Genomic DNA, 144,179 nt, shown 5'->3' on the forward strand with positions numbered 1-144,179 from the left:
TAAAGAGTTGGGGACCCAGCACTGACCCCTGCGGAACACCACTAGTTACTGATTGCCAGTCTGAGAATGAACCATTTATCCCAACTCTCTGCCTTCTGTTAGATAGCCAATCCTCTATCCATGCCAGAATATTACCCCCAATCCCGTGATTTTTTATCTTAAGCAATAATCTTTTGTGTGGCACCTTGTCAAATGCCTTTTGGAAGTCTAAATACACTACGTCCACTGGTTCCCCTTAATCCACCCTATATGTTACTTCCTCAAAGAACTCCAGCAAATTTGTCAAACATGACTTCCCCTTCATAAAACCATACTGACTTTGTCCTATTAAATTCTGATTATCCAAATGCCCTGTTACTGTCTCCTTAATAATGGACAGTGAGGGCTGAGTCACAGACTGTGCATCGTCGATAGTCTGGGACAGTGTAGGGTGAGGCACAGAATGTGCGGGTTAGATAAATTGGGACAGTGAGGGGTGAGGCACAGACTGTGCGAGGTGGATAATCCGAGGGAGTGAGGGGTGAGGAACAGACTGTGCGGGATGGATAGTCTGGGACAGTGAGGGGTGAGGCACAGACTGTGCGGGCTGGATAGTCTGGGGCAGTGAGGGGTGAGGCACAGACAGTGCAGGGGTTGATAGTCTGGGGGATTGAGGGGTGAGGCACAGACTGTGCGGGGTGGATAGTTTGGGGGAGTGAGGGGTGAGGCACAGACTGTGCGGGGTTTATAGTCTGGGGGAGTGAGGGGTGAGGCACAGAATGAGCAGGGTGCATAGTCTGGAGGTGTTAGGGGTGAGGCACAGACTGCGGTGTATGTAGTCTGGGGGAGTGAGGTGTGAGGCACAGACTGTGGGGTGGATAGACTGGGACCGTGTGGGGTGAGGCACAGACTGTGCGGGGTGGAGCGTCTTGGTGGAGTGCGGGGTGAGGCACAGACTGTGTGGTGTGGATAGTCTGGGACAGTGAGGGGTGAGGCACAGAATGTGTGAGGTGGATAGTTTGTGGGAGTGAGGGATGAGGCACAGACTGTGCGGGGTGTATATTCTGCGAGAGTGAAGGGTGAGGCAAAGACTGTGCGGGTTGGATTATCGGGGCCTGAGGGGTGAGGCACAGACTGTGTGGGATGGATAGTCTGGGACAGTGACGGGAGAGGCACAGACTGTGCGGGGTGGATACTCTGGGGGCGTGAGGGGTGAGGTACAGACTGTGCGGGGTGGATATTCTGGGGGAGTGAGGAGTGAGGCACAGACTGTGCGGGGTGGACACCCTGGAACAGTGAGGGGTGAGGCACAGCATGTGTGGGGTGGATTGTCTTGGGGAGTGATGTTGAGGCACAGATTGTGCGGTTGGAGAGTCTGGGGGAGTGCGGGGTGAAGCACAGACTGTGCAGACTGGATAGACTGGGACAGTGAGGGGTGAGGCACAGACTGTGAGGGGTGTATTGTCTGGGAAAGTGAGCGGTGAGGCACAGACTGTGCGGGTGGATATCTGGGACAGTGAGTGGTGAAGCACAGACTGTGCAGACTGGATAGTCTGGGACAGTGAGGGGTGAGGCACAGACTGTGCAGGGGTTGATAGTCTGGGGGATTAAGGGGTGAGGCACAGACTGAGAGGGGGGATTGTTACGGACAGTGAGGGGTGAGACGCAGACTGTGCGGGTGGATAGTCTGGGACGGTGAGGGGCGAGGCACAGAATGTGCGGGGTGGATCGTCTGGGAGAGTAAGGGCTGAGGCACAGACAGTGCGGTGTGGATCGTCTGGGGGTGTGAGGGGTGAGGCACAGAATGTGCGGGATGGATAGTCTGGGACAGTGAGGGGTGAGGCACTGACTGTGCGGGGTGGATAGTCTGGGACGTTGAGGGGTGAGGCACAGACTGTGCGGTGTGTATAGTCTGGGGGAGTGAGGTGTGAGGCACAGACTGCGGGCTGGATAGTCTGGGGGAGTGATGGGTGAGGCACAGACTGTGTGGGGTGTATAGTCTGGGGGAGTGACGTGTGAGGCACAGAATGAGCGGGGTGCATAGTCTGGAGGAGTTAGGGGTGAGGCACAGACTGTGCGGAGTATGTAGTCTGGGGGAGTGAGGTGTGAGGCACAGACTATGTGGTGTGGCTAGTCTGGGGGAGTGAGGGGTGAGGCACAGTCAGTGCAGGGGTTGATAGTCTGGGGGATTAAGGGGTGAGGCACAGACTGAGAGGGGGGATTTTTTGGGACAGTGACGGGTGAGGCACAGACTGTACGGGTGGATAGTCTGGGACGGTGAGGGGTGAGGCACAGAATGTGCGGGGTGGATAGTCTGGGAGAGTAAATGCTGAGGCACAGACAGTGCAGGGTGGATCATCTCGGGGTGTGAGGGGTGAGGCACAGAATGTGAGGGTTGGAGAGTCTGGGACAGTGAGGGGTGAGGCACAGACTGTGCAAGGTGGATAGCCTGGGACAGTGAGGGGTGAGGCACTGACTGTGCTGGGTGGATAGTCTGGGACGTTGAGGGGTGAGGCACAGACTGTGCAAGTTTGAATGTCTGGGACAGTGGGGTGTGAGGCACAGACTGCGGGGTGGATAGTCTGGGGGAGTGATGGGTGAGGCACAGACTGTGTGGGGTGTATATTCTGGGGGAGTGAGGTGTGATGCACAGAATGAGCGGGGTGCATAGTCTGGAGGAGTTAGGGGTGAGGCACAGACTGTGCGGTGTATGTAGTCTGGGGGAGTGAGGTGTGAGGCACAGACTATGTGGTGTGGATTGTCTGAGGGAGTGAGGGGTGAGGCACAGACAGTGCGGGGTGGATCGTCTGGGCGAGTGAGGGGTGATGCACAGACTGTGCAGACTGGATATTCTGGGGGAGTGAGGGGTGAGGCACAGACTGTGCAGACTGGATATTCTGGGGGAGTGAGGGGTGAGGCACAGACTGTGCAGACTAGATAGTCTGGGGGAGTGAGGGGTGAGGCACAGGATGTGCGGGCTGGATATTCAGTGTGAGTGAGTGGTGAGGCACAGACTGTGCGAGGTGGATAGTCTGGGGAATGAACGGTGGGGCTCAGACTGTGCGGGTTGGATAGTCTTTGACGGTGAGGGGTAAGGCACAGAATGTGCGGGGTGGATACTCTGGGGGAGTGAGGGGTGAGGCACCGACTGTGTGGTGTGGATACCCTGGGACAGTGTGGGGTGAAGCACAGACTGTGCGGGGTGGATAGTCTGGGGGAGTGAGGGGTGAGGCACAGACAGTGCAGGGTGAATAATCTGGGGGAGTGAGGGGTGAGGCACAGACTGTGCAGGGGTTGATAGTCTGGGGGAGTGGGGTGTGAGGCACAGACTGCGGGGTGGATAGTCTGGGGGAGTGATGGGTGAGGCACAGACTGTGTGGTGTTTATAGTCTGGGGGAGTGACGTGTGAGGCACAGAATGAGCGGGGTGCATAGTCTGGGGGAGTGAGGGGTGAGGCACAGACAGTGCGGGGTGGATCGTCTTGGGGGAGTGATGGGTGAGGCACAGACTGTGTGGGGTGTAGAGTCTGGGGGAGTGACGTGTGAGGCACAGAATGAGCGGGGTGCATAGTCTGGAGGAGTTAGGGGTGAGGCACAGACTGTGCGGAGTATGTAGTCTGGGGGAGTGAGGTGTGAGGCACAGACTATGTGGTGTGGATAGTCTGGGGGAGTGAGGGGTGAGGCACAGACAGTGCGGGGTGGATCGTCTTGGGGGAGTGAGGGGTGATGCACAGACTGTGCAGACTGGATAGTCTGGGGGAGTGATGGGTCAGGCACAGACTGTGCATATTGGATAGCCTGTGGGTGTGAGGTATGAGGCACAGACTGTGTGATGTGGATATTTTGGGACAGTGAGGGGTGAGGCACAGAATGTGCGGGGTGGATACTCTGGGGGCGTGAGGGGTGATGCATAGACTGTGCGGGGTGTATATTCTGGGGGAGTGAGGAGTGAGGCACAGACTTTGCGGGGTGGACAGTCTGGAACAGTGAGGGGTGAGGCACAGCATGTGCGGGGTGGATTGTCTTGGGGAGTGATGTTGAGGCACAGACTGTGCAGGGGTTGATAGTCTGGGGGATTAAGGGATGAGGCACAGACTGAGAGGGGGGGATTTTTTGGGACAGTGATGGGTGAGGCACAGACTGTACGGGTGGATAGTCTGGGACGGTGAGGGGTGAGGCACAGAATGTGCGGGGTGGATAGTCTGGGAGAGTAAATGCTGAGGCACAGATAGTGCGGCGTGGATCATCTGGGGGTGTGAGGGGTGAGGCACAGAATGTGAGGGGTGGATTGTCTGGGACAGTGAGGGGTGAGGCACAGACTGAGAGGGGGGATTGTTACGGACAGTGAGGGGTGAGACACTGACTGTGCGGGGTGGATAGTCTGGGACGTTGAGGGGTGAGGCACAGACTGTGTGATGTGGATAGTCTGGGACAGTGAGGGGTGAGGCACAGAATGTGCGGGGTGGATAGTCTGGGGGAGTGAGGGGTGAGGCACAGACTGTGCGGGGTGTATATTCTGCGAGAGTGAGTGGTGAGGCAAAGACTGTGCGGGTTGGATAATCGGGGCCTGAGGGGTGAGGCACAGACTGTGCGGGATGGATAGTCTGGGACAGTGACGGGAGAGGCACAGACTGTGCGGGGTGGATACTCTGGGGGCGTGAGGGGTGAGGTACAGACTGTGCGGGGTGGATATTCTGGGGGAGTGAGGAGTGAGGCACAGACTGTGTGGGGTGGACACCCTGGAACAGTGAGGGGTGAGGCACAGCATGTGTGGGGTGGATTGTCTTGGGGAGTGATGTTGAGGCACAGATTGTGCGGTTGGAGAGTCTGGGGGAGTGAGGGGTGAAGCACAGACTGTGCAGACTGGATAGACTGGGACAGTGAGGGGTGAGGCACAGACTGTGCAGGGGTTGATAGTCTGGGGGATTAAGGGGTGAGGCACAGACTGAGAGGGGGTATTGTTACGGACAGTGAGGGGTGAGGCGCAGACTGTGCGGGTGGATAGTCTGGGACGGTGAGGGGTGAGGCACAGAATGTGCGGGGTGGATAGTCTGGGAGAGTAAGGGCTGAGGCACAGACAGTGCGGTGTGGATCGTCTGGGCGTGTGAGGGGTGAGGCACAGAAAGTGCGGGGTGGATAGTCTGGGACAGTGAGGGGTGAGGCACAGACTGTGCAAGGTGGATAGTCTGGGGCGGTGACGGGTGATGCACAGCCAGTGCAGGGTGAATAGTCTGGGACAGTGAGGGGTGAGGCACTGACTGTGCGGGGTGGATAGTCTGGGACGTTGAGGGGTGAGGCACAGACTGTGCGGTGTGTATAGTCTGGGGGAGTGAGGTGTGAGGCACAGACTGCGGGCTGGATAGTCTGGGGGAGTGATGGGTGAGGCACAGACTGTGTGGGGTGTATAGTCTGGGGGAGTGACGTGTGAGGCACAGAATGAGCGGGGTGCATAGTCTGGAGGAGTTAGGGGTGAGGCACAGACTGTGCGGAGTATGTAGTCTGGGGGAGTGAGGTGTGAGGCACAGACTATGTGGTGTGGCTAGTCTGGGGGAGTGAGGGGTGAGGCACAGACAGTGCGGGGTGGATCGTCTCGGGGGAGTGAGGGGTGAGGCACAGACTGTGCAGAGTGGATAGTCTGGGGGAGTGATGGGTCAGGCATAGACTGTGCAGAGTGGATAGTCTGTGGGAGTGAGGGATGAGGAACAGAATGTGTGATGTGGATATTCTGGGACAGTGAGGGGTGAGGCACAGAATGTGCGGGGTGGATACTCTGGGGGCGTGAGGGATGATGCACAGACTGTGCGGGGTGGATATTCTGGGGGAGTGAGGAGTGAGGCACAGACTTTGCGGGGTGGACAGTCTGGAACAGTGAGGGGTGAGGCACAGCATGTGCGGGGTGGATTGTCTTGGGGAGTGATGTTGAGGCACAGATTGTGCGGGTGGATAGTCTGGGACGGTGAGTGGTGAAGCACAGACTGTGCAGACTTTATCGTCTGGGACAGTGAGGGGTGAGGCACAGACTGTGCAGGGGTTGATAGTCTGGGGGATTAAGGGGTGAGGCACAGACTGAGAGGGGGGATTTTTTGGGACAGTGACGGGTGAGGCACAGACTGTGCGGGTGGATAGTCTGCGACGGTGAGGGGTGAGGCACAGAATGTGCGGGGTGGATAGTCTGGGAGAGTAAATGCTGAGGCACAGACAGTGCGGGGTGGATCATCTCGGGGTGTGAGGGGTGAGGCACAGAATGTTAGGGTTGGAGAGTCTGGGACAGTGAGGGGTGAGGCACAGACTGTGCAAGGTGGATAGTCTGGGACAGTGAGGGGTGAGGCACTGACTGTGCCGGGTGGATAGTCTGGGACGTTGAGGGGTGAGGCACAGACTGTGCAAGTTTGAATGTCTGGGACAGTGGGGTGTGAGGCACAGACTGCGGGGTGGATAGTCTGGGGGAGTGATGGGTGAGGCACAGACTGTGTGGGGTGTATATTCTGGGGGAGTGAGGTGTGATGCACAGAATGAGCGGGGTGCATAGTCTGGAGGAGTTAGGGGTGAGGCACAGACTGTGCGGTGTATGTAGTCTGGGGGAGTGAGGTGTGAGGCACAGACTATGTGGTGTGCATAGTCTGGGGGAGTGAGGGGTGAGGCACAGACAGTGCGGGGTGGATCGTCTGGGCGAGTGAGGGGTGATGCACAGACTGTGCAGACTGGATATTCTGGGGGAGTGAGGGGTGAGGCACAGACTGTGCAGACTGGATATTCTGGGGGAGTGAGGGGTGAGGCACAGACTGTGCAGACTGGATAGTCTGGGGGAGTGAGGGGTGAGGCACAGGATGTGCGGGCTGGATATTCAGTGTGAGTGAGTGGTGAGGCACAGACTGTGCGGGGTGGATAGTCTGGGGAATGAACGGTGGGGCTCAGACTGTGCGGGTTGGATAGTCTTTGACGGTGAGGGGTAAGGCACAGAATGTGCGGGGTGGATACTCTGGGGGAGTGAGGGGTGAGGCACAGACTGTGTGGTGTGGATACCCTGGGACAGTGAGGGGTGAAGCACAGACTGTGCGGGGTGGATAGTCTGGGGGAGTGAGGGGTGAGGCACAGACAGTGCGGGGTGAATAATCTGGGGGAGTGAGGGGTGAGGCACAGACTGTGCAGGGGTTGATAGTCTGGGGGAGTGAGGTGTGAGGCACAGACTGCGGGGTGGATAGTCTGGGGGAGTGATGGGTGAGGCACAGACTGTGTGGTGTTTATAGTCTGGGGGAGTGACGTGTGAGGCACAGAATGAGCGGGGTGCATAGTCTGGGGGAGTGAGGGGTGAGGCACAGACAGTGCGGGGTGGATCGTCTTGGGGGAGTGATGGGTGAGGCACAGACTGTGTGGGGTGTAGAGTCTGGGGGAGTGACGTGTGAGGCACAGAATGAGCGGGGTGCATAGTCTGGAGGAGTTAGGGGTGAGGCACAGACTGTGCGGAGTATGTAGTCTGGGGGAGTGAGGTGTGAGGCACAGACTATGTGGTGTGGATAGTCTGGGGGAGTGAGGGGTGAGGCACAGACAGTGCGGGGTGGATCGTCTTGGGGGAGTGAGGGGTGATGCACAGACTGTGCAGACTGGATAGTCTGGGGGAGTGATGGGTCAGGCACAGACTGTGCATATTGGATAGCCTGTGGGTGTGAGGTATGAGGCACAGACTGTGTGATGTGGATATTTTGGGACAGTGAGGGGTGAGGCACAGAATGTGCGGGGTGGATACTCTGGGGGCGTGAGGGGTGATGCATAGACTGTGCGGGGTGTATATTCTGGGGGAGTGAGGAGTGAGGCACAGACTTTGCGGGGTGGACAGTCTGGAACAGTGAGGGGTGAGGCACAGCATGTGCGGGGTGGATTGTCTTGGGGAGTGATGTTGAGGCACAGACTGTGCAGGGGTTGATAGTCTGGGGGATTAAGGGATGAGGCACAGACTGAGAGGGGGGGATTTTTTGGGACAGTGATGGGTGAGGCACAGACTGTACGGGTGGATAGTCTGGGACGGTGAGGGGTGAGGCACAGAATGTGCGGGGTGGATAGTCTGGGAGAGTAAATGCTGAGGCACAGATAGTGCGGCGTGGATCATCTGGGGGTGTGAGGGGTGAGGCACAGAATGTGAGGGGTGGATTGTCTGGGACAGTGAGGGGTGAGGCACAGACTGAGAGGGGGGATTGTTACGGACAGTGAGGGGTGAGACACTGACTGTGCGGGGTGGATAGTCTGGGACGTTGAGGGGTGAGGCACAGACTGTGTGATGTGGATAGTCTGGGACAGTGAGGGGTGAGGCACAGAATGTGCGGGGTGGATAGTCTGGGGGAGTGAGGGGTGAGGCACAGACTGTGCGGGGTGTATATTCTGCGAGAGTGAGTGGTGAGGCAAAGACTGTGCGGGTTGGATAATCGGGGCCTGAGGGGTGAGGCACAGACTGTGCGGGATGGATAGTCTGGGACAGTGACGGGAGAGGCACAGACTGTGCGGGGTGGATACTCTGGGGGCGTGAGGGGTGAGGTACAGACTGTGCGGGGTGGATATTCTGGGGGAGTGAGGAGTGAGGCACAGACTGTGTGGGGTGGACACCCTGGAACAGTGAGGGGTGAGGCACAGCATGTGTGGGGTGGATTGTCTTGGGGAGTGATGTTGAGGCACAGATTGTGCGGTTGGAGAGTCTGGGGGAGTGAGGGGTGAAGCACAGACTGTGCAGACTGGATAGACTGGGACAGTGAGGGGTGAGGCACAGACTGTGAGGGGTGTATTGTCTGGGAAAGTGAGCGGTGAGGCACAGACTGTGCGGGTGGATAGTCTGGGACGGTGAGTGGTGAAGCACAGACTGTGCAGACTGGATAGTCTGGGACAGTGAGGGGTGAGGCACAGACTGTGCAGGGGTTGATAGTCTGGGGGATTAAGGGGTGAGGCACAGACTGAGAGGGGGTATTGTTACGGACAGTGAGGGGTGAGGCGCAGACTGTGCGGGTGGATAGTCTGGGACGGTGAGGGGTGAGGCACAGAATGTGCGGGGTGGATAGTCTGGGAGAGTAAGGGCTGAGGCACAGACAGTGCGGTGTGGATCGTCTGGGCGTGTGAGGGGTGAGGCACAGAAAGTGCGGGGTGGATAGTCTGGGACAGTGAGGGGTGAGGCACAGACTGTGCAAGGTGGATAGTCTGGGGCGGTGACGGGTGATGCACAGCCAGTGCAGGGTGAATAGTCTGGGACAGTGAGGGGTGAGGCACTGACTGTGCGGGGTGGATAGTCTGGGACGTTGAGGGGTGAGGCACAGACTGTGCGGTGTGTATAGTCTGGGGGAGTGAGGTGTGAGGCACAGACTGCGGGCTGGATAGTCTGGGGGAGTGATGGGTGAGGCACAGACTGTGTGGGGTGTATAGTCTGGGGGAGTGACGTGTGAGGCACAGAATGAGCGGGGTGCATAGTCTGGAGGAGTTAGGGGTGAGGCACAGACTGTGCGGAGTATGTAGTCTGGGGGAGTGAGGTGTGAGGCACAGACTATGTGGTGTGGCTAGTCTGGGGGAGTGAGGGGTGAGGCACAGACAGTGCGGGGTGGATCGTCTCGGGGGAGTGAGGGGTGAGGCACAGACTGTGCAGAGTGGATAGTCTGGGGGAGTGATGGGTCAGGCATAGACTGTGCAGAGTGGATAGTCTGTGGGAGTGAGGGATGAGGAACAGAATGTGTGATGTGGATATTCTGGGACAGTGAGGGGTGAGGCACAGAATGTGCGGGGTGGATACTCTGGGGGCGTGAGGGATGATGCACAGACTGTGCGGGGTGGATATTCTGGGGGATTGAGGAGTGAGGCACAGACTTTGCGGGGTGGACAGTCTGGAACAGTGAGGGGTGAGGCACAGCATGTGCGGGGTGGATTGTCTTGGGGAGTGATGTTGAGGCACAGATTGTGCGGGTGGATAGTCTGGGACGGTGAGTGGTGAAGCACAGACTGTGCAGACTTTATCGTCTGGGACAGTGAGGGGTGAGGCACAGACTGTGCAGGGGTTGATAGTCTGGGGGATTAAGGGGTGAGGCACAGACTGAGAGGGGGGATTTTTTGGGACAGTGACGGGTGAGGCACAGACTGTGCGGGTGGATAGTCTGCGACGGTGAGGGGTGAGGCACAGAATGTGCGGGTGGATAGTCTGGGACGGTGAGGGGTGAGGCACAGAATGTGCGGGGTGGATAGTCTGGGAGAGTAAATGCTGAGGCACAGACAGTGCGGGGTGGATCATCTCGGGGTGTGAGGGGTGAGGCACAGAATGTTAGGGTTGGAGAGTCTGGGACAGTGAGGGGTGAGGCACAGACTGTGCAAGGTGGATAGTCTGGGACAGTGAGGGGTGAGGCACTGACTGTGCCGGGTGGATAGTCTGGGACGTTGAGGGGTGAGGCACAGACTGTGCAAGTTTGAATGTCTGGGACAGTGGGGTTTGAGGCACAGACTGCGGGGTGGATAGTCTGGGGGAGTGATGGGTGAGGCACAGACTGTGTGGGGTGTATATTCTGGGGGAGTGAGGTGTGATGCACAGAATGAGCGGGGTGCATAGTCTGGAGGAGTTAGGGGTGAGGCACAGACTGTGCGGTGTATGTAGTCTGGGGGAGTGAGGTGTGAGGCACAGACTATGTGGTGTGCATAGTCTGGGGGAGTGAGGGGTGAGGCACAGACAGTGCGGGGTGGATCGTCTGGGCGAGTGAGGGGTGATGCACAGACTGTGCAGACTGGATATTCTGGGGGAGTGAGGGGTGAGGCACAGACTGTGCAGACTGGATATTCTGGGGGAGTGAGGTGTGAGGCACAGACTGTGCAGACTGGATAGTCTGGGGGAGTGAGGCGTGAGGCACAGGATGTGCGGGCTGGATATTCAGTGTGAGTGAGTGGTGAGGCACAGACTGTGCGGGGTGGATAGTCTGGGGAATGAACGGTGGGGCTCAGACTGTGCGGGTTGGATAGTCTTTGACGGTGAGGGGTAAGGCACAGAATGTGCGGGGTGGATACTCTGGGGGAGTGAGGGGTGAGGCACAGACTGTGTGGTGTGGATACCCTGGGACAGTGAGGGGTGAAGCACAGACTGTGCGGGGTGGATAGTCTGGGGGAGTGAGGGGTGAGGCACAGACAGTGCGGGGTGAATAATCTGGGGGAGTGAGGGGTGAGGCACAGACTGTGCAGGGGTTGATAGTCTGGGGGAGTGAGGTGTGAGGCACAGACTGCGGGGTGGATAGTCTGGGGGAGTGATGGGTGAGGCACAGACTGTGTGGAGTTTATAGTCTGGGGGAGTGACGTGTGAGGCACAGAATGAGCGGGGTGCATAGTCTGGGGGAGTGAGGGGTGAGGCACAGACAGTGCGGGGTGGATCGTCTTGGGGGAGTGATGGGTGAGGCACAGACTGTGTGGGGTGTATAGTCTGAGGGAGTGACGTGTGAGGCACAGAATGAGCGGGGTGCATAGTCTGGAGGAGTTAGGGGTGAGGCACAGACTGTGCGGAGTATGTAGTCTGGGGGAGTGAGGTGTGAGGCACAGACTATGTGGTGTGGATAGTCTGGGGGAGTGAGGGGTGAGGCACAGACAGTGCGGGGTGGATCGTCTTGGGGGAGTGAGGGGTGATGCACAGACTGTGCAGACTGGATAGTCTGGGGGAGTGATGGGTCAGGCACAGACTGTGCATATTGGATAGCCTGTGGGTGTGAGGTATGAGGCACAGACTGTGTGATGTGGATATTCTGGGACAGTGAGGGGTGAGGCACAGAATGTGCGGGGTGGATACTCTGGGGGCGTGAGGGGTGATGCATAGACTGTGCGGGGTGTATATTCTGGGGGAGTGAGGAGTGAGGCACAGACTTTGCGGGGTGGACAGTCTGGAACAGTGAGGGGTGAGGCACAGCATGTGCGGGGTGGATTGTCTTGGGGAGTGATGTTGAGGCACAGATTGTGCGGGTGGCTAGTCTGGGATGGTGAGTGGTGAAGCACAGACTGTGCAGGGGTTGATAGTCTGGGGGATTAAGGGATGAGGCACAGACTGAGAGGGGGGATTTTTTGGGACAGTGGCGGGTGAGGCACAGACTGTACGGGTGGATAGTCTGGGACGGTGAGGGGTGAGGCACAGAATGTGTGGGGTGGATAGTCTGGGAGAGTAAATGCTGAGGCACAGACAGTGCGGCGTGGATCATCTGGGGGTGTGAGGGGTGAGGCACAGAATGTGAGGGGTGGATTGTCTGGGACAGTGAGGGGTGAGGCACAGACTGAGAGGGGGGATTGTTACGGACAGTGAGGGGTGAGGCACTGACTGTGCGGGGTGGATAGTCTGGGACTTTGAGGGGTGAGGCACAGACTGTGCAAGTTTGAATGTCTGGGACGGTGGGGTGTGAGGCACAGACTGCGGGGTGGATAGTCTGGGGGAGTGATGGGTGAGGCACAGACTGTGCGGTGTATGTAGTCTGGGGGAGTGAGGTGTGAGGCACAGACTATGTGATGTGGATAGTCTGGGGGAGTGAGGGGTGAGGCACAGACAGTGTTGGGTGGATCGTCTGGGCGAGTGAGGGGTGATGCACAGTCTGTGCAGACTGGATATTCTGGGGGAGTGAGGGGTGAGGCACAGACTGTGCAGACTACATAGTCTGGGGGAGTGAGGGGTGAGGCACAGACTGTGCGGATGTATATTCTGGGGGAGTGAGGGGTGAGGCACAGGATGTGCGGGCTGGATATTCAGGGTGAGTGAGGGGTGAGGCACAGACTGTGTGGGGTGGATAGTCTGGGGAATGAACGGTGGGGCTCAGACTGTGCGGGTTGGATAGTCTTTGACGGTGAGGGGTAAGGCACAGAATGTGCAGGGTGAATAGTCTGGGGGAGTGAGGGGTGAGGCACAGACTGTGTGGTGTGGATAGCCTGGGACAGTGAGGGGTGAAGCACAGACTGTGCGGGGTGGATAGTCTGGGGGAGTGAGGGGTGAGGCACAGACAGTGCGGGGTGAATAATCTGGGGGAGTGAGGGGTGAGGCACAGACTTTGCAGGGGTTGATAGTCTGGGGGAGTGATGGGTGAGGCACAGACTGTGCAGGGGTTGATAGTCTGGGGGAGTGAGGGGTGAGGCACAGACTGTGCGGGGTGGATAGTCTGGCACAGTGAGGGGTGAGGCTCAGACTGTGCGGGTGGATTGTCTGGGATGGTGAGGGGTGAGGCACAGACTGTGCAGGGGTTGATAGTCTGGGGGAGTGAGGGCTGAGGCACAGACTGTGCGGGGTGTATAGTCTGGCACAGTGAGAGCTGAGGCACAGACAGTGCGGGGTGAATAGTCTGGGGGAGTGAGGGGTGAGGCACAGACATTGCGGGGTGCAACGTCTGGGGGAGTGAGGGGTGAGGCACAGACTGGGCAGGGTGGCTAGTCTGGGATGGTGAGGGCTGAGGCACAGACTGTGTGAGGTGGATAGTCTGGTGGAGTTAGGGGTGAGGCACAGACTGTGCGGGGTGTGTAGTCTGGGGGAGTGAGGGGTGAGGCACAGACTGTGCGGGGTGGGTAGTCTGGGGGAGTGAGGGGTGAGGCACAGACTGTGCGGGGTGGGTAGTCTGGGGGAGTCATAGAGTCATAGAGTCATAGAGTTTTACAGCACAGAAAGAGGCCCTTCGGCCCATCGTGTCTGCGCCGCCCATCCATCCCTGTCCAGTCTAATCCCATTTTCCAGCATTTGGTCCATAGCCTTGTATGCAATGGCATTTCAAATGCTCATCCAAATGCTTCTTGAATGTTGTGAGGTTTCCTGCCTCTACCACCCTTTCAGGCATTGAGTTCCACATTCCAACCACCCTCTGGGTGAAAAAGTTCCTCCTCAAATCCCCTCTAAATCTCCTGCCCCTTACCCTGAATCTATGCCCCCTTGTTATTGACCCCCCTACTAAGGGGAAAAGTTCCTCTTTGTCTACCCTATCTATGCCCCTCATCATTTTGTACACCTCAGTGAGGGGTGATGCACAGACTGTACGGGGTGGATAGTCTGGCGGCGTGTGGGTGAGTCACAGATTGTGCGGGATGCATAGTCTGGGACAGTGAGGGGTGAAGCACAGACTGTGTGGGATGCATAGTCTGGGACAGTGAGGGGTGAGGCACAGACTGTGTGGGATGGATAGCCTGGGGGAGTGATGGGTGATGCACAGACTGTGTGGGGTGGATAGTCTACGGGATTGAGGGTTGAGGCAAAGACTGTGCGGGATGGATAGTCTGGGGGAGTGAGGGGTGGGGCACAGACTGTGCGGGGTGGATAGTCTGGGGGAGTGAGTGGTGAGGCAAAGACTGCGTAGGGTGGATGGCCTGGGGGAGTGAGTTGAGCTCACAGATGCTGTGGACTGGATCGTCTTGGACAGTGAGGTGTGAGGCACAGACTGTGCAGGGGTGGATAGTCTGGGACAGTGAGGGGTGAGGCACAGAATGTGTGGGGTGGATAGTATTGGGGAATGAGGGGTGAGGCACAGTTGTACGGGTTGTATATATTCTGGGTCAGTGAGGTGTGATCCACAGATTGTGCTGGTTGGATAGTCTGGGACAGTGAGGGGTGAGGCACAGACTGTGCGGGATGGATTGCCTGGGACAGTGAGGGGTGAGGCACCGACTTTGCAAGGTGGATAGTCTGGGACGTTGAGGGGTGAGGCACAGACTGTGCGAGGTTGAAAGTCTGGGACGGTGGGGGGTGAGGCACAGACTGTGCGGTGTGCATAGTCTGGGGGAGTGAGGTGTGAGGCACAGACTGCGGGGTGGATAGTCTGGGGGAGTGATGGGTGAGGCACAGACTGTGTGGGGTGTATAGTCTGGGGGAGTGACGTGTGAGGCACAGAATGAGCGGGGTGCATAGTCTGGAGGAGTTAGGGGTGAGGCACAGACTGTGCGGTGTATGTAGTCTGGGGGAGTGAGGTGTGAGGCACAGACTATGTGGTGTGGATAGTCTGGGGGAGTGAGGGGTGAGACACAGACAGTGCGGGGTGGATCGTCTTGGGGGAGTGAGGGGTGAGGCACAGACTGTGCAGATTGGATAGCCTGTGGGAGTGAGGGATGAGGCACAGACTGTGTGATGTGGTTAGTCTGGGACAGTGAGAGGTGAGGCACAGAATGTGCGGGGTGGATACTCTGGGGGCGTGAGGGGTGAGGCACAGACTGTGCGGGATGGATATTCTGGGGGAGTGAGGAGTGAGGCACAGATTTTGCGGGGTGGACAGTCTGGAACAGTGAGGGGTGAGGCACAGCATGTGCGGGGTGGATTGTCTTGGGGAGTGATGTTGAGGCACAGATTGTGCGGTTGGAGAGTCTGGGGGAGTGAGGGGTGAGGCACAGACTGTGCGGGGTGGATAGTCTGGGGGAGTGAGTGGGGAGACAAAGACTGTGTAGGGTGGATAGCCTAGGGGAATGAGTTGTGCGCACAGACGGTGTGGACTGGATAGTCTGGGACAGTGAGGGGTGAGGCACAGACTGTGAGGGGGGGTATTGTCTGGGACAGTGAGGGGTGAGGCACAGACTGAGCGGGTGGATAGTCTGGGACGGTGCGTGGTGAAGCACATACTGTGCAGACTGGACCGTCTGGGACAGTGAGGGGTGAGGCACAGACTGTGCAGGGGTTGATAGTCTGGGGGATTAAGGGGTGAGGCACAGACTGAGAGGGGGGATTGTTTGGGACAGTGAGGGGTGAGGCACAGACTGTGCGGGTGGATAGTCTGGGACGGTGAGGGGTGAGGCACAGAATGTGCGGGGTGGATAGTCTGGGAGAGTAAGGGCTGAGGCACAGACAGTGCGGGGTGGATCGTCTGGGGGTGTGAGGGGTGAGGCCCAGAATGTGAGGGGTGGATAGTCTGGGACAGTGAGGGGTGAGGCACTGACTGTGTGGGGTGGATAGTCTGGGATGTTGAGGGGTGAGGCACAGACTGTGCGAGTTTGAATTTCTGGGACGGTGGGGGGTGAGGCACAGACTGTGCGGTGTGTATAGTCTGGGGGAGTGAGGTGTGAGGCACAGACTGCGGGGTGGATAGTCTGGGGGAGTGATGGGTGAGGCATAGACTGTGTGGGGTGTATATTCTGGGGGAGTGTGGTGTGAGGCACAGAATGAGCGGGGTGCATAGTCTGGAGGAGTTAGGGGTGAGGCACAGACTGTGCGGTGTATGTAGCCTGGGGGAGTGAGGTGTGAGGCACAGACTATGTGGTGTGGATAGTCTGGGGGAGTGAGGGGTGAGGCACAAACAGTGTGGGGTGGATCGTCTTGGGGGAGTGAGGGGTGATGCACAGACTGTGCAGACTGGATATTCTGGGGGTGTAACCAGTGCCACGGTCGTCAAGTGTCTCTGTAATCTATTCTGCATGTTTGGCATGCCGAACTACATACACAGCGATAGGGGGACGTCATTCATGAGTGACGAGCTGCGCCAGTTCTTGCTCTCGAAGGGGATAGCCACTTCTAGCTAAACCTCTAGCTAAGCCCCCGGGGTAATGGGCAAGTGGAAAGGGAGAATGCTACTGCTTGGAAGGCTGTCACATTAGCCTTAAAGTCAAAAGGCCTTCCGAGCTTCAGCTGATAGTGGGAAGGACGTTGATTTAATGAGGGGTCGGGCCTTATCAGAGTAATTGGGCACCCATTGGGCATAATTGGCTATGATTAATTGACCCTTAGTGTTAGGGGGATTAAATACGTGGGGTTACGGGGATAGAGTGGGATATGTGTTGGTGTAGGGGTTACGGGGATCGGGTGGGATATGTGTCGGTGCAGGCTCGATGGGCCGAAATGGCCTCTATCTGCACTGTGGGGTTTCTGTGATTCTGTGATTCTGTGAATATGAAAAAAATCCCAGGCACCTTTTTAAAGCTTTGGGATTGTGTGGCAGGGGCAGTTCCTTTAGGGGCATAATCAGTCAGGGTCCGGTCCAATTACCCCATCTTCCACCACACAGCCGAGGATACAGGGACGGGTTGTGTTGAAGACACATTTGTCTTCGTTGTAGGTTAGATTCAGCTTTAGGGCAGTTTTTAAAAATCTCGCAAGATTTAGATCGTGGTCTTGCTGGTTGTGCCCGCAGATAGTGACATTGTCCAGATAGGGGTAGGTAGCTTGTAGTTTATTCTCGTCAATCATGCGGTCCATCTCACGTTGGATCAGCAAATAGAGATGGTATTTGCCTGTTCGATTATGATGCCTTAACAGCATGTTTGCAGGTATTGATTGCTTGTGCCTGACCAGCAGAGGGCATGTGACTGAGACAAGCAAGGCAGTTTAGTTTGGTTTCAGTTTCATTCTAGATGCATCACAAGCATCGTGTCTCCTGTAAAGCTGTATAAAGAGTTGAACAAGCTTTAGATTAAAAGTCATTCTCTTTCATAAATGTCTCGTCATTGAACCCACAAAGAAATCTATACATGGTGTCAGAAGTGATTGAAAGAGATGAAGAGGAAAAATCTGAAGTTAAATCAGCTCTCCACAGATTAGCAAGCCAAAAGAGATCATCGTTACTTACCATTAGAGAATAGCTAACGAAGTGAAAAATGGAAGGTTTACTCGCACCGGCGAAGCTTCAGTTGACAGGTAATGTGGCTGAAAATTGGAGGAGATTCAAACAACGTTTGGAGTTGTATTTATCAGCAATCGGAGCTGACGAGAAAGGTGATAAAATGAAAGCGTCACTGTTCTTACATGTCGTGGGTGATGAAGCACTGGAGGTGTATAATAACTTCACATTCGCTGTTGATGGAGACAAAATGAAGCTAGATAAAATAATGGAACAGTTTGAGGCCTACTGCATACCTAAACATAACGTGATGTTTGAGAGGCACAGATTTTTCACATGTGTTCAGAAAACGGGTGAGACTATTGATCAGTGTGTGACTGAACTGAGAAACAGAAGCAAATCGTGTGAATTTGGGGGACTGACAGACTCGCTGATAAAAGACAGGTGTGTGGTATTCCAGATAATGGTCTAAGGGAAAGACTGCTAAGAGAGCAAGATCTAGACCTGGGAAAAGCCATAGCACTGTGTAGGGCTACAGAGACTGTGAAGTTGCAGGCAAAGAAGCTGTTCAGTGACAATAGCTGCAACGTGGATGCAGTGAGAATGAACGGACATAAACCATTTAACAAAAAGAGCGCCAATGTGAAAAAAGAGGCGTGGCCAGCGAACGAAAATGAAAGGGACAATCGAAAGACATGTAGTCGATGCGGTACACAGCATCCACCAAGAAAGTGTCCAGCATATGGTAAAAAATGCAATAGATGCAACAAGAACAACCATTATGCCCATTGCTGTAAGAACCAAATGCAACAAAGCAAGGTCCATGCAGTAGATGAAAGCGACATAGAGGAGTTCTATGTAGATGTTGTGTCTGAAAACAAAAAAGAAGAGACTTGATGTTGACACTAAAAGTGAATGACATACATATTCCATTTAAATTGGATACTGGAGCACAAGTTAATGTGATATCAGAGACTGATTTTAAGAAAATTAGACCCAGACCAAAGATACATGGAATAAAAGTGAAAGTGACAGGATACTCAGGTACTGATATACCAGTGAAAGGAAGATGCATTGTCAAAGTGACACACAAGGACAGAGAGCACACGCTAGCATTAATCGTGGTGCCAAAGGATGTGCAAGCCATACTAGGTTTAAAAGCCTGTGAGAGACTGAACCTGGTAAAGAGAGTCCTCGTTGTGGAAAGCGAAGGAGAGACAGTCTATGATGAACTGAATGTTGCGTACACACCGGGTAAGCTGATGTATACAGCAGACACGTTGTCCAGAGCTGTTGACCCAGGAGAGCCCGCAAACACAGTGAAAAGACTGATGTACAAGGCAAAAGACAGTGGAACTGACTTCTACCAGCGCATGTTTGTATACCGCACAACGCCGCTCGAGTGTGGTAAGTCACCAGCCCAACTCCTTATGCGACGTCGGCTAAGGTCAAACCTACCCATCCCGGAGAACCTCCTGAAAACAAAAGAGGGGGAGAAAGTGAGGAAGTTCAAAGAACAACAGAAAGAAAAGCAAAAGTACTACTATGAAAGAGGAACACAAAACCTACCTGAACTCCACACTGGTGACCAAGTAAGGTTCAAAGACAAAACAAACACATGGGGCTGGATTTTCCTAAGCCTCTGGAGTCAGGTTGGAGGCGTGCGGGCGATAAAAATCGGAGATCCGGGGGTCCCGACCCCATCCTGCCTCCAACCCGCCTCCATGTCAATTTCATAGGAGTCGGGTTGCCAACAAGTGCTGGAACCCGACTCCCAGAGGCGGGAAGAGATTAAAGGCAATTAAACTGCCTGTTAACAGGTAGTTAACAGGTAGTTTTTTGCCTATTCGCGATTTTTATTGCTGGTTTGTGGGCTTCCCAACAGCTCCAAACCACGAAAAGTTTTCAAGGCGGGACGTGGGTCTGAGGTCTTGGAGGGGTCGAAATGCCCAGTGTTCAGGTGAGTGAGGGGTGCAGGAGTGCAAAGGTAAGTGTTTTGCAAGTGTTTAAAGTGTTTAAATAAGTTTAACTTACTTTTACTTACCTTTACAGGAGTCCTGCATTCCGGTGTCGGGAGTCGGCTGCAAGAACCACAGAAGCTCCGATTTAAAAAAAAAAATCAGCTTCTTGGTTTCTGGAGCAAAATGATTTTAAAGTTATCCTGAGAAAGGACTGAGGCTGAATTAGCAGTTTTTCAGTGCTTGACAGCTTCAAACAGCTGTTAAACACTGATATTTCATCTGCCAAAAGCTTTTGACAGATGAAATGTCAATCTCTGACATCACCTGTTGCCGGGTGGCCCTTAATTGGCCTGCTGAGCCCACAGGGCGGGCTCAACAAGGTCAATCAGAGGAAAATCCAGTGGGTTGGCCACATCTCCATGGAGGCGGGACAACAAGCCCGAATGTGGGTTTCCCACCTCCAACCCACCCCCGTAGCAAAATCCAGCCCATGGACTCAGAAGGGAACTGTCCTGAGTGAAGTTCAACCAAGATCATACACCAGTCAGACAGATGAGGGTGCTGTTCTGAGAAGAAATCGTCGAGATCTTCTCATGGGACCAGACACAGCAGGTCAAGAGACTGATACTGTTGAACAACCTGATCACACAGCTGAGAACCAATCACCTGAGGCAACAACTCAGATTCAAGGACAATCAATCAGAAAATCCTCAAGACACGTGAAGCCTCCTGAGAGACTCATTGAGCAAATTTAAGGACTATTGTTATAGAAGGCAGTAATGTTATCTTATTCTTTCTTCAAGTTCTAGTGTATTGACATATTTCATGTGAACACACAAAGCAAGGTTAAAAAACCTTGATCATGATAATGATAATGTAAGTTCATTAAGTGTTACAGTTAAAATGCAGATTAATACAAAGAAAACATGTTGTTAGTTAAAAATAAAATACTTTTGTTTTAAGAAAAGGCGATGTAATGATATCAACAAATAGAGATGGTATTTGCCTGTTCGATTATGATGCCTTAACAGCATATTTGCAGGTGCCTGACCAGCAGAGGGCATGTGACCGAGACAAGCAAGGCAGTTTAGTTTGGTTTCAGTTTCATTCTAGATGCATCACAAGCATCGTGTCTCCTGTAAAGCTGTATAAAGAGTTGAACAAGCTTTAGATTAAAAGTCATTCTCTTTCATAAATGTCTCGTCATTGAACCCACAAAGAAATCAATACAACCGAGACCCCATTTGTTACCCCGAAGGGCACTCTGAGAAAATGGTAGAGGCGCCCGTTCGCCTCGAAGGCAGTGTATGGGCGGTCCTCCGTTCTAATGGGGAGCTGGTGATATGCGGATTTGAGGTCGATAGTCGAGAAGACTCGGTATTGCGCAATCTGGTTGACCATTTCTGATATGCGGGGTAAAGGGTAGGCGTCCAGCTGGGTATAAATATTAACAGTCTGGCTGTAGTCAATTACCATCCGTTTCTTTTCGCTATTTTTAACTATGACTACTTGGGCACGCCACGGGCTGGTACTGCATTCAATAATGCCTTCCCGCAGGAGTCTGTCCACTTCCGCCTTGATAAAGTGTCTGTCTTCCAGACTGTACCATCTACTTTTGGTCGCTATGGGCCTACCGTTCGGAGCGAGATTAGCGAATAAAGAGGGCGGGCTGATTTTTAAGGTTGATAGGCCACAGACTGTGAGTGGCGGCTGGGACCCGCCATATGCTAGCGTGACACTTTCATGGTGGCACTGGAAGTCCAGGCCCAAGATTACATTAACACAGAGTTCTGGCATCACGAGGAGTTTAAAATCCTTGTAGTCCGTACCTTTTACAGTCAGTGTTACCACACAGTAGCCCAAAATGTCCGAAGTGTGGGTCTTAGCAGCCATAGCAATTCTGCTCCGTGTAGGGGTTACCATTAATGAGTGCCACCGTACCAGGCTAGGGTGGATAAAACTCTCGGTACTCCCACAGTCAATTAAACATTTCATTAAATTCCCGTTTACCTGTATGTCCATCATGGATTTTGTCAACGGGTGTGGCCTGGATTGATCCACTGTGATCGAAGCCACTGTTGGGCCCTGGGCGGCCGTTGAGTTGGGAAAGATGGCGGATCCCAAGATGGCGGCCCGCACAGCACGCACGAGGCGGTGACGGAGTTGGAAATCGGATTCCCCTGCAGACTTTGCTAAAATGCCCCTTTTTCTTACATTTGAAGCATGTAGCGTCCTTCGCTGGGCATCGTTGTCTGCGGTGCTTGGCCTGGCCACAGAAGTAGCATTTCGGGCCTCGAGACATTGCCGCTGTAGTAGGACTCCTGGGTGAACTTCTGTGTGGGGACTCCGGCGGCACAGAGCTGGTCTGAGACTTGGATGGGGAAGATGGCTGATTCCAAGATGGCAGCCCCCTCGGCGCGCACGAGGCGGTGAGGGCCGCATGGCCGGAAGAATAAGAGTCAGAGTTTTTCTGGGCCACGTCCAGCGATCGCGCAGTGGCCACTGCCTTTTTTAAGTCCAGGACCTCCTTCTCCAGCAGTCTCTGCCGGATATAATTCGATTTGAGGCCCGTGATGAAGGAATCGCGGACCAATTTGTCAGAGTACGCGTTGGCCGTCATGGCCTTGCAGTTACAGTCCCAGACCAGGTCCTTTAGGCCCTGTAAGAAATCGTCCATTGATTCCTCTGGTCGCTGCCTGCGTGTAGCCAGCAGATGTCTGGCGTACACTTCGTTTACCGGCCTCTGGTATTGGGCCTTCAGGATAGTGATGGCCTCTGTGTAAGAGGTGGCGTCCTGGATGAACGAATAAATCCGATGACTTACGCGAGTAGTCAGTAGACTCAGTTTATCTACCTCACTAGTGGATGAGGCCCCCGTGAAGAGTTCGAAGCATTTGAGCCAGTGTCCAAATTGGTTTGATGCTTCAGCAGAATGTGGATCCAAGTCCAGACGCTCTGGTTTTAGGAGGCGATCCATCCTCGTATTCTTTAGTGATTAAAATTATGCGGGGAATGTGTACCAGCATTCATACGGACAAATTACAGGGTCTCCACAACGACCTCTGTCACCCAGGGGTCACCCGACTATACCATTTTATAAAGTCCCGCAATCTGCCCCACTCCATCGAGGAGGTCAGGGCAATGACTAGAGCCTGCCGCATCTGTGCGGAATGCAAGCCTCGTTTCTACAGGCCTGACCGTGCACACCTTATCAAAGCCACACGGCCATTCGAGCGCCTAAGTCTGGACTTCGAGGGACCCCTTCCCTCTGCCGACCGTAACGTATACTTCCTCAATATCATTGATGAATATTCCCGCTTCCCCTTCGCCATTCCCTGCCCAGACATGACCAGTGCCACGGTCATCAAGTGTCTCTGTAATCTATTCTGCATGTTTGGCATGCCGAACTACATACACAGCGATAGGGGGATGTCATTCATGAGTGACGAGCTGCGCCAGTTCTTGCTCTCGAAGGGGATAGCCACTAGCAGAACCACTAGCTACAACCCCCGGGGTAATGGGCAAGTGGAAAGGGAGAATGCTACTGTTTGGAAGGTTGTCATGTTAGCCTTAAAGTCAAAAGGCCTTCCGACCTCCCGCTGGCAGGAAGTCCTCCCAAACGTGCTCCACTCCATAAGGTCTCTGTTATGTACTGCCACTAACGCTACCCCTCACGAAAAGATGTTTGTTTTCCCCCGGAAATCCACCTCGGGCATATCTCTACCCGCGTGGCTGACGGCTCCGGGGGCAGTACTATTGCGGAAGCACGTGAGAGGCCATAAAACGGACCCCCTTGTGGAAAAGGTACAGCTCCTCCATGCAAACCCTCAGTATGCCTATATCGAATACTCTGACGGGCGAGAGGACACTGTTTCCATAAAAGACCTCGCTCCCTCGGGGAGCTGAGAGAACGATGGGAGACTACCCGATGAAGACCTACACTACAAAGAGACAGGACGCCCAGAGGTATCAATACCCAACTTTAACCTGGAGGACACTGCAGATAACCTGGAAGATACTGCGGAGGCCCGGACAGCAGAGGAACCAGAATCCACTCCCCTAGAGGCACCCCAACCAGCTTTGCGCCGATCACTGAGAACTGCAAAACCTCCTGACAGACTCACTTATACCAACTTTTAAGAAACATCACCCCGATGGACTAAATCTATAGAAGGGGTGAATGTAATGAAATTTGTTTGTCTTGATCCTGTATTCGTTTTGCACTCATGTATATTACCCTCCCCCACTGTGTATAGTTTCACTTCCTCTTTCCCGACTAACCTGGGAGGTTCCAGGTCTTGGCTCTTGGCTCCGCCCCTGACTTCTCTTACATAAAGATCCCAGGATCTGTATGACTCATTCCTGTGAACCAGTCGGCGTGTTGAGATGTTAGCTCTGATCTTAGTGATTAAAAGCCAACTTGTTTAAGTCTATAACTTCTAGTTTTGTGGTTATTGAAGGCCCATCAGGGGGAGTGAGGGGTGAGGCACAGACTGTGCAGACTGGATAGTCTGGGGGAGTGAGGGGTGAGGCACAGACTGTGCGGGTGTATATTCTGGGGGAGTGAGGGGTGAGGCACAGGCTGTGCGGGCTGGATATTCAGGGTGAGTGAGGGATGAGGCACAGACTGTGCAGGGTGGATAGCCTGGGGAATGAACGGTGGGGCTCAGACTATACGGGTTGGATAGTCTTTGACGGTGAGGAGTAAGGCACAGAATGTGCGGGTTAGATAGTCTGGGACAGTGAGGGTTGAGGCAAAGACTCTACAGGGTGGATAGTCTGGGGGCGTGTGGGCTGAGTCACAGACTGTGTGGGACGGATAGTCTGGGACAGTGAGGGGTGAGGCACAGGCTGTGCGGGATGGATAGCCAAGGGGAGTGAGGGGTCAGCCACAGACTGTGTGGGGTGGATAGTCTGGGGGAGTGAGGGGTGAGGCACAGACTGTGTGGTGTGGATAGCCTGGGACAGTGAGGGGTGAAGCACAGACTGTGTGGGGTGGATAGTCTGCGGGAGTGAGGGGCGTGGCACAGACAGTGCAGGGTGGATCATCTGAGACTGTGAGGGGTGAGGCGCAGACAGTGCGGGATGGATAGTCTGGGGGGCAGAGGGATGAAGCAGAGACTGTGCGGGGTGGATAGTCTGGGGGAGTGAGGGGTGAGGCACAGACAGTGCGGGGTGAATAATCTGGGGGAGTGAGGGGTGAGGCACAGATTGTGCAGGGGTTGATAATCTGGGGGAGTGATGGGTGAGGCACAGACTGTGCGGGGTGGATAGTCTGGGACGGTGAGGGGTGAGGCACAGACTGTGTAGGGGTTGATAGTCTGGGGGAGTGAGCGGTGAGGCACAGACTGTGCGGGGTGTATAGTCTGGCACAGTAAGGGGTGAGGCACAGACAGTGCAGGGTGAATAGTCTGGGGGAGTGAGGGTTGAGGCACAGACAGTGCGGGGTGGATCGTCTGGGGGAGTGAGGGGTGAGGCACAGACTGGGCAGGGTGGCTAGTCTAGGACGGTGAGGGCTGAGGCACAGACTGTGCGAAGTGGATAGTCTGGTGGAGTTAGGGGTGAGGCACAGACTGTGCGGGGTGTGTAGTCTGGGGGAGTGAGGGGTGAGGCACAGACTGTGCGGGGTGGATAGTCTGGGTGAGTGAGGGGTGAGGCACAGACTGTGCGGGGTGGGTAGTCTGGCGGAGTGAGGGGTGATGCACAGACTGTACGGGATGCATAGTCTGGGGGAGTGAGGGGTGAGGCACAGACTGTGCGGGGTGGATAGTCTGGGGGAGTGAGGGGTGAGGCACATACTGTGCGGGGTTTATAGTCTGGGGGAGTGAGGGGTGAGGCACAGAATGAGCAGGCTGCACAGCCTGGAGGAGTTAGGGGTGAGGCACAGACTGCGGTTTATGTAGTCTGGGGGAGTGAGGTGTGAGACACAGACTGTGCGGGGTGGATAGTCTGGGGGAGTGAGGGGTGGGACACAGAATGTGCGGGGTGGACAGCCTGGAACAGTGAGGGGTGAGGCACAGCATGTGCGGGGTGGATTGTCTTGGGGAGTGATGTTGAGGCACAGATTGTGTGGTTGGAGAGTCTGGGGGAGTGAGGGGTGGGACACAGAATGTGCGGGGTGGATAGTCTGGGGGAGTTAGGGGTGAGGCACAGACTGTGAGGGGTGTGTAGTCTGGGGGAGTGAGGTGTGAGGCACAGACTTTGGGGTGGATAGTCTGGGACCATGTGGGGTGAGGCACAGACTGTGCGGGGTGGAGCGTCTTTGTGGAGTGCGGGGTGAGGCACAGACTGTGTGGTGTGGATAGCCTGGGACAGTGAGGGGTGAGGCACAGAATGTGTTGGGTGGATAGTCTGGGGGAGTGAGGGGTGAGGCACAGACTGTGCAGAGTGGATAGTCTGTGGGAGTGAGGGATGAGGCACAGACTGTGTGATGTGGATAGTCTGGGACAGTGAGGGGTGAGGCACAGAATGTGCGGGGTGGATAGTCTGGGGAAGTGAGGGTTGAGTCACAGACTGTGCAGAGTGGATAGTCTGGGGGAGCGAGGGGTGAGGCACAGACTGTGCGGGGTGTATATTCTGGGGGAGTGATGGGTGAGGCACAGACTGTGCGGGTTGGATAATCGGGGCCTGAGGGGTGAGGCACAGACTGTGCAGGTTGGATACTCTGGGGGCGTGAGGGGTGAGGCACAGACTGTGCGGGGTGGATATTCTGGGGGAGTGAGGGGTGAGGCACAGACTGTGCGGGTTGGATACTCTGGGGCGTGAGGTGTGAGGTACAGACTGTGCGGGGTGGATATTCTGGGGGAGTGAGGAGTGAGGCACAGACTGTGCGGGGTGGACAGCCTGGAACAGTGAGGGGTGAGGCACAGCATGTGCGGGGTGGATTGTCTTGGGGAGTGATGTTGAGGCACAGATTGTGCGGTTGGAGAGTCTGGGGGAGTGAGGGGTGAAGCACAGACTGTGCAGACTGGATAGTCTGGGACAGTGAGGGGTGAGGCACAGAATGTGAGCGGGGTATTATCTGGGACAGTGAGCGGTGAGGCACAGACTGTGCGGGTGGATAGTCTGGGACGGTGAGTGGTGAAGCACAGACTGTGCAGACTGGATAGTCTGGGACAGTGAGGGGTGAGGCACAGACTGTGCAGGAGTTGATAGTCTGGGGGATTAAGCGGTGAGGCACAGACTGAGAGGGGGATTGTTTGGGACAGTGAGTGGTGAGGCGCAGACTGTGTGGGTGGATAGTCTGGGACGGTGATGGGTGAGGCACAGAATGTGCGGGGTGGATAGTCTGGGAGAGTAAGGGCTGAGGCACAGACAGTGTGGTATGGATCGTCTGGGGGTGTGAGGGGTGAGGCACAGAATGTGAGGGGTGGATAGTCTGGGTCAGTGAGGGGTGAGGCACAGACTGTGCAAGGTGGATAGTCTGGGACGGTGAGGGCTGAGGCACAGAATGTGCGAGTTTGAAAGTCTGGGACGGTGGGGGGTGAGGCACAGACTGTGCGGTGTGTATAGTCTGGGGGAGTGAGGTGTGAGGCACAGACTGCGGGGTGGATAGTCTGGGGGAGTGACGTGTGAGGCACAGAATGAGCGGGGTGCATAGTCTGGAGGAGTTAGGGGTGAGGCACAGACTGTGCGGTGTATGACGTCTGGGGGAGTGAGTTGTGAGGCACAGACGATGTGGTGTGGATAGTCTGGGGGAGTGAGGGGTGAGGCACAGACAGTGCGGGGTGGATCGTCTTGGGGGAGTGAGGAGTGAGGCACAGACTGTGTGGGGTGGATAGTCTGGGGGAGTGAGGGGTGAGGCACAGACTGTTCAGAGTGGATAGTCTGTGGGAGTGAGGGATGAGGCACAGACTGTGTGATGTGGATAGTCTGGGACAGTGAGGGGTGAGGAACAGAATGTGCGGGGTGGATAGTCTGGGGAAGTGAGGGTTGAGTCACAGACTGTGCAGAGTGGATAGTCTGGGGGAGTGAGGGGTGAGGCACAGACTGTGTGTGGTGTGTATTCTGGGGGAGTGAGGGGTGAGGCACAGACTGTGCGGGATGCATTGTCTGGGACAATGAGGGGAGAGGCACAGACTGTGCGGGTTGGATACTCTGGGGGCGTGAGGGGTGAGGCACAGACTGTGCGGGGTGGATATTCTGGGACAGTGAGGGGTGAGGCACAGACTGTGAGGGGGGTATAATCTGGGCGAGTGAGGTTTGAGGCACAGACAGTGCGGGGTGGATAGTCTGGGGGAGTGAGGGGTGGGGCACAGACTGTGCAGGTTGGATAGTCTGGGGGAGTGAGTGGTGAGGCAAAGACTGTGTAGGGTGGATAGCCTGGGGGAGTGAGTTGTGCGCAGAGATGGTGTGGACTGGATAGTCTGGGACAGTGAGGGGTGAGGCACAGATTGTGCGGGTGGATAGTCTGGGACGGTGAGTGGTGAAGCACAGACTGTGCAGACTGGATCGTCTGGGACAGTGAGGGGTGAGGCACAGTCTGTGCGGGTGGATAGTCTGGGGGATTAAGGGGTGAGGCACAGACTGAGAGGGGGGATTGTTTGGGACAGTGAGGGCTGAGGCACAGACTGTGCGGGTGGATAGTCTGGGACGGTGAGGGGTGAGGCACAGAATGTGCGGGGTGGATAGTCTGGGACGGTGAGGGGTGAGGCACAGAATGTGCGGGGTGGATAGTCTGGGAGAGTAAGGGTTGAGGCACAGACAGTGCGGGGTGGATCGTCTGGGGGTGTGAGGGATGAGGCACAGAATGCGAGGGGTGGATAGTCTGGGAGTGTGAGGGGTGAGGTACAGACTGTGCAGGGTGAATAGTCTGGGACAGTGAGGGGTGAGGAACTGACTGTGCGGGGTGGATAATCTGGGATGTTGAGGGGTGAGGCACAGATTGTGCGGTGTATATAGTCTGGGGGAGTGAGGTGTGAGGCACAGACTGCGGGGTGGATTGTCTGGGTGAGTGATGGGTGAGGCACAGACTGTGTGAGGTGTATATTCTGGGGGAGTGTGGTGTGAGGCACAGAATGAGCGGGGTGCATTGTCTGGAGGAGTTAGGGGTGAGGCACAGACTGTGCGGTTTATGTAGTCTGGGGGAGTGAGGTGTGAGGCACAGACTATGTGGTGTGGATAGTCTGGGGGAGTGAGGGGCGAGGCACAGACAGTGTGGGGTGGATCGTCTTGGGGGAGTGAGGGGTGAGGCACAGACTGTGCAGAGTGGATATTCTGGGGCAGTGAGGGATGAGGCTCAGACTGTGCGGGGTGGATAGTCTTTGACGGTGAGGGTTAAGTCACAGAATGTGCGGGTTAGATAGTCTGGGACAGTGAGGGTTGAGGCACAGACTCTACAGGGTGGATAGTCTGGGGGTGTGTGGGATGAGTCACAAACTGTGCGGGACGGATAGTCTGGGACAGTGAGGGGTGAGGCACAGACTGTGCGGGATGGATAGTCTGGGACAGTGAGGGGTGAGGCACAGAATGTGCTGGGTGGATAGACTGGAGGAGTGAGGGGTGAGGCACAGACTGTGTGGTGTGGATAGCCTGGGACAGTGAGGGGTGAAGCACAGACTGTGCGGGGTGGATAGTCTGAGACTGTGAAGGGTGAGGCACAGAAAGTGTGGGATGGATAGTCTGGGGGGCAGAGGGATGAAGCACAGACTGTGCGGGGTAGATCGTCTGGGGGAGTGAGGGGTGAGGCACAGACAGTGCGGGGTGAATAATCTGGGGGAGTGGGGGGTGAGGCACAGACTGTGCAGGGGTTGCTAGTCTGGGGGAGTGATGGGTGAGGCACAGACTGTGCAGGGGTTGATAGTCTGGGGGAGTGAGGGGTGAGGCACAGACTGTGCGGGGTGGATAGTCTGGCACAGTGAGGGGTGAGGCACAGACAGTGCGGGGTGAATAGTCTGGGGGAGTGAGGGGTGAGGCACAGACTGGGCAGGGTGGCTAGTCTGGGATGGTGAGGGCTGAGGCACAGACTGTGCGAGGTGGATAGTCTGGTGGAGTTAGGGGTGAGGCACAGACTGCAGGGTGTGTAGTCTGGGACAGTGAGGGGTGAGGCACAGAATGTGCAGGGTGTATAGTCTGGGGGAGTGAGGGGTGAGGCACAGACTGTGCGGGGTGGATGATCTGGGTGAGTGAGGGGTGAGGCACAGACTGTGCGGGGTGGGTAGACTGGGGGAGTATGGGGTGATGCACAGACTGTACGGGGTGGATCGTCTGGCGGCGTGAGGGGTGAGTCACAGACTGTGCGAGATGCATAGTGTGGGACAGTGAGGGGTGAGGCACAGACTGTGTGGGGTGGATAGTCTGGGGGATTGAGGGTTGAGGCAAAGACTGTGCGGGTTGGATAGTCTGGGGGAGTGAGGGGTGGGGCACAAACTGTGCGGGCTGGATAGTCTGGGGGAGTGAGTGGTGAGGCAAAGACTGCGTAGGGTGGATGGCCTGGGGGAGGGAGTTGTGCGCACAGACAGTGTGGACTAGATCATCTGGGACAGTGAGGTGTGAGGCACAAACTGTGCAGGGGTGGATAGTCTGGGACAGTGAGGGGTGAGGCACAGAATGTGTGGGGTGGATAGTCTTGGGGAATGAGGGGTGAGGCACAGACTGTACGGGTTGTATATAGTCTGGGACAGTGAGGGGTGAGGCACAGATTGTGCGGGTTGGATAGTCTGGGACAGCGAGGGGTGACGCACAGACTGTGCGGGATTGATAGTCTGGGACAGTGAGGGGTGAGGCACAGGCTGTGCGGGCTGGATAGTCTTGGTCAGTGAGGGGTGAGGCACAGACAGTGCAGGGGTTGGTAGTCTGGGGGATTGAGGGGTGAGGCACAGAGTGTGCGGGGTGGATAGTCTGGGGGAGTGAGGGGTGAGGCACAGACTGTGCGGGGTTTATAGTCTGGGGGAGTGAGGGGTGAGGCACAGAATGAGCAGGGTGCATAGTCTGGAGGTGTTAGGGTGAGGCACAGACTGCAGTGTATGTAGTCTGGGGGAGTGAGGTGTGAGACACAGACTGTGCGGGATGGCTAGTCTGGGGGAGTGAGGGGTGAGGCACAGACTGTGCGGGGTGGATAGTCTGGGGGTGTGAGGGGTGAGGCACAGAATGTGCGGGGACTATAGTCTGGGGGAGTGAGGTGTGAGGCACAGAATGAGCGGGCTGGATAGTTTGGGGGAGTGAGGTGTGAGGCACAGACTGTGGGGTGGAAAGTCTGGGACCGTGTCGGGTGAGGCACAGACTGTGTGGGGTGGATAGTCTGGGGGAGTGAGGGGTAAGGCACAGACTGTGTGGTGTGGATAGTCTGGGACAGTGAGGGGTGAGGCATAGAATGTGTGGGGTGGATAGTCTGGGGGGGTGAGGGGTGAGGCACAGACTGTGCGGGTTGGATAATCGGGGCCTGAGGGGTGAGGCACAGACTATGCGGGGTGGATAGTCTGTGGGAGTGAGGGGTGAGGCACAGACTGTGCGGGATGGATAGTCTGGGACAGTGAGGGGTGAGGCACAGACTGTGCGGGGTGGATATTCTGGTGGAGTGTGGGTTGAAGCACAGACTGTGCAGGTTGGATAGTCTGGGTGAGTGAGGGGTGAGGCACAGACTGTGCGGACTGGATAGTCTGCGACAGTGAGGGGTGAGGCACAGACAGTGCAGGGGTTGATAGTCTGGGGGAGTGAGGGGTGAGGCACAGACTGTGCAGGGTTTATAGTCTGGGGGAGTGAGGGGTGAGGCATAGAATGAGCAGGGTGCATAGTCTGGAGGTGTTAGGGGTGAGGCACAGACTGCGGTATATGTAGTCTGGGGGAGTGAGGTGCGAGACACAGACTGTGCGGGATGGATAGTCTGAGGGAGTGAGGGGTGAGGCACAGAATGTGCGGGATGGATAGTCTGGGGGAGTGAGGGGTGAGGCACTGACTGTGCGGGGTGGATACTCTGGGGGAGTGAGGGGTGAGGCACAGAATGTGTGGGGAGTATAGTCTGTGGGATTGAGGTGTGAGGCACAGAATGTGTGGGGAGTATAGTCTGGGGGAGTGAGGTGCGAGGCACAGACTGTGGGGTGGATAGTCTGGGACCGTGTGGGGTGAGGCACAGACTGTGTGATGTGGATAGTCTGGGACAGTGAGTGGTGAGGCACAGAATGTGTGGGGTGGATAGTCTGGGGGAGTGAGGGTGGGGCACAGACTGTGCAGAGTGGATAGTCTGTGGGAGTGAGGGATGAGGCACAGACTGTGTGATGTGGATAGTCTGGGACAGTGAGGGGTGAGGCACAGAATGTGTGGTGTGGATAGTCTGGGGAAGTGAGGGTTGAGTCACAGACTGTGCAGAGTGGATAGTCTGGGGGAGTGAGGGGTGAGGCACAGACTGTGCGGGGTGTATATTCTGGGGGAGTGATGGGTGAGGCACCGACTGTGCGGGTTGGATAATCGAGGCCTGAGGGGTGAGGCACAGACTGTGCGGGATGGATAGTCTGGGACAGTGAGGGGTGAGGCACAGACTGTGCGGGGTGGATATTCTGGGGGAGTGAGGAGTGAGGCACAGACTGTGTGGGGTGCATTGTCTTGGGGAGTGATGTTGAGGCACAGATTGTGCGGTTGGAGAGTCTGGGGGAGTGAGGGGTGAAGCACAGACAGTGCAGACTGGATAGTCTGGGGCAGTGAGGGGTGAGGCACAGACTGTGAGGGGGTGTATTGTCTGGGACAGTGAGCGGTGAGGCACAGACTGTGCGGTGCGATAGTCTGGGACGGTGAATGGTGGAGCACAGACTGTGCAGACTGGATTGTCTGGGACAGTGAGGGGTGAGGCACAGACTGTGCAGGGCTTGATAGTCTGGGGGATTAAGGGGTGAGGCACAGACTGAGAGGGGGGGTTGTTTGGGACAGCGAGGGGTGAGGCACAGACTGTGCGGCTGGATAGTCTGGGACGGTGAGGGGTGAGGCACAGAATGTGCGGGGTGGATAGTCTGGGAGAGTAAAGGCAGAGGCACAGACTCTGTGGGGTGGATCGTCTGGGGGTGTGAGGGGTGAGGCACAGAATGTAAGGGTTGGATAGTCTGGGACAGTGAGGGGTGAGGCACTGACTGTGTGGGGTGGATAGTCTGGGACATTGAGGGGTGAGGCACAGACTGTGCAAGGTTGAAAGTCTGGGACGGTGGGGGGTGAGGCACAGACTGTGCGGTGTGTATAGTCTGGGGGAGTGAGGTGTGAGGCACAGACTGTGGGGTGGATAGTCTGGGGGAGTGATGGGTGAGGCACAGACTGTATGCGGTGTATAGTCTGGGGGAGTGACGTGTGAGGCACAGAATGAGCGGGGTGCATAGTCTGGAGGAGTTAGGGGTGAGGCACAGACTGTGCGGTATATGTAGTCTGGGGGAGTGAGGTGTGAGGCACAGACTATGTGGTGTGGATAGTCTGGGGGAGTGAGGCATGAGGCACAGACAGTGCGGGGTGGATCGTCATGGGGAGTGAGGGGTGAGGCACAGACTGTGCAGAATGGATATTCTGGGGGAGTGAGGGTTCAGGCACAGACTGTGTGGTGTGGATAGTCAGGGACAGTGAGGGGTGAGGCAAAGAATGTGCGGGGTGTATATTCTGGGGGAGTGAGGGGTGAGGCACAGGCTGTGCGGGCTGGATATTCAGGGTGAGTGAGGGGTGAGGCACAGACTGTGCGGGGTGGATAGTCTGGGGAATGAACGGTGGGGCTCAGACTGTGCGGGTTGGATAGTCTTTGACGGTGAGGGGTAAGGCACAGAATGTACGGGGTGGATAGTCTGGGGGAGTAAGGGGTGAGGTACAGAATGTACGGGGTTGATAGTCTGAGGGAGTGAGGGGTGAGGCACAGACTGTGTGGTGTGGATAGCCTGGGACAGTGCGGGGCGAGGCACAGACTGTGCAGGGTGGATAGTCTGAGACTGAGGGGTGAGGCACAGACAGTGCGGGATGGATCGTCTGGGGGGCAGAGGGGTGAGGCACAGACTGTGCAGGGGTTGATAGTCTGGGGGAGTAATGGGTGAGGCACAGACTGTGCAGGGGTTGATAGTCTGGGGGAGTGAGAGGTGAGGCACAGAATGTGTGGGGTGGATAGTCTGGCACAGTGAGGGGTGAGGCACAGGCTGTGCGGGTGGATAGTCTGGGACGGTGAGGGGTGAGACACAGACTGTGCAGGGATTGATAGTCTGGGGGAGTGAGGGGTGAGGCACAGACTGTGCGGGGTGTATAGTCTGGCACAGTGAGGGGTGAGGCACAGACATTGTGGGGTGAATAGTCTGGGGGAGTGAGGGGTGAGGCACAGACTATGTGGGGTGGACAGTCTGGAACAGTGAGGGGTGAGGCACAGCATGTGTGGGGTGGATTGTCTTGGGGAGTGATGTTGAGGCACAGATTGTGCGGTTGGAGAGTCTGGGGGAGTGAGGGGTGAAGCACAGACTGTGCAGACTGGATAGTCGGGGACAGTGAGGGGTGAGGCACAGACTGTGCAAGGTGGATAGTCTGGGACGGTGACGGGTGAGGCACAGACAATGCAGGGTGAATAATCTGGGACAGTGAGGGGTGAGGCACAGACTGTGCGGTGCGTATAGTCTGGGGGAGTGAGGTGTGAGGCACAGACTGCGGGGTGGATAGTCTGGGGGAGTGAGGTGTGAGGCACAGAATGAGCGGGTTGCATAGTCTGGAGGAGTTAGGGGTGAGGCACAGACTGTGCGGGGTATGTAGTCTGGGGGAGTGAGGTGTGAGGCACAGACTATGTGGTGTGGATAGTCTGGGGCAGTGAGGGGTGAGGCACAGACAGTGTGGGGTGGATCGTCTTGGGGGAGTGAGGGGTGAGGCACAGACTGTGCACAGTGGATATTCTGCGGGAGTGAGGGGAGAGGCACAGACTATGAGGGTTGGATAGTCTGGGGGAGTGAGGGGTGAGGCACAGACTGTGCAGACTGGATAGTCTGGGGGAGTGAGGCACAGACTGCAGTGTATGTAGTCTGGGGGAGTGAGGTGTGAGACACAGACTGTGCGGGATGGCTGGTCTGGGGGAGTGAGGGGTGAGGCACAGACTGTGCGGGGTGGATAGTCTGGGGGAGTGAGGGGTGAGGCACAGAATGTGCGGGGAGTATAGTCTGGGGGAGTGAGGTGTGAGGCACAGAATGAGCGGGCTGGATAGTTTGGGGGAGTGAGGTGTGAGGCACAGACTGTGGGGTGGAAAGTCTGGGACCGTGTCGGTTGAGGCACAGACTGTGTGGGGTGGATAGTCTGGGGGAGTGAGGGGTAAGGCACAGACTGTGTGGTGTGGATAGTCTGGGACAGTGAGGGGTGAGGCATAGAATGTGTGGGGTGGATAGCCTGGGGGGGTGAGGGGTGAGGCACAGACTGTGCGGGTTGGATAATCGGGGCCTGAGGGGTGAGGCACAGACTATGCGGGGTGGATAGTCTGGGGGAGTGAGGGGTGAGGCACAGACTGTGCGGGATGGATAGTCTGGGACAGTGAGGGGTGAGGCACAGACTGTGCGGGGTGGATATTCTGGTGGAGTGTGGGTTGAAGCACAGACTGTGCAGGTTGGATAGTCTGGGTGAGTGAGGGGTGAGGCACAGACTGTGCGGACTGGATAGTCTGCGACAGTGAGGGGTGAGGCACAGACAGTGCAGGGGTTGATAGTCTGGGGGAGTGAGGGGTGAGGCACAGACTGTACAGGGTTTATAGTCTGGGGGAGTGAGGGGTGAGGCATAGAATGAGCAGGGTGCATAGTCTGGAGGTGTTAGGGGTGAGGCACAGACTGCGGTATATGTAGTCTGGGGGAGTGAGGTGTGAGACACAGACTGTGCGGGATGGATAGTCTGAGGGAGTGAGGGGTGAGGCACAGACTGTGCGGGATGGATAGTCTGGGGGAGTGAGGGGTGAGGCACTGACTGTGCGGGGTGGATACTCTGGGGGAGTGAGGGGTGAGGCACAGAATGTGTGGGGAGTATAGTCTGTGGGATTGAGGTGTGAGGCACAGAATGTGTGGGGAGTATAGTCTGGGGGAGTGAGGTGCGAGGCACAGACTGTGGGGTGGATAGTCTGGGACCGTGTGGGGTGAGGCACAGACTGTGTGATGTGGATAGTCTGGGACAGTGAGTGGTGAGGCACAGAATGTGTGGGGTGGATAGTCTGGGGGAGTGAGGGTGGGGCACAGACTGTGCAGAGTGGATAGTCTGTGGGAGTGAGGGATGAGGCACAGACTGTGTGATGTGGATAGTCTGGGACAGTGAGGGGTGAGGCACAGAATGTGTGGTGTGGATAGTCTGGGGAAGTGAGGGTTGAGTCACAGACTGTGCAGAGTGGATAGTCTGGGGGAGTGAGGGGTGAGGCACAGACTGTGCGGGGTGTATATTCTGGGGGAGTGATGGGTGAGGCACCGACTGTGCGGGATGGATAGTCTGGGACAGTGAGGGGTGAGGCACAGACTGTGCGGGGTGGATATTCTGGGGGAGTGAGGAGTGAGGCACAGACTGTGCGAGGTGCATTGTCTTGGGGAGTGATGTTGAGGCACAGATTGTGCGGTTGGAGAGTCTGGGGGAGTGAGGGGTGAAGCACAGACAGTGCAGACTGGATAGTCTGGGGCAGTGAGGGGTGAGGCACAGACTGTGAGGGGGTGTATTGTCTGGGACAGTGAGCGGTGAGGCACAGACTGTGCGGTGCGATAGTCTGGGACGGTGAATGGTGGAGCACAGACTGTGCAGACTGGATTGTCTGGGACAGTGAGGGGTGAGGCACAGACTGTGCAGGGCTTGATAGTCTGGGGGATTAAGGGGTGAGGCACAGACTGAGAGGGGGGGTTGTTTGGGACAGCGAGGGGTGAGGCACAGACTGTGCGGCTGGCTAGTCTGGGACGGTGAGGGGTGAGGCACAGAATGTGCGGGGTGGATAGTCTGGGAGAGTAAAGGCAGAGGCACAGACACTGTGGGGTGGATCGTCTGGGGGTGTGAGGGGTGAGGCACAGAATGTAAGGGTTGGATAGTCTGGGACAGTGAGGGGTGAGGCACAGACAGTGCAGGGTGAATAGTCTGGGACAGTGAGGGGTGAGGCACTGACTGTGTGGGGTGGATAGTCTGGGACATTGAGGGGTGAGGCACAGACTGTGCAAGGTTGAAAGTCTGGGACGGTGGGGGGTGAGGCACAGACTGTGCGGTGTGTATAGTCTGGGGGAGTGAGGTGTGAGGCACAGACTGTGGGGTGGATAGTCTGGGGGAGTGATGGGTGAGGCACAGACTGTATGCGGTGTATAGTCTGGGGGAGTGACGTGTGAGGCACAGAATGAGCGGGGTGCATAGTCTGGAGGAGTTAGGGGTGAGGCACAGACTGTGCGGTATATGTAGTCTGGGGGAGTGAGGTGTGAGGCACAGACTATGTGGTGTGGATAGTCTGGGGGAGTGAGGCATGAGGCACAGACAGTGCGGGGTGGATCGTCATGGGGGAGTGAGGGGTGAGGCACAGACTGTGCAGAATGGATATTCTGGGGGAGTGAGGGTTCAGGCACAGACTGTGTGGTGTGGATAGTCAGGGACAGTGAGAGGTGAGGCAAAGAATGTGCGGGGTGTATATTCTGGGGGAGTGAGGGGTGAGGCACAGGCTGTGCGGGCTGGATATTCAGGGTGAGTGAGGGGTGAGGCACAGACTGTGCGGGGTGGATAGTCTGGGGAATGAACGGTGGGGCTCAGACTGTGCGGGTTGGATAGTCTTTGACGGTGAGGGGTAAGGCACAGAATGTACGGGGTGGATAGTCTGGGGGAGTAAGGGGTGAGGTACAGAATGTACGGGGTTGATAGTCTGAGGGAGTGAGGGGTGAGGCACAGACTGTGTGGTGTGGATAGCCTGGGACAGTGCGGGGCGAGGCACAGACTGTGCAGGGTGGATAGTCTGAGACTGAGGGGTGAGGCACAGACAGTGCGGGATGGATCGTCTGGGGGGCAGAGGGGTGAGGCACAGACTGTGCAGGGGTTGATAGTCTGGGGGAGTAATGGGTGAGGCACAGACTGTGCAGGGGTTGATAGTCTGGGGGAGTGAGAGGTGAGGCACAGAATGTGTGGGGTGGATAGTCTGGCACAGTGAGGGGTGAGGCACAGGCTGTGCGGGTGGATAGTCTGGGACGGTGAGGGGTGAGACACAGACTGTGCAGGGATTGATAGTCTGGGGGAGTGAGGGGTGAGGCACAGACTGTGCGGTGTGTATAGTCTGGCACAGTGAGGGGTGAGGCACAGACATTGTGGGGTGAATAGTCTGGGGGAGTGAGGGGTGAGGCACAGACTATGTGGGGTGGACAGTCTGGAACAGTGAGGGGTGAGGCACAGCATGTGTGGGGTGGATTGTCTTGGGGAGTGATGTTGAGGCACAGATTGTGCGGTTGGAGAGTCTGTGGGAGTGAGGGGTGAAGCACAGACTGTGCAGACTGGATAGTCGGGGACAGTGAGGGGTGAGGCACAGACTGTGCAAGGTGGATAGTCTGGGACGGTGACAGGTGAGGCACAGACAATGCAGGGTGAATAATCTGGGACAGTGAGGGGTGAGGCACAAACTGTGCGGTGTGTATAGTCTGGGGGAGTGAGGTGTGAGGCACAGACTGCGGGGTGGATAGTCTGGGGGAGTGAGGTGTGAGGCACAGAATGAGCGGGTTGCATAGTCTGGAGGAGTTAGGGGTGAGGCACAGACTGTGCGGGGTATGTAGTCTGGGGGAGTGAGGTGTGAGGCACAGACTATGTGGTGTGGATAGTCTGGGGCAGTGAGGGGTGAGGCACAGACAGTGTGGGGTGGATCGTCTTGGGGGAGTGAGGGGTGAGGCACAGACTGTGCACAGTGGATATTCTGCGGGAGTGAGGGGAGAGGCACAGACTATGAGGGTTGGATAGTCTGGGGGAGTGAGGGGTGAGGCACAGACTGTGCAGACTGGATAGTCTGGGGGAGTGAGGGGTGAGGCACAGATTGTGCGCGTGTATATTCGGGGTAGAGTGAGTGGTGAGGCACAGACTGTGCGGGATGAATAATCTGGGGGCTTGAGGGGTGAGGCACAGACTGTGCAGGATGGATAGTCTGGGACAGTTGTAGGGGGGCATCCTTTACCTGGTTTATGGTAATTTACCAGGTCAGGCAGCCTTTTTGCCACTGCACTGTGACCAATTCCAATCAGCAGTTTCGAATCGCCAAACCCCTCCTTCCAGATCTGACTGGAGGAACTTATAATTAATGATATATTAAAACGGACAAATGGTCTGGATGCAAGAAAGTCAAATTTTATTAAAACTAAAGAAACTACACCACACGATCAAAGTAATCACAGTAAAGTTGCCCGAATAGGGGAGGAAAAATGGACACAACGAGGGAAAATGACTAAAATCACAATTTCTAACGAAATTCCCACTTTACTCCCATCCTTATGCCTGTCCTAAATTGCCTTGTGGAAGGCCAGAAAAATGTATGCTCACCACTGCAATGCCAGCTCCGTGCCCTACGAGACCTTCACTGCCCTGAAGTAAAGAAACACCCCTGTGTTTTAAAAGTAAACTGCTGGTATTTTACTTCTTCAGACAGACTCCCACGCTGTCGAGGGCACACGGAGGCAGGCCAGAGAGAGAGAGATGCTTCTGGGAAGCTATCTCTTATACCCCAATTTTGGGGCCGAGATGATCCCGCCCAGATCCGGAGGTTTCTGGGCTAAAACAAAAGAGATCAAATGCCCTATTGTCCAGTAATGGGTGATTCATCCAAACCCATTCAATTTTAAACTGTTCCTTTTCTCAGTTTAAGTGTCTCTTTTCAAATGTCTGTGCTGAGCCTTGAATGTAAAGCTGCAGTTTAAACAGCTTGGGAGGAGTGTAAACAGAAACCCATTGTCTTGTGGTCGGTTGAAACCGCAGTCTGAAGTGGATAATCCTTCGTGTACACAAAGTAGCAGTTTCTGTAAACAAACATCGATTTCCTCTGCAGGGAGGGATCTCCCGAACTGCCTTTGATTTGCAGTTTAGTCAGCCATCTTTGATCCTCCCCTTTTCACAGACACACACGAGCTGCTTCCAAGTCCTTTGTCCTTGGTGATGCGGTAGGACGGCCATTTTTATTCCTGAGCAATTTAAACCATTCAAAACTCAAGAGTACATCCTTTAATAAAATGTACAATCTTAAAGTGTGCGATTTTCACAAAGTTCTTTGATTCCAGTGTCCAAGTGCTGCCTAGCCTATGAGCTTTTTAACACAGCCCTTTTGCGGTTCTGGGTATGTTTTAAAACATTGTCCAACCCAGAGACAATTTAAAATCACACAAAGTCTTCGTCCACGATGTGGATTAATATTTCCCGATCTTCAGGGGCTGAGGGGATTTTGCGAACCCCTACATTCCGCCCTTGGATACTTCCAATTTGCTTGTAGTATCCTCTTGAAGAAAGTGAGCAAAATTTTCTGACCCCCGACAAACAACCATCCCCTGTATTTACCTATAGCTATCTATCACTGATCCCCCGACCCGTCTGTTCCCCTCAAATCCGAGAAAAACCGTGATATGGTAGGCATCTATAGATACATCAATTACAAAATGTTACAATAAGTGGACTCATACCCCTGCACCACTTGTTACATTATAACATATTACAAAATGTTGCAATCTTGGTTATACAATGTAATCAAAATGATCCCAAGCACAGAGAGGGTCCTACGCCTCTGCACCACTTGGAACTTTAAAACAAAATACAAAATCTTCATTAAACATTTGAAACAAAATGCTGAAACATTTGAAACAAAATGCTGAAATAAACCCCGACCATCACGTGCCAATGAAGGGTCGCGAAATTTGAGTGGGTATTACTCCTCCCACCCGGGCAGTAAATGTTCCTTCCACCCCCCCCCCTTTAATGGTCTTAAACTTTTAAAACATACAGAATGGATTTTACAGAACAGTCTGATCCGCCAGCCCTAAGCCGTTCCCTTGTCCCTTTGTGGAGCCGGGGTACCCCTCATAGAAACATACATAGAAGATAGGAGCAGGAGTAGGCCATTCGGCCCTTCGAGCCTGCTCCGCCATTCAACGAGATCATGGCTGATCATCCAAACCCTAGCACCCGGTCCCTGCACCGACAGCCATCCCACCCAAGACCTATCCCCATAACCCCACGTATTTAATCCCCCCTAACACTAAGGGCCAATTTTTATCATAGCCAATCAACCTAACCCGCACATCTTTGGACTGTGGGAGGAAACCGGAGCACCCGGAGAAAACCCACGTAAACACGGGGAGAATGTGCAAACTCCACACAGGCAGTCACCCGAGGCCGGATTTGAACCCAGGTCCCTGGCGCTGTGAGGCAACAGTGCTAACCACTATGCCACCTTCATGTTTCACAGATTCAGACCTGGGAGTATGGGATCACGACTTCCAGTCCCTCCCCCTCCCGTCTTCCCTCGACTGGCTGCAGAAAATGATGGGTGCCTGTGTGAAGGCCCTCACTGGCCCCACACTCAAACTTGGATCCCAGATCCGGCCACCCACTCATCCTTCCCAGCCACACTTACACTCTAACTTTGCCTGTGGGCCCTGGGTGAGTTCCTTCCTTCCCCGAACGCACCCATGCAACTCTTGGGTCTCCCCCTCCCCTTTACAATCCTTCCTGGGCCATCACCACCCACTCCCGGGGAACGCGTCCCTATCTGACAAGGCGCCCGCGCTTCCCCACCATGACTCCTCAATTGCGAGGTCTCCCGCAAGTGAAATTCAGTCAGGATAGTGCTGGGTTGAGGCCGTGCCCCACCCAGCTGGGGCCATCTCTTCCACGTAGGATGAGTAGGCAGGTTCCTCCGGACCCTGTCCGGTTTCTCCCGAAGGTCACTGCGGGGTCTCCTCCTGGATTTGTCCAGTGGCGAGGTGATCCCCAATATTCTGTTTCCATATCTTCATTCGATGCCCAGCTCAGGCTGGGCGAACAGGGCTGCTCCTTTGTCCACTCTCCTGCAAAGGAACTTAAAAAGACATGTAGCCAGGTCTCTCACTGACCTGCTGCCTTAGGTGGAGACATGGTTGGGTCCCTTGACCTCGGACCAAAATACAAGCATTTGGCACACTTATAAACCTAAACTTTAAACTTAATCTCAAAACTACTAGTTACATCCTAAACTTAAAATTTAAACACCTTAAAAGGAAGCTATATACAATGTAACTTAACACAAAGCTATAATACAAATGCCGCCCATCTCCGGATGGCCAGGCTAATCTCTGGTGTCACTGTTGCAGATTACTGCTGCCTGCAGCGAAGCTGGACTGCCTCCTGCTTCTGGTTCCTGGCAGCTTATGGCTGCTAGTTGGGGACCTCTGTGATCTGTTTCCTCCCGAGTTCGGGAGATTGCTCTTTGTGGCAGATACCCTGGTGACCATCTTATCTTGGGCTTGCAGACCCACTGAGACCTTCTGAGGGGCGTCTCTGTGGGGGAAACTTTGGCTGACGGACCCTGAGCCTGGGTCACAGCCCTAGCTGGCTGGGAACCTTCTCCCCCTGATGCCAACAGCCCGCACTGTTTAATATACCTGGCAGCCTGCCAGTAATCTGGGTTTGTCTCCTTTTCCCTACCCACTCCTGTACTGGGGGCAGGTATCCCCTCACCACCCGCTGCTGGTGGCTGAAAATCTTCCTCTCCAGGTCCAAAACCTGGTACCGGCTCCTTCCATATGTCCCAGAGGCAAGAGGAATTGCTATCCCTTCCTCCCCAGAATCCCACACCATAGGGGGAGCCACTCTAGAAGCGGGCTGGGAAGCTTGTCCCTTTAAACAGGTGACTGTGCCTGCGCGAACCTCCTCCCTGGAGTCCCACGGCAGAGGCTGTGAAACCTATGTATTCAAACAGGCAACTGCGCCTGCACGGAAAAACTGAAGAGGAGCCACTGGGGTCACGGGCTGGGGAACTGCGCCTGCGTGAACCTCCTCCCCGGAGTCCCACGGCAGAGGCTGTGAAACCTCTGTATTCAAACAGGTGTCTGCGCCTGCACGGCAAAACTGAAGAGGTGCCGCTGGGGTCACGGGCTGGGGAACTGCGCCTGCGCGAACCCAGTGTTGGGAAGCCTCTCCCCTCAGGCGCGTGACTGCGCCTGCGCAGGCAGACTCTTCAAAAGGCGGCTCCTCCCTGGAGCCCCCCAAGCGATTTTCTGTGAATGAGCTCGCAGCAGCCTGCAGATTTCTACTCTCAGGCTGCTGTTTCTCTGTTTCTGAACTAAATAACTGGTTCAAATTTAAACTTTGGCAAAAACTTAGGTCCCACTGGGACGGGGAAGTGTCCCAATTGGTGGGCCAGACAACTTTTCCCTTGAAACAAGCCACAGTGCCTGTCTTTACAGCCTGTGAACTTGAACTTGTATGGTCAGATTTATACAATTTACATTGGTTGGCGTGGAACCACTTTGTGCAACGGAGTAGTTTTACTGCATAGACCATGGGGCTGGCCCTTTCAACTATACTAGAGGGTTCCATGTGGAGTGGCTCTAAACCTCCCACCCGGGAATAGTTTCTTACCATCACTAGGTCTCCTATCTCCCACTGGTGGCTCCTGCTAGGCTCGAGCAGCAGCCGGTTGTTCCAATGCTGCTTCCCCATGCTGTCTGCTGCCTGCCCATAAATTCATTCCAGTCATTGTGGGGAGGCAGAGGTGGGCGAGGGGGCTGCAGCACCACTGATGGCTGCTATCTTTCCTGGATTGGCCCTGAGGAAAGATTTTATCGACTCCATGATGGACTCGACTGTATCGGGAGGAGTTTCTGTCTCTGCCTTCTGAGTTGGGGCTGCGGGGGTTCTGGCTTTATCATCTGTCCCAGGCTTTTTACAATCCCTGCGCCAGTGGCCATCCTCCCCGCACCTGTAACAAGTGACCTTGTTCTGGGAGGGACGGCTCCCCTCCTGGCGCCACTCTTTCTTGTATTGAGCCCCAGGTTTAACCTCGTGGACCTGACCCTTTTGCTGGGGGGGTCACACTATTCCTACCATTTCTATATGCTACCGTGAGCTGCCGGATTACAGTCTCTTCGGTTGCTAGGGGGTCTCGGTGGTCAAACCAATTATCAGCCTTTGCTTTTATCTAGGGCAGGCAATTGGACACCAGGCAACGAAGCCGCTGGTTCAGGTGTGCCCTATCTTGTCCCCCTGTACACACGCTGTTGTAGACTGGCCACAGCCTGTCTGCAAATGCCTGTGGGGTCTCCCCTTCCTTCTGCAGTGTTTTCCCTATGCGATCAAACGGACTCCCGTCGTTCGCACCCATGGCTTCCAGTATTTCCTCCTTTAGGTCCTCAAAACCATTCTGCCCTCTCTTAGCCTCGTCTGAAAGGGTCTGATAGAGCTTACTATCTACAGAGAACAGCAACATTTTGGCTTTCTCTTCGTCATCACAGCCGTTAACACAGGCTGCCTGTTCTATCCCTTGGATGTTCATTGAGGGGTCTCCCTTTTTGGAGGGCAGGGGAATATGGTTCACCAGGCCTCTGAGCTGTTGGGTATCATAGGGTACCAGATAGGTATGCTGAACAGCCCCTGGGTCATTATCGCTCACGGGCGGACCGTAACTCCGTTGTCGGAGGGGGTACACTGGTCCTGGTCCCCGCTTGCCTAGCGGGACCTGCTGGCATTCTCCTACCACCCCATTGTCCACCCCTTCTTGCTGCCAGAGCTCCTCAAAACTCGGAGCTGTGGGCTGCAGTTTTGGGACCTCTAATTCCCTAGCCAGCTCTGTTCTGGGTGCTGCCTGTGGGGCGGTTTGATTTGGGCTGCTGATACTGTCCGATGGACTTCCCTTCGGACTTATGAGACATACCATCCCTTTAGTCCTTCTTAACTCCATACCCAGACTCTCTATCTTTCTGTTACATGGGGTATGATCTGCTCCACTAAACCTTTGGTCGCAGGCCAGCTTATCAGCTGCCTTTACCTCCCTAACCTTTTCCTCCTGCTCTGTTACTTCTGAGGTGAGGCGGGCATTCTCTTCCCACAGTCTCATCTCGTTACTCTTTGCTTCTGTAATTTGGCACTTTAGGAACTCTATCTTCTGCCTCGCATGGCTATTGCCCTCGCTAGCTTCTCAGGTGAGGTGTGCGTTTTCCTCCTGTAGCCTCATCTCACTGTCCCTAGCCTCTGTGACTTCCTGCACAAGGCGCTCTCTCTCTGCCTGGCATTTCGTGACCTCTAGTGTGAGGCGTGCATTTTCTTCCCGCACCCTCATCCCACTATCTCTGGCCTCAGTCACCTCTCTTATGTCTTATGAGGTGTTCTACCTCCGCCTGGCATTTTTCAAACTCTGACTCCCGATTCTTGGCCTCTGTAACCTCCTCCCGCACCCTCATCTCACCCATCTTAACCCAGCCACTTGCCGCTAACTTCTGCAGGGCTACCCACAGACTGAAAGCAAGAACAGCAAGAGCTGATGCTTTCTCCAGATCCAGACCACTTATCATATCAAAAATTGCCTCCAGTCCTGCCGCGGTCATCAATTTGTAAGGGAGCATCCTTTACCTGGTTTATGGTAATTTACCTGGTCAGGCAGCCTTTTTGCCACTGCACTGTGACCAATTCCAATCAGCGGTTTCGAATCGCTAAACCCCTCCATCCAGTTCTGACTGGAGGAACTTATAATTAATGATATATTAAAACAGACAAATGGTCTGGATGCAAGAAAGTCAAATTTTATTAAAACTAAAGAAACTACACCACACGATCAAAGTAATCATGGTAAAATTGCTTGAATAGGGGAGGAATAACGGACACAATGAGGAAAACGACTAAAACCACAATTTCTAACGAAATTCCCACTTTACTCCCACCCTTATACCTATCCTAAATCGCCTTGTGGAAGTCCAGAAAAATATATGCTCACCACTGCAATGCCAGCTCCGTGCCCTATGAGATCTTCACTGCCCTGAAGTAAAGGAACACCCCTATGTTTTAAAAGGAAACTGCTGGTGTTTTACTTCTTCAGACAGACTCCCACGCTGTCGAGGGCACACGGAGGCAGGCCAGAGAGAGAGAGATGCTTCTGGGAAGCTATCTCTTATACCCCAATTTTGGGGCCGAAATGTTCCCGCCCAGATCCGGAGGTTTCTGGGCTAAAACAAAAGAGATCCAACTGCCCTATTGTCCAGTAATGGGTGATTCATCCAAACCCATTCAATTTTAAACTGTTCCTTTTCTCAGTTTAAGTGTCTCTTTTCAAATGTCTGTGCTGAGCCTTGAATGTAAAGCTGCAGTTTAAACAGCTTGGGAGGAGTGTAAACAGAAACCCATTGTCTTGTAGTCGGTTGAAACCGCAGTCTAAAGTGGATAATCCTTTGTGTACACAAAGTAGCAGTTTCTGTAAACAAACATCGATTTCTTCTGCAGGGAAGGAACTCCCGAACTGCCTTTGATTTGCAGTTTAGTCAGCCATCTTTGATCCTCCCCTTTTCACAGACACACACGAGCTGCTTCCAAGTCCTTTGTCCTTGACCATGCGGTAGGACGGCCATTTTTATTCCTGGGCAATTTAAACCATTCAAAACACAAGAGTACATCCTTTAATAAAATGTACAATCTTAAAGTGTGCGATTTTCACAATGTTCTTGGATTCCTGTGTCCAAGTGCTGCCTAGCATATGAGCTTTTAACGCAGCCCTTTTGCGGTTCGGGGTATATTTTAAAACATTGTCCAACCCAGAGACAATTTAAAATCACACAAAGTCTTCGTCCACGATGTGGATTAATATATCCCGATCTTCGGGGGCTGAGGGGATTTTGCGAACACCTACACAGTGAGGGGTGAGGCACAGACTGTGCGGGGTGTATAGTCTGGGGGACAGGGGGGTGGGGCACAGACTGTGCGGGTTGGATAATCTGGGGGAGTGAGAGGTGACCCACAGAGAGAGCAGGGTGGATAGTCTGGGGGAGTGAGGGGTGAGGCACAGACTTTATGGGGTGGATCGTCTGGGGGAGTGAGGGGTGAGGCACAGACTGTGTGGGATGGATAGTCTTTGACAGTGAGGGGTGAGGCACAGACTGCGTGGGGTGGATAGTCTGGGGGAGTGATGGTTGAGGCAAAGACTGTGCGGGGTGGATAGTCTGGGGGAGTGAGGGGTGGGGCACAGACTCTGTGGGGTGGAAGGTCTGGGGGAGTGAGTGTTGAGGCAAAGACTGTGCAGGGTGGATAGTCTGGGGGAGTGAGGGGTGAGGCACAGATGGTGTGGACTGGATAGTCTGGGACAGTGAGGTGTGAGGCACAGACTGTGCAGGGGTTGATAGTCTGGGGCAGTGAGGCGAGAGACACAGACTGTGCGGGTTGAATACTCTGGGGGCGTGAGGGGTGAGGCACAGACTGTGCGGGTTGGATAGTCTGGGACAGTGAGGGGTGAGGCATAGACTGGGCGGGTTGGATGGTCTGGGACAGTGAGGGGTGAGGCACAGACTGTGCGGAATGGATAGTCTTGGACAGTGAGGTGTGAGGCACAGGCTGTGTGGGATGGATAGTCTGGGGGACTGAGGTTTGAGGCACAGACTTTGCAGGTTGGATAGCCTGGGGGAGTGAGGGGTGAGGCACAGACTGTGCAGACTGGATAGTCTGGGACAGTGAGGGGTGAGGCACAGACTGTGCAAGGTGGATAGTCTGGGATGGTGAGGGATGAGGCACAGACTGTGCGGGGTGGAAAGTCTGGAACGGTGAGGGGTGAGGCACAGACTGTGTGAGGTGGATAGTCTGGGACGGTGAGGGGTGAGGCACAGACTGTGCGGGGTGCATAGTCTGGGGCAGTGAGGTCTGAGGCACAGACTGTGTGGGTTGGATAGTCTGGGGGAGTGATGGGTGAGGCACAGACTGTGCGGGGTGTGTCTTCTGGGGGAGTGAGGTGTGAGGCACAGAATGAGCGGGGTGCATAGTCTGGGGGAGTTAGGGGTGAGGCACAGACTGTGCGGGGTGTGTAGTCTGGGGGAGTGAGGTATGAGGCACAGACAGTGCGGGGTGGATAGTCTGGGACAGTGAGGGGTTAGGCACAGACTGTGCGGATTTGATAGTCTGGGGGAGTGAGGGGTGAGGCACAGACTGTGTGGGGTGGATAATCTGGGGGAGTGAGGGGTGAGGCACAGACTCTGAGGGGTGGATAGTCTGGGACAGTGAGGGGTGATGCCCAGAATGTGCGGGTTGGATAGTCTGGGGGAGTGAGTGGTGAGGCACAGACAGTATGGGGTGGATAATCTGGGGGAGTGAGGGGTGAGGAACAGACTGTACGGGGTGGATAATCTGGGGGAGTGAGGGGTGAGGCACAGACTGTGCGGGGTGCATAGTCTGAGGCAGTGAGGTCTGAGGCACAGACTGTGCTGGTTGGATAGTCTGGGGGAGTGAGGGATGAGGCACAGACTGTGCGGGGTGTATCGTCTGGGGGAGTGAGGGTTGAGGCACAGACTGTGCGGGGTGCATAGTCTGAGGCAGTGAGGTCTGAGGCATACACTGTGCGGGGTGCATAGTCTGAGGCAGTGAGGTCTGAGGCACAGACTGTGCGGGGTGTATCGTCTGGGTGAGTGAGGTGTGAGGCACAGGCTGTGCGGGGTGTGTAGTCTGGGGGAGTTAGGTGTGAGGCACAGACTCTGAGGAGTGGATAGTCTGGGACAGTGAGGGATGATGCCCACACTGTGCGGGTTGGATAGTCTGGGGGAGTGAGGGGTGAGGCACAGACGGGGAGCGGGTAAGAAATTGGACATGAGTCTAGGTTCGGAATGGTCATGGCCCTGTGGGTAGTGGAGTGGGCCCAGGGGCCGTGTAGCCTGGTTCTGCTCCTACTGTGTTCTAATTCTGTGTTAGATTTCAGGAGATGGTTTTATTCCTGTTCCTGGCTGGGGTGGAGATCGCCTTTACAGAAGGTAAGTACTGTAGAAAATATAGGGACAGCGTGATCTCCTGGAAGAATTTCGATCGCCTAGATGGGTCGGAGAGGAATTTCCCAGATTTTTTTCTCCCAAATTGGCCATTGGGTCTTTATCTGGTTTTTCGCCTCTCCCGGGAGATCACATGGGTTCGGGTGGATGCACAGTGATAGAAGATTTGAGGTTAGGATCAGATCAGCCATGATCTTATTGAATGGTGGAGCAGGCTCGAGGGGCCGATTGGCCTACTCCTGCTTCTATTTCTTATGTTCTTATGTTCTTAGACTGTACGGGGTGGATAATCTGGGGGAGTGAGGGGTGAGGAACAGACTGTATGTGGTGGATAATCTGGGACAGTGAGGGGTGAGGCACAGACTGTGTGGGGTGGATAATCTGGGGGAGTGAGGGGTGATGCCCAGACTGTGCGTGTTGGATAGTTTGGGGGAGTGAGGGGTGAGGCACAGACTGTGCGGGATGGATAGTCTGGGATAGTGAGGTGTGAGGCATAGACTGTGCAGGGGTCCATAGCCTGGGATTGTGAGGGGTGAGGCACAGACTGTGCGGGGTGGATAGTCTGGGGGATTGAGGTGTGAGGCACAGACTCTGTGGGGTGTGTAGTCTGGGGGAGTGAGGTGTGAGGCATAGGCTGTGCAGGGTGGAAAGTCTGGGGGAGTGAGGGGTGAGGCACAGACTGTGCGGGGTGGATAGTCTGGGGGAGTGAGGTGTGAGGCACAGACAGTGAGGGGTGGAGACTCTGGGGCAGTGAGGGGTGAGGCACAGACTGTGCGGGATGGATAGTCTGGGACAGTGAGGGGTGACACACAGACTGTGCGGATGGATAGTCTGGGACAGTGAGGGGTGAGGCACAGACTGTACGGGGTGGATAATCTGGGGGAGTGAGGAGTTGAGGCACAGACTGTGTGGAGTGGATTGTCTGAGGGAGTGATGCGTAAGACACAGACTGTGCGGGTTGTATAGTCTGGGACAGTGAGGGTTGAGGCACAGACTGTGAGGGGTGGATAGTCTGGGACAGTGAGGGGTCAGACACGGACTGTTCTGGGTGGATAGTCTGGGGGAGTGAGGGGTGAGGCACAGTCTGCTCGGACTGGAATGTCTGGAACAGTGAGGGTTGAGGCACAGACTGTGCGGGGTGTGTGGTGTATGTAACCTGTTCCACCTTAAGGGAACTTAAGCCTGTTCCACCTTAAGAGATGTACTACTTTCTCTGGCTGCTGTATACGTAATACCGGTGGTGACCACCGGTATATAAGTACTGTGTAGTGATATTGTATTTACTATAGTCCTGACCTCCAACTAGTAAAGACCTGTTGAACTTTATTCTTGTAGTCTGTGTCAGTAATTAATCTTAATACAACTGGAACACACAGACTTAACAGTGGCGACGAGTCCGATTCTTACCCTGCGGCAGTTTATATCCACGGCGGCTTCATCCACAGAACGGGCGTCGAAGAGAGGCATCCACCCTCATCACCCTGCTGGAAGACACGTCGCGCGGCAGGCATCGAGAACCCGGAGTGCAGAAGACATCCTGAACTCGAAGCCTCCATCAGCGGCAGTCAGCTATCTTCTTTCTACCTCGGTGGTGGGTAAGCCGGTCAGCGACGCGAGCAGAAAGTCGGCCGCGTTGGCTGTACAGATGGGGGGAGGAAGACGGAGGAATAAGGGCGGTGAGATCGATCACGACCGGAGATAAGGGCCGGGCCGCATTCGGGCCGAAAGGCGCAGCGCGGGGACATCGATCGCGGCTGGTGATAAGGGCCGGGCCGCTTTCGGGCCAAAAAGGCGCAGCGTCTGGGGCGACTGAAGGCGCGAGAGCCGCGGTGAAGGCGAACGCAGCCGGTGCTAATAACCGGGCTGCAAGAAGGGCTGCGAGGCGCGACATCGGGGAAGCGCGAATGCCCGAGGGAGCCGCGGTGAAGCGGAGACAGCGTCGGGGGAGTTACTAACCACTGGGAAAGGGGAGCAGCAGCGGCACGCCAAACGCCATTGCAGCCAGTGGGTGAGGACCGCCAAGCGCGGGAAAACCGCCATTTTGTAGGCGGAGGACGAAGACAAGAGCGGGAAGCCGCCATCTTGGGAAAAAATAAATTGCAACGATGCCTAAACATGGGAACATTGATACCTTTGATGGCGACATCGAAGATTGGGCCATGTATGTAGAACGCATACAAAATTATTGTAAAGCAAATAAAATCCCAGATGCAGAGAAAGCACTAACGTTATTGAACTTAATGGGTGCGAAGACATACGGGCAATTGAAATACCTTTTATCACCAGATGAACCGGCGGATAAGACGTTCGAGGAGATTGTTACTGTCCTGAAAAATCATCTAAACCCCACGCCACTGATGCTAGCGGAACGATTGAAATTTTACAGCAGAAGGTAGCTGAAGGATGAAAGCAATGCTGAATATTTAATGGAATTGCGTAAGCTGGCGAGGTACTGTCAGTTTGGAACGGGACTGACAGACGCGCTAAGGGATAAATTTGTGTGTGGATTATTAAAAGAAGATACACAAAAGCGACTGCTCGAGGAGAATGAGCTGACGCTTGAGAAAGTGGTCACTATGGCAGCAGCACACGAAACCGCAGTGAGAGGCACGGCAGTAATGCAGCTACGGTCACCGGAACTCAGTACAAATAAATTGGGTTTGAGTACTGTAAAATGTTATCGTTGTGGAAAGACAACACACGATCAGAACCAGTGTTGGTTTAAAAACCAAGAATGCAGAACGTGTGGCAGGCTTGGCCACATAGCTAAAGTATGCCGGTCAGGAAAGAAGACCAGCAACAAAAAGTCACCGCAAGGAAAATACATAAAGGTGCACAAGGTGACAAAGACCAGTTCGAACGAACAGAAGTCAGATTCAGACGCTAGCAGTAATGAACTGGGTAGCTTAAGAGTACACAACGTTGGTAAGGATGCAGATCTCCAGACAATTTGGGTCACTCTTCAGATAGCAGGAGTCCAAGTAAAGATGGAATTGGACACTGGATCGGCATTGACGGTCATGAATAAGAAAGATTACAAAAGGTTATTCCAACATATTCCCCTACGGGATACGGAGATTATATTGAAAACATACACGGGGCAAAGAGTGTACCCCATCGGAAAGATAGAGGTAAAAGTGGTCCACAAGGGCGAAGAAAGCCAAGTAATGGACTTATATGTGCTACCTGAAGGAGGTCCACCACTACTGGGGCGGGAGTGGATTAGGAAAATGAATATGGACTGGCACTCCTTAAAAGCACTAACGGTAGATTCCGGGGAAACAGATGTCAAACCTAAACGATTGTCCAAAATATTGGATGATGCTAAAGAGGTGTTCCAGCAAGGACTGGGAACACTGAAAGGAATTACGGCAAACATCAAGATTGATGAACATGCACAACCAAAATTTTACAAAGCCAGACTGTAGAAGCGGAACTGGAAGCGCTAGAACGTTCAGGTGTACTGTCTAAGGTAGATTGGAGTGAGTGGGCTACGCCCATTGTTCCCGTTATGAAACGTCCTTCGAGCAACAAGCCAGGAGAACCAGGGAAGGTTCGCATCTGTGGAGATTTCAAGATCGCCGTTAATCCGGTGCTTCACACGGTGCAGTATCCGCTTCCGCGGATTGAGGATATTTTTGCTTCGTTGTCTGGCGGGAAACACTTCACCAAGATAGACCTGGCGCAGGCGTACTTGCAGATGGAGGTTGAAGAAGAGTCACGCCAGTACCTCACGATCAACACGCATAGAGGTTTGTACCGGTATAATAGGCTGGTTTTTGGAGTGGCATCGGCTCCGGCAATTTGGCAGAGGGCCATGGAGCAGGTATTACAGGGAATTCCAGGCACACAATGTTACCTGGACGATATTCTGATTACAGGTGATGGTGATGAAGAACACCTCGCAAACTTGGAACTGGTGCTCAACAGACTGAAATAGTATGGACTTAGAGTTAATTGGCAGAAATGTGAGTTCTTTCAGAAGTGGATCTCGTACTGTGGTCATGTCATTGACCGGGAGGGGCTTCATAAGTCTCCTGACAAGATAGAGGCAGTTGTAAAGGCTCCCGCTCCGGATAATGTCTCTCAGTTGAGGTCGTTTCTAGGATTGATTAACTATTACCATAAGTTTCTACCGAATCTATCCACGGTACTGCACCCGCTGAACGCTCTTTTACAGAAGGGGGTACCATGGGAATGGAGCGAAAACTGTAAGAAGGCATTTCGCAAAAGCAAAGAATTGATCACCTCAGAGGAAGTGTTGGCTCACTTCAACCCGACACTGCCTATTCGGTTGGCTTGTGCTGCTTCTCCATATGGTATTGGGGCAGTACTCTCACACAAGTTGCCAAATGGCACGGAAAGGCCAGTCGCGTTTGCATCCAGATCATTGACCTCCGCTGAGCGCAACTATGCGCAGATCGATAGGGAGGCTCTCAGCCTTGTATGGGGAGTGAAGAAGTTTAATCATTACCTGCAGGGCCAAAAATTCACACTTCTGACAGACCATCAGCCGTTGGTATCCATTTTTAACCCTAAGAAGGGTGTTTCGGTGATGACAGCACAGCGACTCCAGAGATGGTCCCTTTTCCTAGGGGCACATCAATATCAAATAGAATTCAAAGGTACGAAGCAGCATGGCAATGCTGATGGGCTGTCGCGCCTGCCACTACCTGAAGCGGAAGAGATGACGAAAGTTGACCCTGTTGAGTTATTTCATTCGACCATCATCAAGTGTTTACCAGTCACCAATGTAAGTATTGAAAGAGAAACCAGGAACGACCCGACACTGTCCCGAGTTTACGAGGTGACAGTGAAGGGATGGCCAACACATGGTGATCCTCTGTTGCCGGCATTCTCGGCAAGGCGAGACCAGCTGTCCGTCTGCCATGGTACTTTGATGTACGGGACAAGAGTGATTATTCCTCCCAAGTTACGGGAAAGAGTTCTAAAGGAACTGCATGAAGGTCATCTGGGGGGAGTTAAGATGAAAAGTCTTGCTAGGGCTTATGTATGGTGGCCGGGCATTGACCAACAGATAGAGGAGTTGACAAAAAGCTGCGCTGGGTGCCAAAAAGTGCAAAATGCACCTCCGATCGCACCGCTACACCCATGGGAATGGCCTTCAGCCCCATGGCAACGCGTACATATTGACTTTGCTGGTCCATTCATGGACTCCATGTTCCTAATTGCGGTGGATGCACATTCCAAATGGCCAGAAGTGATCAAGATGAATACCACTAATTCAGAAAAGACAATTGCGGTGTTAAGAACAATATTCGCAAGGAACGGATTGCCAGAACAGATATGTTCGGACAACGGACCACAGTTCATGTCGGAAGAATTCCAAAAATTCTTAAAGAAGAATGGGGTGAAACATTATACCTCTGCCCCATATCATCCGGCGACAAACGTGTTGGCCGAGAGATTTGTCCAAACATTCAAAAAGGCAATAAAGGCCATGAACGATGATCAGATTCCGTTACAACACAAGGTGGACAATTTCCTAATGGCATATCGAAACGCCGCTCATGCAGTGACTAACCAAAGTCCTGCCATGATGTTTTATAATAGGAGGTTGCGGTCCAGGTTGGACTTGTTAAAACCAAATGTGCGGAGGGAAGTGGAAAACAAACAGTTCCGGCATATTAATAACAAGTCCACTCGAAGTTTCGACGTAGGACAACCAGTGTTGGCAAGGGGCTATGGAAACGAAAAATGGCAGTCCGGAACAATCTGGCCAGACAAGGACCTCTGATGTACACAGTAGATATTGGTAACAATGTGATAAGGCGTCATGCGGATCAACTGGTAGAATCGAGAGCAAGGGTCGAACCCATGGTTGCGACAGAGACAACTGTGGAAGACGTTAATGAACCTGAAGCATCTACCTCAGCAGGGAATGTACCTGATGATGACGTCCAATACATAGGAAACCAACAAGAAGAGTCACCTCAGCAACAAGAATCAGAGACCACTGAAAGGCATTATCCAAACCGAATCAGAAGGCCTCCTGAGAGACTGAACCTTTGAACTGTTTATACCTGAAGTTATATATGTATATATGTTATTATGTTATGTTAAATGGGGATATGACTGTTAAGCTAAAAAGGGAGGATTGTGGTGTATGTAACCTGTTCCACCTTAAGAGAACTTAAGCCTGTTCCACCTTAAGAGATGTACTACTTTCTCTGGCTGCTGTATACGTAATACCGGTGGTGACCACCGGTATATAAGTACTGTGTAGTGATATTGTATTTAGTATAGTCCTGACCTCCAACCAGTAAAGACCTGTTGAGCTTTAATCTTGTAGTCTGTGTCAGTAATTAATCTTAATACAACTGGAACACACAGACTTAACAGGGTGGATACTCTGGGGGAGTGAGGGGTTAGGAACAGACTGTGTGGGTTGGATAGTCTGGGACAGTGAGGGGTGAGGCACAGACTGTGCGGGGTGGATAGTCTGGGGGAGTGAAATGTGGGGCTCAGACTGTGCGGTTGGATAGTCTGGGACAGTGAGGGTTGCGGCTCAGACTGTGCGGGGTGGATAGTCTGGGGGAGTGAAATGTGGGGCTCAGACTGTGCGGTTGGATAGCCTGGGACAGTGAGGGGTGAGGCACAGACTGTGTGGGGTGGATAGCCTGGGGGAGTGAAGGGTGAGGCACAGACTGTGCGGGGTGGATAGCCTGGGGGAGTGAAGGGTGAGGCACAGACTGTGAGGGTTGGATAGTTTGGGGGAGTGAGGGGTGAGGCACAGACTGTGGGGGTGGATAGTCTGCGGGAGTGAGGGGTGAGGCACAGACGGTGCATTGTGGATAGTCTGGGGGAGGGAAGGGTGAGGCACACACTGTGCGGAGTAGAATGTCTGGGACAGTGAGGTGTGAGGGAAAGACTGTGCGGGCTTGTTAGTCTGGGGCAGTGAGGGGTGAGGCATAGACCGTGCGGGGTGGATATTCTGGGGGAGTGTGTGGTGAGGCACAGACTGTGCGGGGTGGATATTCTGGGGGAGTGTGTGGTGAGGCACAGACTGTGCGGGATGGATATTCTGGGGGAGTGTGCTGTGAGGCACAGACCGTGCGGGGTGGATAGTCTGGGGAATGAGGGGTGAGGCACAGACTGTGCTGGGTGGATATTCTGGGGGAGTGTGTGGTGAGGCACAGACTGTGCGGGGTGGATATTCTGGGGGAGTGAGCTGTGAGGCACAGACCGTGCGGGGTGGATATTCTGGGGGAGTATGTGGTGAGGCACAGACTGTACGGGGTGGATAGTCTGGGGGAGTGAGGGGTGAGGCACAGACTGTGGGGGTGGATAGTCTGGGGGAGTGAGGGGTGAGGCACAGACTGTGGGGGTGGATAGTCTGCGGGGGTGAGGCACAGACGGTGCACGGTGGATAGTCTGCGGGAGGGAAGGGTGAGGCACACACTGTGCGGAGTAGATTGTCTGGGACAGTGAGGTGTGAGGGAAAGACTGTGCGGGCTTGTTAGTCTGGGGCAGTGAGGGGTGAGGCACAGACCGTGCGGGGTGGATAGTCTGGGGGAGTGAGGGGTGAGGCACAGACTGTGCTGGGCGGATAGTCTTGGACAGTGAGGGGAGAGGCACAGACTGTGCAGTGTGGATTGTCTGGGACAGTGAGAGGAGAGGCACAGACTGTGCGGGGTGGATAGTCTGGGGGAGTGAGGGGTGAGGCACCGACTGTGCGGGTTGGATAGTCTGGGGGAGTGAGGAGTGAGGCACAGACTGTGAGGGATGGATAATCTGGGGGAGTGAGGGGTGAGGCACAGACTGTGGGGGTGGATAGTCTGCGGGGGTGAGGGGTGAGGCACAGACGGTGCATGGTGGATAGTCTGGGGGAGGGAAGGGTGAGGCACACACTGTGCGGAGTAGATTGTCTGGGACAGTGAGGTGTGAGGGAAAGACTGTGCGCGCTTGTTAGTCTGGGACAGTGAGGGGTGAGGCACAGACCGTGCGGGGTGGATATTCTGGGGGAGTGTGTGGTGAGGCACAGACTGTGCGGGATGGATATTCTGGGGGAGTGAGCTGTGAGGCACAGACCGTGCGGGGTGGATAGTCTGGGGGAGTGAGGGGTGAGGCACAGACTGTGCGAGGTGGATAGTCTTGGACAGTGAGGGGAGAGGCACAGACTGTGCGGTGTGGATAGTCTGGGACAGTGAGGGGTGAGGCACAGAATGTGCGGGGTGGATAGTCTGGGGGAGTGAGGGGTGAGGCACAGACGGTGTGGGGTGGATAGTCTGGGGGAGTGAGGGGTGAGGCACAGACTGTCTGGGGTGGATAGTCTGGGACAGTGAGGGGTGAGGCACAGACTGTGTGGGGTGGATATTCTGGGGGAGTGCCGTGTCTGTCACAGACTCTGCGGGGTGGATATTCAGGGAGAGTGAGGGGTGAGGCACAGTCTGCGCAGGTTGGACAGTCTGGGGGAGTGAGGGGCGAGGCACAGACTGGGCGGAATTGATTGTCTGGGACAGTGAGGGGAGAGGCACAGACTGTGCGGTGTGGATAGTCTGGGACAGTGAGGGGTGAGGCACAGACTGTGCGGGGTGGATAGTCTGGGATAGTGAGGGTTGAGGCACAGACTGTGCGGGGTGGATAGTCTGGGGGAGTGAGGGGTGAGGCTAAGACTGCACAGGTTGGACAGTCTGGGGGAGTGAGGGGCGAGGCACAGACTGGGCGGAATTGATTGTCTGGGACAGTGAGGGGGAGGCACAGACTGTGCGGAATGGATAGTCTGGGGGAGTGAGGGATGAGTCAAAGACTGTGTGGGTTGGTTAGTCTAGGGGAGTGTGGGGTGAGGCACAGACTGTCTGGGGTGGATAGTCTGAGGGAGTGAGGGGTGAGGCTCAGACTGCATCGGGTGGATAGTCTGAGGGAGTGAGGGGTGAGGCTCAGACTGTATCGGGTGGATAGTCTGAGGGAGTGAGGGGTGAGGCACAGACTGTATCGGGTGGATAGTCTGGGGGAGTGAGGGGTGAGGCACAGACTGTCTGGGGTGGATAGTCTGGGACAGTGAGGGGTGAGGCACAGACTGTGTGGGGTGGTTAGCCTGGGACGGTGAGGGGTTAGGCACAGACTGTGCGGGGTGGCTAGCCTGGGACAGTGTGGGGTGAGGCCCAGACTGGGCAGAGTAGATTGTCTGTGACAGTGAGGGGTGAAGCACAGACTGTGCAGAATGGATAGTCTGGGGGAGTGAGGGGTGAGGCACAGACTGTGAGGGGTGGATATTCTGGGACAGTGAGGGGTGAGGCACAGACGGTGGAGTGGATATTCTGGGGGAGTGTGGTGTGAGGCAAAGACTGTGCGGGTTGTATTGTCTGGGAGAGTGAGGGGTGAGGCACAGACTCTGCGGGGTGGATTGTTTGGGAGACTGAGGGTTGAGGCACAGACTGTGTGGGGTGGATAGTCTGGGGGAGCGAGGGGTGAGGCACAGACCGTGCGGGGTGGATAGTCTGGGGGGATGAGGGGTGAGGCACAGACCGTGCGGGGTGGAATGTCTGGCGGAGTGAGAGGTGAGGCACAGACCGTGCAGGGTGGATAGTCTGGGACAGAGTGGCGTGAGACACAGACTGTGCGGGATGGATAGAATGGGGGAGTGAGGGGTGAGACACAGACTGTGCGGGTTGGATATTCTGGGGGAACGAGGGGTGAGGCACCGACTGTGCGGGCTGGATCGTCTGGGGGAGTGAGGGGTGAGGCTCAGACTGTATCGGGTGGATAGTCTGGGGGAGTGAGGGGTGAGGCAGAGACTGTGGGGGTGGATAGTCTGGGGGAGTGAGGGGTGAGGCACAGACTGTATTGGGTGGATAGTCTGGGGGAGTGAGGGGTGAGGCACACACTGTGCGGGGTGGATAGTCTGGGGGAGTGAGGGGTGAGGCACAGATTGTGTGGGTTGGATAGTCTGGGGGAGTGAGGGGTGAGGCACGGACTGTATCGGATGGATAGTCTGGGGGAGTGCGGGGTGAGGCACAGACTGTGAGGGTTGGATAGTCTGGGGGAGTGAGGGGTGAGGCACAGACTGTGCAGGGTGGATAGTCTGGGGAAGTGAGGGGTGAGGCACAGACTGTGTGGGTTGGATAGTCTGGGACTGTGAGGGGCGAGGCAAAGACTGTGGGGGTGCATAGCCTGCGGGAGTGAGGGGTGAGGCACGGACGGTGCATGGTGGATAGTCTGGGGGAGGGAAGGGTGAGACACACACTGTGCGGAGTAGATTGTCTGGGACAGTGAGGTGTGAGGGAAAGACTGTGTGGGGTGGAAAGTCTGGGGGAGTGAGTGGTGAGACACAGACTGTGCAGGGGTGGATAGTCTGGGGGAGTGAGGGGTGAGTCACAGACTGTGCGGGGTATTTACTCTGGGGTAGTGAGGGGAGAGGCACAGTCTGTTCGGGGTGGGTAGTCTGGGGGAGTGAGGGGTGAGGCACAGACTGTGTGGAGTAGATTGTCTGGGACAGTGAGGTGTGAGGCAAAGATGGTGTAGGCTGGTTAGTCTGGGGGAGTGAGTGGTGAGACACAGACTGTGCAGGGGTGGATAGTCTGGAGGAGTGAGGCGTGAGGCACAGACTGTGCGGGGTGGATTGCCTGGGACGGTGAGGGGTGAGGCACAGACTGTGTGGGGTGGATAGTCTAGGGGAGTGAAGGATGAGGCACAGACTATGTGGGGTGGATAGCCTGGGGGAGTGAGGGGTGAGGCACAGACTGTGTGGGGTGGATAGTCTGGGGGAGTGAGGGGTGAGGCACACACTGTGCAGAGTAGATTGTCTGGGAAAGTGAGGTGTGAGGGTAAGACTGTGCGGGCTTGTTAGTCTGGGGCAGTGAGGGGTGAGGCACAGACCGTGCGGGATGGACATTCTGGAGGAGTGTGTGGTGAGGCACAGACTGTGCGGGGTGGATATTCTGGGGGAGTGAGCTGTGAGGCACAGACCGTGCGGGGTGGATAGTCTGGGGGAGTGAGGCGTGAGGCACAGACTGTGCTGGGCGGATAGTCTTCGACAGTGAGGGGGGAGGCACAGACAGTGCGGTGTGGTTAGTCTGGGACAGTGAGGGGTGAGGCACAGACTGTGCGGGGTGGATAGTCTGGGGGAGTGAGGGGTGAGACACAGAATGTGCGGGGTGGATAGTCTGGGGGAGTGAGGGGTGAGGCACAGACGGTGCGGGGTGGATAGTCTGGGGGAGTGAGGGGTGAGGCACAGACTGTGTGGGGTGGAAAATCTGGGGGATGAGGGGTGAAGCACAGACTGCGTGGGCTGGATTGTCTGGGGTCGTGAGGGGCGAGGCACAGACTGTGCGGGGTGGAGCGTCTGGGGGAGTGAGGGGTGAGGCACAGACCGTGCGGGGTGGATAGTCTGGGGAATGAGGGGTGAGGCACAGACTGCGTGGGGTGGATAGTCTGGGGTCGTGAGGGGCGAGGCACAGACTGTGCGGGGTGGAGCGTCTGGGGGAGTGAGGGGTGAGGCACAGACCGTGCGTGGTGGATAGTCTGGGGGGGTGAGGGGTGAGGCACAGACCGTGCGGGGTGGAAAGTCTGGCGGAATGAGAGCTGAGGCACAGACCGTGCAGGGTGGATAGTCTGGGACAGAGTGGCGTGAGACACAGACTGTGCGGGATGGATAGTCTGGGGGAGTGAGGGGTGAGACACAGACTGTGCGGGGTGGATATTCTGGGCGAACGAGGGGTGAGGCACCGACTGTGCGGGGTGGATCGTCTGGGGGAGTGAGGGGTGAGGCTCAGACTGTATCGGGTGGATATTCTGGGGGAGTGCAGGGTGAGGCACACACTGTGCGGGGTGGATAGTCTGGGGAAGTGAGGGGAGATGCACAGATTGTGTGGGTTGGATAATCTGGGACTGTGAGGGGCGAGGCAAAGACTGTGGGGGTGGATAGTCTGCGGGAGTGAGGGGTGAGGCACAGACGGTGCACGGTGGATAGTCTGGGGGAGGGAAGGGTGAGGCACACACTGTGCAGAGTAGATTGTCTGGGACAGTGAGGGGTGAGGCAAAGACTGTGTGGGCTAGTTAGTCTGGGGGAGTGAGTGGTGAGACACAGACTGTGCAGGGGTGGATAGTCTGGGGGAGTGAGGGGTGAGTCACAGACTGTGCGGGGTGTTTACTCTGGGGTTGTGAGGGGAGAGGCACAGTCTGTTCGTGGTGGATAGTCTGGGGGAGTGAGGGGTGAGGCACAGACATTGCGGGATGTATAATCTGGGACAGTGAGGGTTGAGGCACAGACTGTGCGGGGTGTTTAATCTGGGACAGTGAGGGGTGAGGCACAGACTGTGTGGGTTGTTTAATCTGGGACAGTGAGGGGTGAGGCACAGACTGTGCGGGATGGATAATCTGGGGGAGTGAGGGGTGAGGCACAGAATGTGGGGGTGGATAGTCTGCGGGAGTGAGGGGTGAGGCACAGACGGTGCATTGTGGATAGTCTGGGGGAGGGAAGGGTGAGGCACACTGTGATGAAATATTCCATTCATCACTGCCTGTGACTGTGGTCGGTTTCAGTTTCATTTCCCTTCCCCCAGTTCCGTTTCCTCACCATTGTATTGTATATTGGAATGTGTTGTGTGTAGGGCTCCGCCCATACCTGGCCCCTATGTAAGCAAGCTCAGTCTGGCCTCATATCCAGTACTGCAGCCCTCCGGATGAAAGATACCTCTCTCCACTACGTGTTACCTTCTAAGTTAATAAAAGCCTTGTTTTCTTTCGCTAACATCGAGTCTCGGAATTATTGAGGCACATCAATTTTATTAAATTATTTTTCAACACAATGGATCAACTCCTGAAACCCGAACGTTTGGATTTGGATCAGCATGCTCCGGATGCATCAGCACGCTTCGGACACTGGTTTATGTGTATGGAATTCTTCCTGGACAATTCCGCAGCCGTCAAAGACGCTACGGACGCTGCGAGTATGAAACTCGGAATTCTGCGGAATTGGGTGAGCCCCCGGGTTTACCCCCTCATCCAAGACGCCGACACGTACCTGGCCGCCTGCGACATCTTAAAGGCGCATTACCAGCAGCCTACGAATGAGGTGTATGCTAGGCATCTGCTCGCTACTTGCGCACAGCGACCTGGGGAATCGGTGGAGGAGTTCCTAGGCACCCTGAAAATGCTTGGCAAAGACTGCAAGTGCCGAGATGTAAAAGCCGCAGTGTACACTGACGAGCTTGTTCGCGATGCCTTTATCACAGGCCTCAGCTCCACTTACATCCGGCAAAGACTGCTGGAAAAAACGGGATTGGACCTGAAACAGGCTGCGGACACCGCGCGATCCCTGGATGTGGCCCAGAGAAACTCGGACGCCTACTCTTCAGCCCGCGCCGTCCACGCCGCCACGTGTGCACCAAGGGCGCCACCATCTTGGAAGGCATCTTCCCCGCCCGGCAGCCCGACATCGTCGGAGCCCCGCTCTCCCCCCAGAAGCCCTACGACAGCCGCGACGCGTCGGGGGCCCAACTGCTACTTCTGCGGGCAGCCAAAGCACACCAGAAACCTGTGCCCGGCGAAAGGCACCACCTGCTTTAAGTGCGGTAAGAAGGGGCACTTCGGGAAGGTGTGCAGAGGGAACCCCGCCGGAAAACCAACCGCCGGAAAACCCGCCACCGCCGCGTGCGTGCCGTGGGAGCGGCCATCTTGGACGCCATCTTGCCCGACCTCGTGGGGTCCGCCATCTTATGAGCAGACAGCGTGGACGCCATCTTGTCTCGATCAGGGCCCTACAGTGGCATCGGTCACAGTGGACCAGACCAGGCCGCACCCGCTATCCAAATCAATGGTGGACATCGAGGTAAACGGGTGCAGGGTTAAATGTTTAATTGACAGTGGAAGCACGGAGTGTTTTATCCACCCTGAACTGGCACAACAACTCTCCCTAAAGGTGGTCCCTACTCAGGGTGCCATCTCTATGGCTGATAAAACCCAGACATCGACCATTCTGGGTTACTGCACGGTACAATTGTCCGTTAACGGAACTGTATATGATAATTTTAAAGTATTAATCATGAAGAATCTATGTGCGAGCGTGATCTTGGGCCTGGATTTCCAGTGCAACCACCAAAGCATCACGCTCAAGTACGGTGGGTCCCAGCCGCCGCTCACAGTTGTGCGGTCTGGCTACCCTGAAGGTAAAGCTGCCTTCGCTATTCGCGAACCTTACCCCTAACTGCCGACCAATAGCGACCAAAAGCAGGAGGTACAGCTGGGAGGACAAGCGGTTTATCGCGACCGAGGTAGACAGGCTCCTGAAAGAGCGCATTATTGAACGCAGCAACAGCCCGTGGCGCACCCAAGTGGTAGTGGTAAGGGGTAGCGAGAAGAAACGGATGGTGATCGACTATAGCCAAACGATCAACAGGTACACCCAACTAGACGCCTACCCGCTACCCCGCATATCAGAAATGGTGAACCAAATCGCTCAATACCGGGTGTTCTCCACCATCGACCTTAAGTCAGCGTACCACCAGCTCTCTATCAGACCAGAGGACCGCCCGTATACCGCCTTCGAGGCGAACGGACGCCTCTACCAATTCCTCAGAGTCCCCTTTGGGGTGACGAATGGGGTCTCGGTCTTCCAGAGGGAGATGGACCGCATGGTCGATGACCACCACTTGCAGGCAACCTTCCCCTACCTTGACAACGTCACCATCTGCGGTCACAACCAGCATGATCACGACTCGAACCTCGAGAGGTTCCTGGAAACCGAACAAAAACTCAACCTCACCTACAACGAGGACAAGTGCGTTTTCAACACCACGCGCCTCTGCATACTAGGCAGCGTGGTGGAGAATGGGGAAATCGGACCAGACCCCGACCGATTGCGCCCCCTACGGGAGCTGCCCCTGCCCAACACTCCCAAAGCCCTGAAAAGGTGCCTGGGGTTATTTTCTTATTATTCCCAATGGGTCCCCAACTACTCCGACAAAGCCCGCCCCCTCTTGAAAGCATCCTCTTTTCCGCTCTCTGCTGAGGCCCACGCCGCCTTCAAAAGCATTAAGCAGGATATTGAGCGGGCCACACTACAGGCAGTGGACGAGAACACTCCATTTCAAGTGGAAAGTGATGCGTCTGACTTCGCCTTGGCGGCCACACTCAACCAGGCGGGGCGGCCCGTAGCTTTCTTCTCGAGGATCCTCCAAGGGCCCGAGATCAGACACTCCTCCGTGGAAAAGGAGGCCCAAGCCATCGTGGAGGCAGTGCGCCACTGGCGCCACTACCTAGCCGGCAAACGCTTCACCCTACTTACCGACCAGCGGTCGGTAGCGTTTATGTTCAATAATAAACAGAGGGGGAAGATTAAAAATGATAAGATTCTTAGGTGGCTGATCGAGCTCTCCACCTTCGAGTATGACATCATTTACCGGCCAGGGGCCCTTAACGAATCCCCTGACGCCCTCTCACGAGGGATGTGTGCCAGCGCCACCGGGGATCGGCTACAGACCCTCCACAACGACCTCTGCCACCCAGGGGTCACGCGGCTGTTCCACTTCATAAAGTCCCGTAACTTACACTACTCGATTGAGGAAGTTCGGTCCCTGACCAGGAACTGCCGCACTTGCGCTGAGTGCAAGCCTCGGTTCTACCGCCCAGATAGAGCCCACTTAATCAAAGCTACACGGCCCTTTGAGTGGCTCAGCTTAGATTTCAAGGGCCCCCTCCCGTCCGTCAACCGCAATGTTTACTTCCTGAACATTGTGGACGAATACTCCCGGTTCCCATTTGCCTTCCCCTGCCCAGACATGACCAGTGCCACGGTCATTAAATGCCTCAACAGCCTGTTCTGCCTGTTCGGTATGCCGAGCTACATCCATACGGATAGGGGGGCGTCCTTCATGAGTGAAGAGCTACGCCAGTACATGCTGTCCAGGGGGATCGCCACGAGCCGTACCACCAGCTACAACCCCCGGGGTAACGGCCAAGTGGAGCGAGAGAACGGGACAGTATGGAAAGCAGTCACTCTAGCTCTAAGGACCAAGGGCCTCCCTATCTCCCACTGGCAGGAAGTCCTCTCGGATGTGCTCCATTCGATACGGTCGCTATTGTGTACTGCCACTAATGCCACGCCTCATGAACGAATGTTTGTCTTTCCCCGGAAATCCACCTCAGGCGTATCCATGCCGTCATGGCTCTCCACCCCAGGTCCGGTATTCGTGCGAAGGCATGTGAGGGGCCACAAGACGGACCCTCTCGTGGAGCCAGTGTACCTACTCCACGCCAACCCCCAATACGCATATGTCCGGCACGCCGACGGAAGGGAGGACACCGTGTCACAGAATCACAGAATCACAGAAACCTCACAGTGCAGATAGAGGCCATTTCGGCCCATCGAGCCTGCACCGACACATATCCCACCCGATCCCCGTAACCCCTACACCAACACATATCCCACCCTATCCCCGTAACCCCACGTATTTAATCCCCCTAACACTGAGGGTCAATTTATCAGAGCCAATCAACCTAACCCGCACATCTTTGGCTTGTGGGAGGAAACCGGAGCACCCGGAGAAAACCCACGCAAACACGGGGAGAATGTGCAAACTCCACACAGACAGTCACCCGAGGCCGGATTTGAACCCGGGTCCCTGGTGCTGTGAGGCAACAGTGCTAACCACTATGCCACCGTGCTGCCCATGTCCATAAAAGACGTCGCCCCAGCCGGTAACGACAACAACCACGGCGATAGCAGCGACAACGATCGCAGCAACTCTTACCCACCCACTACTCCTTCATCACCCCCGGAAGAACATCGACCAACGGCACCCCCACCAACTACCCCTTCAACAACCCTGACGGCACCCCCGGCAGAGACCCAGGAGGCTACCGGGGACACCCAGCCGACACCCGCGGCACCGCAACAGCCACGTCGGTCGCAGAGGGCTATCAAACCCCCGAACAGACTAAATCTATAGAAGGGGTGAATGTGATGAAATATTCCATTCATCACTGCCTGTGACTGTGGTCTGTTTCAGTTTCATTTCCCTTCCCCCAGTTCCGTTTCCTCACCATTGTATTGTATCTTGGAATGTGTTGTGTGTAGGGCTCCGCCCATACCTGGCCCCTATTTAAGCAAGCTCAGTCTGGCCTCATATCCAGTACTGCAGCCCTCCAGATGGAAGATACCTCTCTCCACTACGTGTTACCTTCTAAGTTAATAAAAGCCTTGTTTTCTTTCGCTAACATCGAGTCTCGGAATTATTGAGGCACATCACACACACTGTGCGGAGTAGATTGTCTGGGACAGTGAGGTGTGAGGGAAAGACTGTGCGGGCTTGTTAGTCTGGGGCAGTGAGGGGTGAGGCACAGACCGTGCGGGGTGGATATTCTGGGGGAGTGTGTGGTGAGGCACAGACTGTGCGGGATGGATATTCTGGGGGAGTGAGCTGTGAGGCACAGACCGTGCGGGGTGGATAGCCTGGGGGAGTGAGGGGTGAGGCACAGACTGTGCTGGGCGGATAGTCTTGGACAGTGAGGGGAGAGGCACAGACTGTGTGGTGTGGATAGTCTGGGACAGTGAGGGGTGAGGCACCGACTGTGCGGGGTGGATAGTCTGGGGGAGTGAGGGGTGAGGCACAGGCTGTGAGGGATGGATAATCTGGGGGAGTGAGGGGTGAGGCACAGACTGTGGGGGTGGATAGTCTGCGGGGGTGAGGGGTGAGGCACAGACGGTGCATGGTGGATAGTCTGGGGGAGGGAAGGGTGAGGCACACACTGTGCGGAGTAGATTGTCTGGGACAGTGAGGTGTGAGGGAAAGACTGTGCGGGCTTGTTAGTCTGGGGCAGTGAGGGGTGAGGCACAGACCGTGCGGGGTGGATATTCTGGGGGAGTGTGTGGTGAGGCACAGACTGTGCGGGATGGATATTCTGGGGGAGTGAGCTGTGAGGCACAGACCGTGCGGGGTGGATAGTCTGGGGGAGTGAGGGGTGAGGCACAGACTGTGCTGGGTGGATAGTCTTGGACAGTGAAGGGAGAGGCACAGACTGTGCGGTGTGGATAGTCTGGGACAGTGAGGGGTGAGGCACAGAATGTGTGGGGTGGATAGTCTGGGGGAGTGAGGGGTGAGGCACAGACGGTGCGGGGTGGATAGTCTGGGGGAGTGAGGGGTGAGGCACAGACTGTCTGGGGTGGATAGTCTGGGACAGTGAGGGGTGAGGCACAGACTGTGCGGGGTGGATATTCTGGGGGAGTGCCGTGTGTGTCATAGACTGTGCGGGGTGGATATTCAGGGAGAGTGAGGGGTGAGGCACAGTCTGCGCAGGTTGGACAGTCTGGGGGAGTGAGGGGCGAGGCACAGACTGGGCGGAATTGATTGTCTGGGACAGTGAGGGGTGAGGCACAGACTGTGTGGAATGGATAGTCTGGGGGAGTGAGGGGTGAGGCACAGACTGTGTGGGTTGGTTAGTCTAGGGGAGTGTGGGGTGAGGCACAGACTGTCTGGGGTGGATAGTCTGAGGGAGTGAGGTGTGAGGCTCAGACTGTATCGGGTGGATAGTCTGGGGGAGTGAGCGGTGAGGCACAGACTGTGTGGGGTGGCTAGCCTGGGACGGTGAGGGGTTAGGCACAGACTGTGCGGGGTGGATAGTCTGGGGGAGTGAGGCGTGAGGCACAGACTGTGCGGGATGGATAGGCTGGGGGAGTGAGGGGTGAGGCACAGACTGTGTGGGGTGGCTAGCCTGGGACAGTGAGGGGTGAGGCACAGGCTGGGCGGAGTAGATTGTCTGGGACAGTGAGGGGTGAAGCACAGACTGTTCGGAATGGATAGTCTGGGGGAGTGAGGGGTAAAGCACAGACTGTGCGGGGTGGATAATCTGGGGCAGTGAGGGGTGGGACACAGACTGTGCGGAGCAGATTGTCTGCGACAGTGAGGGGAGAGGCAAAGACAGTTTGGTGTGTGTAAAGTCTGTGGGTTGTATAGCGAAGTAATACACAGACTACAAGAGAAACTTAAACAGGACTTTACTATTCGAAGGTCAGGGCGAATCTGCCCAATAAATTCTGCCACAGCACTTATGGTGGTCACCGTCGGTATTACAGTATACAGCAGCCAGGATAAAGTAGTGCCACACCTAAAATAGTTCTCTTAAAGGTGGACGGTTACATACAATAGTTCTCTTAAAGGTAGAACAGTTACATACACTACAATCCTCCCTTTTTAGCTTACAACATACTTATTCCCCATTAATATAACATCATAACATATCCAACTTCATGTTACAACAGTTCACAGAGGTAGTCTCTGTGGAAACAGTTCACAGATTCAGTCTCTGCGGGAAACAGTTCACAGATTCAGTCTCTGATCTTCTTGACTCGGTCCGGACCACGCCTCCATGGTGTAGTCGGGTCACCTTGCTAGAGGGACTCATCCCATCATCCTTCCCTAGACTTAACAGCTTTACTTCCATCACTTCTGAACTAGCATTGCTGACTTTTTAAAACAAACAAAAAACAGTTGGATTGTCTTGGGAAATTTTCCTACCTTCCAACTGATTTGGCTCCGTTCGGGGGACCACGTGTGTGATCGGGTAGAGGTAATAATGGTTCAGATGGTTATCATCTTCTGCTTCGTCTTTTCCTTTTTTGCTTCTTGGAGACTCTCGGAGCTCCATTGTCAGCTGCCAGCTGTAACGCCACCATCTCCCTATGTTCCTTAGACTTTAAGTGATTCATCCTGATTTCGGCACTTTGGGAGTTCTCGGCACAAGCTGGGCAGACCAGGTCCTCGTAATATTCAGTGTCACTCAACAGATCATGGTAATATTCGGTGTCGTCCTGAGCTAGGCCAGCGAGAGGGTCTTCTATTTCCTCCTTACCCAGCTGGACGTTAGCCGACTTTTGTTCCAAATCCCGACATCTGTCCTGAAGAGACTTCATCATGCGTTCAGATTCATCCCGCTTTTTCTGGGCTTCCTGCAAGTCTTTTACTAATGACCTCATTTGTGATTTCAATACTTCAACTTCATTCGGAGATTGATTGATCGGACTATTCAATCCCTCTACTGAAGTAGCTGTTTCAGTATTCTGTTGTTCTACATTGCCGTGCGTCAGCGTACTTTTGGCATCCAAGGGCTGTTCTGCTGCAGACTTCTCAGTCTGGGTTGCCACCTCAGCTCTTCCAATGACTTTTGAGAGCTCCCTTCCCTTTGAAGATTGAGGCTCGTATTTAAGTTTTTCCCATTTTAGAGTTTTATCCCTCAGCATATGAATGAGTTGGCTGACTGTTAACTCTTCTGCCATCATCCATTTCCCATTAGCTGCAGGGCTGTTTAGAACCTTGCACTGGGGTCCCTTTGCTGCTTCTACTTCGCCATCATCCGCAGCCTCCACCATTCGAATTTCCACAAATGAATCGTCCGGTGATGCTGCACCCGACTTCAGTAGGAGCTCGGAATTCATGGCGACCAAATCAGCCTTTTCTGCCTGCAACCTGCTAACAAGCGCCTTCAGTTGCTGAACATCTTGCTCCACCAGATTAGAGCACGCACCTCCAGAGACCGAATCAGCTTTGATTCGTTTGGCCTCCTCGCGCAGACGGTTTGTGTGCTCCTGCTCCATTTTCTCCCCCAGCTGCTTCTGTTGTCTTTCCAGATTCTCCCACTCTGTGTCCAAGAACTTTTTCATTGCTGTTGTCTCTTGCTCAAGACGGCAACTCAATTGTTCTAATTGCTGTTGTAATTTGAAATAAAGTTGAGTTTGAGCTCGGTGTTCCTCAGTAATGTATATGTCTGTAAACTGGACAGACTCAGAATTCTCTGTCAAACTATGTTGTTGTTGTTCAGTGGAATTCTGTTCTGAAACTTTGTTCTCCTCTGGAGCATAAGCCTTTATGCACGCCTTCGTTTTTCCAACCTCAGTCAGCAAGTTCATTTTAGACTTGTCTTTCATACTTGGGCTGGTCTCATCGTCATCCGTTTCAGAGTCTGAGCTGATTGTCTGCACCGAGTCCTCACTCGTTATTGCTTTTAGGTAGTGCCATTCCATGTCTATTTTCTTGATCCACTCCCATCCTAGAAGTGGTGGTCCTCCCTCAGGTAGTACATATAAGTCCATTCCTGGGTGTTCTTTGCCCCTGTCTCTCACCTTGACTCTTATCTTCCCCATGGGGTATACTTTATGCCCCATGTATGTCTGCAATACGAACTTGGTATCTCTCAAGGGTATATGTGAGAATAGCCGGTTGTAATCCCTTCGATTTATGACTGATAGGGCTGATCCAGTGTCCAACTCCATTTTCACTTGGACTCTGGCTATTTTTAGCATGACCCAGATAGTTTGTAGGTCAGCTTTCTTACTCACATTGTGAATTCTCAGACTACCCAGTTCCTGGCCGTTTGGGTCTGAATCCAAATTCTGTTCGTCTGAACTCTTCTCAGCCACCTTGTGTACTTTGTTGTACTTTCCCTGTGATGGCTTTTTTTGGTTGTTGGTCTTCTTTCCTGACCGGCATACTTTAGCTATGTGACCCAGTTTGCCACATTTTCTACATTCCTGGTTTTTAAACCAGCATTGGTTCTGGTCGTGTGTTGTCTTCCCACAACGATAACATTTCGTTGTACCCGAAGTAATTTGATCCACACTGAGTACCGCTGCCTTTAGCTGCATTTCCGCAGTTCCTTTCGCTGCGGCTTCGTGCGATGCTGCAATAAGGACAGCCCTCTCAAGTGTAAGGTCGTTCTCTTCGAGTAGTCGCTTTTGCGTTCCTTCCTTCGACAGCCCGCACACGAACTTGTCTCGCAATGCCTCTGTCAGATTTCCTCCAAACTGGCAGTATTTCGCTAGTCTACGCAGTTCAACCAAGTATTCCGCGTTGCTTTCCTCTTTCCATTGCGTTCTCGCTTAAAATTTGAATCGTTCCGCCAACATCAGCGGTGTGGGGTTCAAGTGATCCTTCAGAACAGCAACAATATTATCGAAAGTCTGATCCGCCGGTTTAGCTGGTGATAGAAGATGCTTCAATAACCCGTATGTCTGCGCGCCCATCGAGTTTAGCAAGGTTATAGCTTTATCATCATCTTCTATTTTATTGGCCTCACAATATATCTCGATACGTTCTACGTACGTGGCCCAATCTTCCACCTCGGCATCGAAGTTGTTGATGTTACCATGCTTAGGCATCTTCACTATCTCTCACTATCTTTCTGCGAAACAACAGGATTTCTCTTTAACTTTTTAACTTTTTCTTTTTTTTTCCAAAAATGGCGGTTTCCCGCGCTTGTCTTCTTCCCCGCCTACTGGCAAAATGGCGGTTTCCCGCGCTTGTCTTCTTCCACCCTACTGGCAAAATGGCGGTTTCCCGCTCCTGACTTCTTCCTCTGGTGGGAGGGGTAAGCTTTGCCCTCGGGCGACGACCGCTGGTTTACGGGGTTTGTAGCCTGTGCGCCGGCTTCAGTTTATTCTGAAGCGCGCGCTAGAAAAACCGATCGCGTTCCTTGTTCCCCCCCTTCTTCTTTTCGGCAGGGGCAACTGGCGCTGGGGACAACCAGTTGGCGTCGGACAGATCCAGCTCCTGGTCCTTCACGGCAGCTGCTGCAAGCCGCTGGCCGGAACCTCGCTCGGTCTCTCTCTCGGGCTCTGTCTCTCCCACTCGCGCGGCTCTCGCTCACTCTCTCTCGGGCTCTGTCTCTCCCGCTCGCTCGGCTCTCGCTCGCTCTCTCTCGGGCTCTGTCTCTCCCGCTCGCGCGGCTCTCCCTCAGCAGCTTTAAACGCCTCTCCCAGACCTCCCGCAGTCCGGTCCTTTCCTCCCCGGCTGCGGCTGATTCTTCGCGGGTTATTTAGTTATTTATTTATTTATTGCCTCCGTGCCTTATGATCCCGGTTGCAGCGCCTCGCGGCCTCGGTAGGTGCCCGGCCTTTTTCGCTCCAATCGCGCCTCCCAGCCCTCTCGCAGTCCGGTGCTTTCCTCCCCGGCTGCGGCTGAGTTCTCCGTGGCTTATTTATTTTTATATCTTCCCGCGCCTTACGATCCCGGTCGCAGCGCCTCGTGGTCGCGGTATTTGTCCGGCCTTTTTCGCCGTCGCGGTCTAGTCGGCTCACGACGCTCCCCAGCCCGCTTGTACCGCGGCTTCTGCTCCATGCTGCCCCAGTCTCAGCGCCTCTGGGCCCGACTTCTGTCCGGCTCCTTTCCCCCTCGACCGTGGTCGAGTGCACCGCCCTTAACCTCCGTTTATTTGTTTCTATTTTCCCTTTACTCACAGTCACCGTGGCCGACTTGCTTCTCGTGTTGATCGGCTCACTCACCACCGTGGCAGAAGGGACAATCCGTGCCTGTTGCTGATGGAAGACTTCGTGTTTGAAATCTTCCTCCTTTCTTGGTCTGCAGACTCGAGTTTTCTCTCAGCAAAACGACGAGGGCGGGTGCCTCTTCTCGATGCTCGTTTACTTCTTCAGAAGTATTGTTGCCGCAGGGTAAGATCGAACTCGCCGCCACTGTAAAGTCTGTGGGTTGTATAGCGAAGTAATACACAGACTACAAGAGTAACTTAAACAGGACTTTACTATTCGAAGGTCAGGGCGAATCTGCCCAATAAATTCTGCCACAGCACTTATAGACCGGTGTGGTCACCGTCGGTATTACAGTATACAGCAGCCAGGATAAAGTAGTGCCACACCTAAAATAGTGCTCTTAAAGGTGGACGGTTACATACAATAGTTCTCTTAAAGGTAGAACAGTTACATACACTACAGTGTGGATAGACTGGGGGAGTGAGGGGTGGGGCACAGACTGTGCAGGTTGGATATTCTGGGACAGTGAGGGGTGAGGCACAGACAGTGGGGTGGATATTCTGGGGGAGTGTGGTGTGAGGCAAAGACTGTGCGGGTTGTATTGTCTGGGAGAGTGAGGGGTGAGGCACAGATGCGGGTTGTATAGTCTGGGAGAGTGAGGGGTGAGGCACAGACTGTGCAGGGTGGATATTCAGGGGGAGTGAGGGGTGAGGCACAGACTGCGCAGGTTGGACAGTCTGGGGGAGTGAGGGGTGAGGCACAGACTGGGCGGAGTAGATTGTCTGGGACAGTGAGGGGTGAGGCACAGACTGTGCGGAATGGATAGTCTGGGGGAGTGAGTGGTGAGGCACAGACTGTGTGGGGTGGCTAGCCTGGGACAGTGTGGGGTGAGGCCCAGACTGGGCAGAGTAGATTGTTTGGGACAGTGAGGGGTGAAGCACGGACTGTGCGGAATGGATAGTCTGGGGGAGTGAGGGTTGAGGCACAGACTGTGAGGGGTGGATAATCTGGGGGAGTGAGGGGTGAGGCACAGACTGTGCGGTTTGGATAGTCTGGGACAGTGAGGGGTGAGGCACAGACGGTGGGGTGGATAGTCTGGGGGAGTGAGGGGTGAGGCACAGACTGTGCTGGGCGGATAGTCTTGGACAGTGAGGGGAGAGGCACAGACTGTGCGGTGTGGATACTCTGGGACAGTGAGGGGTGAGGCACAGACTGTGCAGGGTGGATAGTCTGGGACGGTGAGGGGTGAGGCACAGACTGTGCAGGGTGGATAGTCTGGGGGAGTGAGGGGTGAGGCACAGAATGTGCGGGGTGGATATTCTTGGGGAGTGAGGTGTGAGGCACAGACGGTGCGGGGTGGATAGTCTGGGGGAGTGAGGGGTGAGGCACAGACTGTCTGGGGTGGATAGTCTGGGACAGTGAGGGGTGAGGCACAGACTGTGCGGGGTGGATTGTCTGGGAGAGTGAGGGTTGAGGCACAGACTGTGTGGGGTGGATAGTCTGGGGGGATAAGGGGTGAGGCACAGACCGTGCGGGGTGGAAAATCTGGAGGAGTGAGAGGTGAGGCACAGACCGTGCAGGGTGGATAGTCTGGGACAGAGTGGCGTGAGACACAGACTGTGCGGGATGGATAGAATGGGGGAGTGAGGGGTGAGACACAGGCTGTGTGGGTTGGATATTCTGGGGGAACGAGGGGTGAGGCACCGACTGTGTGGGGTGGATCGTCTGGGGGAGTGAGGGGTGAGGCTCAGACTGTATCGGGTGGATAGTCTGGGGGAGTGAGGGGTGAGGCAGAGACTGTGGGGGTGGATAGTCTGGGGGAGTGATGGGTGAGCCACAAACTGTGTCGGGTGGATAGTCTGGGGGAGTGAGGGGTGAGGCACACACTGTGCGGGGTGGATAGTCCGGGGGAGTGAGGGGTGAGGCACAGACTGTGTGGGTTGGATAGTCTGGGGGAGTGAGGGGTGAGGCACGGACTGTATCGGGTGGATAGTCTGGGGGAGTGCGGGGTGAGGCACAGACTGTGAGGGTTGGATAGTCTGGGGGAGTGTGGGGTGAGGCACAGACTGTGCAGGGTGGATAGTCTGGGGAAGTGAGGGGTGAGGCACAGACTGTGAGGGTTGGATATTCTGGGGGAGTGCAGGGTGAGGCACAGACTGTGCAGGGTGGATAGTCTGGGGAAGTGAGGGGTGAGGCACAGACTGTGTGGGTTGGATAGTCTGGGACTGTGAGGGGCGAGGCAAAGACTGTGGGGGTGGATAGTCTGCGGGAGTGAGGGGCGAGGCACGGACGGTGCACGGTGGATAGTCTGGGGGAGGGAAGGGTGAGGCACACACTGTGTGGAGTAGATTGTCTGGGACAGTGAGGTGTGAGGGAAAGACTGTGCGGGGTGGAAAGTCTGGGGGAGTGAGTGGTGAGACACAGACTGTGCAGCGGTGTATAGTCTGGAGGAGTGAGGGGTGAGTCACAGACTGTGCGGGGTATTTACTCTGGGTTAGTGAGCTGAGAGGCACAGTCTGTTCGGGGTGGGTAGTCTGGGGGAGTGAGGGGTGAGGCACAGACTGTGTGGAGTAGATTGTCTGGGACAGTGAGGTGTGAGGCAAAGATGGTGTAGGCTGGTTATTCTGGGGGAGTGAGTGGTGAGGCACAGACTGTGCAGGGGTGGATAGTCTGGAGGAGTGAGGCGTGAGGCACAGACTGTGCGGGGTGGATTGCCTGGGACGGTGAGGGGTGAGGCACAGACTGTGTGGGGTGGATAGTCTGGGGGAGTGAAGGGTGAGGCACAGACTGTGTGAGGTGGATAGCCTGGGGGAGTGAGGGGTGAGGCACAGACTGTGTGGGGTGGATTGTCTGGGAAAGTGAGGTGTGAGGGTAAGACTGTGCGGGCTTGTTAGTCTGGGGCAGTGAGGGGTGAGGCACAGACCGTGCGGGATGGATAATCTGGGGGAGTGTGTGGTGAGGCACAGACTGTGCGGGGTGGATATTCTGGGGGAGTGAGCTGTGAGGCACAGACCGTGCGGGGTGGATAGTCTGGGGGAGTGAGGGGTGAGGCACAGACTGTGCTGGGCGGATAGTCTTCGACAGTGAGGGGGGAGGCACAGACTGTGCGGTGTGGATAGTCTGGGACAGTGAGGGGTGAGGCACAGACTGTGCGGGGTGGATAGTCTGGTGGAGTGAGGGGTGAGGCACAGACGGTGCTGGGCGGATAGTCTTCGACAGTGAGGGGGGAGGCACAGACTGTGCGGTGTGGATAGTCTGGGGGAGTGAGGGGTGAGGCACAGGCGGTGCGGGGTGGATAGTCTGGGGGAGTGAGGGGTGAGGCACAGACTGTGCTGGGCGGATAGTCTTCGACAGTGAGGGGGGAGGCACAGACTGTGCTGGGCGGATAGTCTTCGACAGTGAGGGGGGAGGCACAGACTGTGCGGTGTGGATAGTCTGGGGGAGTGAGGGGTGAGGCACAGGCGGTGCGGGGTGGATAGTCTGGGGGAGTGAGGGGTGAGGCACAGACTGTCTGGGGTGGATAGTCTGGGACAGTGAGGGGTGAGGCACAGACTGTGTGGGGTGGATATTCTGGGGGAGTGAGGGGTGAGGCACATACTGTGTGGGGTGGCTAGCCTGGGACAGTGAGGGGTGAGGCAAAGGCTGGGCGGAGTAGATTGTCTGGGACAGTGAGGGGTGAAACACAGACTGTGCGGAATGGATAGTCTGGGGGAGTGAGGGGTGAGACACAGACTGTGCAGGCTGGATATTCTGGGACAGTGAGGGGTGAGGCACAGACTGTGCGGGGTGGATATTCAGGGGGAGTGAGGGGTGAGGCACAGACTGCGCAGGTTGGACAGTCTGGGGGAGTGAGGGGTGAGGCACAGACTGGGCGGAGTAGATTGTCTGGGACAGTGAGGGGTGAGGCACAGACTGTGCGGAATGGTTAGTCTGGGGGAGTGAGGAGTGAGGCACAGACTGTGCGGTTTGGATAGTCTGGGGGAGTGAGTGGTGAGGCTGAGACAGTATCGGGTGGATAGTCTGGGGAAGTGAGGGGTGAGGCAAAGGCTGGGTGGAGTAGATTGTCTGGGGCAGTGAGCGGTGAAGCACAGACTGTGCGGAATGGATAGTATGGGGGAGTGAGGGGTGAGGCACAGACTGTGCGGGGTGGATAATCTGGGGGAGTGAGGGGTGAGGCACAGACTGTGCGGGGTGGATAATCTGGGGGACTGAGGGGTGGGGCACAGACTGTGCGGGGTGGATAATCTGGGGTAGTGAGGGGTGAGGCACAGACTGTGCGGTTTGGATATTCTGGGACAGTGAGGGGTGAGGCACAGACTCTGCGAGGTGGATTGTCTGGGAGAGTGAGGGTTGAGCCACAGACTGTGTGGGGTGGATAGTCTGGGGGATGAGGGGTGAGGCACAGACTGCGTGGGGTGGATAGTCTGGGGTAGTGAGGGGCGAGGCACAGACTGTGCGAGGTGGATATTCTGCGGGAGTGAGGGGTGAGGCACAGACTGTGCGGGGTGGAGAGTCTGGGGGAGTGAGGGGTGAGGCACAGACCGTGCGGGGTGGAGAGTCTGGGGGAGTGAGGGGTGAGGCACAGACCATGCGGGGTGGATAGTCTGGGGGGGTGAGGGGTGAGGCACAGACCGTGCGAAGTGGAAAGTCTGGCGGAGTGAGAGGTGAGGCACAGACCGTGCAGGGTGGATAGTCTGGGACAGAGTGGCGTGAGAAACAGACTGTGCGGGATGGATAGTCTGGGGGAGTGAGGGGTGAGACACAGACTGTGCGGGTTGGATATTCTGGGCGAACGAGGGGTGAGGCACCGACTGTGCGGGGTGGATCATCTGGGGGAGTGAGGGGTGAGGCTCAGACTGTATCGGGTGGATATTCTGGGGGAGTGCAGGGTGAGGCACACACTGTGCGGGGTGGATAGTCTGGGGAAGTGAGGGGAGAGGCACAGATTTTGTGGGTTGAATAATCTGGGACTGTGAGGGGCGAGGCAAAGACTGTGGGGGTGGATAGTCTGCGGGAGTGAGGGGTGAGGCACAGACGGTGCACGGTGGATAGTCTGGGGGAGGGAAGGGTGAGGCACACACTGTGCAGAGTAGATTGTCTGGGACAGTGAGGTGTGAGGCAAAGACTGTGTGGGCTAGTTAGTCTAGGGGAGTGAGTGGTGAGACACAGACTGTGCGGGGTGTGATAAAAATGATAACTTCCGGGAAGTTATGTCATTACTTCCTGTGAACTATGAACTGTGTACATACCTCACTTCCTGTCATATGTCACTTCCTGTTGGACTGGTATAAATACTGGTCTGTTCAGTATTGTAAGAGGCTTCTACCAGAGGCATGGTAAAGACCTCTCTTGTGTATATAGTGTGTTTATAAGTTACTTAAAGCTTACTTTAAAGTTACTTGATGGTAAGTCTCCTTTTTCTTACATCAATTTAAGTAACTTAAATATTTACACTGACAAATACTAGACCTTCAGGCAAACTCGGAAGTTAAGGATCCAGGGAACTACCCATCATGGAGAAAATCCTTAGACCTATTCGTCTGGACTTGGACCCGAATACACCAGCAGCTGGCAGGGTATGGAAGCATTGGTATCGTACTTTTGAGAATTTTCTGGATGAATGTAAAGCGGATGCTCCTGCTAAATTGAAGATACTTGTCAATTATGTGACCCCAAAAGTGTTCGAATATGTTGATGACTGGGATAATTACGAAGAGGTGATTCGGGCACTTAAGAAACTGTATGCGAAGACCCCAAATGAGGTCTATGCTAGACATCTACTGGCCACAGCCCGACAAGGGCCAGGGGAATCAATTGACGAATTCCTGCAAGAACTTCGCAGGCTCAGCGTAGATTGTAACTTTCAGGCAGCCTCAGCTGAGCTGGACCGCCAAGAAATGATTCGTGATGCTTTCATCTGCGGGATTGCCTCTCCATTTATACGCCAGCGTCTACTAGAAAGTAAAACACTTGAGCTACAAAAAGCTTTTGACCTAGCTTGTTCACTGGATTTGGCAAAGAGAAATGCAGACCTCTATCAGCTGCCCAGATCTCGATCTGCTGCTGTAGCTGCAACCAGACAATTCAAGCGGTCTCAGGTGAACCCCATCATGGGGGAATCTAATTCTGATAATTCTGATGAAGAAGAGGAGGACGACCCCACTTTAGCAGCCTCTTGGCAATCTAGGAAGGAATGCTTCTTTTGTGGAGATGCTTTTCACCCTAGGAAAACCTGCCCTGCTCGCAATGCAATCTGCAGTTATTGCGGGAAAAAAGGACACTTTGCTAAAGTTTGCCTATCAAGGGCCTCTACGAGGGCCAATCCAGCTAAAGCCTACCGAACTGCCCCAATTAGGGCCTATCAAGATGCTCCAGCTAGGACCTATCAAGCTTCCTCTCGAGCTCTCTCCCGAAGAAGCACACCGAGAGTTTTAGCCACTCTCTGTGCAACGACACCAATTACAGCTGCTTGCCCACAGAACCTGTCTCATGCAGCCACAAAAATTTCAATTAAAGGGCATACCTTAGATGCCTTAATTGACTCAGGAAGTACTGATAGTTTCATTAAGGAACAGATTGTTGCGAAATTGAAACTACATGTCTTCCCATCGGACCAGGCAATTGCGATGGCCCAGTCATCACTTAATACCAGAATCTCCGGCTTTTGTGTTGTTGATATGACACTTCATGGTCGTATGTATCCCTCCACCCGACTTTCGGTGCTCAAGGACTTATGTAGTGATCTCCTCTTAGGGCTGGACTTCCAAAAACAGCATAAGAAACTCACCATTGAGTTTGGTGGATCCAAACCCGGACTTACTATTTCTAATATATCGTCTAAATTACCATTTTGTGCATTATCAGCAGCTTCACTTGATGAACCCTCATTATTTGCCAGTATTCCGCCTCAATGCCAACCGATAATAACGAAATCGCGGCGCTTTAATCAGGAAGACCAATCTTTTATTGCGGCTGAAATCTCTCGACTTCTAGCGGGTGGGCTCAAGTCGTCATTGTCAAGAACCCTCTAAAACCTCACAAACAGCGACAATGCATCGATTATTCGCAAACCATCAATCAATATACGGACTTGGACGCCTACCCATTGCCACGCATTGATGATATGGTTAATAAACTGGCCGAATACAAAGTGTTCTCAACTTACGATTTAAAAAGTGCCTATCATCAGTTACCCTTGAAGGTCTCAGATAAGCAGTACACAGCCTTTGAGGCTAATGGACGGCTGTACCAATTTCGTCGCCTCCCATTCAGGGTTACTAATGGAGTGGCTGTCTTTCAACGGGCAATGGATGGCCTGGTTAAGCAGGAAAACCTAAGGGACACTTTTCCCTATCTTGATAACATTACCATTGCAGGTCACGATCAACAGGAACACGACTCCAACCTCCAAAAATTTCGGGATGACCTCCATCGCCGTAATTTGACCCCGAATGAATCCAAATCTGTTGAGTCGCAACCGACCATCAACATCCTTGGCTACTGCGTAGGCAATGGTATCATTAAGCCAGACCCAGAAAGACTTCGCCCGCTCCAAGAGCTCCTGTCACCTAAGAATCCGGCTTCTTTACGTCGGGCTCTCGGTCTGTTTGCATACTACGCTAAATGGATTCCTCATTTTTCGGACAAAATCCAACCCTTGCTGCATGCTAGATCATTTCCACTGGGAACAGCGGCTGTTGCAGCCTTTAACCTTCTCAAAAAACAGTTGGAGAAAGCGGCTCTTCACTCCATTGATGAGAATCTCCCTTTCGTGGTTGAATGTGATGCCTCGGAGGTGGCGATCTCGGCTACTCTGAATCAGGAAGGTCGTCCTGTAGCATTTATGTCCAGGACCTTACAAGGTGCCAAGCTACATTATCCTCCGGTTGAGAAAGAAGCCACAGCCATCATAGAGGCAGTACGGAAGTGGAACCATTTTCTAGCTCGCCAGCACTTTACATTGATCACGGACCAACGATCAGTCGCCTTCATGCTCGATAATCGAAAACGAACCAAAATTAAGAATAATAAAATATAACTTTGGAGGATGGAACTGGCCTCTTTTGGTTATACCATTCTCTATCGGCCTGGCAAGGAGAATGTGGCCCCGGGCACCCTCACATGGGCATTCTGCTCCACTATGTCATCCTCTACTCTCATGGATGTCCACAATGGATTGTGTCATCCTGGCGCTACGCGCATGCTACATTTCGTACGATCACGGAATCTCCCTTTTTCCACTGGAGATGTAAAGAAAATATGCTCAGAATGCCGGCTTTGTGCGGAACTAAAACCTCAGTTCTTCCGCCCCTCAGATGGTATACTCATACATGCAACCCAACCGATGCAACGACTTAGCATCGATTTTAAGGGCCCAGTGCCCTCTTCAACTCGGAACACATATTTGCTCACCATGATCGACGAATATTCACGTTTTCCGTTTGCCTTCCCCTGCTCCAATATGCTGGCGTCCACAGTAATCTGCTGCCTTGAGCAGGTATTTTCTCTCTGTGGCATGCCGGCTTATATTCACTCAGATCGGGGTCCATCCTTTATGTCAAGGGAACTCAAGGACTACCTCTCAGAACGGGGAATTGCTACAAGCAAAACAACACCATACCATCCCATCGGAAATGGGCAGGTAGAGAGGTATAACGGTATCATCTGGAATTCCGTACGTCTCGCTTTAAGATCTCGGGGCCGACCAGACCAGCAATGGGAAACAGTGCTTCCGGATGCATTGCACTCTATACGGTCCCTGCTTTCTACAGCCACAAATACTACACCTCATGAGCGGTTCTTTGGATTCCAGCGTCGCTCATCTCATGGGACATCACTCCCGTCATGGCTAACTACTCCTGGACCTGTATTACTCCGAAGATACGTTCGGACGTCTAAAAATGACCCTCTTGTAGACGAGGTCGAACTAACCGATGCCAACCCCACCTATGCAAACATACGATATTCCGACGGCCGAGAATCTACCGTATCATTACGGGATCTGGCTCCCTGCCCACCAGGACCTAGTGGGACATCGGGTGATGGCATTTCACCAGGAAACTCTTGGGACCTATCGGGTACCCCTCTCCAGGATCCTGATCGGACACCAACTAGCTTGGTGCCGGTAGAACCCCGTGCTCAAGGTTGCGACCCTCCCAGTACCGCGCATGAAAGTACTGATCCACCACAGACCAGCTCTGCACCTCCCTCTGAACAGAGGCAGTCCGACTTTGAACCTATTGGGGCTCGTACTCGAAGCCATGATCTCCCCGACTCTTCACAGGGCAATCCAGGCCACACAGACTCTGACCAATGGCCAACCGCATGTAAGCGGACCAGCGACCCTCTACGACGGGAATCCAAACGGGTGCGACTCTTCCTTGTTCGGCGGCTGCGGACCAAAAGGTAGACCACAGCCTCCTAATCCTGCAGGAGGGAAGAATGTGATAAAAATGATAACTTCCGGGAAGTTATGTCATCACTTCCTGTGAACTATGAACTGTGTACATACCTCACTTCCTGTCATATGTCACTTCCTGTTGGACTGGTATAAATACTGGTCTGTTCAGTATTGTAAGAGGCTTCTACCAGAGGCATGGTAAAGACCGCTCTTGTGTATATAGTGTGTTTATAAGTTACTTAAAGCTTACTTTAAAGTTACTTGATGGTAAGTCTCCTTTTTCTTAGATCACGGGGTGTTTACTCTGGGGTTGTGAGGGGAGAGGCACAGTCTGTTCGGGGGGGATAGTCTGGGGGAGTGAGGGGTGAGACACAGACATTGCGGGATGTATAATCTGGGACAGTGAGGGTTGAGGCCCAGACTGTGCGGGTTGTTTAATCTGGGACAGTGAGGGGTGAGGCACAGACTGTGTGGGGTGGATATTCAGGGGGAGTGAGGGGTGAGGCACAGACTGCGCAGGTTGTACAGTCTGGGGGATTGAGGGGTGAGGCACAGACTGGGCGGAGTAGATTGTCTGGGACAGTGAGGGGTGAGGCACAGACGGTGCGGAATGGTTAGTCTGGGGGAGTGAGGGGTGAGGCACAGACTGTGCGGTTTGGATAGTCTGGGGGAGTGAGTGGTGAGGCTGAGACAGTATCGGGTGGATAGTCTGGGGAAGTGAGGGGTGAGGCACAGACTGTGTGGGGTGGCTAGCCTGGGACAGTAAGTGGTGAGGCAAAGGCTGGGCGGAGTAGATTGTCTGGGACAGTGAGGGGTGAAGCACAGACTGTGCGGAATGGATAGTCTGGGGGAGTGAGGGGTGAGGCACAGACTGTGCGGGGTGGATGATCTGGGGGAGTGAGGGGTGAGGCACAGACTGTGTGGGGTGGATAGTCTGGGGGATGAGGGGTGAGGCGCAGACTGCGTGGGGTGGATAGTCTGGGGTAGTGAGGGGCGAGGCACCGACTGTGCGGGGTGGATATTCTGCGGGAGTGAGGGGTGAGGCACAGACTGTGTGGGGTGGATAGTCTGGGGGATGAGGGGTGAGGCGCAGACTGCGTGGGGTGGATAGTCTGGGGTAGTGAGGGGCGAGGCACAGACTGTGCGGGGTGGATATTCTGCGGGAGTGAGGGGTGAGGCACAGACCGTGCGGGGTGCATAGTCTGGGGGGGTGAGGGGTGAGGCACAGACCGTGCGGGGTGGAAAGTCTGGCGGAGTGAGAGGTGAGGCACAGACCGTGCAGGGTGGATAGTCTGGGACAGAGTGGCGTGAGACACAGACTGTGTGGGATGGATAGTCTGGGGGAGTGAGGGGTGAGACACAGACTGTGCTGGTTGGATATTCTGGGCGAACGAGGGGTGAGGCACCGACTGTGCGGGGTGGATCGTCTGGGGGAGTGAGGGGTGAGGCTCAGACTGTATCGGGTGGATATTCTGGGGGAGTGCAGGGTGAGGCACACACTGTGTGGGGTGGATAGTCTGGGGAAGTGAGGGGAGAGGCACAGATTTTCTGGGTTGGATAATCTGGGACTGTGAGGGGCGAGGCAAAGACTGTGGGGGTGGATAGTCTGCGGGAGTGAGGGGTGAGGCACAGACGGTGCACGGTGGATAGTCTGGGGGAGGGAAGGGTGAGGCACACACTGTGCAGAGTAGATTGTCTGGGACAGTGAGGCAAAGACTGTGTGGGCTAGTTAGTCTGGGGGAGTGAGTGGTGAGACACAGACTGTGCAGGGGTGGATAGTCTGGGGGAGTGAGGGGTGAGTCACAGACTGTGCGGGGTGTTTACTCTGGGATTGTGAGGGGAGAGGCACAGTCTGTTCGGGGTGGATAGTCTGGGGGAGTGAGGGGTGAGGCACAGACATTGCGGGATGTATAATCTGGGACAGTGAGGGTTGAGGCACAGACTGTGCGGGGTGTTTAATCTGGGACAGTGAGGGGTGAGGCACAGACTGTGTGGGGTGTTTAATCTGGGACAGTGAGGGGTGAGGCACAGACTGTGTGGGGTGGATATTCAGGGGGAGTGAGGGGTGAGGCACAGACTGTGCGGGGTGTTTAATCTGGGACAGTGAGGGGTGAGGCACAGACTGTGCGGGGTGTTTAATCTGGGACAGTGAGGGGTGAGGCACAGGCTGTGTGGGGTGGATATTCAGGGGGAGTGAGGGGTGAGGCACAGACTGCGCAGGTTGGACAGTCTGGGGGAGTGAGGGGTGAGGCACAGACTGGGCGGAATGGTTAGTCTGGGGGAGTGAGTGGTGAGGCTGAGACAGTATCGGGTGGATAGTCTGGGGAAGTGAGGGGTGAGGCACAGACTGTGTGGGGTGGCTAGCCTGGGACAGTGAGTGGTGAGGCAAAGGCTGGGCGGAATGGTTAGTCTGGGGGAGTGAGTGGTGAGGCTGAGACAGTATCGGGTGGATAGTCTGGGGGAGTGAGGGGTGAGGCACAGACTGTGCGGGGTGGATAATCTGGGGGAGTGAGGGGTGAGGCACAGACACTGCGAAGTGGATTGTCTGGGAGAGTGAGGGTTGAGGCACAGACTGTGTGGGGTGGATAGTCTGGGGGATGAGGGGTGAGGCGCAGACTGCGTGGGGTGGATAGTCTGGGGTAGTGAGGGGTGAGGCACAGACTGTGCGGGGTGGAGAGTCTGGGGGAGTGAGGGGTGAGGCACAGACCGTGCGGGGTGGATAGCCTGGGGGGGTGAGGGGTGAGGCACAGACCGTGCGGGGTGGAAAGTCTGGCGGAGTGAGGGGTGAGGCACAGACCGTGCAGGGTGGATAGTCTGGCGGAGTGAGAGGTGAGGCACAGACCGTGCAGGGTGGATAGTCTGGGACAGAGTGGCGTGAGACACAGACTGTGCGGGATGGATAGTCTGGGGGAGTGAGGGGTGAGACACAGACTGTGCTGGTTGGATATTCTGGGCGAACGAGGGGTGAGGCACCGACTGTGCGGGGTGGATATTCTGCGGGAGTGAGGGGTGAGGCACAGACTGTGCGGGGTGGAGCGTCTGGGGGAGTGAGGGGTGAGGCACAGACCGTGCGGGGTGCATAGTCTGGGGGGGTGAGGGGTGAGGCACAGACCGTGCGAAGTGGAAAGTCTGGCGGAGTGAGAGGTGAGGCACAGACCGTGCAGGGTGGATAGTCTGGGACAGAGTGGCGTGAGACACAGACTGTGCGGGATGGATAGTCTGGGGGAGTGAGGGGTGAGACACAGACTGTGCGGGTTGGATATTCTGGGCGAACGAGGGGTGAGGCACCGACTGTGCGGGGTGGATCATCTGGGGGAGTGAGGGGTGAGGCTCAGACTGTATCGGGTGGATATTCTGGGGGAGTGCAGGGTGAGGCACACACTGTGCGGGGTGGATAGTCTGGGGAAGTGAGGGGAGAGGCACAGATTGTGTGGGTTGGATAATCTGGGACTGTGAGGGGCGAGGCAAAGACTGTGGGGGTGGATAGTCTGCGGGAGTGAGGGGTGAGGCACAGATGGTGCACGGTGGATAGTCTGGGGGAGGGAAGGCTGAGGCACACACTGTGCAGAGTAGATTGTCTGGGACAGTGAGGTGTGAGGCAAAGACTGTGTGGGCTAGTTAGTCTGGGGGAGTGAGTGGTGAGACACAGACTGTGCAGGGGTGGATAGTCTGGGGGAGTGAGGGGTGAGTCACAGACTGTGCGGGGTGTTTACTCTGGGGTTGTGAGGGGAGAGGCACAGTCTGTTCGGGGTGGATAGTCTGGGGGAGTGAGGGGTGAGGCACAGACATTGCGGGATGTATAATCTGGGACAGTGAGGGTTGAGGCACAGACTGTGCGGGGTGTTTAATCTGGGACAGTGAGGGGTGAGGCACAGACTGTGCGGGTTGTTTAATCTGGGACAGTGAGGGGTGAGGCACAGACTGTGCGGGTTGTTTAATCTGGGACAGTGAGGGGTGAGGCACAGACTGTGCGGGGTGGATAACCTGGGGGAGTGAAGGGTGAGGCACAGGCTGTGTGGGGTGGATAGTCTGCGGGAGTGAGGGGTGAGGCACAGACGGTGCATGGTGGATAGTCTGGGGGAGGGAAGGGTGAGGCACACACTGTGCGGAGTAGATTGTCTGGGACAGTGAGGGTTGAGGCACAGATTGTGTGGGGTGGCTAGCCTGGGACAGTGAGGGGTGAGGCAAAGGCTGGGCAGAGTAGATTGTCTGGGACAGTGAGGGGTGAAGCACAGACTGTGCGGAATGGATAATCTGGGGTAGTGAGGGGTGAGGCACAGACTGTGCTGTTTGGATATTCTGGGACAGTGAGGGGTGAGGCACAGACTCTGCGAGGTGGATTGTCTGGGAGAGTGAGGGTTGAGGCACAGACTGCGTGGGGTGGATAGTCTGGGGGATGAGGGGTGAGGCACAGACTGCGTGGGGTGGATAGTCTGAGGTAGTGAGGGGCGAGGCACAGACTGTGCGGGGTGGATATTCTGCGGGAGTGAGGGGTGAGGCACAGACTGTGCGGGGTGGAGAGTCTGGGGGAGTGAGGGGTGAGGCACAGACCGTGCGGGGTGGATAGTCTGGGGGGGTGAGGGGTGAGGCACAGACCGTGCTGGGTGGAAAGTCTGGCGGAGTGAGAGGTGAGGCACAGACCGTACGGGGTGGATATTCTGGGGGAGTATGTGGTGAGGCACAGACTGCGGGATGGATATTCTGGGGGAGTGAGCTGTGAGGCACAGACCGTGCGGGGTGGATAGTCTGGGGGAGTGAGGGGTGAGGCACAGACTGTGCTGGGCGGATAGCCTTGGACAGTGAGGGGAGAGGCACAGACTGTGCGGTGTGGATAGTCTGGGACAGTGAGGGGTGAGGCACAGACTGTGCGGGGTGGATATTCTGGGGGAGTGAGGGGTGAGGCACCGACTGTGCGGGGTGGATAGTCTGGGGGAGTGAGGGGTGAGGGATGGATAATCTGGGGGAGTGAGTGGTGAGGCATAGACTGTGGGGGTGGATAGTCTGCGGGAGTGAGTGGTGAGGCACAGACGGTGCATGGTGGATAGTCTGGGGGAGGGAAGGGTGAGGCACACACTGTGCGGAGTAGATTGTCTGGGACAGTGAGGGGTGAGGCACAGACTGTGTGGGGTGGCTAGCCTGGGACAGTGAGGGGTGAGGCAAAGGCTGGGCAGAGTAGATTGTCTGGGACAGTGAGGGGTGAAGCAAAGACTGTGCGGAATGGATAGCCTGGGGGAGTGAGGGGTGAGGCACAGACTGTGCTGTTTGGATATTCTGGGACAGTGAGGGGAGAGGCACAGGTTGTGCGGTGTGGATAGTCTGACAGTGAGGGGTGAAGCACAGACTGTGTGGGGTGGATAGTCTGGGGGAGTGAGGGGTGAGGCACAGACTGTGCGGGGTGGATAGTCTGGGGGAGTGAGGGTTGAGGCACAGACTGCCTGGGGTGGATAGTCTGGGACAGTCAGGGGAAAGGCACAGACTGTGCGGGGTGGATAGTCTGGGGGAGTGAGGGGTGAGGCACAGAATGTGCGGGGTGGATAGTCTGGGCGAGTGAGGGGTGAGGCACAGACTGTGCGGGGTGTATAGTCTGGGGGAGTGGGGGTGAGTCACAGACTGTGCGGGGTGGATAGTCTGGGGGATTGAGGGGTGAGGCACAGACTGTGCGGGTTGTATAGTCTGGGAGAGTGAGGGGTGAGGCACAGAATGAGCGGTTTGGATTGTCTGGGACAGTGAGGGGTGAGGCACAGACGCTGAGGGATGGATAGTCTGCGGGAGTGAGGGGCGAGGCACAGACTGTGTGGTATTGATAGTCTGGGACAGTGAGGGGTGAGGCTCAGACTGTGTGGGGTGGATAGTCTGGCATAGTGAGGGGTGAGGCACAGACTGTGCAGGGTGGATTGTCTGGGGGAGTGAGGGGTGAGGCACAGACAGTGTGGGGTGGCTAGCCTGGGACAGTGAGGGGTGAGGTAAAGACTGTGCGGGCTTGTTAGTCTGGGACAGTGTGGGGTGAGGCACAGACTGAGGGTTGGATAGTCTGGGACAGTGAGGGGTGAGGCACAGACTGTGCTGGGCGGATAGTCTTGGAAAGTGAGGGGAGAGGCACAGACTGTCTGGTGTGGATAGTCTGGGACAGTGAGGGGTGATGCACAGACTGTGCAGGGTGGATAGGCTGGTGGAGTGTGGGGTGAGTCACAGACTGTGCGGGGTGGATATTCTGGGAGAGTGAGGGCTGAGGCACAGACTGTGTGGGATGGATATTCTAGGGGAGTGTGGGGTGAGGCACAGACTGTGCGGGGTGGAAATTCTGGGACAGTGAGGGGTGAGTCACAGACTGTGCGGTGTGGATAGGCTGGGGGAGTGAGGGGTGAGGCATAGACTGTGTGGGGTGGCTAGCCTGGGACAGTGAGGGGTGAGGCACAGGCTGGGCGGAGTAGATTGTCTGGGACAGAATGGCGTGAGACACAGACTGTGCGGGATGGATAGTCTGGGGGAGTGAGGGGTGAGGCACAGACTGTGCGGGGTGGATAGTCTGGGGGAGTGAGGGGTGAGACACAGACTGTGTGGGGTGGATATTCTGGGGGAACGAGGGGTGAGGCACCGACTATGCGGAGTGGATCGTCTGGGGAAGTGAGGGGCGAGGCAAAGACTGTGGGGGTGGATGGTCTGGAGGAGTGAGGCGTGAGGCACAGACTGTGCGGGGTGGATCGCCTGGGACGGTGAGGGGTGAGGCCAGACTGTGTGTGGTGGATTGTCTAGGGGAGTGTAGGGTGAGGCAAAGACTGTGCGGGCTGGATAGGCTGGGGGAGAGAGGGGTGGGGCACAGACTGTGAGGGATGGCTAATCTGGGGGAGAGAGGGGTGAGGCACAGACTGTGCGGGGTGTATAATCTGGCACAGTGAGGTGTGAGGCACAGACTGTGCGGGTTGGATCGTCTGGGGGAGTGAGGGGTGAGGCACAGACTGTGCGGGATGTATAATCTGGGACAGCGAGGGGTGAGGCACAGACTGTGTGGGGTGGATAATCTGGGACAGTGAGGGGTGAGGCACAGACTGTGTGGGTTGAATAGTCTGGGGGAGTGAGGGTTGAGGCACAGACTGTGCGGGATGTATAATCTGGGACAGCGAGGGGTGAGGCACACACTGTGTGGGGTGGATAATCTGGGACAGTGAGGGGTGATGCACAGACTGTGCGGGTTGAATATTCTGGGGGAGTGAGGGGTGAGGCACAGACTGTGCGGGATGTATAATCTGGGACAGCGAGGGGTGAGGCACACACTGTGGGGTGGATAATCTGGGACAGTGAGGGGTGATGCACAGACTGTGTGGGTGCATAGTCTGGGGAGGGTGAGGGTTGAGGCAGAGACTGTGTGGAGTGGATAGCCTGGGGGAGTGAGGGATGAGGCACAGACAGTTCGGGTTGGATAGTCTTGGGGAGTGAGGGGTGAGGCACAGACTGTGCGGGGTGGATAGTCTGGGGGAGTGAGGGGTTAGGCACAGACTGTTTGGGTTGAATAGTCTGGGGGAGTGAGGAGTGAGGCACAGACTGTGTGGGGTGGATAGTCTCAGGCTGTGTGGGCTGAGGCAGACTGTATGGTTTGGATAATCTGGGACAGTGAGGGTTGAGGCTCAGACTGTGGGGTTGGATCGTCTGGAGAGTGAATGATGAGGGACAGACTGTGGGGGTGGATAGTCTGGGGAGTGAGGGGTGAGGCCCAGACTGTGCGGGGGAGTGACCTGGGGGAGTGAGGGGTGAGACGCAGACTGTGCAGGGGTGGATAGTCTGGAGGAGTGAGGCGTGAGGCACAGACTGTGCGGGGTGAATTGCTTGGGACGGTGAGGGGTGAGGCACAGACTGTGTGGGGTGGATAGTCTAGGGAGTGTAGGGTGAGGCAAAGACTGTGCGGGGTGGATTGGCCGGGGGAGTGAGGGGTGGGGCACAGACTGTGCGGAGTAGATTGTCTGGTACAGTGAGGGGTGAGGCAAAGACTGTTTGGTGAGGTTGTCTGGGGGAGTGAGGGGTGAGGCACAGACTTTGCGGGATGTATAATCTGGGACAGTGAGGGGTGAGGCACAGACTGTGCGGGGTGGAGAGTCTGGGAGATTGAAGGGTGAGGCACAGACTGTGTGGGGTGGATAGTCTGGGGAAGTGAGGGGTGAGGCACAGACTGTGTGGGTTGGATAGTCTGGCACTGTGAGGGGCGAGGCAAAGACTGTGGGGGTGGATAGTCTGCAGGAGTGAGGGGTGAGGCACAGGCGGTGCATGGTGGATAGTCTGGGGGAGGGAAGGGTGAGGCACACACTGTGCGGAGTAGATTGTCTGGGACAGTGAGGTGTGAGGGAAAGACTGTACGGGCTTGTTAGTCTGGGGCAGTGAGGGGTGAGGCACTGACCGTGCGGGGTGGATATTCTGGGGGAGTGTGTGGTGAGGCACAGACTGTGCGGGATGGATATTCTGGGGGAGTGAGCTGTGAGGCACAGACCGTGCGCGGTGGATAGTCTGGGGGAGTGAGGGGTGAGGCACAGGCTGTGCGGTGTGGATAGTCTGGGACAGTGAGGGGTGAGGCACAGACTGTGCGGGGTGGATAGTCTGGTGGAGTGAGGGGTGAGGCACAGAATGTGCGGGGTGGATAATCTGGGGGAGTGAGGGGTGAGGCACAGACTGTGCGGGGTGGATAGTCTGGGCGAGTGAGGGGTGAGGCACAGACTGTCTGGGGTGGATAGTCTGGGACAGTGAGGGGTGAGGCACAGATTGTGCGGGGTGGATAGTCTGGGGGAGTGAGGGGTGAGGCACAGAATGTGCGGGGTGGATAGTCTGGGCGAGTGAGGGGTGAGGCACAGACTGTGCGGGGTGGATAGTCTGGGGGAGTGAGGGGTGAGGCACAGACTGTGCGGGTTGTATTGTCTGGGAGAGTGAGGGGTGAGGCACAGACTCTGTGGGATGGATAGTCTGCGGGAGTGAGGGTTGAGGCACATATAATGATATCAGCAAATAGAGATGGTATTTGCCTGTTTGATTATGATGCCTTACCAGCATGTTTGCATGTATTGATTGCTTGTGCCTGACCAGCAGAGGGCATGTGACTGAGACAAGCAAGGCAGTTTAGTTTAGTTTCAGTTTCATTCTAGATGGATCACTAGATGATGTCTCCTGTAAATGCTGTGTAAAGAGTTGAACAGACTTTAGATTAAAAGACATTCTCTTTCATAAATGTCTCGTCATTGAACCCACAAAGAAATCAATACATGGTGTCAGAAGTGATTGAAAGAGATGAAGAGGAAAAATCTGAAGTTAAATCAGCTCTCCACAGATTAGCAAGCCAAAAGAGAACATCGTTACTTACCATTAGAGAATAGCGAACGAAGTGAAAAATGGAAGGTTTACTCCCACCGGCGAAGCTTCAGTTGACAGGTAATGTGGCTGAAAATTGGAGGAGGTTCAAACAACGTGTGGGGTTGTATTTAGTGGCAATCGGAGCTGACGAGAAAAGTAATAAAAAGAAATCGTCACTGTTCTTGCATGTCGTGGGTGATGAAGCGCTGGAGGTGTATAATAACTTCACATTCGCTGTTGATGGAGACAAAATGAAGCTAGATAAAATAATGGAACAGTTTGAGGCCTACTGCATACCTAAACGTAACGTGACGTTTGAGAGGCACAGATTTTTCACATGTGTACAGAAAACGGGTGAGACTATTGATCAGTATGTGACTGAACCGAGAAACCGAAGCAAAACATGTGAATTTGGGGGACTGACAGACTCGCTGATAAAAGACAGACTGGTGTGTGGTATTCCGGATAATGGTCTAAGGGAAAGACTGCTAAGAGAGCAAGATCTGGACCTGGGAAAAGCCATAGCACTGTGTAGGGCTACAGAGACTGTGAAGTCGCAAGCAAAAGAGCTGTTCAGTGATAGTAGCTGCAACGTGGATGCAGTGAGAATGAACGGACACAAACCGGTTAACAAAAAGAGCGCCAATGTGAAAAAAGAGGCGTGGCCAGCGAACAAAAATTAAAGGGACAATCGAAAGTCATGTAGTCGATGCGGTACACAGCATCCACCAAAAAAGTGTCCAGCATATGGTAAAACATGCAATAGTTGCAACAAGAACAACCATTATGCCCGTTGCTGTAAGAACCAAGCGCAACAAAGCAAGGTCCATACAGTAGATGAAAGCGAGATGGAGGAGTTCTATGTAGATGTTGTGTCTGAAAACAAAAAAGAAGAAAGAGACTTGATGTTGACACTAAAAGTGAATGACATACACATTCCATTTAAATTGGATACTGGAGCACAAGTTAATGTGATATCAGAGACTGATTTTAAGAAAATTAGACCCAGACCAAAGATACATGGAATAAAAGTGAAAGTGACAGGATACTCAGGTACTGATATACCAGTGAAAGGAAGATGCGTTGTCAAAGTAACACACAAGGACAGAGAGCACACGCTAGCATTAATCGTGGTGCCAAAGGATGTGCAAGCCATACTAGGTTTAAAAGCCTGTGAGATACTGAACCTGGTAAAGAGAGTCCTCGTTGTGGAAAGCGAAGGAGAGACAGTCTATGATGAACTCATTAAAGAGTACAAAGACCTATTTAAGGATCTAGGCTGCATTCCAGGAGAACACACGATCAGAGTAGATAAAAGTATGACACCGGTCATACATCCATGCAGAAAAGTTCCGTTTGCTCTTCAAAAGCAACTGAAGGCAGAGTTGGACATGATGGAAAGCTTGAACGTGATTCGGAAGATAGATGAGCCAACTGAGTGGGTGAGTTCCCTCGTCGTAGTGGACAAAAAGAATGGAAAGCTCAGAATTTGCCTGGGTCCAAGAGATCTAAACAGAGCAATAAAGAGAGAGCACTTCAAGCTTCCTACACGTGAGGAAATCATGTCATAGTTTGCAAATGCAAAGTATTTCAGCAAGTTAGATGCATCATCAGGATTTTGGCAGACGAAGCTGGACGAGGCAAGTTCAAGACTGTGCACGTTCAACAGTCCATTTGGCAGATACAGATTCCTAAGGTTACCATTTGGCATTGCCTCAGCTCCTGAAGTGTATCACAAAACAATTCATATGATCTATGAGCACCTGGAGGGAGTTGATACATCAATGGATGACATCATAGTATGGGGGACCACGAGAACTGAGCATGACGAGAGACTGAAAAAAGTGCTGGAAGCAACAAGGAAAACAAACCTGAAGCTGAATAGAGAGAAATGCCAGCTCGGGGTGACAGAACTGACATTCGTGGGAGATATCCTTAGCAGAGAGGGCATCAGACCAGATCCCAGAAAGGTGTCCACCATTGAGAATATGCCAAAGCCACAATGCAAAAAGGACGTGCAGAGGTTTAATGGAATGATCAAGTACATGGGGAAATTCATATCCAACCTCTCAGAAAAGATGGCGCCACTGAGAAGACTAACTGAAAAGGACATAGAATGGGAATGGAATCATGAGCATGAGAAGTCATGGAGCGATCTAAAGAAACTGCTCACAGAGGAACCAGTTCTGAGGTTTTGTGACCCAGCGAGACCCATCAAGATATCATCAGATGCATCACAGAGTGGGCTCGGTGCCGTTCTTCTGCAAAAATATGACTACTGGCAACCTATTGCACATGCATCGCGCTCAATGACAGACGCAGAGATGCGATATGCTCAAATAGAAAAGGAGCTGCTCAGCATCATATACGCCTGTGAAAGATTTCACCAGTTTGTGGCAGGACAAGCAATCAGTGTAGAGACTGACCATAAGCCCTTGATTGCATTGTTCCAAAAGCCACTAAATAGCTGTCCGCTTAGAATACAAAGAATGATGATCAGGCTGCAACGCTATACACTGAATGTTGCGTACACACCGGGTAAGCTGATGTATACAGCAGACACGTTGTCCAGAGCTGTTGACCCAAGTGAGCCCGCAAACACCACAATGGATGAAAAAGTGAACGCCTACGTGGACATGATCACAAGTGCACTGTCCATAGCAAATGCAAAAATGGAGCTCATAAAGACTGAGACAAACAAAGATGAAACAATGAGATGACTGAGGAAAAGCATCTTGGATGGATGGCCCAACATGAAGCAAGACTGCTCACCTGACATGGCAGAGTACTGGAACTGCAGGGCGGAACTATCAGTGGTCGAAGACATCATCTACAAAGGAAGTAAAATAGTTATCCCAAAGAGTCTGAGAAGAGAGATGTTAAAAAAGATCCATGGAGGACATCTGGGAATCGAAAAGTGTAAGAAAAGAGCACGAGAGGTGATGTACTGGCCACGAATCAACCAAGATGTGACAAATGAGGTGTCAAACTGCACAATATGCCTGAAATATCGAGCAAGCAATCCGGTAGAACCACTAAAGCCACACCCAGCGCCAGACAGACCTTACCAGAAGGTAGGCGCTGACCTATTCGTATGTCAAGGGAAGGACTATCTTGTAGTCACAGACTATTACTGCCTGTATCCAGAGGTTTGTAGACTGTACACCACCACTGCAGATGCTGTGATAACATGTATGAAAGCCATATTCTCCAGACATGGCGTGGCAAGCAAGGTCTTCACAGACAACGGACCCCAGTTTTACAATGCAAGTTTCCGACACTTTGCCAAAGAGTGGGACTTTGTCCACACAACGTCAAGTCCTCACTATCCACAGTCCAATGGACTAGTGGAAAAATCGGTCCAGACAGTGAAAAGCCTGATGTACAAGGCAAAAGACAGTGGAACTGACTTCTACCAAAGCATGCTTGTATACCGCACAACGCCGCTCGAGTGTGGTAAGTCACCAGCCCAACTCCTTGTGGGACGTCGGCTAAGGTCAAACCTACCCATCCCGGAGAACCTCCTGAAAACAAAAGAGGGGGAGAAAGTGAGGAAGTTCAAAGAACAACAGAAAGAAAAGCAAAAGTACTACTATGACAGAGGAACACAAAACCTACCTGAACTCCACACTGGTGACCAAGTAAGGTTCAAAGACAAAACAAACACATGGACTCAGAAGGGAACTGTCCTGAGTGAAGTTCAACCAAGATCATACACCATTCAGACAGATGAGGGTGCTGTTCTGAGAAGAAATCGTCGAGATCTTCTCATGGGACCAGCCACAGCAAGTCAAAAGACTGATACTGTTGAACAACCTGATCACACAGCTGAGAACCAATCATCTGAGGCAACAACTCAGATTCAAGGACAATCAATCAGAAAATCCTCAAGACACGTGAAGCCTCCTGAGAGACTCATTGAGCAAATTTAAGGACTATTGTTACAGAAGGAAGTAATGTTATCTTATTCTTTCTTCAAGTTCTAGTGTATTGACATATTTCATGTGAACACACAAAGCAAGGTTAAAAAACCTTGATCATGATAATGATAATGTAAGTTCATTAAGTGTTAGTTAAAATGCAGATTAATACAAAGAAAACATGTTGTTAGTTAAAAGTAAAATACTTTTGTTTTAAGATAAGGAGATGTAATGATATCAGCAAATAGAGATGGTATTTGCCTGTTTGATTATGATGCCTTACCAGCATGTTTGCATGTATTGATTGCTTGTGCCTGACCAGCAGAGGGCATGTGACCGAGACAAGCAAGGCAGTTTAGTTTAGTTTCAGTTTCGTTCTAGGTGGATCACTAGCATGATATCTCCTGTAAATGCTGTATAAAGAGTTGAACAGACTTTAGATTAAAAGACATTCTCTTTCATAAATGTCTCGTCATTGAACCCACAAAGAAATCAATACAGCACAGACTGTGTGGTATTGATAGTCTGGGACAGTGAGGGGTGAGGCACAGACTGTGCAGGTTGGATTGTCTGTGCCAGTGTGGGGTGAGGCACAGGCTGTGCGGGATGCATAGTCTGGGGGAGTGAGGGGTGAGGCACAGACTGCGCAGGTTAGACAGTCTGGGGGAGTGAGGGGTGAGGCACAGACTGGGCGGAGTAGATTGTCTGGGACAGTGAGGGGTGAAGCACAGACTGTGCGGAATGGATAGCCTGGGGGTGTGAGGGGTGAGGCTCAGACTGTATCGGGTGGATAGTCTGGGGGAGTGAGGGGTGTGGCACAGACTGTGCAGGTCGATAGACTGGGGGAGTGAGGGGTGAGGCACAGACTGTCTGGGGTGGCTAGCCTAGGACAGTGAGGGGTGAGGCACAGACTGTGCGGACTGGATGGTGTGGGGGAGTGAGAGGTGAGGCACAGACTTTGTGGGGTGGATAGTCTGGGGGAGTGAGGGGTAAGGCACAGATTGTGCGGAGTAGGTTGTCTGGGACAGTGAGGGGTGAGGCACAGACTGTGTGGGGTGGATAGTCTAGAGGAGTGTAGGGTGAGGCAAAGACTGTGTGGGGTGGATAGTCTGGGGGAGTGAGGGGTGAATCTCAGACTGTATCGGATGCATAGTCTGGGTGTGTGAGGGTTGAGGCACAGACTGCTGGGCGGACAATCTGGGACGGTGAGGGGTGAGGCACAGAATGAGCGGGGTGTATAGTCTGGGGGAGTGGGGTGAGGCACAGACTGTGCGTAGTAGATTGTCTGGGACAGTGATGGGTGAGGCACAGACAGAGTGGTGTGAATAGGCTGGGGGAGTGACTGGTGAGGCACCGACTCTGCGGGGTGAATATTCTGGGGGAGTGAGGCACAGACTATATCAGGTGGATAGTCTGGGGGAGTGACGGGTGAGGCTCAGACTGTGTGTGGTGTATAGTCTGGGGGAGTGAGGGGTGAGACACAGATTGTGCAGTGGTGGATAGCCTGGGGGAGTGAGGGGTGAGGCACAGACTGTGTGGGGTGCTAAGCCTGGGACAGTGAGGGGTGAGGCACAGACTGTGTGGGGTGCTAAGCCTGGGACAGTGAGGGGTGAGGCACAGACTCTGTGGGGTGCTAAGCCTGGGACAGTGAGGGGTGAGGCACAGACTGTGCGGGGTGGATAGTTTGGGACGGTGAGGGGTGAGGCACAGACTGTGTGGGGTGGATATTCTAGGGGAGTGTGGAGTGAGGCACAGACTGTGTGGGCTGGTTAGTCTCGGGGAGTGAGTGGTGAGACACAGACTGTGCAGGTGTGGATAGTCTGGAGGAGTGAGGCGTGAGGCACAGACTGTGCGGGGTGGATTGTCTGGGACGGTGAGGGGTGAGGCACAGACTGTGTGGGGTGGATAGTCTAGGGGAGTGTAGGGTGGGTCAAAGGCTGTGCGGGGTGGATAGGCTGGGGGAGTGAGGGGTGGGGCACAGACTGTGCGGAGTAGATTGTCTGGGACAGTGAGGGGTGAGGCAAAGACAGTTTGGTGAGGATAGTCTGGGGGACTGAGGGGTGAGGCACAGACTTTGCAAGATGTATAATCTGGGACAGTGAGGGGTGAGGCACAGACTGTGTGGGGTGGATAGTCTGGGGGAGTGCGGGGTGAGGCACACACTGTGTGGGGTGGATAGTCTGGGGAAGTGAGGGGAGAGGCACAGACTGTGTGGGGTGGATAGTCTGGGGAAGTGAGGGGAGAGGCACACACTGTGCGGGGTGGATAGTCTGGGGAAGTGAGGGGCGAGGCACACACTGTGCGGGGTGGATAGTCTGGGGAAGTGAGGGGCGAGGCACACACTGTGCGGAGTAGATTGTCTTGGACAGTGAGGTGTGAGGGAAAGACTGTGCGGTTTGTTAGTCTGGGGGAGTGAGGGGTGAGGCACAGACTGTGCTGGGCGGATAGTCTTGGAAAGTGAGGGGAGAGCCACAGACTGTGCAGGGTGGATAGTCTGGGGGAGTGAGGGGTGAGGCACAGAATGTGCGGGGTGGATAATCTGGGGGAGTGAGGGGTGAGGCACAGACTGTGCAGGGTGGATAGTCTGGGGGAGTGGGGGGTGAGTCACAGACTGTGCGGGGTGGATAGTCTGGGGGAGTGAGGGGTGAGGCACAGACTGTCTGGGGTGGATAGTCTGGGAGAGTGAGGGGTGAGGCACAGACTGTGCGGGGTGGAAATTCTGCGACAGGGAGGGGTGAGGCACAGACTGTGTGGGGTGGATATTCTAGGGGAGTGAGGGGTGAGTCACAGACTGTGGGGGAGGAAATTCTGGGACAGTGTGGGGTGAGGCACAGACTGTACAGGGTGGATAGTCTGGGGAAGTGAGGCATGAGGCACAGACTGTGCGGGGTGGATAGTCTGGGACAGTGAGGGGCGAGGCACAGACTGTTGGGGTGGATAGTCCGGGTGAGTGAGGGGTTTGGCACGGACTCTGCAGGGTGTATCGTCTGGGGGAGTGAGAGGTGAGTCACAGACTGTGCGGGGTGTATAGTCTGGGGTAGTGAGGGGAGAGGCACAGTCTGTTCGGGGTGGATAGTCTGTGGGAGTGAGGGGTGAGGCATAGACTGAGCGGAATAGATTGTCTGGGACAGTGAGGTGTGAGGGAAAGACTGTGCGGTTTGCTAGTCTTGGAAAGTGAGGGGAGAGGCACAGACTGTGCAGTGTGGATAGTCTGGGGGAGTGAGGGGTGAGGCACAGACTGTGCAGGTTGGATAGTCTGGGGGAGTGAGGGGTGAGGCACAGAATGTGCGGGGTGGATAGTCTGGGGGAGTGAGGGATGAGGCACAGACTGTGCGGGGTGGATACTCTGGGGGAGTGATGGGTGAGGCACAGAATGTGCGGGGTGGATAGTCTGGGAAGTGAAGGGTGAGGCACAGACTGTGCAGAGGTGGATTGTCTGGAGGAGTGAGGCGTGAGGCACAGACTGTGTGGTGTGGATTGTCTGGGACGGTGAGGGGTGAGGCACAGACTGTGTGTTGTGGATTGTCTAGGGGAGTGTGGGCTGAGACAGACTGTATGGTTTGGATAATCTGGGACAGTGAGGGTTGAGGCTCAGACTGTGGGGTTGGATCGTCTGGGGAGTGAGGGGTGAGGCCCAGACTGTGCGGGGGAGTAACCTGGGGGAGTGAGGGGTGAGGCACAGACTCTGCGGGTTGGATAGTCTTGGGTTGTGCGGGGTGAGGCACAGACTGTGCGGAGTGGATAGTCTGGGAAGTGAAGGGTGAGGCACAGACTGTGCGGAGTTGATAGTCTTGTACAGTAAGGGTTGAGACACAGACTATGCGGGGTGGATAGTCTGGGGGAGTCAGGGGTGAGGCACAGACTGTATGGAGTGGATAGTCTGGGACAGTGAGGGTTGCGGCACAGACTGTGGGGTTGGATAGTCTGGTGAGTGAAGGGTGAGGCACAGACTGTGGGGTGGATATTCTGGGGGAGTGTGGGCTCAGGCACAGACTGTGGGTATGGATAGTCTGTGGAGTGAAGGGTGAGGCACAGACTGTGCAGGTTGGATAGTCTGGGGGAGTGAGGGGTGAGGCACAGACTGTGCGGCGTCGATAGTTTGGGACAGTGAGGTGTGAGGCACAGACTGTGCGGAATGGATAGACTTGGGGAGTGAGGGGTGAGGCACAGACTGTGCGGGGTGGATAGTCTGGGGGAGTGAGGGGTGAGGCAGTCTGTGCAGGGTGTATATTCTGGGGGAGTGAGGGGTGAGCCACAGAATGTGTGGGGTGGATATTCTGGGAGAGTGAAGGGTGATAAACAAACTGTGGGGTGGACAGTCTGCGGCAGTGAGGGGTGAGGCACAGACTGTGCGGGGTAGAATGTCTGGGACAGTGAGGGGTGAGGCACAGACTGTGTGGGTTGGATAGTCTGGGGGAGTGAGAGGTGATACACAGACTGTGCTGGAGGATAGTCTGGGAGCTGTGGGATGAGGCACAGATTGTGGGGGTGGATAGTCTGGGACAGTGTGAGGTGAGGCACAGACTGTGTGGTGTTGATAGCCTGGGGGATTGAGGGCTGAGGCACAGACTGTGAGGGGCGGATAGTCTGGGGGAGTGAGGGGTGAGTCACAGACTTTGCGAGGTGTATAGTCTGCGACAGTGAGGGGTGACGCACAGACTGTGTGGTGTGGATAGCCTGGGACAGTGAGGGGTGAGGCACAGACTGTGCGGGGTGGATAGTCTGGGACATTGAGGGGTGAGGCACAGACTATGCGGGGTGGATAGTCTGGGGGTGTGAGGGGTGCGGCACAGACTGTGCGGGGTGGGTAGTCTAGGACCTTGAGGGGTGAGGCACAGACTGTGTGGGTTGGATAGTCTGTGGGAGTGAAGGGTGAGGCACAGACTGTGCGGGGTGGATAGTCTAGGACAGTGAGGGGTGAGGCACAGACTGTGCGGGGTGGATAGTCTGTGGGAGTGAAGGGTGAGGCACAGACTGTGCGGGGTGGATAGTCTAGGACAGTGAGGGGTGAGGCTCAGACTGTGCAGGGTGGATAGTCTAGGACAGTAAGGGGTGAGGCACAGTCTGTGCAGGGTGGATAGTCTAGGACAGTGAGGGGTGAGGCTCAGACTGTGCAGGGTGGATAGTCTAGGACAGTAAGGGGTGAGGCACAGTCTGTGCGGGTTGGATAGTCTGGGGGAGTGAAGGGTGATGCACAGACTGTGCGTGGTGGATAATCTGGGGCAGTGAGTGGTGAGGCACAGACTGTGTGGGGTGGATAGTCTGGGGGAGTGAGGGGTAAGGCACACACTGTGTGGGGTGGATAGTCTGGGGAAGTGAGGGGAGAGGCACAGACTGTGTGGGGTGGATAGTCTGGGGAAGTGAGGGGAGAGGCACACACTGTGCGGGGTGGATAGTCTGGGGAAGTGAGGGGCGAGGCACACACTGTGCGGGGTGGATAGTCTGGGGAAGTGAGGGGCGAGGCACACACTGTGCGGAGTAGATTGTCTTGGACAGTGAGGTGTGAGGGAAAGACTGTGCGGTTTGTTAGTCTGGGGGAGTGAGGGGTGAGGCACAGACTGTGCTGGGCGGATAGTCTTGGAAAGTGAGGGGAGAGCCACAGACTGTGCAGGGTGGATAGTCTGGGGGAGTGAGGGGTGAGGCACAGAATGTGCGGGGTGGATAATCTGGGGGAGTGAGGGGTGAGGCACAGACTGTGCAGGGTGGATAGTCTGGGGGAGTGGGGGGTGAGTCACAGACTGTGCGGGGTGGATAGTCTGGGGGAGTGAGGGGTGAGGCACAGACTGTCTGGGGTGGATAGTCTGGGAGAGTGAGGGGTGAGGCACAGACTGTGCGGGGTGGAAATTCTGCGACAGGGAGGGGTGAGGCACAGACTGTGTGGGGTGGATATTCTAGGGGAGTGAGGGGTGAGTCACAGACTGTGGGGGAGGAAATTCTGGGACAGTGTGGGGTGAGGCACAGACTGTACAGGGTGGATAGTCTGGGGAAGTGAGGCATGAGGCACAGACTGTGCGGGGTGGATAGTCTGGGACAGTGAGGGGCGAGGCACAGACTGTTGGGGTGGATAGTCCGGGTGAGTGAGGGGTTTGGCACGGACTCTGCAGGGTGTATCGTCTGGGGGAGTGAGAGGTGAGTCACAGACTGTGCGGGGTGTATAGTCTGGGGTAGTGAGGGGAGAGGCACAGTCTGTTCGGGGTGGATAGTCTGTGGGAGTGAGGGGTGAGGCATAGACTGAGCGGAATAGATTGTCTGGGACAGTGAGGTGTGAGGGAAAGACTGTGCGGTTTGCTAGTCTTGGAAAGTGAGGGGAGAGGCACAGACTGTGCAGTGTGGATAGTCTGGGGGAGTGAGGGGTGAGGCACAGACTGTGCAGGTTGGATAGTCTGGGGGAGTGAGGGGTGAGGCACAGAATGTGCGGGGTGGATAGTCTGGGGGAGTGAGGGGTGAGGCACAGACTGTGCGGGGTGGATACTCTGGGGGAGTGATGGGTGAGGCACAGAATGTGCGGGGTGGATAGTCTGGGAAGTGAAGGGTGAGGCACAGACTGTGCAGAGGTGGATTGTCTGGAGGAGTGAGGCGTGAGGCACAGACTGTGTGGTGTGGATTGTCTGGGACGGTGAGGGGTGAGGCACAGACTGTGTGTTGTGGATTGTCTAGGGGAGTGTGGGCTGAGACAGACTGTATGGTTTGGATAATCTGGGACAGTGAGGGTTGAGGCTCAGACTGTGGGGTTGGATCGTCTGGGGAGTGAGGGGTGAGGCCCAGACTGTGCGGGGGAGTAACCTGGGGGAGTGAGGGGTGAGGCACAGACTCTGCGGGTTGGATAGTCTTGGGTTGTGCGGGGTGAGGCACAGACTGTGCGGAGTGGATAGTCTGGGAAGTGAAGGGTGAGGCACAGACTGTGCGGAGTTGATAGTCTTGTACAGTAAGGGTTGAGACACAGACTATGCGGGGTGGATAGTCTGGGGGAGTCAGGGGTGAGGCACAGACTGTATGGAGTGGATAGTCTGGGACAGTGAGGGTTGCGGCACAGACTGTGGGGTTGGATAGTCTGGTGATTGAAGGGTGAGGCACAGACTGTGGGGTGGATATTCTGGGGGAGTGTGGGCTCAGGCACAGACTGTGGGTTTGGATAGTCTGTGGAGTGAAGGGTGAGGCACAGACTGTGCAGGTTGGATAGTCTGGGGGAGTGAGGGGTGAGGCACAGACTGTGCGGCGTCGATAGTTTGGGACAGTGAGGTGTGAGGCACAGACTGTGCGGAATGGATAGACTTGGGGAGTGAGGGGTGAGGCACAGACTGTGCGGGGTGGATAGTCTGGGGGAGTGAGGGGTGAGGCAGTCTGTGCAGGGTGTATATTCTGGGGGAGTGAGGGGTGAGCCACAGAATGTGTGGGGTGGATATTCTGGGAGAGTGAAGGGTGATAAACAAACTGTGGGGTGGACAGTCTGCGGCAGTGAGGGGTGAGGCACAGACTGTGCGGGGTAGAATGTCTGGGACAGTGAGGGGTGAGGCACAGACTGTGTGGGTTGGATAGTCTGGGGGAGTGAGAGGTGATACACAGACTGTGCTGGAGGATAGTCTGGGAGCTGTGGGATGAGGCACAGATTGTGGGGGTGGATAGTCTGGGACAGTGTGAGGTGAGGCACAGACTGTGTGGTGTTGATAGCCTGGGGGATTGAGGGCTGAGGCACAGACTGTGAGGGGCGGATAGTCTGGGGGAGTGAGGGGTGAGTCACAGACTTTGCGAGGTGTATAGTCTGCGACAGTGAGGGGTGACGCACAGACTGTGTGGTGTGGATAGCCTGGGACAGTGATGGGTGAGGCACAGACTGTGCGGGGTGGATAGTCTGGGACATTGAGGGGTGAGGCACAGACTATGCGGGGTGGATAGTCTGGGGGTGTGAGGGGTGCGGCACAGACTGTGCGGGGTGGGTAGTCTAGGACCTTGAGGGGTGAGGCACAGACTGTGTGGGTTGGATAGTCTGTGGGAGTGAAGGGTGAGGCACAGACTGTGCGGGGTGGATAGTCTAGGACAGTGAGGGGTGAGGCACAGACTGTGTGGGGTGGATAGTCTGTGGGAGTGAAGGGTGAGGCACAGACTGTGCGGGGTGGATAGTCTAGGACAGTGAGGGGTGAGGCTCAGACTGTGCAGGGTGGATAGTCTAGGACAGTAAGGGGTGAGGCACAGTCTGTGCAGGGTGGATAGTCTAGGACAGTGAGGGGTGAGGCTCAGACTGTGCAGGGTGGATAGTCTAGGACAGTAAGGGGTGAGGCACAGTCTGTGCGGGTTGGATAGTCTGGGGGAGTGAAGGGTGATGCACAGACTGTGCGTGGTGGATAATCTGGGGCAGTGAGTGGTGAGGCACAGACTGTGTGGGGTGGATAGTCTGGGGGAGTTAGGGGTGAGGCACAGACTGAGCAGGTGGATAGTCTGGGTGAGTGAGAGGTGTGGCACAGACTCTGCGGGTGTATAGTCTGGAACAGTGTGGGTGTGAGGCACAGACTGTGCGGGGTGGATAGTCTGGGGGAGTGAGCGGTGAGGCACAGACTGTGCAAGTTGTCTAGTCTGGGGGAGAAAGGTGTGAGCCACAGACTGTGCGAAGTCGATAATCTGGGGGAGTGAGGGGTGAGTCACAGAATGTGCTGAGTTGATAGTCTGGGACAGTGAGGGGTGAGGCACAGACTGTACGGGGTCGATAGTCTGGGACAGTGAGGTGTGAGGCAGAGACTGTACGGGGTGTATGTTCTGGGGGAATGAGGGGTGAGGCACAGACTGTGCGGATTGGATATTCTGGGACAGTGAAGGGTGAGGCACAGACTGTGCGGAATGGATAGTCTGGGACAGTGAGGGGTGAGGCACAGACTGTGCGGAATGGATAGTCTGGGACAGTGAGGGGTGAGGCAGAGACTGTACGGGGTGTATGTTCTGGGGGAATGAGGGGTGAGGCACAGACTGTGCGGATTGGATAGTCTGGGACAGTGAGGTGTGAGGCAGAGACTGCGGAATGGATAGTCTGGGACAGTGAGGGGTGAGGCACAGACTGTACGGGGTCGATAGTCTGTGACAGTGAGGGCTGAGGCACAGACTGTGTGGGGTCGATAGTCTGGGACAGTGAGGTGTGAGGCAGAGACTGTGCGGAATGGATAGTCTGGGACAGTGAGGGGTGAGGCACAGACTGTACGGGGTCGATAGTCTGGGACAGTGAGGTGTGAGGCAGAGACTGTACGGGGTGTATGTTCTGGGGGAATGAGGGGTGAGGCACAGACTGTGCGGATTGGATATTCTGGGACAGTGAGGGGTGAGGCACAGACTGTGCGGAATGGATAGTCTGGGACAGTGAGGGGTGAGGCAGAGACTACGGGGTGTATGTTCTGGGGGAATGAGGGGTGAGGCACAGACTGTGCGGATTGGATAGTCTGGGACAGTGAGGTGTGAGGCAGAGACTGTGCGGAATGGATAGTCTGGGACAGTGAGGGGTGAGGCACAGACTGTACGGGGTGTATGTTCTGGGGGAATGAGGGGTGAGGCACAGACTGTGCGGATTGGATATTCTGGGGTAGTGAGGGGTGAGGCACAGACTGCGGGGTGTATAGTCTGGGATAGTGAGGGGTGAGGCGCAGACTGTGTGGGGTGTGTAGGGGGGCATCTATAAACTGGTTTAAGGTAATTTACCTGGTCTTGCAGCCTTTGCCTGCACTCTGACCAATTCCAATCTTTTACCTGGTTTACGGTAATTCACCTGGTCAGGCAGCCTGCTGCTAAACTGTAAACCAATTTCCAATAAACCAATTTTCAAACAGCGTTTTCGAATCGCTACCCCACCTTCCAGTTCTGACTGAAGGACCTATAATTAATGATATTAAAATGGACACGTGGTTTGGATGAGAGAAAAAATCAAGTTTTATTAACTAAATGAACTACAATCAAATTATAAACTATACCACATGAACACAGTAATTACAGTAAAATTGCTTAAATGGGGGAATGCAGATGGTAAAAACGAGGGATTAAATGGCTACAATGTTAATTAAACAATCTTAGCAATTTCCCCTTAATTCACCATCTCCTAACTCCTTACTAGGTTGCTTTGCTGAGGAGTCAGAAACTCTGCTCATATGTGGTCCAGTGAAGTGAGAGAGAGAGGCTCACCTGTGGCCCCAGGAAGTAAAGAGAGCGTTGGCTTCTCAGGAGCTATCTTATATACCTGAAAAAGTCTGTCTGCAAAATTCGTGCCCAAAGTTCCAATAAACAAAAGAAAAGCTGTGATTGGCTAACTCAAAGTGGCTGGAATGGGTTAGTGTGTCTGCATTGTGGGGCCGAAATGTTCCCGCCCACATCCAGAGCTCACCTGGGCTAAAACAAAAGGGAATCCAACTGCCCTTTGTTTAATAAATGGGTGATTCAAACCTCAGTCATTCCCAAACTATGCATATGAAAAGTCCTGTCCACAGTTTCGGTGTCTCCATTGTGTGTCTGAGTAGTTATTGAATGTCTGAATGGCTGTGTAAACATAGCCGATTGTTTTGCGGTTTCTACTCTCAAGTGGATAATCTCTTAAGTAAATAAGCAACTTCAAGAGCTTCGAAGGTAATCTCCCTTTGATTGGCAGGTCTTTGACTGCCACGGTAGATCCTCCCACTTTATACACACAGACATCTTGAGCTGTTCTGTCCTTTTGCCATGCTTTGTGACGGCCATGTTAAAACCTTTTGTGATTTACCAGGCTCCAGGGAACAACTTTATTAAGATGTATTGTCTCAATGTGTGCGAATATTTCCACGAATTCCTTGATTCAGTTGCTGTCCATGCCATTTTCAGACCCCTCTGCAATTTGCACAGTTCAAAAGTCAAAGGGTACCATTTTAATATTAAAGTCCTGATGTTGAGACAATTCAGGTCACGCAATTTTTCATCCGCGATGTGGACCAATATTTTTCAATCTTCAGGGAAATAGGGGAAATTTTGCAACCCCCTACAGGGTGTATAGTCTGGGACAGTGTGTGGTGAGGCACAGACTGTGTGGGGTGAATATTCTGGGGAGAATGAGGGGTGAGGCACAGATTGTGTGTGGTGGAAAGTCTGGGGGAGTGAGAGGTGAGGCACAGATTGTGTGGAATGGATAGCCTGGGGGTGAGAGGGGTGAGGCACAGACTGTTCAGCTTAGATTGTCTGGGGGAGCGGGGAATGGATGAATGTTTTATTAATTCTTGTACTGCTGTTTAATCTTTAAGACTGCTGTGCTGATGATTCCCTTAATTTGACTGTTGATGCTTTTCTAGTTTCTGTTTCATCAATGTAAAAACGACCAACTTTAAAAAAAAAAGTAACTTCTCCCAAACATTTCTCCTTCGACACTCAAAAGGCTGATGAATTTCAGGTCCTGATGAATGGAGTGACTCTCTGAGATCGTGATGTGAAGTGTGGTTTGGATTGTCTGGGGGAGTGTGGGGTGAGATACAGACAGTGTGGGGTGGATAGTCTGGGGGAGTGAGGGGTGAGGCACAGACTGGGGGTGAATAGTCTGGGGAGTGAGGGTGAGGCCCTAACTCTGCGGGGTGGATAGTCTGGGACAGTGAGTGGTGAGGCACAGGCTGTGCATGGTGGATAGCCTGTGGGAGTGAGGGGTGAGGCACAGACTGTGCTGGGTGGATAGTCTGGGACAGTAAGGGGTGAGGCATGTTAGATCCGTGTATCTTAATGATTGTCCTTCAATAATCAGACAAAAGATTGCAGGGAACGATCAACAGGTGTTTACTGAATGAGGGTTCAAACTGCAACTGACTGTACAGATCACTACTCAGGGTTTATATACAGGTGTGGTCACTGCCGGTACTACAGGATACAAGAGCTGTAAAAAGTAGTTCTCCCCCTTAAAGGTACATACATTACAGTTCCTCCCCTTTTAGATTAACAGTACCAGAACACTCTTAACAATTAAATATCAAACTAATTACAATTAACACTTTTAACATGCAAAATTAACTGAAAATAGTCTATTTATAAATTCAGTCTTTGGGGAGGCTTCCTGATTCTTTCTGGATAACGCCTTTCCCGAGTGTCTCGCTCTTGGTGCGGAGGCGATTCTAACACCCTGTCGTCAGTTGATTCATCAGCTTCCAATGCTATTGTTTCTGAGGTAGATGCGACCTGTACGTCGGGTTCCACACCAGCTACGTATGGCCAAGACATGGGGTTGACTCGTTCCTGTGACTCTAGGATCTGGTCAGCATGGCATCTCACAATGTTCTCCCCAATATCCACTGTGTACATTAGTGGCCCCTGCCGTGTGCATATCGTTCCTGGTTGCCATTTCTCTGTTCGGTAGTCACGGGCCAAGACTGGTTGCCCTACATTGAAGCTCCTTGTCAGCTTCTCATTGATGTGCTGGAATTGCTTACTCTCAACATCGCTTCGTACATTTGGTCTGAGCAAATCCAGACGAGATCTCAACCTTCGGTTAAAGAACATCATGGCCGGGGCCTGGTTGGTGACTGCATGTGTCGCATTTCTGTAGGCTAACAGGAAATTGTCCACCTTATGCTGCAGTGGAATGTCGTCATCGCACGTGGCCTTTACTGCTTTTTTAAAGGTTTGTACGAACCTCTCAGCCAATCCATTTGTGGCTGAATGATACGGGGCGGATGTGTAATGCCTTACCCCATTCCTTTTCATGAATTTTTGGAACTCGTCGGACACAAACTGTGGTCCGTTATCAGAGCAAATCTGCTCTGGCAAGCCGTTCCTGGCAAAAATGGTCCGTAGTGCTGCAACAGTTTTCTCCGTGGTGGTGGAGGATATTTTTATCACCTCAGGCCATTTCGAGTGCGCATCCACGGCTATTAAAAACATTGAGTCCATGAATGGGCCAGCAAAATCAATATGCACCCGTTGCCATGAAGATGAGGGCCACTCCCATGGGTGTAGAGGGGCATGTGGTGGTACATTTTGGACCTTCTGGCATCCTGAGCAGCTCTTTGTCAGGTCCTCGATTTGCTGATCGATCCCCGGCCACCACACAAGCCCTAGCAAGGCTTTTCATTTTCACCCCTCCCAGATGACCTTCGTGAAGCTCATTGAGCACTCTCTCCCTTAACTTGGGTGGAATTACCACTCGGGATCCACACATCAAGGTCCCCTGGCATACTGACAGCTGTTCTCTTCTGGATGAGAATGCTGGCAACAGTGAGTCGCCATGTGCTGGCCATCCCTTCACCGTCAAATCATATACCCGAGACAGTGTCGGGTCATTTCGGGTCTCCTTCTCTATACCAGCGTTAGTTACTGGCAAGCATTCAATTATAGTCGAATGAAATATTTCGACAGGATCCACTGCTGGTGCTTCCTCCACAGTAGGCAGTGGCAGGCGTGATAGCCCATCAGCGTTTCCATGCTGTTTCATTGCCCTTCTACTCGATTTCATATTGGTGCGCCCCTAGAAAAAGGGACCATCTTTGTAGCTGTTGCGCAGTCATCACCGGAACGCCCTTCTTTTGATTAAAGATGGAGACAAGTGGTTGGTGGTCAGTCAGCAAGGTGAACTTCTGCCCGTGCAGATAGTGATTGAACTTTTTCACTCCCCACACTAGGCTGAGGGCCTCCCTGTCAATCTGGGCGTAGTTACGCTCGGCTGAGGTTAGTGACCGAGACGCAAAGGCTACTGGCCTCTCCGAGCCGTCCGGGAATTTGTGCGACAACACCGCTCCTGTAGTGTATGTGCTTTAAGTCAGAACTACTTTTTACAGCTCCTGTATACTGTAGTACCGGCAGTAACCACACCTCTGTGCGCATGCCTCTGTACCCCAGTCTAGAAATTACCCTCCTCCAGTAAAGACCTGTTATTTGTTTATGTACAGCATCTGTGTAATTATTTATCCACTGAACCACGGATCTAACAGTGGCGACGAGTGTTGATGCGAATCTACCTGCAACATAAAAAAAAAATAGTCGAGTCCAGGAACACGGGCGTCGACCACGTGCAACCGCCCAGCAGTCAGGCAGAGATCCAACTTCGCTGGGGAGGCTGTGGAGAGCCGGGCTTGGTTCCCCAGCCACAACGAACAGTAAGAGACCGACGACAGGTCCAGAGCAGACCCTTCCCGAGCAGCGGCGGCTGGAGCCGACCGACGGCAGAGAGAGAGAGCCGGGCAGCGTCGACGGGGTAAGAAAGAGGGTGAAGAGAGCAGGGCACAGCCAGGGGTGGATCACCGAGCGGCATCGAGGAAAAATACTGCAAACCGGAGAGAGGGTAAGAAACAGCCGGGTTCTAGACAGAGCGGCATCGACAAATATCAAAAGAACGCGCAGAGCACAGCCAGGGATCACGGGCTGATCAGGGTCCGCGGGGCAAAGCAAGGGGAGACGCCATTGAGCCGCGGAGAAGAAGGAAGAGCGCGGGAGACGCCATTTTGCGAAGCCGCAGCGGAGAAGACGGGCGAGCGCGGGAAGGAAGGAAAGTGCGGGAGACGCCATTTTGTGCCAGCGGAGAAGAAGGGGAAGCGCGGGAGGCGCCATTGGGGATAGTTAACGCACAACCAAGGATGCCAAAGAGTGGCAGTATCTCTACGTTCGACAATGAAGTCGAAGATTGGGCGACATATGTGGAACGTATTGAGGTGTACTGCAGGGCGAATGAAGTGCCAGATGCTAATAAAGCACTGGTTCTGTTAAATTCCATGGGTGCAAAACCTTATGGGTTACTGCGAAATCTAATAACCCCAGAGAAGCCGGTAAACAAGAATTTTGAAAGCATAGTAGAAATCCGACAGGACCACTTAAACCCCACACCGCTGCTGATAGCAGAACAATTTAAGTTCCATAAAAGGAACCAACACAAAGACGAAAGCAATGCTGAGTACCTAACGGAACTGCGCAAGCTATCAAAATACTGCCAGTTTGGAGCGGGACTAGCAGACACGTTAAGGGACAAGTTTGTGTGTGGGCTACAAAGTGAAGGAACCCAGAAACGGCTTCTATCAGAAAAGGATCTTACGCTGGACAAAGCTTTCAATATGGCAGTATCACACGAAGCAGCCGCAAGGGGCGCTGCAGAGATACAACGAAGACTGCAAGAATACGGCACCAACGAAATGACCTATGGAACAGGGAAGTGCTATCGCTGCGGCAGAACAACACATGACCAGAAAGATTGTTGGTTCAAGGACCAAGTGTGCAGACAGTGTGGGAAAGCAGGACACATAGCAAGAGTCTGCAGGTCTGGGGAGAAAACCAACAGTAAGAAATCTCCACAGGAGAAGTACAAAAAGGTACACCAGGTGATGGACAGTGGTTCAGACGAACAGGAAAGTGACACAGACTCCGGAAGCAAGGAGCTGGGTTGTCTGAAACGACATAATGTAACCGAAATGGAGGATCACCAGACTATCCGGGTTACACACAAGATAGACGGAGTCCAAGTGGAAATGGAATTGGACACAGGGTCAGCTCTAACAGTCATAAATCAAAGAGACTACAAGCGGCTATTTTCACACATACCCTTGAAAGCTACAGAGATTGTCTTGAAGACGTATACGGGGCAAAAAGTCTACCCCAAAGGAAAAATAAGGATGAAAGTGACATACAAAGGTCAGGAAATACCTAAAATGGATATATATGTATTGCCAAATGGAGGACCACCACTGCTAGGACGTGAATGGATCCGGAAGATACATTTAGATTGGCATTCCATACAGGCACTGAAGGTGGAGGCCAAAAAGGATGACGACGTCACACCCGGACGACTGTCAAAAATGCTAACTGACGCAAAAGATAGGTTCCAGGAGGGACTAGGAACACTAAAAGGAATAACAGCAACAATTAAAATAGAGGATAATGCAAGCCCAAAGTTTCTGAAGGCCAGACCAGTGCCTTATGCGATAAGACCAGTGGTTGAAGCAGAGCTGGAAGGTTTGGAACGTTCAGGAGTACTGTCCAAAGTGGACTGGAGCGAGTGGGCTACACCCATCGTTCCTGTAATGAAGAGGTCGTTGAGTAATACGCCTGGGGAACCAAAGAAGGTCCACATCTGTGGGGATTTTAAGGTGACAGTGAACCCAGTCCTTCACACGGTGCAATATCTGCTTCCACGAATTGAGGAAATTTTCGCCTCGCTATCTGGTGCTAAACGCTTCACCAAAATTGATCTAGCCCAGGCGTCCTTGCAAATGGAGGTAGAAGAAGCTTCGAAACACTACCTTACGATCAACACCCATAAAGGTCTCTATCAATACAACCGGCTGGTGTTTGGAGTAGCCTCGGCTCCGGCTATCTGGTAAAGGGCGATGGATCAGGTCCTGCAAGGGATTCCAGGGACCCAGTGTTATTTGGACGACATCTTGGTCACGGGCGAAAATGACGGTGATCACCTGGCTAACTTGGAGAAGGTGCTCGCCAGATTAAAGGAATATGGGCTACGAGCTAATCGCTACAAGTGCGAGTTTTTCCAGAAACAGATCTCGTATTGCGGCCACGTCATCGATGAAGAGGGGTTACATAAGTCCCCTGACAAGATTGAGGCAGTAGTCAAGGCTCCAGCACCGGAAAATGTGTCACAACTGAGGTCGTTCCTCGGGCTGGTAAACTATTACCACAAGTTCTTACCAAATTTGTCTACGGTATTACACCCGCTGAACACCCTACTGCAAACAGGGGTACCATGGAAGTGGGATGACGAACGTAGACGAGCTTTCCAGAAGTGTAAAGAATTGATCACATCAAAAGAGGTGTTGGCCCATTTCAACCCAGCACTACCAATTCGTTTGGCATGTGATGCATCACCCTACGGCATTGGAGCGGTGCTGTCGCACAAATTCCCAGACGGGTTGGAGAGGCCAGTAGCCTTTGCGTCTCGGTCACTAACCTCAGCCGAGCGCAACTACGCCCAGATTGACAGGGAGGCCCTCAGCCTAGTATGGGGAGTAAAAAAATTCAACCATTATCTGCATGGGCAGAAGTTCGCCTTGCTGACTGACCACCAACCACTTGTCTCCATCTTTAATCCTAAGAAGGGCGTGCCAGTAATGACTGCACAGCGGTTACAAAGATGGTCCCTGTTTCTAGGGGCGAATCAATATGAAATAGAATATAAAGGCCCGAAACAGCATGGGAACGCTGATGGGCTATCGCGCCTGCCACTGCCTACGGTGGAGGAAGCACCAGCAGTGGACCCTATCGAGATATTTTATTCATCGATAATTGAACGATTGCCAGTAACAAACGCGGATATAGAGAAGGAGACCCGCAATGATCCGACGCTGTCACGGGTATATGAATTGACGGTGAGGGGATGGCCAACACATGGCGACTCACTATTGCCAGCATTCTCATCCAGAAGAGAACAGCTGTCAGTATGCCAGGGGGCAGTGATGTGTGGATCCAGAGTGGTGATTCCACTCAAGTTAAGGGAGAGAGTGCTAAATGAGCTACATGAAGGTCATCTGGGGGGAGTGAAAATGAAAAGCCTTGCTAGGGCTTATGTGTGGTGGCCAGGAATCGATCAACAAATCGAAGACCTAACTAAGAGCTGCTTAGGATGCCAGAAGGTCCAAAATGCACCACCACATGCCCCTCTACACCCATGGGAGTGGCCCTCCTCTCCATGGCAATGGGTGCACATTGATTTCGCTGGTCCATTCATGGACTCAATGTTCTTAATAGCAGTGTATGCTCATTCAAAGTGGCCTGAGGTGATAAAGATGTCTTCAACTACTACAGAGAAAATGATTGCAGTACTACGGACCATATTTGCCAGAAACGGTTTGCCAGAGCAGATCTGCTCTGATAATGGACCACAGTATGTGTCCGCCGAGTTCAAAAAATTCATGAAAAGGAAGGGGGTAAGGCATTACACATCCACCCCGTATCATTCAGCCACCAATGGATTAGCTGAGAGGTTCGTACAAACCTTTAAGAAGGCGATAAAGGCCATGTGCGATGAGGAAATTCCACTACAGCATAAGATGGACAATTTCTTATTAGCCTACCGAAACGTGACACATGCAGTTACCAACCAGACCCCGGCCATGATGTTCTTTAACCGAAGGTTGAGATCTCATCTGGACTTGCTCAGACCAAATGTGCGAAGAAATGTTGAGGACAAACAATTCCAGCACATCAACGAGAAGCCAACAAGGAGCTTCAATGTAGGGCAACCAGTCTTGGCCCGTGACTATCGAACAGAGAAGTGCCAACCCGGAACGATATGTACAAGGCAGGGGCCATTAATGTACACAGTGGATGTCGGGGTGAACATTGTGAGATGCCACGTCGATCAGATCTTAGCGTCACAGGAAGGCGTCAACCCCATGTCTCAAGTACCTGGGGATGAACCCGACATACCGGTAGCATCTACTTCAGACCCAGTAGCAGTGGAACCCGATGAACTACCCGATGAAAAGGGGTCGGAATCGCCTCTGCACCAAGAACAAGAACCTCCGGAAAGGCGCTATCCCGAAAGGGTCAGGAAGCCGTCCCAAAGACTGAGGCCCAGAAATTCAGTGGCCTGCGCCACCAGTTTGTGCCCAAAGCGGGCACTCAGTGGCTTTTGCGCCACTGGCCACACCTACCGCGATATTTAGTGGGGCGCTAATGGCGGCGTTAGCCTGTAGCGCTGCGCCGCCACCGATGACATCATCGGTGTGCGCAGCGCCCCGCTATCGCCCCGATGGCCATATTTGGTCGCGCCCGCCTCCTCAGCGCCGGCCGCAAATAGCGACCGGTACACAGGGGCCAACCTGTGGCGGTAGTGGCGCTAGCTAAGGTGGAGGTGCGGCCGGCCGCTTTTTCGGCGCCCGCCTGCCCGCACCTCCGTCCCCGGCCTCCTACATCCCCCCCACCCCGTGACATTGCCGGCTGTTTCCCGAGAGCCCGGCACTTCTCCTTGGTGCCGGGCTCATTTGCCAGCACTCGCGAGCGGGGATCGCGCTGTTGCAGGTACTTCCCCCTTAACAGTGGGAGGAAGGCCTGCAGTACCGCAGCGTGCCGTGCCGCAGCGTGTGGTGCTGCGGCCCTTAGCGCGCCGATATTCAGTTTCAGCGCCCCAAGCAGGGCGCGGGAAGCCTCGTTTAGCGGCCCGCTTCCATTTGGGGCGCAGAAACTGAATATCCGGATGGCGCAAGTGGCTCCGCACGCAGCGGTAATTCCGGCGCCCAGGCGAGCTGGGCACCCCAAACTGAATTTTTAGCCCTGAATCTCTAAATGGACTTTTGTTATTGAATGTACATGTAAAAATGTAATTGTTATTTGAATATTAAGGGGGTATTATTAATCTAAAAAGAGAGGAATTGTAGTGTATGTGCTTTAAGTCAGAGCTACTTTTTACAGCTCCTGTATACTGCAGTACCGGCAGTAACCACACCGTTATATAAGCTGTGCACATGCCTCTGTACCCCAGTCTAGAAATTACCCTTCTCCAGTAAAGACCTATTATTTGTTTATGTACAGCATCCATGTAATTATTTATCCACTGAACCACGGATCTAACAGCTCCAATGCTATAGGGTGATGCATCACATGCCAACCGAATTGGTAGTGCTGGGTTGAAATGAGCCAACACCTCTTTTGATGTGACAATGTTTTGCTCTTCTGGAAAGCTCGTTTACATTCGTCACTCCACTTCCATGGTACCCCCGTTTGCAGTAGGGTGTTCAGTGGGTGTAGTACGGTAGACAAATTCGGCAAGAACTTATGGTAGTAGTTCACCAGCCCGAGGAACGACATCAGTTGTGACACATTTTCCGGTGCTGGAGCCTTGACTACTGCCTCAATCTTTTCAGGGGACTTATGTAACCCCTCTTTATCAATAACTTGGCCACAATACGAGATCTGCTTCTGGAAAAACTCGCATTTGTGGCGATTAGCTCAGAGCCCATATTCCTTCAATCTAGTGAGCACCTGCTCCAGGTTGGCGAGGTGATCACTGTCATTTTCGCCCGTGACCAGGATGTTGTCCAAATAACACTGGGTCCCTGGAATCCCTTGCAGGACTTGTTCCATTGCCCTTTGCCAAATAGCCGGAGCTGATGCTACCCTGAACACCAGCCGGTTGTATTGGTAGAGACCTTTATGAGTGTTGATCGTGAGGTACTGTTTCGAGGCTTCTTCTACCTCCATTTGCAGGTACGCCTGGGCCAGATCAATCTTAGTGAAGCGTTTCCCTCCAGATAGCGAGGCGAAAATATCTTCAATCCCAAAGCGGAAATTGCACAGTGTGAAGGACTGGGTTCACTGTCACCTTAAAGTCCCCACAGATGCGAACCTTCTTTGGTTCCCCAGGCGTATTACTCAACGACCTCTTCATTACAGGAACGATGGGTGTAGCCCACTCGCTCCAGTCCACTTTGGACAGTACTCCTGAATGTTCCAAACCGTCCAGCTCTGCTTCGACGGCTGGGCGGATCGCATAAGGTAGCGGTCTGGCCTTAAAAAAACTTTGGGCTTCCATTTTCCTCTCTTTTGATCGTCACTGTTATGCCTTTTAGTGTTCCGAGTCCCTGCTGGAACACTTCTTGTGCATCAGTTAGCATTTTTGACAGTCGTCCAGGTGTAACGTCGTCATCCTTTTTGCCATCTACAGTCAGTGCTTGTATGGAATGCCAATCTAGCTGTATCTTCCGGATCCATTCACGTCCTAGTAGTGGTGGTCCTCCATCTGGCAATACCTATAGGTCCATTTTTGGTGTTTCCTTGCCGTTATATATAACATTCTCCCTTATTTTTCCTTTGGGGTAGACTTTTTGCCCCGTGTACGTCTTCAAGATAATCTTTGTATCTCTCAAGGGTATATGTGAGAATAGCCGCTTGTAGTCCCTTCGGTTTATGACTGTTAGGGCTGATCCTGTGTCCAATTCCATTTTCACTTGGACTCCTGCTATCTTGAGCGTGACCCAGATAGTTTGGTGATCCTCCGTTTTGATCACATTATGTAGTTTCAGACAACCCAGCTCCTTGCTTCCGGAGTCTGTATCACTCTTCTGTTCGTCTGAACTACTCTCCGTCACCTTATGTACCTTCTTGTACTTCTCCTGTGGAGATTTCTTGCTGCTGGTTTTCTTTCCCGACCTGCAGACTCTTGCTATGTGTCCTACTTTTCCACACTGTCTGCACACTTTGTCCTTGAACCAGCAATCATTATGGTCGTGTGTTGTTCTGCCGCAGCGATAGCACTTCACTGTTCCGTATGACATTTCATTTGTGCCATATTCTTGCGGTCTCCGTTGTATCCCTGCAGCGCCCCGTGCTGCTGCTTCGTGTGATACTGCAATGCTGAAAGCCTTGTCCAGCGTAAGATCCTTTTCTGATAGAAGCCGTTTCTGGGTTCCTTCACTTTGAAGCCCACACACAAACTTGTCCCTTAAGGTATCTGCTAGTCCCGTTCCAAACTGGCAGTGTATCGATAGCTTGCACAGTTCCGTTAAATACTCAGCATTACTTTCATCTTTATGCTGGTTCCTTTTGTGAAACTTAAATCTTTCTGCTATCAGCAGCGGTGTGGGGTTTAAGTGGTCCTGTAGGATTGATACTATGTTTTCAAAATCCTTTTCTACTGGCTTCTCTGGGGTTACTAGTCTGGGGTTACTAGGTTTCGTAGTAAGCCATACGTTTTTGCACCCATTGAATTCAACAATACCAGCGCTTCCTTGTCATCTGGCACTTCATTCGCCTTGCAGTATACTTCTATGCGTTCGACATATGTCGTCCAATCTTCGACTTCATTGTTGAACGCTGTGATACTGCCACTCTTCGGCATTTTTGGGTGTGGTTAGACTGGCTTAAAATGGCGTCTCCCGCGCTTTCCTTTCTTCCCTGCTTCGGCTTAAAATGGCGTCTCCCGCGCTGCTGCCAACGCCGCTCTCGGCGGTCCTCATGGCAAATGGCGATGCCCTGTGGGTTTCGTGCGCTGCTCCTGCGCTGCTGCCAACGCCGCTCTCTGCAGTCCTCGTGGCAATGGCAGCGCCTTGCGTTTTCCTGCGCGCCTCTCTCCCCTGTTGATGCTGCTCGGCCCTTGAACACCGGCTGCGCTCTGCGCGTTTTCCAGTGCGCCTCTCTCACCCGTTGACGCTCGGCCCTTGAACACCGGCTGCGCTCTGCTCTCTCGCCTCTCTCCCCCATTGACGCCACTCGGTCCTGAACACCGGCTGTGCCCTGTGCGCTCTGCCCTCTCTCTCTCCCCCGTCGACGCTGCTCGGCCTTTTCCTGTGCCGCTCGGTCGGCTCTAGCCGCTGCTGTCCGGGAAGGGTCTGCGCAGTACCTGTTGCCAGCCCGTTTCGCTGGACCACCGTGACTGGAAAGCCAAGCCTGGCTCTCAACAGCCTCCCCTGTGATGCTCAAATCTCCGCTGGATGACTGGGCGGTTGCCCGTGGTCAACGCCCGTGCTTCTGGACTCAACCTCCTTCCACTGTTCTCCAGGAGCGAATCCCTGGGAGATGATGCAGAGCTGCAGGTAGGTTCGAATCTGCTCATCGCCAATGTTAGATCCGTGTATCTTAATGTTTGTCCTTCAATAATCAGACAAAAGACTGCAGGGAACGATCAACAGGTGTTTACTGAATGAGGGTTCAAACTGCAACTGACTGTACAGATCACTACTCAGGGTTTATATACAGGTGTGGTCACTGCTGGTACTACAGGATACAGGAGCTGTAAAAAGTAGTTCTCCCCCTTAAAAGGTACATACATTACAAGGCACAGACTGTGCAGTGTGGATATTCTGGGACAGTGAGGGGTGAGGCACAGACTGTGTGGGTTGGATAGTCTAGGGGAATGAGGGGTGAGGCACAGACTGTGGGGGTGGATAGTCTGGGACGGTGTGAGGTGAGGCACAGACTGTGTGGGGTTGATAGTCTGGGGGAGTGAGGGCTGAGGCACAGACTGTGCGGGGTGGATATTCTGGGGGAGTGAGGGCTGAGGCACAGACTGTGAGGGGCGGAAAGTCTGGGAGAGTGAGGGATGAGGCACAGACTGTGCGGGGTGGATAGTCTGGAACAGTGAGGGATGAGGCACAGACTGTGCGGGGTGGATAGTCTGGAACAGTGAGGGGTGAGGCACAGACTGTGCGGGTTGGCTAGCCTGGGGGAGTGAGGGGTGAGGCACAGCATGTGTGGTGTGGATAGGCTGGGGGAGTGAGGGGTGAGGCACAGCATGTGTGGTGTGGATAGGCTGGGGGAGTGAGGGGTGAGGCACAGACTATGCGGGAGGATAGTCTGGGAGACTGTGGGTTTAGGCACAGACTGTGCGTGGTGGATAGTCTGGGACAATGAGAGGTGAGGCACAGACTGTGTGTGGTGGATATTCTGGGGGAATGAGGGGTGAAGCACAGACTCTGCAGGTGTATAGTCTGGGACGGTGTGGGGTGAGGCACAGACTGTGCGGGGTGGATAGTCTGGGGAGAGTGAGGAGTGAGGCACAGACTGTGCGAGGTGGATAGTCTGGGGGAGTGTGGGGTGAGGCACAGCCTTTGTGGGTGGAAAGTCTGGGGGAGTGAGGGGTGAGGCACAGACTGTGCGAGTTGTCTAGGCTGGGGGAGAAAGGTGTGAGCCACAGACTGTGCGAAGTCGATAATCTGGGACAGTGAGGGATGAGGCACAGACTGTGCGGTGTGTATGGTCTGGGATAGTGAGGGATGAGGCACAGACTGTGTGGGGTGTATAGTCTGGGACAGTGTGAGGTGAGGCACAGAATGTGCGGGGTGGATAGTCTGGGACAGTGTGAGGTGAGGCACAGAATGTGCGGGGTGGATAGTCTGGGACAGTGAGGGGTGAGGCACAGACTGTGCGTGGTGGGTATCCTGGGGGAGTGAGGGATGAGGCACAGACTGTGCGGGGTGGATAGTCTGGGACAGTGAGGTGTGAGGCACAGACTGTGCGGTGTGGATCGTCTGGGAGAGTGAGTGGTGAGGCAAAGACTGTGCAGGATTGCCCTATAAAAGCATCATTACAAACAATTAGCTCTGAGAGATGAGCACTGAGCAGCATTGTCTCTGTCCATGAATCTTTGGTGATTTGAAGCCTCGCCCACAGTGTGACTCCTCTCCTTCTCCCTAGGAGGTATTTTGGAGCCTCTCGGTACGTGCAGTGACACTCTCAGAATCTTCATTCAAAGAAGAAGCAGTGACAGGTCAGACTGCTCATTGTTACTCACGGATGATCTGCCTCCTCCCTCGCTCCCTGTAAAGTATTGAGATATCCAGTTCAAGTCTGCTTCGTGTTTGGAGCGTTTCCCCGCAGCCACCCTCTGGTATTTCGCCCAGTGGCCCATACTTCACCCCAAGTGTCAGCAGGACTATTTAACTGCAGGAGCCCATCACACCCTTAGCTTCAAGCTCTTTTCCTGAATGATCATCAGGAGCAAGGAACCCTGGCTGACCTCTACCGTCCCCAACCCAGGGGTTATAGAATCCCAGCTGCTGGCCAGGCCATGAACAACCATCCTAGCACTGACTGAGGATTGAACCGGAGACAGAGAGGGAGGGTGAGGGGGAGCAACTAGAGAGACAGAGAGAGACAGCGTAGAGGTGGAGAAATGGACAGGGCAAGGAAGCGAGGTAGAGGAGAGATGGAGAAAGGAGCAGAGACAGGGAGATAGCCTGAGGAGAGATGGAGAAAGGGATGGAGACAGGGAGCGAGGCAGAGGAGAGATGGAGAAAGGGACAGAGAGAGCGAGCGAGGCAGAGGAGAAAGGGACAGGGATCGAGATGTAAAGCGAAAGAGAGAAAGGCAGAGATATGGAGAGTAAGATGAGAGAAGCACAAGAGAGGGAGACCCGAACTAGGTGGTGGTGGGTCTGTTGCACCTCCCCCACAGGCACCTGTCTTGTGATGAAGGAGCTGGAAATCCTTCCTGCCCTCCCAGAGAAGCAAGAGGAACTCCGAAGGACGGTTGGCCCTGCCAGTGGGCAGCTGGTAGCTATTAATAGAAAGAAAGACTCCCAGATAATCTGAGAGAGTGCTCTCACTGATGGAGGGTCAGTACTGAGGGAGTGCTGCACTGTCAGAGGGACAGTGCTGAGGGGGTGCTGCACTGTTGGAGGGGCAGTACTGAGGGAGTGCTGCACTGTCAGAGGGTCAATGCTGAGGGAGTGCTGCACTGTTGGAGGGGCAGTACTGAGGGATTGCTGCATGGTCGGAGGGGAAGTACTGAGGGAGTGCTGCACTGTCAGAGGGTCAAAGCTGAGGGAGTGCTGCACTGTTGGAGGGGCAGTACTGAGGGATTGCTGCATGGTTGGAGGGGAAGTACTGAGGGAGTGCTGCACTGTCAGAGGGTCAAAGCTGAGGGAGTGCTGCACTGTTGGAGGGGCAGTACTGAGGGATTGCTGCATGGTCGGAGGGGAAGTACTGAGGGAGTGCTGCACTGTCAGGGGATCAGTACTGAGGGAGTGCTGCACTGTCAGAGGGGGAAGTACTGAGAGAGCGCTGCACTGTCAGAGAGGCAGTACTGGGGGAGTGCTGCACTGTCAGAGGGACAGTACTGAGGGAGTGCTGCATTGTCAGAGGGGAAGTACTGAGGGAGTGTTCCACTATCAGTGGGGCAGTACTGGGAGTGCTACACTGTCGATGAGGCAGTACTGAGGGAGTGCTGCACTGTCAGAGTGGCAGTACTGAGAGAGCGCTGCACTGTCGGAGGGGCAGTATTGAGGGAGAGGTGCAGTGTCGGTGGGGCAGTACTGAGGGAGCGCAGCACTGTCAAAGGTGCCTTCTTCAGGTGAGATGTTAAACCGAGGCCCCGTCTGCCCTCTCAGGTGGACGTAAAAAATCCCACTGCACTATTCAAAGAAGAGCAGGGGAGTTTTGCCCAGTGTCCTAGTCACGTATCTATCGCTCAACCAACAACACTCAAAATTATCTGGTCATTATCACATTGCTGTTGTTTCTGGGATCTTGCTGTGTGCATTTGGTCTATTGCATTTCCCACATTACCACAGTGACTACATTTCAAAAGTAAAGCACTTAGTGACGTACTAAGGTCATGAAAGGCGTTGAATAATTGAAGTTTTTCTTTTTTTTAATCTGTATAGGTGTCAGCTCTGACTCACAGGGTAGAGTGCGACTCAGTAAACAACAGCTGACACCGAGCCATCTCTTCATCCTTGTGTCTGAGTGCATGACTTAGCTTCTCCTTCTCCCCGGAGATGTAATTGGGAATGTTTACTGTCATATAGACCACGGTATAAATATAACCTGCCGCTAGTTCACTTGAAACAAAAAGTGATATATCGTTATAAAATTCGACATCGTTGAACAACACCGACTTATAAAAATCTTAGATATCCTCACCACGCATTCTCGATCACATTCACTCCATCACATTCACTCCATCACATTCACTCCGTCACATTCACTCCGTCACATTCTCGATCACATTCACTCCGTCACATTCACTCCGTCACATTCACTCCGTCACATTCACTCCGTCACATTCACTCCGTCTCATTCACTCCGTCACATTCACTCCGTCACATTCACTCCGTCACATTCACTCCGTCACATTCACTCCGTCACATTCACTCCGTCACATTCACTCCGTCACATTCACTCCATCACATTCACTCCATCACATTCACTCCATCACATTCACTCCTTCAGTTTTCACTCCGTCACATTCACTCCTTCACATTCACTCCGTCACATTCACTCCGTCACATTCACTCCGTCACATTCACTCCGTCACATTCACTCCATCACATTCACTCCATCACATTCACTCCATCACATTCACTCCATCTCATTCACTCCTTCACATTCACTCCATCTCATTCACTCCTTCAGATTCACTCCGTCACATTCACTCCGTCACATTCACTCCGTCTCATTCACTCCGTCGCATTCACTCCGTCGCATTCACTCCGTCGCATTCACTCCATCACATTCACTCCTTCACATTCACTCCATCTCATTCACTCCTTCACATTCACTCCATCTCATTCACTCCTTCACATTCACTCCTTCAGATTCACTCCGTCACATTCACTCCGTCTCATTCACTCCATCTCATTCACTCCTTCACATTCACTCCTTCAGATTCACTCCGTCACATTCACTCCATCTCATTCACTCCATCTCATTCACTCCTTCACATTCACTCCTTCAGATTCACTCCGTCACATTCACTCCGTCACATTCACTCCATCTCATTCACTCCTTCGCATTCACTCCTTCGCATTCACTCCGTCACATTCACTCCTTCACATTCACTCCATCACATTCACTCCATCACATTCACTCCTTCACATTGACTCCCTCACATTCACTCCTTCACATTCACTCCATCACATTCACTCCTTCACATTGACTCCCTCACATTCACTCCTTCACATTCACTCCATCACATTCACTCCATCACATTCACTCCTTCACATTCACTCCATCACATTCACTCCATCACATTCACTCCTTCACATTCACTCCGTCACATTCACTCCGTCACATTCACTCCGTCACATTCACTCCGTCACATTCACTCCGTCACATTCACTCCGTCACATTCACTCCATCACATTCACTCCTTCAGTTTTCACTCCGTCACATTCACTCCGTCACATTCACTCCGTCACATTCACTCCGTCACATTCACTCCATCACATTCACTCCATCACATTCACTCCATCACATTCACTCCATCTCATTCACTCCTTCACATTCACTCCATCTCATTCACTCCTTCACATTCACTCCTTCAGATTCACTCCGTCACATTCACTCCGTCACATTCACTCCGTCTCATTCATTCCGTCGCATTCACTCCGTCGCATTCACTCCATCACATTCACTCCCTCACATTCACTCCTTCACATTCACTCCATCACATTCACTCCATCACATTCACTCCTTCACATTCACTCCATCACATTCACTCCATCACATTCACTCCTTCACATTCACTCCGTCACATTCACTCCGTCACATTCACTCCGTCACATTCACTCCGTCACATTCACTCCATTTCATTCACTCCTTCACATTCACTCCATCTCATTCACTCCTTCACATTCACTCCTTCAGATTCACTCCGTCACATTCACTCCGTCTCATTCACTCCGTCACATTCACTCCGTCGCATTCACTCCGTCGCATTCACTCCTTCGCATTCACTCCATCACATTCACTCCTTCACATTCACTCCGTCACATTCACTCCTTCACATTCACTCCATCACATTCACTCCATCACATTCACTCCTTCATAGAAACATAGAGATAGGAACAGGAGTAGGCCATTCGGCCCTTCGAGCCTGCTCCGCCATTCAATGAGATCATGGCTGATCTTCGTCTGAGATCTTAGCTGATCTTACCAGTTCAGTACCCCGTCCCCGCCTTTTCTCCGTAACCCTTAATCCCCTTAGCCTTCAGAAATATATCCAATTCTCTCTTGAAAATATTTATTGAATTAGCCTTCACAGCCCTCTGTGGCAGGGAATTCCACAGGCTCACCACTCTTTGAGTGAAGAAATTCTTCCTCATCTCTGTTTTAAATGATTTGCCCGCTATTTTTAGACTGTGGCCCCTGGTTCTGTGCTCCCCGGCCATTGGAAACATTCTCTCTGAATTCAGCCTGTCCAGGCCTGCCATAATTTTATATGTTTCGATGAGATCCCCTCTCAATCTTCTAAACTCCAGTGAGTACAAGCCCAAACTATTTAATCTCTCTTCGTAGGTCATTCCCGCCATTCCAGGTATCAGCCTGGTGAATCGCCGTTGCACTCCCTCCATGGCAAGAACATCCTTCCGCAGATGGGGCGACCAAAACTGTACACAATACTCCAGATGCGGTCTCACCAGCACCTTGTACAGCTGTAGTAAGGTATCCCTATTCCTATACTCGAACCCCCTTGATATGAAGGCCAACATACCATTTGCCTTCTTGATCGCCTGTTGCACCTGCATGCTCTCCTTCAGTGACTGGTGCACAAGAACACCCAGGTCCCTCTGCACTTCCCCATCTCCCAATCTATTGCCATTTAGATAATAATCTACCCTCCTGTTTTTACCCCCAAAGTGGATAACCTCGCATTTATCCACATTATAGTGCATCTGCCACGTATCTGCCCATTCCCCCAACCTGTCCAAATCGCACTGTAGCCTCCTGACATCCTCATCAGAGCCCACCCCTCCTCCTAGTTTAGTGTCGTCAGCGAATTTGGAAATATTGCATCCAATTCCCTGATCCAGATCATTTATATATATTGTGAACAGCTGGGGTCCCAGGACAGATCCTTGCGGCATCCCGCTGGTCACTGCCTGCCACTCCGAAAACGAGCCGTTTATTCCAACTCTCTGTTTTCTATCCGCCAGCCAGTTCTCTATCCACGTTAATACTTTGCCCCCAATCCCATGAGCCTTAATTTTGCATGATAATCTTTTGTGTGGAACCTTATCGAAGGCTTTCTGGAAGTCAAGGTACACCACATCCACTGGCTCTCCCCCATCTATTTTACCAGTTACTTCCTCAAAAAATTCCAGCAGATTAGTCAAACACGATTTACCCTTTGTAAATCCATGTTGACTCTGTCCGATCCTTTCCCCATTTGTCAAGTGCTCCGCTATTTTATCCTTAATAATCACTCCATCACATTCACTCCATCACATTCACTCCTTCACATTCACTCCATCACATTCACTCCTTCACATTGACTCCCTCACATTCACTCCATCACATTCACTCCATCACATTCACTCCTTCACATTCACTCCATCACATTCACTCCTTCACATTCACTCCGTCACATTCACTCCTTCACATTCACTCCATCACATGCACTCCTTCACATTCACTCCATCACATGCACTCCTTCACATTCACTCCTTCAGATTCACTCCGTCACATTCACTACATCACATTCACTACTTCACATTCACTACTTCACATTCACTCCTTCACATTGACTCCCTCACATTCACTCCCTCACATTCACTCCATCACATTCACTCCATCACATTCACTCCTTCACATTCACTCCATCACATTCACTCCATCACATTCACTCCTTCACATTCACTCCGTCACATTCACTCCTTCACATTCACTCCATCACATGCACTCCTTCACATTCACTCCATCACATGCACTCCTTCACATTCACTCCTTCAGAATCACTCCGTCACATTCACTACATCACATTCACTACTTCACATTCACTACTTCACATTCACTCCTTCACATTCACTCCTTCACATTCACTCCTTCACATTCACTCCATCACATTCACTCCTTCACATTCACTCCGTCACATTCACTCCGTCACATTCAATCCGTGTCATTCACTCCGTCTCATTCACTCCTTCGCATTCACTCCGTCGCATTCACTCCATCGCATTCACTCCATCACATTCACTCCTTCACATTCACTCCTTCACATTCACTCCATCACATTCACTCCTTCACATTCACTCCTTCACATTCACTCCTTCACATTCACTCCATCACATTCACTCCATCTCATTCACTCCTTCACTTTCACTCCGTCACATTCACTCCGTCACATTCACTCCGTCTCATTCACTCCGTCTCATTCACTCCGTCTCATTCACTCCATCACATTCACTCCATCACATTCACTCCGTGTCATTCACTCCGTCTCATTCACTCCTTCACATTCACTCCGTCACATTCACTCCGTCACATTCACTCCGTCACATTCACTCCGTCACATTCACTCCGTCACATTCACTCCGTCACATTCACTCCTTCACATTCACTCCATCACATTCACTCCATCACATTCACTCCATCACATTCACTCCATCACATTCACTCCATCACATTCACTCCATCACATTCACGCCATCACATTCACGCCATCACATTCACTCCATCACATTCACTCCTTCTCATTCACTCCATCACATTCACTCCTTCACATTCACTCCTTCACATTCACTCCTTCACATTCACTCCGTCACATTCACTCCGTCACATTCACTCCGTGTCATTCACTCCGTCTCATTCACTCCTTCACATTCACTCCGTCACATTCACTCCGTCACATTCACTCCGTCTCATTCACTCCTTCACATTCACTCCGTCACATTCACTCCTTCACATTCACTCCTTCACATTCACTCCATCACATTCACTCCATCTCATTCACTCCTTCACTTTCACTCCATCACATTCACTCCATCACATTCACTCTGTCTCATTCACTCCGTCTCATTCACTCCATCACATTCACTCCATCACATTCACTCCGTGTCATTCACTCTGTCTCATTCACTCCTTCACATTCACTCCGTCACATTCACTCCGTCACATTCACTCCGTCACATTCACTCCGTCACATTCACTCCGTCACATTCACTCCTTCACATTCACTCCATCACATTCACTCCTTCACATTCACTCCATCACATTCACTCCATCACATTCACTCCATCACATTCACTCCATCACATTCACTCCATCACATTCACTCCATCACATTCACGCCATCACATTCACTCCATCACATTCACTCCTTCTCATTCACTCCATCACATTCACTCCATCACATTCACTCCTTCACATTCACTCCTTCACATTCACTCCTTCACATTCACTCCTTCACATTCACTCCGTCACATTCACTCCGTGTCATTCACTCCGTCTCATTCACTCCTTCACATTCACTCCGTCACATTCACTCCGTCACATCCACTCCTTCACATTCACTCCGTCACATTCACTCCGTCACATTCACTCCGTGTCATTCACTCCGTCTCATTCACTCCGTCTCATTCACTCCTTCACATTCACTCCGTCACATTCACTCCTTCACATTCACTCCTTCACATTCACTCCATCACATTCACTCCATCACATTCACTCCTTCACATTCACTGCATCACATTCACTAAATCACTCCATCACATTCACTCCTTCACATTCACTCCATCACATTCACTCCTTCACTTTCACTAAATCACTCCATCACATTCACTAAATCACATTCACTCCGTCGCATTCACTCCGTCGCATTCACTCCGTCGCATTCACTCCGTCACATTCACTCCGTCACATTCACTCCGTCACATTCACTCCGTCACATTCACTCCGTCACATTCACTCCGTCACATTCACCCCTTCACATTCACCCCTTCACATTCACTCCGTCACATTCACTCCGCCACTTTCACTCCGTCACATTCACTCCGTCACATTCACTCCGTCACATTCACTCCGTCACATTCACTCCGTCACATTCACTCCGTCACATTCACTCCTTCACATTCACTCCTTCACATTCACTCCTTCTGATTCACTCCGTCACATTCACTCCTTCACATTCACTCCATCACATTCACTCCATCACATTCACTCCTTCACTTTCACTAAATCACTCCATCACATTCACTAAATCACATTCACTCCGTCGCATTCACTCCGTCGCATTCACTCCGTCGCATTCACTCCGTCACATTCACTCCGTCACATTCACTCCGTCACATTCACTCCGTCACATTCACTCCGTCACATTCACCCCTTCACATTCACCCCTTCACATTCACTCCGTCACATTCACTCCGCCACTTTCACTCCGTCACATTCACTCCGTCACATTCACTCCGTCACATTCACTCCGTCACATTCACTCCGTCACATTCACTCCTTCACATTCACTCCTTCACATTCACTCCTTCTGATTCACTCCGTCACATTCACTCCTTCACATTCACTCCATCACATTCACTCCATCACATTCACTCCTTCACTTTCACTAAATCACTCCATCACATTCACTAAATCACATTCACTCCGTCGCATTCACTCCGTCGCATTCACTCCGTCGCATTCACTCCGTCACATTCACTCCGTCACATTCACTCCGTCACATTCACTCCGTCACATTCACTCCGTCACATTCACTCCGTCACATTCACTCCGTCACATTCACCCCTTCACATTCACCCCTTCACATTCACTCCGTCACATTCACTCCGCCACTTTCACTCCGTCACATTCACTCCGTCACATTCACTCCGTCACATTCACTCCGTCACATTCACTCCGTCACATTCACTCCTTCACATTCACTCCTTCACATTCACTCCTTCACATTCACTCCTTCTGATTCACTCCGTCACATTCACTCCTTCACATTCACTCCATCACATTCACTCCATCACATTCACTCCTTCACATTCACTCCTTCACATTCACTCCTTCACATTCACTCCGTCACATTCACTCCGTCACATTCACTCCGTCACATTCACTCCATCTCATTCACTCCGTCTTTCACTCCGTCTCATTCACTCCGTCACATTCACTCCGTCTCATTCACTCCTTCACATTCACTCGCTCACATTCACTCGCTCAGATTCACTCGCTCACATTCACTCCTTCACATTCACTCGCTCACATTCACTCGCTCACATTCACTCGCTCACATTCACTCGCTCACATTCACTCGCTCACATTCACTCCTTCACATTCACTCCTTCACATTCACTCCTTCACATTCACTCGCTCACATTCACTCCATCACATTCAACTTTTCTACGTTAAAATAGTGACTACACGTCAAAAAGACCACGTTGGATGTAAAGCGCTTTGGGACATCCTGAGGTCGTGAAAGGCGCTATATAAATGCAAATCTGTCGTTCTTTCTTTATAACAATCCAGTCATGGAGTCATAGAGTCATAACGGCACAGGAGGAGGCCATTCGGCCCATTGAGTCCATGCCGCTTCTCTTTAGAGCAATCCAGTCAGTCCCATTCCCCCGCTCTATCCCCGTAGCCCTGCAAGTTTATTTCCCTCAAGTGCCCATCCAGTCTCCCCTTGAAAACATTGAGGCCTAGAAATTCAGTTGGTAGCGCCAGCGGTTAGCGCCTAAAGAGCCCGAGAATTGGGATGTAACCCAATGTTGGGGCAGGCGCAATGAAGATAGTGACAACTCCCATATTGACTATACATTTAACGCCTGCGCTAAGTGTTTGCGCGCGCCCGTGTGCGCAAGCAGATCATGACGACATTGCAGTGTGCAACGCCTTTTAGGCACCCCAGACCGGATATTGGGTGGCGCCCGGAACTTTTACGCCTAGTGCTGTTAGTGACAGTTCGAAGGAACATTAGCAGGCCCTTCTCGGAGGGGACAGCTCTAGTATAAAAGCTGCAGCCACTTGGCCTGTTCATTGCGATCGTTGCTGGAGAGAGTTGGTGAGCTACTGTTGAGCAGAGTTTTTGGAATTTATCATTAGAGTACTTGGGACCTTCAAACCTTTCCGGAGCAGTTGGAGCACTACACCTAACAGCGTTTTGACCAACTGGCATCGGAATGGGAGCTGCTTTGGAGGGCGACGGCCTCATGGCCGAACACTGTGAAGGGGCAGTGAGACGGCGGGAGAGAGGGCTGGGATTGGCCAGAAGAAGGAGGGGCAATGGAGGTCGGCCAATCCGAGGGTATGCTGCGAGGGTCTTTAGGCAGCAGGTGTCATACCTTGTCATGTCGGAGGCGCAGTGTGTGCGAAGGCTCCGATTCAGGAGGGACGTTGTTACTGAGCTGTGCCACCTGCTTGCTGAGGATCTGCAGCCACGTCTACGGTGCAGGACCTCTCTGTCGGTGGCCGTAAAACTGACTGTTGCCCTCAATTTCTATGCCACCGGATCCTTTCAGTCAGCCACTGGGGACATTGCGAATATCTCTCAGGTTGCAGTCCACTGTTGCATCCGGCAAGTTACAGCTGCCCTTTATAGACGAAGGCATCAATTCATCACCTTCCCTCTGAGCCTGGAGAAGCAGGCGGAGCGCGCACAGGGCTTCGCTGCTATTGCGGACTTCCCCATGGTGCAGGGGGCGATTGACTGCACACACGTGGCTTTGAGGGCGCCATTCCAGAATCCTGAGGACTTCCGCAACCACAAGGGGTTCCACTCCTTCAAAGTGCAGCTGGTCTGTGACCACCGCCAAATCATCATGGCAGTCAACGCCCAATTCCCAGGGAGCAGCCACGATGCATTTATCCTGCGGCAGACCTCAGTTTGTGACCTTTTTGAGAGGCCGGCTCGACCAAGAGGCTGGCTTATTGGGGACAAGGGCTATCCTCTCTGCCCATGGCTCATGACACCACTCCGTCTGGCCACCACCCCAGCAGAAGAGCTGTTCAACAGCAGCCATCAGGCGACCAGGAACATTGTAGAGCACACTATTGCTGTGCTCAAACAGCGTTTTCGCTGTCTGGACCATTCGGGGGGAGCCCTGCAGTACTCGCCAGAGCAAGTGGGTCACATCGTCATCGTCTGCTGCATGCTCCACAACTTGGCGATTCGACGCACCCAGCCAATTCCAGCTGTCCCTCAATGTCCAGCAGAGCCAGCGGACGAGGAGGAGGAGGAGGAAGAGCAGGAGGAGGAGGAGGAGGAAGATGGAAGGGCTCCTGAAAGTGGAAGGGCCATCCGTCAGAGGCTCATCAGGACTCGTTTCGAGGCCCCTCTGGCGGAATGATGGGTATCTTTTCTCCTGCGCACTTTGGATCTTTGAAAGCCTCTGAAAGCCAGCATCACTGTAAATAGTCACGTGTACCATAGCACATTAAAACTTTTCTTTATTGTCACAAAAGTCTTTCATTACAGCAAAACAACGTCAAGTCAACAGAAACCATAACTAACAAAATAACAGTTAACTCTTCGGCAAAGCCGCAAAACTAAACAAACCATTTCCAACAATTACAACAGGTGAGGGTGTCCTTGAATTTGGCCAAAGAAACGTCTCAGCACCTCCCTCTACTGCTGGCCCCTTGATGGAGAACGACTTCTCTTTCGCGGTCGGCCCCTTCCCTCCCTGCTGCTCCTACGTAATTGAACCCCAGTGGCGGGGTCAAGGCTGGGGGACGCCTGCTGACTGTGTGGAAGTGCAGAAGCCCCTGAGGGACGGCCTGGCCGACCACTGGTCTTGGAGGGTGCGGACGCAGGCTGCTTGATCTGAGCATGGCTGGAAGCAGTGTGCCCTGCAGGTGGTGGCAGCTGCACTGCAGACGTACCAGCGCTGGCATGAGCAATGGTCACCTGCCGAGAGAGGACACCTGCACCATGGTTGGACGACACACTGGCTCTCTGAGGGGACCGGTTTGGCTCATCCGCCACAATCGCATGCTCCACTGATTCCTGGCCTTGTATGGGACTGGAAGGGCCTGGGGTGATCCTAGCTGATGCAGATAGGGTGGCTGCAGTGAGAGTTCGCGTTGCCTCAATCTGGGTGTGGACGAGGCCGGCAAGTGACTGCGTGGCAGCAGTGAGGACCTGTGTGGCAGGTGCCAGTGCTTCGGAGAAGCCCTGGACAGTTCTTTCCATTGCTTCGGACAAGGCCGGAGCAGTCCGTTCCACTGCCTCGGACAAGCCCTGGACAGACCTTTCCAGGGATTGTCCGAAGCCCTGAACAGTCCTTTCCATAGCGGCCTCGAAGCCCTGGACAGTCCTCTCCATGGCTGCCCCGAAGCCCTGGAGAGTCCTCTCCATTGTTGCCCCGAAGCCCTGGCGAGTCCTCTCCATTGCTGCCCCGAAGTCCAACACACTCTTTGCCAGTGTTTCTATTGACTGAGGCATCCTCCCCACTGCAGCCATCAGCTCAGTGTGCCTGAGCCAGGCCTGGGTGCTCATTTCAGCCAGGCGACGCACCTCCTCTGCACAGCAGTCATCACTCCCTGCCTTGCCCTCTGGGGAGCCGGTGGCCGAACTTGCCTACTCCCCTTGCGTTGCTGCATGCCGCTTGTTCCGGCAACTGGCTCATCATCAGAGCCCCCCCCCTCCCCTCCAGGGAACTACTATCCCCAGTCTGCAGATGTGTATGCTCCCCTGAGATTGGAACGGATGCTCCGGCTTCCTCCTGATCCTCGCCTCCGGAGGCACTGGCACTGGCAGCTTCAGGGCATTGATCCCGAGTTGGTGATGAATCATCTGAAAGCAGGGAGGTGGAAGAGTGGCTTTAGCAAAAGGACAGGTTGGCGGCAAGGCATGCCAGATTGCGGCAAGGCTCTGACATGGCTGCACACTGAGGAAGCATGCTGGCGGGGGGACCAAATGGAAGGAAACAGCTGAAAAAGGAGAGAGCCTTACCCTCGCTGTCGAGAATGGGGTTGGCAGCTGCAGTGGTAACAGGACCACTCAGACGTCCTCCAAGAATCTGGTGCACTCTCTCCTCGAGATCCGTGAGAGTGACGACTTGTGGAGGTCCACCACCGGTTCGAAGCTGGTCCTTTCGCATCGCCGCCAGCTTGGACTGCAGGGGAAAGAAGGGGAAGAGCCCTTACATGAGGCCTTGAGAGATCATCTCATGCCCCCCATGGTGCAAGAGCCCTTACATGTGGCCTTGAGTGAAATGTCCATGTGTGTGCCCAGAAAGGGCCATGGGTGCTTGCTGACAGATGGCCATTGGGGCATCATGGCAACAGGGTGCTCGAAGTCAGGTGCAGATGGAGGGAATCAGAAGTTTGCATAAACAACACTCACCCTAACGACCCGAGTGAGGTCGTTGAATTTCTTCCTGCACTGAACAGGGGTCCTGGTCGCCATGCTGCTGGAGTTGACCCTCAGAGAAACCTCCCTCCAAGATCGCCGGTAATCCTTTTGATTCAGCCTCCTGCCATTGTCAGGATACAGAACATCTCGACGGCGCTCCACTGCGGACACCAACTGGTCCAGAGCCTCAGTGCTGAGGCGCTCTGCTCTCTGTCTCACCACCTCCATCCTCACCAAGTTTCTTGCGCCAGAGAAGGGCAAGCGCTGATTCTGAGGCCTACAGGGCGTTGAGTGTGGCAGCTCAGGCTGACTGACCCACCCCTTTAAGAGCCGGCCGGCGCCTGGAAGTCTTGTGGTTTTTGGTAATTGAGGTCACCTGCGCTGCGCCCGTCCACGCCGATATTGGGTAGCGCCTGAACTTTTGCGCCTTAGGAGCCCCGTGCAACGTCTGAATTCGCGCCTCAATCCCCTTTGGGGGCGATGCAACCCAATATCGCGCCAGGCAGCGATAAGTTTCGTCTGGCTATAAACTTTGCGCAGCGCCAGTTCTAACGCCTCAAGCGGGGCTATACCCAATTTCTAGGCCTGAGTGTCTCCACTTCCACCACTTCTGTCGGCAGCGATTTCCAGGTCATCACCACTCGCTGCATAAAAAAGTTTTTCCTCACGTCCCTCCTGTATCTCTTGCCCAAAATCTTAAATCTGTGTCCTAGTTCTTGTATCATCAACTAGTGGGAACAGCCTTTCCCTGTCTAGCGTATCCAAACCCGTCATAATCTTGTACACCACTATCAAATCACCCTGCAACCTCCTTTGCTCTAATGAAAACAAATCCAGCTTCTCCAACCTGTCCATGTAGCTAAGATCCCCCATCCCCAGAACCATTCTGGTAAATCTCCTCTGCACCCTCTCAAGTGCCTTCACATCCTTCCTAAAGTGTGGTGACCAGAACTGGACGCAATACTCCAGTTGTGGCCTAACCAGTGCTTTATAAAGGTTCAGCATAACTTCTCTACTTTTGTACTCAATACCTCTATTTATGAAGCCCAAGGTCCCATATGCTTTGCTAACCACTCTCTCAATATGTCCCGCCACCTTCAGGGACCCATGCACTGTCCCTGCACACTCTTTAAAACTGTGCCATTAAGTGTATATTGCCTCTCCCTGTTCCTTCTGACAAAATGCATCACCTCACACTTCTCTGTATTAAATTCTATCTGCCACTTGTCTGCCCATTCTGCTAGCCTTTCTACGTCCTGTTGCAGTCGATTGGTATCATCCTCACTGTTTGCCACACCCCCAAGTTTGGTATCAGTGGCAAATTTTAAAAGTCTACTCTGTATTCCAATATCCAGTTCATTTATTTGTATCAAAAAAAGCAGTGGCCCCAGCACTCACCCTTGGGGAACACCACTGTCTACCATCCTCCAGTCTGAAAAACAGCCATTTACCACAACTCACTGTTTTCTGTCCTTAAGCCAATTCCTATTCCAAGCTGCCACTGGCCCACCTATTCCATGAGCCTCAAGTTTGTTAACCAACCTTCTATGTAGTACTTTGTCAAATGCCTTCCTAAAATCCATGTAGACAACATCCATTGCATTCCCTTCATCGATCCTCCCTGTTACTTCATCATAAAATTCAATTAGATTAGTCAAACACGATCTGCCGTGTTGACTCTCCTTAATTAGCTTAAACCTCTCCAAGTGCCCGTTAATTTTTTCCTTGATTATTGTTTCTAAAACTTCACCCACCACTGATATTAAACTGACTGGCCTGTAGTTACTAGGATTGTCCTTGCACCCTTTCTTGAACAGTGGCGTCACATTTGCCACTTTCCAATCCTCAGGCACCTCCCCCGCATCTAGGGAAGATTGGAAAATGATGCCAAGCCCTTCCGCTATCCCTTCCCTCAATTCCCTTAGCAACCGGGGATGCAAGCCATCTGGACCAGGTGACTTATCCACACTAAGCATACCCAATCTTTCGAGTACATTCTGTCTATCAATGTTCACCCCTTCCATTGCTTCTACCTTTTCCATTTCTACCGATATTTTGTCAGCATCCACCTCCTTAGTAAACACCGATACAAAGTACTCATTGAGTATTCTAGCCTTGCCATGCGGCTCTAAAAGCATATATCACCTTCTTTGTCCCTAATAGGCCCCACCCCGCCTCTTACTAACAGCTTACTGTTTACATGCCGGTAGAAGGTTTTTGGGTTTCATTTTATGTTAACTGCCATTCTACTCTCATATTCTCTCTTTGCCAATCGTATTTTCATCTTCATTTCCCCTCTCAACTTATTGTATTTGGTCTAGTTCTCCCTTGAAGAATTCACCTGACATGCATCATACACCCTCTTTTTTTGTTTCATCATCTTCTCTATCTCCCTCATCATCCTTGCTTTGGTTCACTTACCCTTCCCACTTGTTGGAATGTACCTAGCCTGTACTTGGAACATCTCTTCCTTAAAGATCACCCATTGCTCTGTTACAGTTTTTCCTGTCAGTCTTTGGTTCCATTTTACCCTGGCTAGATCCATTTGCATCCCATTGAAGTTAGCCCTATTCCAGTTTAGAAGTTCCACTCTAGATTGTTCTTTACTCTTCTCCATTGCTAACCTAAATCTTATGATACTATGATCACTCGTACCCAAGTGTTCTCCCACAGACACTTGGTCGACCTGGCCCACCTCATCCCCCAGCACCAGATCCAGCAATACAATACAATGACGGAGGGTTCGACCCGAAACATTGACTCTGTTTCTCTCTCCTCGATGCTGCCTGACCTGCTGAGTGTTTCCAGCATTTTCTGTTGTTATTCCAGATCCAGCAATGCCTCCTTCCGAGTTGGGCCAAGAACATATTGGTCAAGGAAATTCTCCTGATCACATTTCAGAAATTCCTTCCCCTCCTTTCCCTTTACCCTAGCATTATCCCAATCGATATTTGGGTAATTAAAGTCCCCCAATATCACCACTCTATAGCTCTTGCATATCTCTGCGATTTCCCTGTAGATTTGCTCCTCTACCTCCCTCTCACTATTTGGAGGCCTATAGAATACCCCCAATAGCGTGATCAGATCCTTTTTGCTCCTCAACTCTAATCAAATGGAATCTGTCCTTGTCCCTTCAAGAACATCCTCCCTTTCCAACACTACAATGTCTTCCTTAATCAGCACTGCCACCCCACCTCCCTTTTTTCCTTCCCTATCTTTTCTGAACACCTTGTACCCTTGAATATTAAGTGCTCAGTCGTCACCGTTTTTAAGCCACATTTCCGTTATTGCCACAACATCATATTGCCACGCGGCTAATTGTGCTTGTAGCTCACAACCTTATTCACCACACTTTGTGCGTTTACGTACATGCATTCTAAACCCATTTCTGAATTTTTTGTCATCTTTCTTAGTCTGCTCCTATCTAATATGGCACTACTTCCGCCTCTAGTACTACTTTCTTCTCTAGTACTATCCAACACATTCACTCTTTTATGCACCTTATTCCTCTTTTCTACTCCTATATGCTGGTGCCCATCCCCCTGCCAAGCTAGTTTAAACCCTCCCCAACAGCACTAGCAAACCTTCCCACGTGAATACTGGTCCCGGCTCTGCTGAGGTGTAACCCGTCTGGCTTATACGGGTCCTACCTTCCCCAGAAATGGTCCCAATGCTTCAGGAGTCTAAAGCCCTCCCTTCTGCACCATCTCTCCAGCCATTCATTCATCTGTTCTATCCTCCTATTCCTGTACTCACCAGCACGTGGCACCGGGAATAATCCGGGGATTACTACTTTTGAGGTCCTGCTTTTTAATCTCTTTCCTAGCTCCCTATAGTCTGCCTGCAGGACCTCATCCTTCTTTCTGCTTATATCATTGGTACCGATATGGACAAGGAACTCTGGCTGTTCACCCTCCCCTCTCAGAGTGTCTTGCAGCCGCTCAGGGACATATTTGACCCTGGCACCAGGAAGGCTACATACCATCCTGGAATCACGCCTGCGTCCACAGAAATGTCTATCTGTTCCCCTAACCAATGAATCCCCTATCACTATTGCTCTTCCATTCTTTTTCCTCCCCTCTGTGCAGCTGAGCTACCCATGATGCCGTGGCCTTGGCTCTGGCTGCTCTCCCAGAAGAGCCATCACCCCCACCAGTTTCCAGAACTGTGAATTGGTTAGCAAGCGAGATGCACTCTGGGGATTTCTGCCCTACCTGCCTGGCCCTCCTTCTCTGTCTGGAGGTCACCCATTCCCTCTCTGCCTGCACATTCTGAGGCTGCGGGGTGACCAGTTCTAGAAACATGCTCTCCAAGTATTTATCAGCCTCACGGATGCACTGTAGTGACTCCAGCTGCCACTCAAACTCCGAAACCCAGAGCTCCAGATGCTGCAGTTGGTGACACTTCCTGCACACGTGGTCGTCCAGGCCGCAAGAAGCGTCCAGGATTTCCCGCAAGAAGCGTCCAGGATTTCCCACATGGCACAGGATGTGCAAATCACAGGACTGAGCTGCCCTGCCTTGCCTCTATTTACCAGACAATGGAGATAATGTAGCAGAAATAAACTTAACAAGAAACACTCAACAGCTACCCACCAATCAGCACTTCCCTCTATTAGATAGGCTATGAACTACTTAGCAGAAACATACTCAAAACAGAACAAAAAACAACTTACCACAAATACTCATCCAACACTCACCTCTCAGCTCACTTGTGCCAGTGACACCTTTGAGTTCTGATGTCCCTCCTTCATTGTGTCACTTGCCGACTGTCTCCCTCACAGGTAGTCCACTCGCTCAGACTCCCAGGATTCTGCTCCGCGTTGCCTTTATCCCCGGTCTCTGACTACATTCCTGACGCAGGTCTGCTTGCTTAGACTCAGACTCAGTATATATAACACACCGTCTGTTACTGGGTGTAAACACTCCTGTACATATATAAAACACCATGTGTAACTGGGTATAACACCCTTGTATATATAACACACCATGTGTAACTGGGTGTAAACACTCCTGTATATATAATACACCGTGTGTTACTGGGTATAACACTCCTGTATATATAACACACCATGTGTTACTGGGTATAACACTCCTGTATATATAACACACCATGTGTTACTGGGTATAACACTCCTGTATATATAACACACCGTCTGTTACTGGGTATAACACTCCTGTATATATAACACACCATGTGTTACTGGGTATAACACTCCTGTATATATAACACACCATTTGTTACTGGGTATAACACTCCTGTATATATAACACACCATGTGTTACTGGGTATAACACTCCTGTATATATAACACACCATGTGTAACTGGGTATAACACTCCTGTATATATAACACACCATGTGTTACTGGGTATAACACTCCTGTATATATAACACACCATGTGTTACTGGGTATAACACTCCTGCATATGTAACACACCATGTGTAACTGGGTATAACACTCCTGTATATATAACACACCATGTGTTACTGGGTATAACACTCCTGTATATATAACACACCATGTGTTACTGGGTATAACACTCCTGTATATATAACACACCGTCTGTTACTGGGTATAACACTCCTGTATATATAACACACCATGTGTTCCTGGGTATAACACTCCTGTATATATAACACACCGTGTGTTACTGGGTATAACACTCCTGTATATATAACACACCATGTGTTACTGGGTACAACACTCCTGTATATATAACACACCGTCTGTTACTGGGTATAACACTCCTGTATATATAACACACCATGTGTTACTGGGTATAACACTCCTGTATATATAACACACCATGTGTTACTGGGTATAACACTCCTGTATATATAACACACCATGTGTTACTGGGTACAACACTCCTGTATATATAACACACCGTCTGTTACTGGGCATAACACTCCTGTATACATAACACACCGTCTGTTACTGGGTATAACACTCCTGTATATATAACACACCATGTCTAACTGGGTATAACACTCCTGTATATATAACACACCATGTGTTACTGGGTATAACACTCCTGTATATATAACACACCATGTGTTACTGGGTATAACACTCCTGTATATATAACACACCATGTGTTACTGGGTATAACACTCCTGTATATATAACACACCATGTGTTACTGGGTATAACACTCCTGTATATATAACACACCGTCTGTTACTGGGTATAACACTCCTGTATATATAACACACCATGTGTTACTGGGTATAACACTCCTGTATATATAACACACCGTCTGTTACTGGGTATAACACTCCTGTATATATAACACACCATGTGTTACTGGGTATAACACCCCTGTATATATAACACACCGTCTGTTACTGGGTGTGACACTCCTGTATAGATAAAACACCGTCTGTTACTGGGGACAACACTCCTGTATATATAACACACTTTATGTTGCAGTGTATAACACTCCTGTATATATAACACACCATGTGTTACTGGGTATAACACTCCTGTATATATAACACACCGTGTGTTACTGCGTATAACACTCCTGTATATATAACACACCGTCTGTTACTGGGTATAACACTCCTGTATATATAACACACCATGTGTTACTGGGTGTAAACACTCCTGTATATATAACACACCATGTGTTACTGGGTACAACATTCCTGTATATATAACACACCGTCTGTTACTGGGTATAACACTCCTGTATATATAACACACCATGTGTCACTGGGTATAACACTCCTGTATATATAACACACCGTCTGTTACTGGGTATAACACTCCTGTATATATAACACACCATGTGTTACTGGGTATAACACTCCTGTATATATAACACACCATTTGTTACTGGGTATAACACTCCTGTATATATAACACACCATGTGTTACTGGGTATAACACTCCTGTATATATAACACACCGTCTGTTACTGGGTATAACACTCCTGTATATATAACACACCGTCTGTTACTGGGTATAACACTCCTGTATATATAACACACCATGTGTTACTGGGTATAACACTCCTGTTTTATAACACACCGTCTGTTACTGGGTATAACACTCCTGTATATATAACACACCATGTGTTACTGGGTATAACACTCCTGTATATATAACACACCATGTGTTACTGGGTATAACACTCCTGTATATATAACACACCATGAGTTACTGGGTATAACACTCCTGCATATATAACACACCATGTGTAACTGGGTATAACACTCCTGTATATATAACACACCATGTGTTACTGGGTATAACACTCCTGTATATATAACACACCATTTGTTACTGGGTATAACACTCCTGTATATATAACACACCATGTGTTACTGGGTATAACACTCCTGTATATATAACACACCGTCTGTTACTGGGTATAACACTCCTGTATATATAACACACCATGTGTTACTGGGTATAACACTCCTGTATATATAACACACCGTCTGTTACTGGGTATAACACTCCTGTATATATAACACACCATGTGTTACTGGGTATAACACTCCTGTATATATAACACACCGTCTGTTACTGGGTATAACACTCCTGTATATATAACACACCATGTGTTACTGGGTATAACACTCCTGTATATATAACACACTGTCTGTTACTGGGTATAACACTCCTGTATATATAACACACCATGTGTTACTGGGTATAACACTCCTGTATATATAACACACCGTCTGTTACTGGGTATAACACTCCTGTATATATAACGCACCATTTGTTACTGGGTATAACACTCCTGTATATATAACACACCATGTGTTACTGGGTATAACACTCCTGTATATATAACACACCGTCTGTTACTGGGTATAACACTCCTGTATATATAACACACCATGTGTTACTGGGTATAACACCCCTGTATATATAACACACCGTCTGTTACTGGGTGTGACACTCCTGTATAGATAAAACACCGTCTGTTACTGGGTATAACACTCCTGTATATATAACACGCCGTCTGTTACTGGGGACAACACTCCTGTATATATAACACTCCTGTATATATAACACACCGTGTGTTACTGGGGACAACACTGCTGTATATATAACACAATTTGTGTTACTGGGTACAACACTCCTGTATATATAACACACCTTGTGTTCTTCTCTTTCTTAGGCAGTCCCGCGGAACCGAGGAGGACTTGCTTTCACACTAAGAATGAGCTCACAGGTGGCTCATGAGTCCAATGCCGGACCTACAGTCTCTGTCACAGGTGGGGCAGACGGTGGTTGAAGGTGCTTGGGTTGACGTGCGCTCCTTCCGCTGTTTGCGCTTGGCTTCCGCCTGCTCCCGGCGAAGAGACTCGAGGTGTTTGATGCCTTCCCGGATGCTTCTCCTCCACTTTGTGCGGTCTTGGGCCAGGGATTCCCAGGTGCCGGTGGGGATGTTGTATTCTTTCAAGGAGGCTTTGAGGATGTCCTTGAAGCATTTCCTCTGCCCACCTGGGGCCTCCTTGCCATGTCGGAGCTCCGAGAAGAGCGCCTGCTTTGGGGGTCTCGTATCGGGCATGCGGACGATGTGGTCCGTCCCTCGGAGCTGATCGAGCGTGGTCAAAGCTTCGATGTTGGGGATGTTGGCCTGAGCGAGAACACTGATGTTAGTGCGCCTATCCTGCCAATGGATTTGCAGGATCTTGCGGAGGCAGTGCTTTGAGGTGCCTGCTGTACATGGCCCATGTCTCTGAAGCACACAGGAGGGCAGTTATCACCACTGCTCTGTAGACCATGAGCTTGGTGCTGGGTTTGAGGTCCTGGTCTTCAAACACCCTCTTCCTCAGGCGACTGAAGGCTGCACTGGCACACTGAATGCGATGTTGGCCTTCGTCATCAACGTCTGCCCTTATTGACAGTAGGCGCCCGAAGTATGGAAAATGGTCCACGTTGTCCAAGGCCTCGTCATGGATTTTGATAATCGGGGAGCAGTACTGTGTGACGGGGCAGGTTGGTAGCGGATCTTTGTCTTACGGATGTTTAGTGTAAGGCCCATGCTCTCGTACGCTTCGGTGAAGGTGTTGACGATGGTTTGGAGTTCAGCCTCCGAGTGAGCGCAGATGCAAGCGTTGTCTGAATACTGTAATTCTATGACAGAGGATGGGATGACTTTGGATCTGGAGGCGACGGAGGTTGAACAGTTTCCCGTTTGTTCTGTAGATTAGTTCAACTCCAGTGGGGAGCTTACTGAGGGTGAGATGGAGCATTGCACCAAGGAAGATCGAGAAGAGCGTTGGTGCGATGACACAGCCTTGCTTGATCCCGGTCTGTACGTGAATTGGGTCTGTGGTGGATCCATTGGTCAGGATCATGGCTTGCATGCCATCGTGAAGCAGGCGAAGGACGGCAACAAACATTTGAGGGCAGCCGAATTTGAGGAGGACACTCCAAAATCCCTCACGGTTGACGGTGTCGAAGGCCTTTGTGAGGTCAAAGAAGGCCATGTACAGTGGTTGGTGCTGTTCCCTGCATTTCTCTTGTAGCTGACACGCGGTGAAAATCATATCCATTGTGCCCCTTAGTGGGCGGAATCCGCATTGCGACTCTGGGAGGAGCTCTTCAGTCACTGGGAGAAGGCGATTGAGGAGGATTCCTGCGATGACTTTGCCTGTGGCAGACAGCAGGGAGACTCCTCTGTAATTACCGCAATCGGACTTGTCACCTTTCTTGAAGATGGTCACGATTACGACGTCTCTGAGATCCCCTGGCATACTCTCTTCCCTCCAAATAAGAGAAGTGAGTTCATGAATTTGCGCCAGTAGTGCTTCTCTGCCATGTTTTAGCGCCTCGGCGGGGATTCCATCTGCTCCTAAGGCCTTGTTGTTCTTCAGTTGTCGGCTGGCCTTTTCAACCTTATGCTGAGATGGTGGCAGGTAGCATGCTGCAGGATGGAGTTGAGGACACTCGTGTCGAAGACACGTCTGTGTGGAGTTTGCACATTCTCCCCGTGTTTGCGTGGGTTTCCTCCGGGTGCTCCGGTTTCCTCCCACAGTCCAAAGATGTGCGAGTTAGGTTGATTGGCTATGATAAATTGACCCTTAGTGTTAGGGGGATTAAATACGTGGGGTTACGGGGATAGGGTGGGATACGTGTTGGTGTAGGGGTTACAGGGATCGGGTGGGATATGTGTCGGTGCAGGCTCGATGGGCCGAAATGGCCTCTATCTGCACTGTGGGGTTTCTGTGATTCTGTGATTCTGTGACAGAGTCTCGGTTAAGGAGATCTTCGAAGTGCTCCTTCCAGTGGGCACTGACTGCCTCTCTGTCCTTGATGAGCACCTCTCTGTTCTTGGCCCGCAGTGGGGTAGGACCTTGGGTGCTTGGGCAGCAGGTGGTCTTGACTGCACTAAAGAATCCACGCACGTCGTGGTTGTCGACTAGCTGCTGGATCTCCTGCGCTTTCTCCACCCACCATCTGTTCTTTGAGTTGCGAGATTTTTGTTGGACCTCGGCCTTCAGGCGTCTGTAGAGCTGCTTTTTTGCTCTTGAGTTCTGTTGCTGTTTCCAGACCAGGAATGCCCCGTGCCCATGGCTTATTAGCTCCTGGAACTTCTGGTCATTCTCGTTGAACCATTCTTGGTGTTTCCTGGTCGAGTGACCGAGCGTCTCTTCACAGGCGCTGACCATGGAGGCCTTGAGTGCAGACCAGGCGCTGTGGACACTCTGTGTCTCTGAATCACTGGGAGTCATCAGGTTGGTTGTGAGGCGCAGGCTGAATAGGGCTTTCTTAGCAGGGTCTTTGAGTGGTCCAGCGTTGATTTTCCTGCGGCATTGTTTCTGTTGCCGCCGCTGTTTTGAGGCTACATTGATGGAGATGACAGAGTGGATTAGGCGGTGGTCTGTCCAGTAGTCATCAGCTCCTGTCATGGCTCGGGTGATGCGGACATCCTTGTGGTCCCTCGCTCGGACGTTACTGGGTATAATACTCCTGTATAAATAACACACCATATTTTACTGGGTATAACACTCCTGTATATATAACACATCATATTTAACTGGATATAACACTCCTTTATATATAACACACCATAACATACTGTCTATAACACTCCTGTATATATAGCACACCATGTGTTACTGGGTATAACACTCCTGTATATATTATACACTGTATTTTACTGGGTATAACACCCCTGTACATATAACACAATGTATGTTACTGGGTATAACACTCCTGTATATATAACACACCATCTGTTACTGGGTATAACACTCCTACATATATATAAAACACACCGTGTGTTATTGGGTATAACACTCCTGTATATATAACACAACATCTGTTACTGGGTATAACCCTCCTGTATAAATAACACACCATGTGTAACTGGGTATAACACTCCTGTATATATAACACACCGTGTGTTACTGGGTATAACACTCCTGTATATATAACACACTTTATGTTGCAGTGTATAACACTCCTGTGTATATAACATACCATATGTTACTGAGGCTACAGTTGTCCATGTTTAATCAAAGACTTTGTTCCCAGAAGTTGGTTCACAACACTGAGAGACATGTCAGCCTGGGTGTACGAATATTAATCCATTTTTAAAGAGCTGTGTTGTTTATCCTTTTACCAATCACATGCCCTGAAGCCTCAGATCAAGCGATGCAGGGACACATATGTCAGTGTGGTGAGACTGATCACTTGAGCAGTCATGAGCAGAGAGCAGACAATAGGCATAATTCAGGCTGTTAGACCAGGGCAGCATTAGAAGGCTCCTGCTCGGGATTCCCCTCTTGTCTTGGCTCTGTCATGCCTTCATTCAGGCCATCGAGATTAGGAAGCTGCCGTGGGTTTCCTCTCGGGCAGGGAGGAGCAGGCCGGGAATTGTTTAATATCTGTCACCCTCTTGAAATGGTTTATTGATTTCAATGTCCCAAAGCTTCTGAACCTGGTCTGGTGAAGCCACATCGCTCATGTCTGGAGCCACTCACTTTGCCAGTTGATATGCTCTGTGGGTGAGCTGAGGGAGATTTGACCACGGAAGATTCTGTGATGTATGAGGAGAGATTGGGACGATTGGGCTTGTACTCGCTGGAGTTTAGAAGAATGAGAGGGGATCTCATTGAAACTTATAAAATTCTTACAGGACTAGACAGACTAGATGCAGGAAGGATGTTCCCGATGGTCGGGGAGTCCAGAACCAGGGGTCACAGTCTAAGGATAAGGGGTAGGCCATTTAGGACAGAAATTAGGAGGAATTTGTTCACCCAGAGAGTGGTGAACCTGTGGAATTCTCTACCACAGAAGGCAGTAGAGGCCAATACATTAAATATATTCAAGAAGGAGTTGGATATATTTCTTAAGGCTAAAGGGATCAAGGGATATGGGGAGAAGGCAGGGACCGGGTACTGAATTTGGATGATCAGCCATGATCGCATTGAATGGCGGAGCAGGCTCGAGGGGCCAAATGGCCTACTCCTGCTCCTATCTTCTACGTTTCTGTGTTTCTATGTGACCTAACCCTCCGGGCGTGAAGCTAACGCGATCGATGGGCGGCCCATTCACCACCGCCACCCGCCCCCCCCCAGCCCCCTGCCGTCCAATTTAACTTTCCATCGATCTCAGCGGAGAGTGAACTCTAGCACTTTAACCAAAGAGAG

The sequence above is a fragment of the Somniosus microcephalus genome, chromosome 3 (assembly GCF_052327205.1).
Source record: "Somniosus microcephalus isolate GS21.2 chromosome 3, FLI_Smic_1.0, whole genome shotgun sequence".
Taxonomy (NCBI): Eukaryota; Metazoa; Chordata; class Chondrichthyes; order Squaliformes; family Somniosidae; genus Somniosus; species Somniosus microcephalus.